The sequence below is a fragment of the Dasypus novemcinctus genome, chromosome 15 (genome assembly GCF_030445035.2).
Source record: "Dasypus novemcinctus isolate mDasNov1 chromosome 15, mDasNov1.1.hap2, whole genome shotgun sequence".
NCBI classification, from domain to species: domain Eukaryota; kingdom Metazoa; phylum Chordata; class Mammalia; order Cingulata; family Dasypodidae; genus Dasypus; species Dasypus novemcinctus.
In genome coordinates this window covers 89,784,796-89,928,974 of record NC_080687.1, presented here as the reverse complement: position 1 = coordinate 89,928,974, position 144,179 = coordinate 89,784,796, and the positions used below count along the sequence as shown (strand labels likewise).

At 41.0% G+C, this 144,179-nt stretch overlaps 1 protein-coding gene across 1 annotated transcript; it reads right to left on the bottom strand.

Moving 5' to 3' along the window:
* Positions 1–75,019: 75,019 nt before the first annotated feature.
* Positions 75,020–112,873, bottom strand: FAM216B (family with sequence similarity 216 member B). The gene is made up of 8 exons (XM_071208268.1): positions 112,760–112,873; positions 106,219–106,253; positions 84,912–85,030; positions 83,527–83,637; positions 82,476–82,552; positions 81,683–81,789; positions 79,921–80,041; positions 75,020–78,637 (listed from the first exon to the last, which is right to left on the bottom strand). Exons 6-8 carry the CDS (start codon positions 81,779–81,781, stop codon positions 78,420–78,422), a joined length of 438 nt encoding a protein of 145 aa, XP_071064369.1. The 5' UTR covers positions 81,782–81,789; positions 82,476–82,552; positions 83,527–83,637; positions 84,912–85,030; positions 106,219–106,253; positions 112,760–112,873; the 3' UTR covers positions 75,020–78,419.
* Positions 112,874–144,179: the final 31,306 nt, after the last annotated feature.

The window sequence follows — 144,179 nt, the reverse complement described above, 5'->3', positions numbered from 1 at the left end:
GTGGTCCCTCAGGGGGGTGCCACGTTAGGCCGAGAGGGCTGCACCTTCCCACCCCCCCTCACGTAGGGGCCAGTCGGGGGCTGACCTGGAAGGGACTTTCGGGAGGCAGCTCTCTGCAGCTGAGGCAGACCCCCGCCCGAGGGAAGCTGCGCCCGCTCCTCAGGGCTAGCCAACCCATCCTGGCTTCCTGGAACCATTAATAATAATGCTTTGTTTAAAACAGCCAGGACGAATGCTTAAAGGGAGGAGACACGGAGCCCACAGGGATGTAATGTAGTATTTCACCAGTGCGGCCTTGCCTCTGGTTTTGAGGGTATGGCTAAAAACTCGCAGCTCCCCCTTGCGGGCAGTTTACGCAGCCCACATCCCCAAGGCTGCAGGGAGCCCAGATAGCAGGCATCTCGGGATGGCCCCTTCTGCCTAACAGCCCTCAGAATTATTCAGAATACCCAGTCCACAAAAAAATCAAACAAACCAAGAAACCTAGTTAATTCCACTTCTCTTGCCAGACCGAGGCAGCTCGTACAGTTCCAGCTTGCGGCTCCCTTTTCCCCGGGGGCGGGCCTGCCGTGTGGCCCCGCGTGTGCCGTCTCTCTTTGGGAAGGGTTCTGCCTTTCCTCTATTCTGGTGTCTTGATGTAATTATAACACAAGGTGTGGCCCTGGGCCTCAGCAGACTTACTACCTACCCTCTGGTTTATTGGACTTTCACCCCCGCCAGCTAACAGGGAGGTGAAGAAGGTCAACCACCACACCAGGGAGCCAAGAGTGCCTACAATTACAAGCAGGAGAATTGCATCCAGCATCCATGTGAAATCTAAGCCCCCTCTTGTAATAGAGGTGGAGTGGACATCACCATCCCAGGGCCCACAGGATGGAGGAATAGAGTATGAATTAGAGTGGACTTACTGGTATTCTGCTGGGGAGCTATTGTGATTAGTAATGGAAGAAATTGTGGCATTGATGTGGAGGAAGTGGCCATGGTAGCTGCTGAGGGTAGGGAGAGGGAAGAGGAGATACGATGTGGGGGCATTTTCAGGACTTGGAGTTGTCCTGGGTGGTACTGCAGGGACAGATGCTGGACATTGTACGTCCTGCCATGGCCCACTGGGTGGACTGGGGGAGAGTGTAAACTACAATGTAAACCATTATCCATGGGGTGCTGCAGTGCTCCAAAATGTGCTCACCAAATGCAATGAATGTGCCATGATGATGAAAGAGGTTTTTGATGTGGGAGGAGTGGGGTTAGGGGGCAGGTTTATGGGGACCTCATGTTTTTTGAATGTAACATTTAAAAGAAGATAAAGAGAGGAGAAAAAAAACAAAACAAAAAAACAAACGGAGGTGTAAACCTGGCTGCCCCTGAGCAAATCAGCAAGTAAGTCACCCTATCTAAAATGGAGTTCTAGGCATCACTTCTAGGGGTGAAAACGATGTTCCATTGCCTTAAGATAAGCCGCTGATCCAAAAATCATTTGAGCTGATTTGCTTGGATTTTCACTTGGGTTCACTAGAACGCGAAAGGTTTTAAGTTGACTATTTAATCCATTTTGTCTACAGTGGTGCAGGACAGTGCTTTTCTACTTTGCAGCCTCTCCCCTCCTTTTCAGCAGCCCCTCCTCCCTGGGTTAATTACCGTGTGCTGCCCCCTCCCCCCCCACACACCACCCCCCGCCAGGTCTACCTGGCACCGGCCTGGCCACCCCACTCTAAACCTGCCCTTGTTCTCCCTTAGCCTGTGAGCCGAGGAGTTTTCACGACAATCATTAAACAGAGACACTCATCCCCCCCCCCCCCCCGCCCCCGACAAAGGACCCGGGAGGGCCCCAGCCGGTCCAAATGAGACGCTGCTGCCAAAGAGCAGCGGCCAGGGAGACTCGGGCTCCGGGAGGAGGCGGTGCCTTTCATTCTCTCTGAACGCACACCAGGGGCGGGAGGAGGTTCAGGTACCTTCGTGGGGCGCTCCCTCACCTGGCGCGCCCGGCTCGGTGGGAAAGAGTTGCGAGGGAGGAAGCCGCAGCAGCAGGGGCCCAAGCTAGACCCTGGAGGCTGGGCGCCCGCCTCTCAGCCCTCGTGTTCTGGCGCCCGGCGGATCCCACTGCCTGGCCAGGGGGCTGCTTCACAGGCGGCGCCCACAACTGTTGGCTTTTCTTTTTCTTTTCTGGGTAGAGCTTTTGTATAAAGGAAAGAAGAAAATGGGTGTGTGGGGAAACCCAAGGATGCTGCGCAAGGTTTTCATCCCATGCTACGGCATGCTCCTTCCTCTAGCCCCGCTACCGCTACCGAAAACAAAAGAACCTTCTCCTGACTGCACTTTGCCCCCCAGGTTGGGAACGCAGTGAAAGCTCTTAGTCTCCTAACATTCTTGCTTCTGCCCTAGGAAAGGACTCTACTTGGGTTTGTTGGAACAAGTGCCCACCCTTAGACCAAACTTTGTCAGAGAACCATGGTATACCTTTTCTTTTAACTTTCATGCTTCTTAATCTCCCTTTCATATTTTATACTGACTTATATTTACTTGTACTGCATTTTTGTGTAATTTCTTCAAATAGATCTTGTCTTTTACTTCTACTAATTTTTCAATAGAGCTGGTTCTCACCTGCTGATTGTGTTCCTTGAGTTTTTAATGACTAATTTTTTAAGCGTTATAAAAATATTCTTGTGGCAACATAGATAAAACATAAAATTTCCGGTTTTAACCATTTTTTGTATGTACAATTTAGTGGCGCTGATTACATTCACCATGCTGTACTGCCATCACCAAAACCTTTTTTTTTTACTCCAAACAGAAACTCTATCTCCATTAAACAACAGTTTCCCACTCAACTCTCACCCAGCCCCTGGTAAGCTCTAACTTACTTTCAGTCTATATAGATTTGCTTTTTTCCAGATATTTTACATAAGTGGAATCATTCAGCACTTGTTTAACTCTTAAGTCTATGTTTAACTTTTTTGAGTAACAACCAACTCGCTTTCCACAGCTGCTATGCCATTTTACATTTCTACCAATAATGTAGACTGATTTTTAATGCTTAATATATGTTTGCTTTTATTTCCAATTTGTCTCTTCTTTTTTCATAGTGCCCAGTTCTTTCATTTTAATTTCTAGTTTTATTTTTATCATCCCTTTCAGATTGTTCTATGAACTACCCTGCTACTCATGCCAAATCTTCTGATGGTTGTGGTTGCACTTCTTGAGTCATTTTAAATTTTTTATCGTAAGTTCCTACTGAGCAAGGGTGGGTTTTTCTCTGTAAGTCATGTCTTCCATGGTAGTCCAGTTTTGCATTAACTTTGATTAGGCTTCCAGGATCTGCTACTAGCTCTGGGTCAGTTTTTATAATAGTCTCTTGGTTTGAGTTTATTATATTGCTTGGGCATCATAATTGCGGCTACTATATCTGTTGTAGGATTTCCTTTTCATCGGAGATTTTGTTTGTTTTCTGCTCAGATTCTTGGCATTTGTCAAGCTTCCTCTTCCCTTCACTGAGCTCTTAGGAGGGCCCCCTTTTTCCAGAAGGGCTATCCTTGGAGGAACTGAGATCTGTGCAAGATTCTCGTTTCCAGCTCCTTGCCTCCCATTGCCCCGGGCCCTGTCTCTCTCCTCCCTTCCTCCCTCCCTCCCTCCAGCTGGGCTATGTAGTGTACATTATTGCTCTATAGATTTCTCCAGCTTTTCTCTGTGTTTTCAGTGGGAGTATTTGTGTGTGGCGGGGGTGGAAGGATGTTCAGCAGTTCAGTTGCCATTGTCCAAAGGCTCTGAACGGTCTTTTCAAAATGAAATTGTTTGTGTCACTTCCCAGGTTAAAGTCTGCTAATAACTTCCTATTGCTCTTAGAATAAGATATAATCTCCTTATTTCATCTATGTGCATTGACTTGGTCTCCCTCTGCAGCCTGAGCTCGCTGCTTGCCCCTCCTTCACGCTGCTTGCTTTCTCACCTTAGGGTAGGGGTTCTTTACAAGGGGTCGGTGAGCTTGGATCGAAATTCAAAAAAACATGATTCTTGTGGGGACGTGCTGGGATGGGTGTGGTGTATTTATTAAATAATACACAGCATAGAGGGGACTCAGTAAGGGGCCTGTGGTTTTCAGCTGACTGGCAAAGGGGTCCATGGAACAAAAAAGGCTAAGAGCATCTGCATTAGAGCCATTATTCTGCCTATTCCCTGTGCCCAGAAGGGCGTGGGCCCCGATCTTTGCCTGGCTGTCTTGCTTCTGACATTCATGTGACACAATTGTCACCTTCCTGGACAGGCTTTCCTGGCCAGCCTACCAAAAGTGGGCCCCTCTCCTGCGCTGTCATATCACTCTGTTTTGTCATCTTCTAGGCGCTGACCACTATCTTAATTAATATTTTTAGTTTAATTGTGTTGTCTATTTTGGAGACAAGGCCGATGGGGAAGGAAGGAAATAATCAAGGACAATTCCTGGATTTGGAGCAGGAGCAACTGAGGAGGCCCTGTGAGAGGAGTGGTGGGAGTGGAAATCACGAGGTCTGCACTGAACGGGCTTATGTTCGAGATTCCGATTCTTTAGTCCTCATGGACAAATCAAGTGGGAAGTTGGATATGAAACTCCGGAACTCAAAGAGAAGTCAGGGATGGAGAGACACGTTCGGAGTCATTGGCACATGGATAATATTTAAAGCCACATGTCTAGATGTTAGTACCCAAGGGGAGAGAGAAGTAAAGTTAGAAAAAAGAAGGTAATCCATGTTTGGAAATGATGGCCAATGTGGTATAGCCAGAGCTGCAGGGAAATACTAAGGCATACAGGCACAATGAGGGAGGGGCTTTTCATGAAGGAATTAAGCAGCATTATAAGGCATTGACTGCATTAAATCCTAACTCTTATTCCTACCAGGCTGAGGTCTGAGGCGTGGGGCTCCAGTGGTAGACCTCTGTGGGTTTTCAGAGGGGAAGAAATACATTTTCTTGACTCTCCAATGTGACTTGACCTCCCCAAGCAAATGTACAGAATGGTTTCATAAAATTGGTTCTTTCCTCCTTTCCCAAAGGGGTGGTGTGGGGTTTTGATGACAATGACACAGAGGTATTGTCCAATGCAGTTATGATATAAATCTGAGTCGCTTTAGCTTGGCAGTAGCCTCACGGGTTACTAAGAATGAACTAGAAGAAAATTTTCTCGCCTCCTTATGTGGGAGAAGATTAGGTTATAGAATCGGGCAAACCTTATTTGTTCTTCAAAGGAACAGGGCAACGCTGCTGAATTTCTTCAGATGATTTAGTCCAAGGTGGGAATTATGCGTTGATATTTTGAGATATGTAATAAGGTTGAAAAATAGTCAATCGTAGTCTGGTAATAGAATGAACAGGCTCTCTGTCTGCTCTGACTTCCTCGAGCTATAGATCACCCTCTCACTTTTAAATCTAACTTACTTACTGCTCTCATTGTTTTCTAGACTTATGTCGGCCATAAAAGATTTGCCTGGAGATATGGATTGTTTATGCAGGTTGTGTGGCTGCAACTGGGCCATATATCCATGCCTTTGCTTTATTATTTCGGTCAAAACAAAATTAAAGGCCCATAATCACCCTTGTTCAGGAAGCAACGAGGAATATTTTAGAGTTCCCATTTTCATTGATCTTTCGTCAAGAACAGGAATGAATTTTCCAAATGAGATGCATTTTCTATAATGCATGTGGCACCCCGTTCTGAAGCAGCTGTTGTCTTTGTCATTCTGATTTGCTGGGCAGGCATTCGGAAATTAAACAATAAGGAATAAGTTTCTGTATATGACATTTCATTTTGGTATAACCAGCAACCAAAATTCCCAGGCCTTGGGATTAGTACATTCATCTCCACAGGTGTCCAGATATGAAATGAAATATCACCTAAAAGCAGGAGACACACCTCGGTGCTATTACACCCCAAACTTTCCTCCAGTAAATGCTTTATTAAAATTAAATGGAAAACCCAAACCTGCATGGTGGCTGTTCAAGCAGCTTTAATGGGCTTCAGGTTGGAACGCACCCCCACAATTCTTTGGTGGATACTTTACTATGCACAGGATGGTTAGAAGAATATTATATTATTCTCTCCTCATGTTTCTTGGCTCTGTATTGAATCAATTAAATTGCAAACTAAAATTTCTGCTTAACATCTCTGCACAAATAACTATTTTCCTATTTAGAGATACAAAATATACCTCCTGAAAATGACTTACTTCTTGCTGTCTCCTTCTCTCTTTTCTCATTGCCTAGTCGTTCATGTAGCAAATATTTATTTATGAGCTGGATACTGTGTGTGTTTTTAGGGTGATGATTGTAAGCAAGATAATCGACATTTCTGCTCTTGTGGGGTTTATAATTTATCCAAGTAGGTGCACAACCACAACAAAAACAACAGCAATGACAGCTTCTCACACTCATCAACTGCTTACAATTTGCCAGATGCTATTCTAGGTGAGTGCATGTATTAAATCACATTATCATTTCAACAAGCTGTGCGAAGCTGCTCTATCATCCCCATTGCTGGGAAAGGGGAAAAGAGCACAGGGAAGTTTTAAGTAACTTGCCCAAGGCCACACATCTGGGAAGGGGCAATGACAACTCAAGGTGATGGGTTGTTTCATTTTAATAATACATATATTTTAATGAAGATTTAGATCACATAAATGTAACATAAAAAATACATGGGATTCCCATATGCCCCACTCACTCCTCCTCCCATTCTTTCCCACAACATCCTTCATTAGTGTGGCACATTTGTTATAATCGATGAACTCACATTGAAGCATTGCTACTAACCATGGACTACAGTTGACGTTATAGTTTACACTCTATCCCACACAATTTTGTAGGTCATGACAAAATATACAATGACCTGTATCCGTCACTGCAATATCATGCAGGACAATCCCAATGTCCCAATAGTACACCTATTCTTCCCTCTCCTGTCCCTCAGAACCTCTGGTGGCTGCTGCCTTTATAATGATGATAAGAGTCCTTCCATTGCTAGAATAATAATAAGCCTATAGTAGAATAACAATAAGTCTACCCTAGTCCATTATTCATTCCCCAACCTTGAGGATTTGGGGATGGTGATGCCCACTCTGCTTTATGATATAGGGAGTTGGGGGTGTTAAGAAGGCTTGAGATAGAGACTCCTGATCTGGTTTGAAAATTTTGATCAGTTTTCTGGGTCAGACATTTCAGATCCCTCTCTAGATCGGGAATGATATTTAAACGCTATGAATGAGACTAATTTTAAAACATACCACTGCCAGATTCCAACATCATCATAGTTGAATAGCAATGTGCCCTCTAGGTTTTCTTTTTTAACTCTTCATTGTGGTAACATATACACAACTCAAAATTTCCCATTTTAACCACTTTCAAGTTTACAATTCAGCGGTATTAAATAAATTCAAAATGTTGTGCTGCCATCATCACCATCCATTACTGAAACATTTTCACCACCCCAATGAGAAATTGCACCCATTACAAATTAACTTCCCACTCCTTTCGTGTACGCTCACTCACCAGCCCCTCATAACCTGCAATCTACAGTCTGTCTCTATGAATTTGCTTACCCTAGGAATTTCATGTTTAAGTGAGATCATACAATAGTTGTCTTTTTGGGTCTAACATTTCACTCAATATGGTATCGTCAAGGTTCATCCATGTTGTCACATGTATCAGAACTTCATTCCTTTTCACAGCTGAATACCAGTCCATTGAATGTATGTACCACGTTCTGTTTATCCATTCCTCTGCTGATGGTGGCTTGGGTGGCTTCCACCTTTTGGTTGTTATGAATAATGCCACTGTGAACATCAGTGTGCAAGTATCTGTTTGAGTCCCTGTTTCCAGTTCTTTTGCATGTACACCAAGACGTGGGATTGCCATCAGCTTTTGAAGGACTTTCAGCCTGTTTTCCCATATGCAAGTTGGGGAGGAGAGGTGTATTGCACGCATATTTATAGATATGCATCATTTTTATATGTGGACAGGTCAGGTGTGTGTGTTGGAAGAGTCAGCATTCTTCTCATATGTGTAACACTTACTAGTTTATCACTCTGTAAAGCAGATATATGTTATCTTATCCAACCCTCACAGGTGAGGTGTTAGATTTATTCCCATTTTACGTATGTAGAAGTCAAGGCCTAGATGCCAAGTGACCTTTTGGAGGCCAGACCGCTGCAGACCCCTGCGCCTGGGTCGGGGCTTGCCTTCTTCCCCGCCCCTGGAGCAGCGAGCCTTCTGCCTGATCCCTCTGCTCGGAAGAAGATGCTGGTCCTCCGCCGCATGGTCGGTTGGCGCTGCGTTTTGTCTCCTTGCTATGCACGACTACTGCAAACTGGCAAGTGTTTCAATGCACTTCTAAAGGACTGAGTGATTTCCTATCAGTCCCTAGCCCAAAGACCCACCCCCGCCACTCATCCATTTCTTTCTCTTTGCCTGCCTGCAGCTCACCGTTCCCTGCTGGAGAGCTCCAGGGTGTTCTCCCAAATCAAATGCTTACCTCTATTCAGACTTGAGAATTAGGCTGCAGCCGCCGCGGCTTCAGTGCTGGCGTGCAGCTGAGTTTCAGAAATGTGGGCAGCGTTTGCTTTTTAAACAATTTTAAAACAATCTTCTCAATTTAAGTAGAAATACATACATTTCTGTCATTTTATGTAAATTCATATATTGTGTCATATCATACATGCTTTCTTACAAGTGAAATCCTCTTTAAAAAAATTTTTTTAATTTGCCTTTTCCTACTCAGCCTCCACTGCCAGCTCACACATGTTTACAACCTGGCTTGTGCCCTCCCAAAGAATTCTCAGTGTTCATAAAATCATATGCTAGAATATATTTTTGTGTGTGTATACATAAAATAGATAGATATATGTATGTATGTTTGTGTGTATATATGTGTGTGTATGTATATTTGTACACAAAATAGATGAGTAGATATGTGTGTATATATATATACATAACATGTGTGTATGTGTGTGTATGTATACATAAAATATAAAATAGATATGTGTATATATGTATATATGTACACATAAAATATGATTATATGTGCATGTATATATGTGTATACATATTTATGTATACATAACATATATGTATATGTGTGTATGTGTATATGTACATGTAAAATATATGAGTATATATGTTTGTACATGTATACATAAGATATAAAATATATGTGTGTATGTATATGTGTACACAAAATTTGCATATATGTGTGTATGTATGTGCACATGAAATATTATGTATATATTTTGTATCTTTGCTTTACAAAAATAGGTCATTGTTCTATAAAAATGGAGTTCCTGTTATTATTGTACATACTTTACTTCATCTTGCCTTTTTTTCTCATGCAAGAAATAATGGAAATTTCTCCAATTCAAGTAGCACAGATCTAACTTATTCTTTTATTTTTTAAATTTATAATGGAACATTTAGAACATACACAAAGATCACCTGGCTTCAACAATTATTGGCATTTTGTCAATCATATTACATCTCTCCTGCCCAGCTTTTTAAGATTTTCATTTATTTTATTGCTGGGATAATTTTAAGCAGAACCAAGACTTGTTTTTTTACATATATACAGGTACCACTTCAGTATGTATCACAAGCAGATAAGGATTTTTTTAAAAAACATAACCATAATACCATTTTCACCTATGATGAAATTTATAATGATTCCCTAAAAGCTCTTACACCGAGTTGATTTTCAGATTCCTCTGATAGCCTCCAAAGTGGCTCGTTTAAGGATTCAAATGGTAACGATTGCATCTGCTTGATATGTCTTATGTCTCTTTTACACTTACAAGGGTTTTCCCTGCTCCTCCCTTTTTATGCCTGTAATTGTTGAGGAAACCAGGCTATTCTCCTTGTAGAATTTGCTACCTTCTAGATTTGGCTCTTTGCATCCTCATGGTGTCATTTGAAGTTTTTCTACCCCATGTATCCTTACATTCTTAGTTAAATCAAGAGGCATGACTAGATTCAGTTGAAATTATTTTAGCCAGAATTCTTTATAAATGGTGCCACATATTTCCTATTGCATCACCTTGGGAGGAATATAAAATTTGGTTCTTCCAGTTTAAGTCATGCTGAAATTATCAGTGAGTTCAGGCATCCATTTAATCTCTCCAATATAAACTTCCCCATCAGTGTTTACCTAATGGTTTTAGCATGCAATGGAGAACATTACTTTCACTCATATATCACTACCAGTTGAAAAACGATTTCCTTATATCTGTCAATCTTTCTGAATTCACTGGCTGTAATTCTTTTAATACAGAACCTCCTTTACAACCATTAGTAACCCAGAAAAAGCAGTTTGTGTGGAAAAGGCAAAATAAAGATTGATTCTTTTTTTTCATTTGTCAATTTTCTGAATAGTGAATTGGTGCTTTAACATGTTCTAAAGGTGATAACATTTTTGAAAACATACATTTTAATATATTAGCTGTGTTTTAGCTTAGTGCTGTTATTATTCTATTAGATGTCCAAATTGTCCCATCCTTGGCCAGTGGAAACCTCTTAAATTTGCTCCTTTTGCCTTCTTTTCACACCTTGCTTTCTGGTACAGCAAGGTGTCCTAGACCTTTTCTGTATATTTTCAACACGACCTAAACTGAGTCATTTCTACAAGGTGGACTGGTGCCTTTTATTGGGAAATGGATTTAGAGACCATAATCTAGGTTCTAGGGGTTAATTTTTGTAAATGGCTCTCTGATACCCTATGGCATACCATAATATATCCAATTTTTCCCCGTTGCTGGTGTTCACTTTGCCTCTAGCTCGGCCAGAGCCTGCCTTTCAACTGCAGTCCTATAGTGGATTCTGAGAAATTTGTTCATGAAACTTGCTATGGCCCTTACAGCATTAGTGGATAGCCTAAGATTGAAAGCACACCTGAGATAGTTGGAATTCTTAATAGAAATTCTAGTCACCCAGCTGTTCTCAGGCAATACATGTGGACTGGAGCTGGATAGAGAATATCTCAGCTGGATAGAGAATTTCTCCTTTCCTACCTGGAGGGGATGTCTAAGATGAAAAGCTGAGGCCCTGCCCTTCTTTCTTCTCTTGGTTGAAGAACAGTTTACGTCCTCCCCTCAGGAGTCTCAGTGCTAGCATATTTTCTGTTTGCCGTTTCTAACTTTTTCTGGCACAGGGATGTACACTAGCTCTCCAAGTCAGATATACCTTGGACCTCTCATCAGCTCCATATAACTTTGCATGGGCGTGCAGCAGCGTGCCAGATGGACAGTACATTTTATCCTCACAGAGGGCTTTCTGGCCTTCTCGATTCTATATTTTATTTCGTTGCCAATCATCAGGCAGTGTGAAATGGAAAAGTGGAATTTATTGAGAGTTTTTGGTTCTGTAACTAGCAATAACCCATTCCTGGCTGGTCACGAAGTTCCCCAGATGCACCCTGCTATAAAAACCCTGATTCTAGCTCACAGTAAATTCATAACACTACACTAATTCACCCAGCTGTCTCTCTTTTTAGTGTCCTTTCCTCTGCATTAAAAAAAACAAACAAAAAAAACCTCCTGGTAACACTCTTAAAGTTTTTGATGATGCTTACAGACCTAACAAAAAATTTGTACAGTAATATAATATGCATTACAGAAAAGAACACATACATCTACAGTCTGAGGAATGTGACAGTAAAGGTCATGTGTTAACTTGACCGTGTTACAGTGTCCAGTTGTTTGGTCAAACAAACACTGGCCTAATTTTAACTGTGAGGGTATTTTTGTGGATTAAAATCTTAAGTCAGTTGATGGCATCTCCGGCTGACTACATCAACAGCCAACAAAGGACATTGCCTTTAGAAATGAGAGCCATCTCATCCATCAGTTGAAGGCCTTAAAGTCGGAAATAAGAATTTCTACCTCTACTTCGGCCAGCAGCCTTTTCCGGGGGAATTCATTGAAATCTTCCTGCGAGTGCCCAGCTCACAGCCTGCCCCATGGAATTCGGGCTTGTCAATCCCCAGGGCCTCATGCGCCAATTCCTATGATAAATCTCCTAATATGTACACCGCAGTTCTAGCAGTTCTGTTTCTCTGGAGAACCTTGACTAGTACAATGAATTTTAATAAACTAAACACACTCATGTAACCAGGACTTGGATCAAAAAGTAGTATATTACAAGCACCTCAGAAGACCCCTCACGCCTCCTTCAGTAAGTGTAGCCCTCTCCACCTCCAAGGGTAAGCATTACCCTGGTGTCCAAAAGCAGACATGAATTCTACCTCGCTGTGCACTTTACAAGTGGGATTTATAAATGGAATTCCATTTAATATGATATTTATAAGTATAAATTCCATTTATAATTGGAATTATACAGTATGCACTCCTTGGCTTATTTCTCTCAACATTGTGGGATTCAACTAGATGAACATGTCTAACTATAAATAGTTCCTTCTAATTTCTGCACAGTACTCTATTGTGTGACTCCACCCAATATAGTTATCCATTCTTGGTTGTGGAGCATGTAGGTAGTTTCCACTTTAGGGCTATTCCAAATAATGTTGCTTTGAACATGCTAGTATATGCTGTAGATGAAATATGTATGCATTTTTGTTGAGGAGACACCTAGAAGAAGAATTTAAGGCCATAGTGTATGCAGTATGTTCTGTTTATTAGATAATGCCAAACAGTTTTCCAAAGTTTTTGTGTCAGATCAAACTCTCACCAGAAATACTACTCACCAACACACGGTATTTTTTCTTTTTCATTTTTGGGTATATATTTTAAGTTGAAAAAAAATATTCCCAAGGTACAGAAGATGCTCTAATACTAGTCTCTAGGTTCCAACAGGAATATAGCAACATACATTGGGTGGATTAAACTGGGCTTCTGCCAACATCCTAATTTATTTCACTGACAAGAATAAAGGATCAAATGGGCACATGCAGCTTACATACCGTGAAGGAGAAGACTCCCATGGGTTTGGTAACTTTAGAGCAGTCAACTGTTTCCTCCTGATTTTTTTTTTTTTTCATTAGGAGGCATCGGGAACTGAACCCAGGACTTAAAGAAGACACTAAAACATCATGTGGGAGGTTCACACTCAAATGCTTGAGCCACATCTGCTCCCCGCTCGTTTTGTTTTTGCTCCTTGTCTGCTCATTTTTTGGTCATTGTCTGCTCATTGTTTTGCTTCTTGTTTGTTTGTTTTTCTTTAGGAGGCACCGGGAACTGAACATGGGACCTCCCATTTGGAAGGTGGGAGGTCAACTGCTTAAGCCACATCCACTCCCCCACCTCATGATTTTTAATATTGCATTAATCTGATTATGACAAAAATCAAGGAAGACAGTAAAAGAAAAATATTCACAATTCTATTGCTATAGCACACTGATTGTTTTTATGTTCCTTTCTAATCCTTACAAACAAACATCTATACATTTTATATGGTTGACTTAGTCTCCACATAATTTCATATTTTGTCTTTTTTGAACTGAATGTTTTATCTGAAGCATTCTCTCGTGTTGTTTAAATATGTCTTTATTACATTTTTAAGTTGCTTCCAATGCTTTACTATTCTAGGGAAATATGTGGAAAGTATCTTCACCAATTCACCTTTTTTTAAGTTAATCTGTGAGGCTAAATTCCCAAGAGTAGGATTACGGAGTGGAAAATTAACATTTTGCCTCCTGATTTATTATTCATCTTTCTTACCAAAAGGCTTTCCACAATTTATATCATAGGAATCCAACCTTCTTGAAAACCCATGAAAGCTTTGTTTTACTTTTGTCAGGAGCATGAACAGATATAATATAAGGCATATTGTAAAAATAACTTCCTAGCACTTGGAAAATCTAAAATTTCTTGCTTAACTTTATTTATAAGATTTTTAAAAATACCCTGCAAACAACTCAAATATCTGTCAACAGAGATGAATGGGTAAGCGAATGTGATCTATCCAGACAATGGAATACCACTTAGCAATTAAAGAGAAGGCATCATTGACACATGCAACAATGTGGATGGATCTCAAAATAATGATGCTGCGTTGAAATAAGCCAGACAAAAAAGAGTACATACTGTATGATTCTATCATATAAAGCTCTAGAAAGTGCAAACTAATTGTAGTGGCAGAAGGCAGATCAGTAGGGAGGGAGTGGAGAGGGAAAGGAGAAAAAGATTACAAAGGAGCACATAGAAAAGTGGGGAGTGATTGATATATTTTATATCGGGATTGTGATGATTATTTCATGGATATATGCCTATGTCAACACTTATCAAATTGTACACTTTAAATATATATCCCTTATTGCATATCAATTTTACCTCAATTAAGCTGTTTGAAAAAATGACTTCTTCCTCAATGTTTTCAACTCTTCAAGATCATAAGAAAATACGAGGGACATGAATTGCTAGTACTAGCTAGTATGCTCCAATTTTTAAAATAAGCTAATGATAATGCTGAGGGAAAAAATACAAGATATCCTGCTGTAGGAGCAAATATCTGATGATGAGGCCTTGTCTGTGATGCAATTTTATGTTTTCAAAAATGCACCCTCTTTGTCCTTTCCTTGTCTCTGTGTTTGCTGTCTTGAAGCCAAATGAGTCACCATGATGTCTTTATATTAACATACTAACACAGGAGTGCTCAAAGTATTGTCTGCAGACCCTTGACTGTCCCTGAGACTGTTTCAGGAGACCCAAAGGTCAAAACTATCCTTATTTTTGCCTTTTTCATTGCATTACCATTTGCAGTGATGGCGCAAAAGCAATGGTGGGTACAACTGCCAACCTCTTAGTATAAATCAAGGCAATGCACTGGTAGACATTCTTCACTGCCATGCACTGGCAATGAAACAAAACTAAAAACAGTTTCTCATAAGAATGATGCAGCAAACATGATTAATTACATTAAATCTCAATCCTTGTGTATACATCTTTTTAATAGTTTGTGTGACAATATGGAAAGTAGACAATGTACCTTTGCTACATACAAAAGTCCAAAAAACAGCACTTAAATGATTGAGTTGCAAGCTGAACTAGCCACTTTTCTCACTAATACAATTTTTATGTGACAGATAAACTCTATTATTTGATAGACGTGCCCCTCTATACCCAGGAGTTTCCTTTGATGGCAGTAACCTTAGAGATTGTTTTCCTCACTGAGAATGATGTTTCCCATAAAATCTTTAACACATAAAAGGCTCAGGCAGTCATAGGGATTTCCCTAAGGATACACAGCAAAAAGTAGCAGAAACGGGCTTAGATACCGAACCTCATTCCTCCCAGCCTGCTCACTATCCTTCCTATTCCACTAAACGAGACAGGTGCCTTTCCATATCCCACACAGCTCCAACTTGAGACAGAGCCAGTGCTGTGAAAGAAAGAAATGCCAGGTGGAAAAATGGATGAGTCAGATATTACATATTACACAGCCACTTAAGTTTTATTTTGTAATTTTCACAATCTGAGTAACCAAATAGAATACATAAAGAAGACACTAAAACGTCACGCAATAAAAATCATTTGACCAGGAATATGGGCTGTCATCTTTTTCTCCGAAGCTCAGCTTAATTTTTTTTTCATTTTTAATGTCGACTGTTTTTTGGGTCCAGCACTCACTTTAGCAAAAGCTACATTTAGTTGCAGATTGGGGCACGGTGCAGAGCTGCCATGATTAAAGAATTTAGAAATGCCGAAAGAAATGCCGAAGGAAAAACACATTTCAACGTTGCCATGTACAGATGAATGCCCGAAATAAATATTAACTGTTACTTCTGCAAATGTTCACACTGTTTTATATACTTCATTTCCCCCATTGGTGAGCCTGCAGTGTATTCATTCTGGCAACAGGATGGGTTCCTACTCTTGATGACTCTTCTCAGCATGGACTAGGTCAGTATTTGTAGCTCAGCTGGCTGATGCCAGAGTGGAGAGCTCGTTTGATTTGATTCCACCTCCGGCACTGAAGGATTTTCAAGATTTTCCTCTTAATATTTAGCTTTACTTGATAATCCTAGAGCATGCTGGGAAATCTCAGCAAGAGTAAAAATTTAGTCACCACAGGGAGGCCTGCTCTGAAGGCCGTGGGTAAGTATGAAAGCTTACGAGTTTGACTACCGATGCCTCTAGAATGTTCTGCCTTTCACAGTGTTTTCCGTCAACACAAAGTCTGTAGGCTTGTGAGGGCAAAGGGTGTTTAGAAAACTCAGCGATCTCTATGATGATAACTGTGATTCGGTCATTTCCCTGGAGAGAAGTTACTCGTCAGGAAGGTTTGTTGAACCCCATGGTTCATCTTACAACTTAGAATTTTAAGAGCAGGAGTTGGCAAAGGGTGGCATAAGATTTTGACCTCACATTTTTATCACCATTTTTCTGTCTTATTGGTCAAATGCTGACATCACCCTTGGCATGAGAAGGAGAGAAGACAGGCTATCTGCTTCTGATCCACCTCTGAGGAAGTGACCAATTCAGAAATAGTCTCTTCAACAGAGGTAAAACCAAATGTCAGAGGATCAAAATTTTACCTTGTGCAAACTGATTTCGTACGTGCTTTCCGGCTGGTTCTTTCCCTTCCTTCCCCCCTCCGTCACTTCCTTCCTTCCTTCCTATTCGGCTTACAGATTGCCAGACAGATCTTCTTACTTGAAGATGTTTGACAGTAGGCTTGCGCCTCATTTGTCTGGATGCTCCAGATGTCGGGGAGGCGTCTGTGGGGATGGTGCTTTGGTACTCTGCGGTGGGGGTGTGCAGGTTTTCCTGGCTGCGTGAGAAGGCTCAGGAGGGTTCAGTCCCTAGAACTAGCTTTTCTGAGCAGGCAGCAGTTGTGGGAGGCACCTGAGAGAGAGGGCACTCAGCCAGCGGAGGAGCACGCAGCAGGGCCAACCAAGTACAAGGACCTGGAGACCCTACACATAGAGCGCCTCACTGCAACAGGTTAGGTGACCCCTGTGGTCACCTAGTTCCTGCAAATATTCTCAGCTTAATTTAATTTAATTCAATTTAATTTAGTTGAATTCGGCCCATTTATGAGGTTCTTACTAAAAAAATGCAAAAGGCTTTTACATAAGTAATTCTTGTGATTTAGGCACAATTACTCCCATTTAAAATATGAGGAAACCGAGGATTAGAGAGGTTAAGTTCATGCAACTGATTCTTCCCACCGTAAATCATAGTGAGGGATCCTCTTACCTTCATTTTGACAAGTGGGATGAATGTCTCTTCTGTGAAAAAAATTCAATATCATGCTCTGGTCAGTTGGACAATCTGTGACTTTTAATGACACCTGCCAGGTCTGTGACTTCTTTTTTTCTTGGTGGAATATCAGATGTGGCAACTGAAACTTTTGGGAACATATGTGCCTGCGCATGTGTGCATGTGTGGGGATAATAGAAGGTGGGATGAATGTAAGGTAGATGTTTTTTTAATACAGTTTTACTGAGGTACATCATTCATCCATGAATATGCGTAAATAAGTGTATGGTAAAAGTTGTGAACTTACAGAACAAAGATGTATATCATAATACAGGAATCCCATACATCATCCCACACCAACATCTTGCATTTTGTGAAACTATGAAAAAGCATCATCAAAATATTACTATAATTATAGCCCATATATTACCTTTGGTGAATTTTCCCCCAACCAACCCAATTATTAACACCCTGTATTAGTATTACACATTTGTTACAGTTAATGAGAGAACATTCTCATATTTGTCCTGTTAACTACAGCCAATCTTTCACCATTGGATTCCCTGTGTTATACAGCCCCCATGTTTTGTACAATCCTCTCAAAGTGCACACTCGGTGGCTCTCATTCTGTAACTTTTAAGTTCATTTCTACTGGGGGCAAACCCATGGTATTCTCTTCAATCTCTACCAAGTACAGGTCTTCTCCCTTGGATTCATCAATTAGAAAGGCCGATGGCTATTACCACATAATGTTTGGAAATCTCAATATTGATATAACATCTTGATTTACCCATCAAAAAATCAAAATTAGGTCATGTTTTTTGTTTGTTTGTTTGTTTGTTTCAATAAAACAGGTCAAGGCTCCATCTCCATAAAGCAAGAATGTCTTCTTTCCCCTAAATAATCTCAAATCCCTCATGATGCTTATGCAAAGTGATTATGAGTATAAAAATAGAAAGAATATGTCCCTGTTGACTTTATACCTGGTCGCAGCAAACACAGTAAGTTGGCTTGATCAACCAACCACATTTCCTGTCTTTTCCTCTTATTGGTCTAGCAAAACCAGCACAGCTTAGAGTCAATACTTCTGTGCAGCTTCCCAACTCCCAGATAATTACAGATAACATAGATCAGGTACTATATTCCTGAAGTGGTTTCCTGATTCCCTAGTTTCCTGGTTGCAGCAAAAGTAACAATGAAGTTGGTGGGCTACTTGGAGAGGATTCTTCTAGAAGTCATTCCTGGAGTCTCAGCTAGATTCGTAAGCACCTCATCCTTTAGCTTAAAATAACTAGAGTGGTTTCTGGTTATTTTATAGAACTCCACTGTTATTCTAGAGTCTTTTTTTTTTCAAATTAAATTGTCTTTTTTTCTACTTATTTTTTTAAATTTAATTTAATTTTTTAGTTATCATTTTGTAACACAAAATGTTACATTAAAAACATAAGAGGTTCCCATATACCCACTCCCCACTCCCCCACCCCCATCAATTTTTTTAATTGTATATTTCTTAAGATACATAGATCACAAAAATGTTACATTCAAAAAAATATAGGAGGTTCCCATATACCCCCCACCCTCCCTCACCCCACTCTTCCTACATCAACAACCTCTTTCATCATTGTGGCACATTCTCTGCATTTGGTGAATACATTTTGGAGCACTGTTGCACCACATGGGTAATAGTTTACATTGTAATTTACACTCTCCTCAGTACATTCAGTGGGTTATGGCAGGATATATAATATCCAGCATCTGTCCCTGCAATATCATTTAGGACAGCTCCAAGTCCCCAAAATGCCCCCACATCACATCTCGTCTTCCCTCTCCCTGCCCTCAGCAGCTACTGTGGCCACTTTCTCCACATCGATCCTACAATTTCTCCATTACTAGTCACAGTAGTTCCATAGTAGAATATCAGTAAGTCCACTCTAATCCACATTTTATTCCTCCATCCTGTGGACACTGGATGGTAATGCCCACTCCACCTCTATAGCAAGAGGAGGCTTAGATTCCACATGGATGATGCAATTCTGCTTGTAGTTGTAGGCACTCTCGGTTCCCTGGTGTGGTGGTTGACCATTTTCCCCTCCCTGTTAACTGAACTGGGTTAAGTCCAATGAACCATAGGGTAGGAGTTACAACTCTGCTGAGGCTCATAGATCACAAAAAATGCCACACTAAAAAATACAGGAGGTTCCCACATACCCCGCACACCACCCCCATACTCCTCCCACAACAACAACCTCTTTCATCATTGTGACACATTGACTGCAATTGGTGAATACATTCTGGAGCACTGCTGCTCCACATGGATTATAGTTTACATTGTAGTTTACACTCTCGCCCAGTACATTCAGTGGGTTATGGCAGGATATGTAATGTCTAGCATCTGTCCCTGCAATATCATTTAGGACAACTCCAAGTCCTGAAAATGCCCCCACGTCTCATATCTTCTTCCCTTTCACTGTCCTCAGCAACTACCGTGGCTACTTTCTCCAGATGAATGCTACGGTTTCTTCCATTACTAGTCACAATAGTTCAATAGTACAATATCAGTAAGTTCAAACTAATCCATATTTTATTCCTCCATCCTGTGGACCCTGGGTTGGTGATGTCCACTCTACCTCTATATTGAGAGAGGACTTAGATCCCACATGGTTGATGGATGTGATTCTCCTGCTTGGAGTTGTAGGCACTCTTGGTTCCCAGGTGTGGTGGTTGACCATAGTCACCTCCCTGTTAGTCGACCCATGCAAGTCCAACAAACTGGAGAGTAGGAGCTGCAATCTGCTGAGGCTTAGGGCCCAGTGGGCACATGGACAGTTCAGAGATTCAAGTCTCCTGGGTATATACCAACCCCAGCACCAACCACAGGTTCAGTAAAAGTGACAGAAGAGGCATGTGTAGAAAGGTCACATCTGAGTCCAACTCCATCACATTCAGGAGCTCAAATTCCAAAGTAAGGCCCACTGGCAAGGCCCTGAACTCCAAAGCCATCTTTTATCACCATAGAACCTGTGTGTCTCTGTAGCCCTCAGGAGAACCACTATCTGGGGTTGTATCTACTTTGGTTGTCTCTGGGATCCTGCTGAGACGTGTGTAAGCGTGACCCCTCTGATGACCTCCCGACTCATTTTGAAGTCTCTTAGCTATAAAAACTCATTTATCTTTACTGTTTCCCCCTTTTTTTCCAAGGTCTTTTTCCAGTTGCATCACCAGGTGGTGATGGTAGTAATCCCTCGGTGCCAGGGAGGCTCATCCCTGGGAGTCATGTCCCACGCTGGGGGGAAAGTAATGCATGTACATGCTGAGTTTGGCTTAAAGAGCGGCCACATCTGTGCACCATGGAGACTCTCAGGAGGTAACTCTTAGGCACCCTGCAGCTCTAGGCATAGTTGAAATTTCAGGCACACAAGCTCATAAGCATAGTCATCAGTATCAAGGGCTCATCATTGGAGCGTTCTTCTTCACTGGTCTTTGTCCTTGCATCTGGGAGATTGTTACTATTCCATTGGGGAATGTGACAGAGCTCCCCTGGCTAGGAACTCAGCACTCCCTCAGTTGTCATTTGTAACTGTAACTACTATGAAAATACCCAACATATATCTGAACATTTTTGTGTACCCTATATATGTGCCCTGGAGAACTCCCTCCCAACCATGTGCCCCCCATCAACAACGCCCCACACCAGTCTTCCTCCCCTGCCATAGTTGAACCCCTCTGTGGTCCAAAACTTCTTCAAAAATGAAGCCTGAAATATTGCCAAATTCAATTAATAGGAAACTGAAAAAGTAGTGGCAGTTTTAAAGATTAGAAATAGAACACATACTAATTTAGAAAAACTAAAATAAAGTAAAAATAAATTAGGATATTAAAAAATGAAAAATATCATAGAACTTTGTTTTTGACATTTTATCTTTCGTCACTGTAATAGGTGTTGCCCTGTATGTACAATGGCAAGGCAATTTCTTTCATTCCTTCCTCAGTGTTTACATCCTTTCTTTTTTTTGCTTCATATTTTTAATTTTGTCTTCAAAAAAGTTTTAGATCACAGTAAAGTCACAATACAATATAGGGGACTCTCACGTATCCAGCATCAAACCCTTTTCCCCTTTCCCCAGCAATGATCTTTTTACATGTTCACATTATATTTGCTGCAGCTGATGTACAGATATTGAGACATAGCTATCAATTATGGTTCGATTTTGGTTTACATTATGGTTTATATTTTAGACTGTACAATTTTCTAAATTTTTAGTTACATTATGGTTTATATCTTAGCCTATAGACTTTTATACATTTTTGGAGTAATTTAACATGTCCTATATCCATGATTGCACGATCTTGTGGGACACTTCCATTGCTCCCCAGTTACTCGGGTTACATCTATTCTATTCCTCTCTCTCTCTCCCCTGAGGGCCCACAGTGACTATCAATCTTCACTGCTTGAAGGACCAGATTCACAAAAACTTGCAACAATGCTGAGGGCTTGACATACTAGACTGTCCTCCCCCACTGGTAGCCACCAATTCTCTTGAGAGACACAATTCCCTCTATTTCAGAACATCAGGCCTCCCTAGGATGTGATACACCTTCCCACTGATTGTATGCCTCTCCACCCAGTGATATAACACAGTGTGACAAGATGAGCACCCACACACTCTCTAGAAGCCTGCCCCGGTGCCAGATGCCCCCCCTTAAGCACCTTAAACAGGTAATCCTTCCTTATAATATTTTCTAAAGAGTTTTCTCAACATTATCGTGTCAACCACATACCCAACAATCTCCCACGTTCAACTGTTCCACCCAGCCCTCCCCCAATTCCTTGGGCCATCTGACCCATCCTCCCAACTCTAGCCACTCTCAAGACTGCAGAGCCCCACTCAATAGTATCCCTATGCCCCCATCTTATCCCTTCCCTGTACAAATACTTACCTCCACTTTATCATAGATTTCACCAACCTAGGTGTCAGCTTACAAACTTCCTCCCCCTCCCCCACCAATTTCCTGTAAGCCTATCATCCAGTCTCTAGCTCTCTGAGACAGCTTGGTTTACTTATTTCATATCAGAGAGGTCATGTAGTATTTGTCCTTCAATGACTGGCTTGCTTCATTTAACATAAGGTCCTCAAGATTCATCTATGTTATCCCATGTGTTTGTACTGTATTCCTTCTTACAACTGAGTAGTATTCCATTGTATGTATATGCCACATTTTGTTTATCCATTCATCTGTTGATGGGCATTTGGGTTGATTCCAACTATTGGCAGTAGTGAATAATGCCGCTATGAATATTGATGTGCATATATTGGTTTGTGTCCTTGTTTTCAGTTCTTCTGGGTATATATTCAGCAGTGGAATTGCTGGGTTATATGGCAAATCTATAGCTAGTTTTTTTAGAAATTGCCAAACTGTCCTCCAGAATGGTTGGATCCTTCCGCATTCCCACCAGCAGTGGATAAGTGTTCCCATTCCTCCACATCCTCTCCAACACTTGTAGTCTTGTGTTTTTTTGATAGCCGCCAGTCTAATGGGAGTAAGATGGTATCTCATTGTAGTTTTGATTTGCATTTCCCTAATAGCTAGTGATTTTGAGCATCTTTTCATGTACTGTTTAGCCATTTGTATTTCTTCTTTAGAGAAGTGTCTGTTCAAATCTCTTGCCCATTTTTTAAGTGGGTTGTTTGTCTTTTTATTTTTGAGATATAGGAGTTCTTTATATATGCAGGATATTAGTCTCCTATCAGATATATGGTTACCAAATATTTTCTTCCATTGGGTCTTTTCACTTTCTTGACAAACTCCTTTGAGGGGCAAAGGGCTCTAATTTTGAGGAGACCCTATTTATCTATTTTTTCTTTTGCTGCTTGTGCTTTGGGTGTGAAATTCATGAAGCCATTTCCTATTACAAGGTCCTGTAGATGCTTCCCTACATTGTTTTCCAAGGTCTTTATTGTCTTGGCTCTTATATTTAGGTCTGTGATCCATCTTGAGTTCATTTTTGTATATGGTGTGAGATGGTAATCCTCTTTCATTCTTTTGCGTATGGATATCCAATTCTCCAGGCACCATTTATTGAAGAGACAACTCTCTCCCAATTGAGCGAGCTTGGTGGCCTTGTTGAATATCAGATGACTGTATATATGAGGATCTATATCAGAACTCTCAATTAGGTTCCATTAGTCAGTGTATCTATCTTTTGTGCCAATACCATGCCGTTTTCACTACTGTGGCTTTGTAGTAGTCTTGATATCACAATGTGACAGGGAGAGTATGAAAAAGAAACTCTACAGGCCAATTATACTGATGAGCATATATGCATAAGAAGTAACTCTAATATTAGTATCTTAATTCAGGAATGTATGTGAATGATAACGTATGACCAAGTTGGGCTTATTCCAATAAAGCAAAATTTACCATTAGAATAACTGTTAATTTAATTCACCACATTAGCAGACTAAATTAGAAAAACCTTGTTTTTCCCAATAACCACATAAAAGGATTTGATAAAATGCTACTAGGGAACTAGAAATAAAAATCCTTAACCTCATAAAACACATCTAAAAAAAAAAGTGAAACATCAAACAAGCATCAAAATCAATGGCAATATGTTCAGACATTTCTTTTAAAAACAGCAGTAAGACAAGGATGTTCACTATTAGCACTTAGATACAATGCTTCTCTAAAAATTTCAGACTGAGAATTCTAAACACAAAGGAACAATAAATATAAACAATGGAAAAGCAGAAATAAAAGTCTTGTTACTTGTGTATGAAATTCTCATAGACAAATCCATAACCATATGAAAATTAGTAAGAGAGTTTAGCAAGGCTGCTGGATAATGCTCAATCTAAAAAAGTCAACTTCTATTCTAAACCAAGCATTAAACCTTTTAAAATTCCATTAAAAGCATCCTAAATTTATAGAGAATGTATGAGTAAAACAAATGAAGAAAAAAAACCCAAAAGGAGAAAATTGTAACAATTTTTCAAAAGACCCTAAAGAAGAACTAAATAAATGGAGTGTCATATGATGTTTTCACATACAAAGGTTCAATACTGTAAAGATGTCAGTTCTGGGAAGCGGACTTGGCCCAGTGGTTAGGGCATCCGTCTACCACATGGGAGGTCCGAAGTTCAAACCCCAGGCTTCCTTGACCCATGTGGAGTTGGCTCACGCACAGTGCTGATGCATGCAAGGAATGTTGTGCCACATAGGGGTGTCCCTGCGTGGGGGAGCCCCACAAGCAAGGAGTGCGCCCTGTAAGGAGAGCCGCCCAGGGCAAAAAAAAGTTCAGCCCGCTCAGAAATAGCGTCGCACACATGGAGAGCTGACACAAGATGACACAACAAAAAGAAACACAGATTCCTGTGCCGCTGACGACAACAGAAGCCGACACAGAAGAATACCCAGCAAATGGACACAGAGAGCAGACAACTGGGGTGGGGCGGGGGAAAGGGAGAGAAATGAAAAAAAAGATATAAGTTCTCTCCATATTGTTCTGTATATTTAAAAAATTTTTATTATCTTTTTTACAAGCTACATAAATCACACAATATGTTACAATAAAAAATATAAGAGGTTCCCATATACCCAGACCCCGCACCTCCCAGTCCTCCCACATTGACAACTTCTTTCATTAGTGTGGTACTTTCATTGCATTTGATGAGTACATTTTGGAACATTACTACACAGCATGGATTATAGTTTATGTTGTAATTTACACTCTCTCTCAGTCCATCCAATGTGTTATGGCAAGATATATAACCCATTATTTATCTACATTATCTTCTATATTCTATATTTCTATATTGTAAAAGACATTCCAATCAAAACCCCAGGTGATTTTTTAAAAATGGGACTTGTCAAGAAGATTTAAAAATTTATAAGATCAAAATGCTGAAATAGCCCAGTGCCTCTGAAAAAGCATGAACAACTATGGTAACTCTGTGGGTATGTCTTAGGGGTAGATAATTAACCAGTGCAACAGAATAGATAGCCCAGAAACAGATACATGTACATAGGGAAATTTGATGTAGAAGTGTAGAAATCAGTAAGGAAAGCACACGCAAAAAAAAAAGAATATGCAAAATTAGGAAATGGGCTTTCAGAAACAAATTTCTAAATATCTTGTAAGGATTTAAATTTAATAGGCAGACATTTAAAAATTTTTCTAAGAAAATATAGACTAGCCTTTTGTTTTTAGTTGAAAAAGATTTTTTGAACAAAAAGCACAAAAATAAACTTAGCTTTTGGGAATAGTTGATTTTTTACTTTGGTAGAACTTGCATCTAAGACTGTCTGGTCTTGGGGTTTTCTTTATGCAAAACTTTTAATGGGTTCTATTCCTTTAATGGCAATGGGTATATCTAAGTTTTCTCTTTTTTCCTGACTAAGTTTCAATAATTTAACTTTCTCAGGGAATTTGTCATTTTTTCTAAGTATTTTAATTTATTGGCAAAAAATTCTTCATGCTCTTTATCTTGTTACTTGCTGCTGGATTTTTATTTGTGACCCATTTTCATTCCTGAAGTTATGACTTTCTATTCTTTTTTGATCAGTTTTGCTGAAGTTTGTCAAATTTACGAATCTATTTTTTAAAAAACAACACATTTGCTTTGTTGATCCTCTCTATTAATAGCTCATATGATGTGGGCTTATCTTCATTATTTCCTTTCTACTTTGCTTTTAATGGCTTCATTTTCCTTTTTCTAATTTCTCAGGTTGGGCAAGTAGTTCATTAATATTCAGCCTTTTTTTTCCTCCTCTGACAAAATCATTAAGGTTTACACATACTACTTTAAATACTCTTTTGATCTGCATTCTTCAAATTTTTATGTTTATTATTTTTTAAAAATTCTGTGTGATTTCCCTTTGATTCGTGAGTTATTTAAAAGTGTTGCATAGTAAAGAATTAGGTTTACCCAAAGAGAGATCTGGCCTTAGCCCTTGTTCCCTGGAAGGGATATCTAGGACAAGGGTCTCTTATGGAGGCAGGGGGGAAGGGGCATACAAGACAGTCTAACAATATGTTCTATGATGGGAGCTGTAGGTCATGAGCTGTCACTTCTACCTCCCAAAGCGTTGGAGACTAGAAGTACCTCCTCTGTATAATTTAGCCCAAGTAAAGGCTCTGGACAGGAAAGACTGGGTACTCTGTGCATATTGTCACACGTAGTTGTTAGGAGAAGTTACCATTGTCATTCCACCATGGGGAAAGATCTGTGTTTTGAACCCTCCTGAACTCTGCCCCATGCATTGCTTCCCTTTGCTGATTTTAATCTGTGTCTTTTAGCTGCCATCAACAACAACCATGATATTACAGATCTCAGGGAATTCTGTGAGCAAACTGGAGAGTTAGCAAACTTAAGGGTCATCTTGGGAATCCCAAAACTTGCAACTGGTGTCAGAAGTGAGGGAAGTCTTTTAAACTGTTCCCTCCAAACTTGCAAATATATTTTTAGCTTCCCAAACACAGGAGCTTTGAAAAAGTCTACCATGGATTTTTAAATTATTTTCATTGAGCTCAGAGAATGCAGACTATAAGATATGGTTTCTTTGAAATTTACTGATATTTTCCTTATCACAGCAGTTTTCATAGATTATCCATGTATGATTTAATAGAATGTTTATTCTATAGATATGTTCTCTTTATATAAATTAACATAGGGCTTATTGTGTTTTTCAAATATTATATATATATAGAGAGAGACTGATTCTTTGCTTCCTTGATTTATGAATTACTGAGACAGGTGTGTTAAAATCTTCCACTATGATGGTATATTTGTCATTTTCTCCTTTCACTCTATTAATTTTTATTTTATATTTTTTGAAGTATTTTATTGTGTGCATTATGTTTAGAATTGTTATAGCTTTCTGGAGAATTAACTTTTTATCAATATTTAGAAACCCACTTCATTGATAAAATGATTTTTTCCTTCTTTTTTTTTAAAAGTCTGTTCTCTGACTGATATTAATTAAACTGCACCAGCTTTCCTTTGGTCAGCATTTTATTTATTCCTTCTGTGGATTTTGTTTTGTAAATTATTTAGATGTATTTATTTTTAAAAATATATAGTTGAGCATTCTTTGTTTTTAATTGGGTAGGTCTAATAACATTGATTGTGATTGCTGATATTTTTCAATTCATTTCTGCCATCTTCTTTTGGAGTTTTTGTTTAATCAGGCTCCTTTTGTATAGTCAAAAGTTTGAATTTTCCACTTAAGGTAATAGGAAATTACAAAGGTGTTTTTTGAACACCATAATACACACACTCACACATATATTCAACATATTAAGTAGGTTAACTACCTTCACTTTATACCTGAAGAAACTGAAGCAGAGTGGTTCATTGTCTAGAGTTAGGTTAGAGAGCTACTATGTGATTTGAACCAAGATCTTCTGGAACTGGACTCAAGTCCACTATCCTTCCATGCATCCATGTTGTATTCAGAACAGAGAACTTCAGTCTTCTTCTGTAGAGTAAGAGTTGAAGGTACCAGAAGAGATCAAAGGAGGAAGGTGGCTTCTAGGAAGAGCCAGTAATATGTGCTGAGGTCACAACTTTTTATTGCCTTTAAATGGGAATTGATTAGAATTTTAAAACTAAATGAATTTTTGCTTTGCTCTTGTTTCTCGTAGGATTTATACATCTGAGGGTGGTGATGTTTGCTACAATAGAAGTGGCATTTAAACACCAAATCACTCTATATATTGGTCATGGTATTTCGACCATGATGAAATTAAAGTCTCATAAAACCATAGTTTCAGGGGAGCAGATGTAGTTCAAATGGTTGAGTGCCTGCTTCCCATGTGCGAGGTCCCAGGTTCGCTTCCCGGTACCTTCTAAAATATAAACAACAAAAAATAATTTGCAAGAGAAGTGAACTGTGATATTGTCAGTTTTCTTGATAAGTGAGAAAATATGGAGAATACTATTGAACAAGTCTGACAACAAACAGATCTAAGCCCAAATCCATTTCATTGAGCACACAAAGTAGGTGAAACCACAGGATTTCTCTCCTTTGAAGCATTTGGTTTCATTGTTCAATAATTCACCTGGCAAGAATTTCTTCAGAAATTCCTCAGTATCATTGAGGCTGGTTTTGGTAAAAATTTCAGATTTGAGGGGAAGCAATGGTTTGGTGAAATACAACTTTGGTCATTAATTGTCCAAAATTGTAGGGATTGTATGATTAAAGGGTGTGACTTTTGCGCGCTCTTTTTTTTTTTTTGCAATTGAAGTATCCAGAAGTGCACATAGTCTTCATCCTTGATAGATTTTGTTTATAGATTGTATGTAGTTTCAAAATACTTGTTTCTTTTCCCTTAGGTCACATCTACACCCAGTACCAGGAACCCTTGTTCAAATTATAGCCTCTTTATGATGCTGCAGAGCTTCTGCTAAGAGCTCAGAGTGGCTTGAACATACTGAGAGAATCACATTTCAAAATCTTAGTGTTGCATGTCTAGGTGACTAAATATCTTTGACTTATTCAGCTACAAAGTCCATTTCCAAATGGAATATTCTAATGTTCAATGTAAAAGGAAAACTATTAAGTTAGCAAAATCCACAATTCAAAGTCTTAAACAAAATTTATCTAGGCATAAAACCAAGACTGAATTTCTCTTTGATTTGCTGAGAGTCTAATTAACCAAAACAGGATGATATTGCCCCTTTCCTTCTGTGGTAGGATGACCTCTAGTCTGTGTCACTATGGGAAGAGGCAGTGCTATGTGAGATGTATTAACAGTTGGAAGATGTTGCAATAGTCTTTTAACTGGTTGCCTCATTTCTATTCTTGTTCTGTTTGATTTGTACACCTGTGGTCATTGGAATAATTTACTTAAGCCAGTTGAATCGTATCGCTCTTCTGCTTAAAATCCTTTGATGGTAAAAGGAAAACGTGCTAACTCTATAGTGTGGTGTTAAAAACTATTCCAAGTGCACTCCCAACCTGCCATTCTGGTCTCATCTGTCATCCTGTATCACCACCTCCAAACAGACAGGCAGACAGACACCCAGAGTGTCAGAGTAGCCCCAATGTGCTACTTGCTCCTTTCTTTGCACGTTATTCTCATTGCCTGAGATACTCTTGCCTCTTTTCTCTGCCTTTATAATCTCAAGACCCTGATCAAGTAGCACTTCCTCTTTGAAACCATCCTGGATCTTCCTCCAATAGGTGCTCCCTCTGCTGTGCTCCCAGAGCACTTTATCAATTCCTCACTTTATGGGATTTACCAGTCATAGTCTAGTAATCCGTAAACTACAGTGCATTGCAACATAGTGAAAGCCCACAAAGCGTAGCCAGGTAGGAGGCGAACTCTTCTATTTCCGTTTGCTACCTTTGTTTTTTTCATTTCACACCTTGCTCTCAGTTAGATCTGGGAAAAGAATAGAATTGCTGGGAATGGGTCTTATATTTCGGCAAATAATGGAGAAGGTGAAGAGGAACAGAAACAAGAAATGACAACAAGGATGGGGGGAGTCCCTCTGACTCCAGGTAGTCTCTCTGGGCAGATGCTTCTCAGCTGTTGTGGGGGGCGGGACGACACACAGAAGTCAGGCATCTGTAAATCAGGGATTACCAGTGTTCTCCAGTCTAAGGAAAATGAGGATTAGAGTAAACATATGAAAAAGTAATAACCCCCCACAGATGTTGACTATTCTTACAAAATTCACAAGAACCATATACTCTATTTTGATACAATGGTTATAAATACAAATAAATGGTTAGTAGTTTGGTTTTTAATTAAAATTTTAGAAGGATGAGCTATTCAAGACTATAGCCTAGTCTGGTAATAATAGTAGCAGTTGCCATTTATTCAGTACCTATTAGACTCCATACTTTGTAAGGGGTGCTGTGGTAGAGTAAATTGTGTACCCTTTTGAAAGATGTGTTTTTAATCTTAGTCCACATTTCCGTATGTGAAACCATTTGTAAATAGGACCTTTTGAAGATATCATTTTAAATTAAGGTGTGGCCCAACTGAATCAGGGTGGGTCTTAATCCATAATTCTAAAGACCTTATAAAGAGAAGAACCCGAAAGCCAGAAGTCAGAGAATGTCACAGGTAGAAGCCGGAAGTCAGTACAAACGGAACAGCAGACCCAAGGGGAGAGCGCGAACTGTATGACAGGAGGCAGAGGAAAGCCAAGGAACCTTAAGACTTGGGGCAGGCCAGGCTCCCCAGAACACTACAGACTTTGGGGAGACAGCATAGCCTTGCTGACACCTTCATCTTGGACTTGTAGCCTTCCAAACCATGGGCCAATAAGTTCCTGTTGTTAAGTCAACTCATTGTGTGATATTGGCTGTTGCATCCTGGCAAACTAAGACAGGTGCCTTTCACTTACTTTAATCCATACAATAAACTTCTAAATTTTTCCAGTCTCCATTTTACAGAAAGAACAGCTGATGTCCCTAAAGGTTGACTATCTTGTCCAATGTTCGTGAGCAGAGTCAGGATTTGAATTCTAGTTTTTCCATTACTGAAGAACATGTTCTTTACACCACACTGCCTCAGAAAGTATCTCCTGAGGTATAACATCTGTGACAAAATACATAGCTTTCCAAAGCTGAACCTGCAAACTGCAACCCATAAATCAACAGCAAACCATTCTACTTGTTTAAAACGTGGATTTACGAAGTCAATTTGGCATCTCTACAAGCATATCTACCACACACAATGACTACAGATACACTTCAAAGAATGATCAGCTGTCGTTTTCCCTTTAGGGTCGTCCTTTGTTGTCTAGCCCAAAATGGAGCTCCTGGCTGCAGGCCAAAAGAACCATGGAAACGTGGCGGCCTGATTTACCTGTTTGTCCATGGCCCGGTCCCACACCTCATTCCTCTCTGATCCTCAGTACGCCTGTTTTCTGACCCTGTGGCAAGCACAGTGCTCTACGTCGCCTTCCTTCCTTCACTCTTCATGCCTTATCCAAGGCTCTCTCTGTCCTGAGTGCCACTTCCCTGATTTCCTGATTTCCTGGATGACCATCTGGCCTCGAGGTTGGCAATGTTGACCCAGATGACCTTGACAGATGCCCCTGGTGACAGTGCTTATCCACGTGTGGTCTGATGACCACTTCTATCAAAATTACATGGTGGGGGGGGGGCATGTAAAATATCTGAGTTGACTGAGTCAGCACCTCCAGGGTGTGAGGCCCTGCAGTCTTCACTTTAGCAAGCCTCCTGGTGGAATCTTTTTTTCCCCTGTCGATTCTTGCATCTTTTAAGTCCCACCCACCAGTGTGATGGAATCCTTGGGTCACTCCATCCTTTATGGCAACCCCTGCAATGACACCTTCCCCTTTGAGCACTCACCGGCCCGTTCCAGTCATGTTTTTAATTGAAGGTTGCTTATATGGCTTGGGTCTTTTAAGAAATCATATATTGAACGTGACTGCCTGCTCTTTGCAATCAGGAATGGAATTTTCCTTTTTTTTTTTCACCTACAACTTGCATTTCCCCAAAGTCTCCTCTGTTTGTGGGTACAAATAAAGTCACTAGATATTTTTAATGCAAACTTCACTGATGCCCATGGCTTCATAATAATACAAGAGCTCACCTCCCTGCCTGAATCTCCCCACATATTTTAGGAGGTCTTAAGAGGGGCCTCGCGGGTACTCTTGACCCTGCTCTTCCATGAATGCCCCTGCTTGGCATCTGTTGCTTTTGGAGTCACTCTGGCTATGCATGTCCATGTCTCCAAGGCTGGTGGCCTCCCTGCAGAAGCTGATCTTCATGACCGGATGCTCTTTCTCTGTGTTTCCATAGCTGCAAACCCAAGGGGAGCTGGGGGTGCTGCTGCCTTCCCAGCATCTTCACTGGACCAGAGACATTCTGTGATTGGTGTACAAATGGGAGAAGGCGGCTTGCCCCAACTCTGTTGCCATTTTTTCCACCTATGCAAAAAAGCAACACAAGTACTTCTCTGGGTCTCCAAAGTCCCTTGTGAAACCATTTCATTCATTTTCTTCCTTCGACTTCTGCTTCTATCTGTAAAATAGTCAGATACCAACTTACTAGACAAACACTAGCCTATATTCCCATCCCAGTTACTTCCCTGAATGCCCACAAATAAACCTTATGCCCTAAACAAAACCGCTGAAACATCTATGCCATATGCACCCTTTCACCAATTCCTCACATGTGCTCAGCCAGGTCTGAATTTCATTTTTAGCTTATGTTAGGACCCTCCCATTATGCAACCATATAGTTTCTGATTCCAATGATTCTGGCTGATGAGCTAATAAAAAGAGTCCCTTGGGATCAGGTTTAAACAAATTTCAGAATGTAGGATAAGCCGTCAATGTGCGTCAACGTCAGTACTGGTCCTGAAAAATGATTTCTTTTTCTTTTCAAAGAGAACACCTGAAATTTGCATGGTGGAATATGAAAGGAAAGTACTGAACCCCGTGCAGGAGTCAGCATTCCAATGGAACACATTCTCCCCTACCTTCTCTTCTCCTCCTTTACCCTGCAATGCCAGCTGTCACCGAAAGCTATTTCCACACCAATTACCATTCCTTTATCAGAAAGGAGGATACAAATCTTAACAAAAGAACAGATGATCGGGTGCCATTGGTTCCTTTGGCTCTGGAACTGCTTTGGAAAGGAAGTTGCATCTTTGCAGAATTATTATTATCAATCAGCCTTTATTGCTTCAGCTTTCTTTATTGCATTCTAACACACAAAGTAATGAAAACATATAATAAAGAGAATAAAACACGTAATGCATCACTGTGCAGATATTGCAATCATAGCAAATCCGATGTAAATGCCCTCCAGGGAATACTTGAGCCTTCCAATACATTGCTAACAGTTTGCATGACACTACATCATGTTATTTATCTACTAAACCTGTCGTGCTCTGCTAAGTATCATGCCAGCATCCACCCCAGATAGCACATCTCCTTCCCATCCTCCAAACGGGTGGCGTATTTCTTTGCTGTCACTGGTTTTAATGTTTGCAAAGAGTAGCTTCAGCTCCTGAATAATTAATGCCTAACGATTACTAAGGCACGGGTAGTTTACTATTCTAGCCCCTCTGGTCTTTGCAATGTTGCTTGCTTTAATATGCACTTTGAATTGGAACCAAGAGGTAGTAAAAGCCATTAAGACGGGATGGAGCTCAGTCAATAATGATTTACAGAGTTTGGACGCATCCTGGGTTTTTCATTCTTGGCTCTCAAGCCCCATCTGCTGCTCATGCTCTGCCTTGGTCTTCCTTTTGCAACATTTCTCTGAGGGCAGGGCTTCTGTACTGTTTACCTTTGCTTAAAAGAGTCGACACTCAAGAGTTCAGGTCAAGTACACACTTCCTCTGTGGTATTGCCAGCTCAGGGAAAACACTGGCAATGACTAAATAGACTTGGAATATTTCTGGCAAATATATCCATGTCACACTATTTCATGATCTTACACAGGACTGGTACCTAAAAAGATTGAATTAATGATAATAACTACAAGGGAGATCCGCCTGAGGACTATGGGAGGGACTTAAATGTCAACTGGAAGGATTTTAAACAGAAGGAGCAGCCACTCTCTTGTGGTGAGAACGACAGTGATCATGTGAAGATGACAGTCTCTACTACGTACTGTTTGTGGTTTCTGCTCAATGACGCTGCTCCAGATCAACTCAGACTTAATGATTCCCTTGTGGGGTAAGCTGTGGCTTCCCAAAGGGTGGATATGGGTCATTTTAGGGGCTCTGCCTATGAACTGGAATGTGCTAATGTTCCAGGACTATCTGACGAGGCGACATGAATATAGCAGAGCAAATTCTCCTTGGGTGGGCTTCTAGGAAGCCAGAGCCCCAGATTTTATCCCCCTTGGTGCTTGGTCTGGGACTGAACATATAAGGGACAATCTGTCAAGCTATTTGTGCGATGACATGAAATTAAAGAATAAATAGTAAACACTGCCACATTAAGCAAATAGTGGCCACTCATAGCCTGTTTTCTTAACGATGTTATCCTCTCATATAACATCATGCCATTTCCCTTTACTTTGGAATGTCCCCCAACTGTCTCCATTGAACGAATTTTTTTTAACATCTTAGAAATCAATATAAAAATGTTTTGAGTCTGATTCTGTAGATTGCAAAGAGGTCTGAGTTTGCTTAGGAAGGAGAGGTTGTTAATGCTTTGAGGTGGTTCAGACAGGGTCTTTGACTAAGTGGGCCCCTGTGACCTAAAAGTTAGCATAAGTCTAAAAGGTCAAACTTGCCGTTTCCTCCTCACCCAGCAGACCAAGCCTTATGTACTGTAATTGGTGCTTTGCCCTTTCCAGCTCTTAAATTGTTGCTAAGTTTGGCACTGGGTTAAATTGACGGTACCTGTGTAGTTGGTTGAGTAAATGGAAGTGAGGCTATGGTGTGCATTGCTCCATGACTGCAATTGGTTAGCTAATGGATCATTTGTCAGAGAAGAATGAGAAGAAAGGGGAATCATCTGCAGGATGACCCAAGAGCCCTCCACAGGATATTGTACATTTAAATAACAGCCTAAACATAAAAATCTCTGCGTACTTTCAAGAAATAGGAGACACTCAATACAAGCCAGCACCACTCTCAGTAACAGAGTCTTGACAGAGGAACGCCATTGAGTCAGGTTCCTTCACAGCTTAGGATGCACAATGGGACCAATCTTGGTCCAATGGGTTGGTTGTTGATTACAATAATGATGGGGGCAAGAGTGAGGGAAACTCCGGGGAGACCACAAAATAGTTCGGTTCAGCCCTAGGGGTTCTTCCTCTCCCATTGCCTCACCCCTCGAGGTGTTTGTGGTTACTTGTGGGAGTGCCTGAGCCATTGAAGCTGGGGGACAGGGGCTGTTGGCATCTGGAGGGGTATCAGTTTCCTAGGGCTGCCATATCACAGTCTAGAGGTGGCTTCAAGTAATAGAAATTTATTCTCTCACAGTTCTGAAGGCTGGAAGTCTGGAATCAAACTGTTAGCCAGGTTGGTTTCTTCTGGAGGCACTGAGAGAGAACTGTCCCATGCCCCTCGGCTTCTGGTGGCTGCCAGCAATCCTTGGTGTCCGTGGTTTGTGGTCTCATCACTCTACTCTCTGCCTCCATCGTCACGTGGCATTCTCTCTGTGTGGGCGTGTCTGTCTCTGTGTTCTAATTTCCCTCTTCTTTTAAAGACACCAGTGATGGATTCAGGACCTTCCCTAAACTAGCATGGTCTCATCTTCACCTGATTACATCTGTGAAGACCCTATATCCAATCACGATCACATTCTGAGGTTCTGGGTGGACATGGATTTTGGGGTGTGGGGGTGGTGGAGACTGTGAACAGCCCACAGCAGGTGGGTTGGGTGGGACTGAGCATAGTTGCAATACGTTTCCCTGCCGATTGTCGCCCAGTGGGTGACGTCCAGACCAAGGTGGCCTGAGCGCAGGTTCTGATGCCATGAAGCTCTTGGGGTGGCAACAGATGGATGTTCCATCGAAGCAGGACACAATCCCAAGCTCATATATTTCCAAAATTTTACCATCTTGCACAAGTACTTCACCTTCTTAACCGTGAGTAAATGATGGTACTCAATTGGTCTCTCCCTTCTGCCTTTATACACTTCAGGCAGTGGGTGGGTCATAACATCATAACATTATAACTAGCATTGGGGAGAGGCCTCGTGGGAGATGTGAGGAATTCACTGGAGGGGGAGACTGATGTGAGGGTGGGATTGAACAGCTAAAAGTTTAAAAATATCATCCTGCCATATCTGTTATGAGATATGCAAATAAAACTTATTAAAGTGTGTTTAAGTATCAACGTGTGTTAGTTGAAATTACTTTGGCAAACAATTTCCTTTCTGTACCTCCATTTAATCTTTTGTAAATGGGTATCAAAATAGCATCTAATTCCTAAAGTTGTGGGGTATTGAAAGATGTGTGTGTGTGTGTGTGTATAGTCAAAACTCCCTCTGCCTCTCTTTTATAAAGACACTGTGACCCATAAAATATGACCCATAAAATAACCCAGGGTAATCTCTCCATCTCAAGACCCTTTTCCTTATAAAATAACATTTACAGGTTTCAGGGATTTGGACTTGCCTGAGGTCTTTGCAGGGGTGGTGGTGGTGACATAATTCTGGACCCCAGTTTCTTGACCTGTAAAATGGGAATAATAGTAATAATAATAATAATACCTAATTCAGAGGTTATTGTGAGGACTAACTCAATAACATTTTAAAATGCCTCATAAATGATCATATGTTATATAAGTAAATGTTGAGACAAACCTTCAAAAATCCATTTAGAAAATCATAGCTGCAGGATGTACCTTACCGTCGCTAAGCCAGGAGCAGCATGCAGCTATAGTTTCTGAAAATGCTGTTAGGATAGTTTAAAAACGAAAATCATAAGCAGTCAGTTCAGTTCAGACTTTGAAGGTCTCCTCTTTCCCGGACTCTCTTCTGAGGACTGAAACGACGAGGGATAACTAAAGACTTGACCTTAAGGTATTTACATTCTATTTGGGGTGGAAAGTTACATAAACAAAGCTTTAATACCCTATGATAACTGGCGTGATAGAACAATGATGAGTGAGCTGTCTGTGATGTTTAGTGGGTGCAGGGAGGTGGAGACCAACTAGGGAAGGCTGGAGAGGGATTGTCATCTTAAAGGATGATGGCTTCAGGGAAAACTCAGTTTGCTGTGGGTTCAACCCTCCACAGTTGCTTTGTAGTCATGAGTTAAACAGATCATTTCTATGCCCTTTGGCTCCTGAATGGAATGGGTGACAAGGCTGTGGAAAGAGATGAAAACATGGATGTTTGCTGCTTGACTCTTCTCCAAAGTTTGAAGGTCACAGAGAGTTTTCTCAGGATGATGCTTTCCAATTTAGCACGAAGAAACCAAGAAGACTTCCTCCTCCTTTTTTTACCCATTTCCCCATTCTAACATCCCAAATCTTTAATAACCAAACCCAAATAATTTATGAAATACCCAGTGACAGCTGGTGGGTTTGATGGAGCTGGCCCAGGAAATAGCTTTGCAATTCTGTCATGATGATGGGAGGGAAGATGGTGATCAGCATTGATCCTAGTTCATCATCAAGCCAGTCAGCGCTGCTGCCTCTTGGATTTCTGTCAGATCCCTTGTTCAGCCTGCAGTGGAGGGAGATATGGGAATGTTTCATTCACACCTTTTGGGAATAAATGTTGTTGACTCTTGCAAACACGTTGTTTCAGCCCTTCAAATCATTATTACACGAGAGTTAGCAATTGTTAGCTCCGGGTTCAGAGAAGCTGATCAATTATAAGGAACCTGTTTGGAGAGACAGGGTGCATTTATCAAAAGATAACAATTTCCAGCAGCCTATTCTAAAATATTCTGAAACAACAAATGCGGGCCCAGAGAAGAGTTTTAAAGAAACTTAGAGGAGGAAGGTGTTTGGGGGAAGACTCCGTGGAAGGGTGCGCCCAGAGCTGAGCTGTAAGTTGTTGGCAGTTGGGAAGTAGTTTGGAAGGGTTTCCCAAGGATACGGGGCCAGTGACACTGGCCAGGGCACAGGCAGAGAAGTGCCTCCTCTGTCTTTGGGACAGGAGCTAGAGTCATGGGGTTAAAGTAGTGTGATTTTAGTCACCCGGCTGTTGCATGAAAGTTTGAATAAGCAGTTCAGTCCAGATCCATTCACGCAGGCATTCATCAACTGCTGATAGTGAAACCATGGGTTTGTGAAGATATTGTAACCACTAACTATATCAGATTTACTTATTTTGTAATTTGTGCTGAGCGATTTACAACTCTGCTATAACTAGATGCTTTCCCTTCCATTATAGCCAGTTTGCTTAGCTTATTTCCATCCCTTTACTTAGCTTCCACTAATTAATTTACAGCTGTGTTTTAACAGCCACTTTATGCTTACCCCAGCTGACTTTCGTCCATGTTATGGGCTTCTCTGGCCCCTCTTGCACACTCCCTACTAACCATGTTCAAAACATAATCAATCACTATCAACTTAAATAACAAATAATGTCACTATCTCCGCCTCCCTTTGTTCAAACCCCATAAGAACCCTGAGTTCTTTAAACTCGGGGAGACAGATTTAAGCATTACCTTCTGCATCTTCACTTGGCATCTTGTAATAACACTCTTTCTCTCTTTGAATCCCGGTGTCACAGAATTGGCTTTGTGTGTGGGAGCTAGGCATCAATTTAGAGTATGCCTGGACTCTGAGGTGAAGAAATTTGCATTTTACAGAAGTTGGAAATGGGAGCCTAAGTAGGTTTTTGAGCACGGGAGTTAAGCAGTGAAAATCGTGACTTCCCAGTATGACGTGGACTGGAATGGCAGATGCTGAAAACAGAGAGATGAGTTAGGGAACGATCGCAGGTGAGTGACTTAGTTAAGAGAGGTAGCCGAGAGAATGGGCACAAGGGACATTCTTGCCATATTTCCATAGCACTTTGTAGAGCATGTTGTTTGCTTACATGTCTGTATTAGTCTGCCGAAGGGGAACCGGTGCGAAGTACCAGAAATCTGTTGGCTTTTATAAAGGGTCTTTATTTGGGTTATAAGCTGACAGTCCCAAGGCTGTGGAAAAGTCCAGCTCAAGGCAACATAAGAGGTGTTATCTCAACAAGGTCAGCTGCCACGCGTTGAAGAAAGATGGTGGTGATCTCTGCCTGGTCTCGCCTTCTGCTCCGGCCTTCCTCTTCCTCTTGGACTCTGTGGGTCGGGCTTCTTGAGGCTTTGTGCTTAAGCGATCCTGTAGTCTGCACTCTCCTGCATAGAGCTTGTTTCTATCCAGGCCTCCTAGATCATGCTCTAAGCCCAAGATCAGCTGTCAGCTATCAGGCAAATGGCCCATCTCTCCCCAGAGCTTCCGCTGTTTAAGCCTTCTCCTTCTGTCACATGGCAGGATCAAAAACGACAGAGCTCTCTCTTCCTGTGCGTCTGTCTGTGTGAGTGTCCCGTTTATATCAGATCCCCCAAGGAAGAGGGGACTCACCCTAAGCCACGCCTTACTGACATGGTCCAATCAAAAAGCCCTCAAAAAACAAAACAAACAAAGGAAAAGGGAAAAAGCAAAAGCAGAGGCGAAGAAGAGGAGGAAGAAAACCCTGCAGGCAATATTAACAAGTAATCTAACCAAAGGCCCCTCAACTGAATTTAATTACAATCAAAGGGTATCATAGTCAGAGGAAGAGATTAGTTTACACACATAATCTTTCTCTTTTGGGGATTTATAAACAATCCCAAACTGCCACAACCTCTATTTTGACTACTGTGAGGGCCACGAAGGTAAAGACCATGCCTGACCGATCAATTCTCTAACCCTGGCACTGTGCTTGGCACATGGGGAGTTCTCAGTAAATGGTCACTGATTTCCTGATTGTTGAAATCCAACTGGGTATGAGAGGTAAGAGGAAATGTGAGTCAAAGAGGACTCAAGTTTTCAGACCTGGAGTAGAGAGAGGGTTATTATTTATGGCCGGAAAAGGAATAGTAAAAAGCAGAGCTGCTACTGAGGGAAGATGCTGTGCCACTCTCGTGGGCCAGGTCAGGTGACATTGTATGTGTATTTATATTATATGTAGTAATAACATTTTATATTCTTTTTTTCCCATTGATTTTGACCACATAAGATTAATTATCTCACTGTGGAAATCTCTTGTCTCCAAATATTCATGTGCCATCCTTCCCTTTCATATTTGAGGAAATATAGATGGAATAAAATGCATTAAAACATAAAATACCTACATTTGAGTATGTTGCCTTCTATGGTTTTGGAAAGCAATATGAATCAGGATAGAAAACCAGGCAATAAATGCCCCATATGGGTGTGCATAAAGTTAGTGTTTGTGTTTATTATACTCTAGATCAGTAGTATTCAATAGAAATATAATATGAGGCGCATATACAATTTTAAATTTTCTGTCAGCCACTCTTACAAAATTGGAAAAGAAACAGGTAAGGTTAACTTAATAATATATTTTATTTAACACAATGTATCATAAATATTACCATTTCACATAATCATTATAGAAATTAGTTATTTTACATTCTTATTTTTGAGCTTGATCTTCAAACTCATGGTGTATCTTGCATTCACAGCATATCTAAATTTGCATCAGCCACATTCACATGCTCAGTAGGAATGCGTGGTTGCTCCTATTGCATTGGACACTGAAGTTCTAGAGCCATAGTTTTATCCAGAACTGGCGTCATAGGTCGATGAAGAGATAATCACTTACATCTTGGGACTGGAGGGATTGATTGGGGGTGAAGCTCCTACTCCTTAAATAACTTCTTAACCTACTTACAGATGTCCGAAAACTCTTCAACATGGCAAAGTCTTTTATTCTGCAATTAAATGCATGGCGTGGTGATCAGGTCTTCTTCTGAGAACAGATTTAACCAGGGAAAGGGGGAAAGGAAGCTTGAAAGCATAGGTGGTTAAAAGAGAATGCAGGGAAGTGGATTTGGCTCAATAGAGCATCCGCCTACCACACGGGAGGTCCAGGGTTCAAACCCAGGGCCTCCTGGCCCAGGTGGTGAGCTGGCCCACATGCAGTGCTGATGCATGCAAGGACTGCCATGTTATCCAGGGGTGTCCTCTGTGTAGGGGAGCCCCACGCGCAAGGAGTGCACCCTGCAAGGAGAGCCACCCCACGCAAAAAAAGCACAGCCTGCCCAGGAGTGGCACTGCACATATGGAGAGCTGATGCAGCAAGGTGACACAACAAAAAAGAGACACAGATTCCTGGTGCTGTTGACAAGAATGCAAGTGGACACTAAAGAACACACAGCGAATGGACCCAGAGAACAGACAATGGGGGCAGGGGAGGGGAAGGAGAGAGAAATATATAAAAATAAATATTTGAAAAAAAGAGTGAGAATGGAATGTGGAGGCAGTGGCCACTGGGAGTTCTGAGAACAGGGAGAGGGAGAGGGAAGAACGGGTGTAATATGGGGCATTTTTTGGACTTGGAAATTATCCTGAATGACATTGCAATGGCAGATACGGGCCATTATATATCTTGCCATAACCTTCAGATTTGAGTGGGAGAGAGTGTAAACTACAATGTAAACTATAAATAATGCTCAGCGGCAATGCTCCAAAACGTGTTTATCAATTGCAATGAATGTACCACACTAATGAAAGATGTTGTTAATATGGGAAAATGTGGGAGGTGTGGGGAGTAGGGCATATAGAAATCCCTTACAGATTCTCTGTAACATTTATGTAATCTAAGTATCTTTAAAAAAAAATGAAAGGCATGAACTTGAAAAAATGGAAAGAGACATGGAAGGGAAGTCCAAGGATGAGAAGACGCAGGAGTGGCAAACTTGACAAGCTTGGGTGAGCCAGACACAAACCACATAGACATTTACCTGGATGCTGCTTATTGAGTAGAACTTCCATAGCAATGCACCTGAGGATAAGGGATCGAAATATCAAGAAATGCTGAAGACACTCAAAGAAAGTGTGGGGTGGGAGAGGGCTTGCTGTCATACCGCTAAGGATGCCGATGAGGGGCTTCTTCGCACAGTTCTTTCTCTCACCACACTGAGTGCTTTAGGCAATAAATACAAAGTGTGTTTCCTGAACATTTTTTCTTTTTTTCTCTCTACCCTCCCTACATCTCTATCATCCTATATGCTTTCACCATATAGTTAACCAAAACAAATGCAAAATCCCAGTTAGACACTTCAAGGAACTCAATAATCTTACTTTAAAATGTAAACAATCCCTAAATAGCTGAGTCATTTTTGGATAGAAGAACAAAGAAGAGGTTCTGATATATGAATCTTTACAATAGGATATGAAATCAGTATAATGTTTGTGCAGGAACAGAAGAATGGATCAATGGAATGGGACAGAGAGTTCAAGAAAGACCCAGGTACATGTAGGAACTTAATCTACAATAAAGGTAGCTCCCATTAACCAACAAGGAAAAAAGTCCACTGTTCAGTAGAAGGTGCTGCAAATGCGGACTTACTATATAGACGGAAAATAAAATGGATTTGCTACTGAATATTACATGCAAAGATATGCTTTAGATGGTTTCAAATCCAAAAGGAAAGAAAGTGTTAAATTAGCTCAAGATAATGTTGCAAAATATATTTAGGTGGTAAAGGATTTATTAAACAAAACATGAAAATGAAAAAACAGAGCTAAGTGAAAAATGGTGAATTTGCATCAAACTTAAGGGTTTGGTCCAGTGAAGGAGGCAAAAAGTCAAATAACAACAGATAGAAAGAAAATTCCAGCGATGTCTAATGATCAAAAGATTAAAATCTAGAGTATATCAGAAAAAAACAGCAAGCCCAATAGAAAAATGGGCAAAGGATTTGAGTAGGTTCCTTACCTAAGAGGCTATTGAGTATATGAAGAGATGCCCAAACTTATTAATAATTAGAGAAATGCAATTATTGCTTTTAACATTGGACAAAATTTAGAAAGCTGTTTAAAACCTGGTTGCATGTGGGGATTAGAAACTAGTGGACTGAATGTGGGAGGGTATCTTGGTGAAGTTATTTGGAAGATCAATAAGGCCATGCTTAATTAGATTTTAGATCTGGTAGAGATATAGATGTATAAGCCCTATGAGCCAGCAGAACCTCTTCTGGGTCTACAGATCCCAAAGAAGACATTACGAGGTTCATAAATTGATATGTATGATGCTCAATGTAGGCTTTTGATGAGAATTTGGAGGATATCTTGGGTCTCATCACTGTGCCAGTGATGGTAGCACACCATGGGTTGCCAGGCAGCCACTAGAGGCCACAGCCTGGGTGAGGGGTAGACCTTAATAATGCAGTACCAGGTGAGAAAAAAGGAAAAGTCAAGAAACGCAGAAAGAACTCCGTATTATACCATTTATGGCAATTTAAAATATATCCGTATTAAAATAATGCACGTTTTACCAGAACACATAAAAATGAATGCATCCACATCAAGTTAATTGCTGCTCATTGAGGGAAGAAGAGGAATGGGAATGGTGAATGAGAAGGAAAGGGAATACAGAAATAACTTAAATAAATAAAATGGAAAAACTGTAAAAAAAAAAAAAGAGTACGCGTAGTCCCCCAACAGCTACACCAATTCTTGCAGATGATTGAAAGAATTGCAGATGATTCAGTGAATATAATCTTTAACAAGCTTGGGATGTATCACTGCAAGACTGACTTGATACTGAATTCAGAATCTCCTCTTTAGTATTTGCAGTGATGGAGAATTAGATTTGTGGTTCCGGTGACTCCTCAAGAGGTGTAGCTGAATTATACGTATCAGATAGCAGATATTTATAGAATGTAGACTAGAAGGAGGAGTCAAGTTCATTTGCTTTTCTATCACACTCGGGATGATATGTCTTCACTCTGGGTGATGTGGTGATGCTACTTTGGCCAAGGTGTACTCTGGAACAGACATTGGTTTCTGACACCTGGGAGCCACAATATTTGGAAAGAGATGATGTACTCTTGGCAAAATCTTTCTGAAATAGAAGGGTCTCTCCTAAGTAGGGCTTACAATCGAAATGGAAATGGAGAAAAGAACTGAGTGCAAGGGTCACTGTGAGGAAGTCGAGGTTTTCTTTTCATTTTTATATGCCTTTTCATAGCCTGGAATGTTCAGAGTCATCATTCCTCATAGTGTGAATCAGATGTAAGTGCCACACAGAAAGAGGTGAGCTCAACACGACACAATAAAAAAATAACTACTTTTCCTCCTGAGGTCCTTCCAAATCCATTCCTCGGGCTCAAGTCCCATCAATTTTCCAGTAACTCTGAAATTATAAAAAGCCCTTCATAACTTTCTTTCACCAATATAGTCTCAGTTTAGCAATTACGAGTTACAGTTCTGTTTAATAATAAAAACTCTGAACTTCATTTTAAGTTTAAGCTTCTCCCTTCCCCCAGCCTGATTCTGTTTCAGACTGGGAAGCTAATGATAGGAAAGGAAGACAACAGTCCACTTCTTTATTTCCCACCTCGTGTTTTATCTTCTCTACTCAGCTCCAGCACTCTACCCCACTTAGCTGCCTCTGCCTCCTCCAGGGCTGGAATTAGGGGCAGGGAGAAGAATATTGGGACAGGAAAGTTCTTCCTTCATGGAAAAAGATATTATCTGGTACTGCAGATAATTCCCATGCAATTTCAACTCTTATGGGGCATAGAAAAATGAAGACATTCTTCCAAAGATATTTTTTAATGCAGTGAATGTAACAGTGCTATCAACTCCTGAAAAGGATTACACAAAAGTACAGCTACAGATTTCCATTTCAATTGTAAACAGTGAAACAATTATCCTAAATTAAAAAAATTCAACAGAGTTCAGCAACACCTTAGAAGACAATACACCATGATCATGTGAAATATATTTGAGAGAGGCATTGCTGGGTTTGCTATGAGGAAGTACATGATAATGTATCTTATCATATTAATGGAATAAACAGAGACAATACTATCATAATCTCTATAGACACAAAAACATTTGATAAAATTTGATAGCATTCCTATTTTTTAAAATTATTTTTATTTATTTCTCTCCCATTCCCCGCCACCCCCCAGTGGTCTGCTCTCTGTGTCCATTCTCTATGTGCTCTTCTATGACTGCTTCTATCCTTATCAGCGGCATGGGAATCTGTGTCTTTTTGTTGTGTCATCTTGTTGTGTCAGCTCTCCATGTGTGTGGCACCATTCTTGGGCAGGCTGCACTTTCTTTCACGCTGGGCAGTTCTCCTTACGGGGTGCACTCCCTGCACATGGGACTCCCCTATGCGGGGGACACCCCTGTGTGGCACAGCACTCCTTGCGCGCATCAGCACTGCGCATGAGCCAGCTCCACATGGGTCAAGAAGGCCCAGGCTTTGAACCGTGGACCTCCCATGTGGAAGGTGGATGCCCTAACCACTGGGCCAAGTCTGCTTCCCTTGATAGCATTCTTGATTTGAAAGTTCAACTAAATAGGAATAGATCCTTCTTTAACATTATAAAAATTTCCATATCCATCCACAGAGCAACATTATAATTAGTGGACAAATTTTAGAAGTATTTCCGTTAAAATCAGAAAGAGAAAGATGTTTACTGCCACCTCTGTTAAATTTAACACGTTTTAGGCTGAGGAAGTAGGTACTAGGCACATAGACAAGAGGAATGCCTATCGGAAATGGGGACATGCAAGCTTCACTCCAGGCAGATGATGCTAATCTAAACCTGGACAACCAACCATCAATTGAAAAACTACTCCACACAGTAAGGTCATTCAGGAAGATGACTGATGAAAAATTAATATACAACAATTAACTTTTACATAGAGAAAGAACAACCACTTAGACGATAAATGGGAAGACACCATGTATAAAAGCAGGAACATTACATTTCCTAGAATGTACTTAGGAAGAAATGTGCAAGATCTGTAAGAAGAAACCTTTACAACACCCCTGAGAGATATAAAGAGGAAGACTTGAACAATGGAAAGGTAGGCAGTAGTCCTGGAGAAGAAGATGCTATTTCATAAAGATGTTAATACTCGCTAAGTTCAGTGCACTCCCAAAGAAACAACAGGGAAGCCTCAGAGCTAGACAAGCTGATGGGTTCTTAAATATTACTGATGTTCAATATCTAATTTCAATTTTTAATCCCACATATGATCACATTTTCTTGTTGTTTTGCATAGTTGATGATTGTTCATATTTAGTCAAACATCAACTTTTGCTGGCATTCTTTTGTATATTAGATCTTCCTTCTGGGATCATATCCATTTTCCTAAAATCTTCAGAATTTCCTGTAGTGAATTCCTGTTGGTAAATATTTTCTCTCTCTCTCTCTTGCTCTCTGCCTTTCTGTTTATTGGGGGGAGGGGGATGGGCTGGAAATCATTTATTGTGATTTTTTAAAATGTTTGCTTAACTAAGTACTATATTTCGGTGGACTTCTTCTCTTGGTACTTTGATGATATTAACCTACCGTCTTTTGGTTTCTGTTCCTGCTGTGTCAGTTTAATTATTGCTCCTATGGAAGTGATCTGTCTTTTCTCTTAGGCTTCTTTTTAAAATATTCTCTTTGTCTCGAATAAAGAGACTAACCTGATGAGTCTAGGTGAAGATTTCTCTTTCTTTTACCTGTATAGGATTAGTTCTATTTCCTGAATCTTAGGATTTATCCTTTCATTAATTCTGCAAAGTCCTCATCCATTATTTCTTCCACTACTGCCTCTTTCCAATTCTTTTCACTTCTTTTAAAACTCCAATTTTACTTTGTGTAGATATTTTATTCTCTGTACTTCATTCTGGAGAATTTCTTCAGATCTATCTTCCAGTACCCTAATTATCTCTATTCAGCTGTGTCTAATCTGCCACGATTAAAATATATTGCTTTTTAAATTTTTTATGATAATTTTTGCAAGGGAGCTCTATTTGGCTAGTTTAAAAACCTTTCTCTTCTATGAAGGTGTGCAATTACTAGCTCATGTTTTTTATTCAGTTTTTGTTTTCTTTAATATTTTTTTAAAGATTTATTTAATTATCTCCTCCCCCTTCTTGTTTGTGCTCACTGCCTGATCTCTGTGTCCATTCATTGTGTGCTCTCTGTGTCTGCTTGTCTTCTCTTTAGGAGGCACCAGGAACCAAATCCCTTGTGGGACCTCCCATCTGGGAGAGAGCTCTCAATTGCTTAAGCCACCTCAGCTCCCTGATTTATTATGTCTCTCATTGTCTTTCCTCTTCGTGTCTCCTCATTGCATCATTTTGTTATGTCAGCTCACTGCACCAGTTCGTTGTATTGCTCGTCTTCTCTAGAAGGCACTGGGAACCAAACCTGGGACCTCCCATGTGTTAGGCAGGAGCCCAATCGCTTGAGCCACATCCCCTTCCCCAATTTCCTTTAAGATTTTAAACACATGTATTTTATATTCTCCATTTGGTTATTTATTACCTGTAAATGTTGTGGGTGTAATAGTACTTGTATTAGTCAGCCAAAGGGGTGCTGATGCAAACTACCAGAAATTGGTTGGTTTTTATAAAGGGTATTTATTTGGGGTAGGAGCTTACAGATACCAGGCCATAAGCATAAGTAACTTCCCTCAACAAAGCCTATTTTCACATGTTGGAGCAAGATGGCTCCTGACGTCTGCAAGGGTTCAGGCTTCCTGGGTTCCTCTCTTCCTGGGGCTTGCTTCTGTTTCCTCTGTGAGCTTACTTCCTGGGCTCCAGCTTAAGCTTCAGCATCAAACTCCAACACCAAAACTCCAGCATTTAAGAACCCACAACTTTGTCTTTTGCCGTGCCTTTTATCTGTGAGTCCCCACCCACCAAGGGGTAGGGACTGAATGCCCTACTGGCACAAGAGGTTTACCTGATTACTTAATCAAGTAAACCTCTGAAACCAATATAATCTAACATGCCCAGAGGAAAAGATCAGTTTACAAACATAATCCAATATTTCTTTTTGGAATTCATCAGTAATATCAAGCTGCTACAGTACTGCTTCTTGTTTTTACTTACTCTTGTTCATGGTGGCCTATTTACTCACATGTAGTGGATCTTAACCCATGGAAATCCCAAGAAGTCCGGTTTGAGAGAACTTACCTTTCCTCCAGAGAGTATTTGTATTTCCTTCTGACGTGACCCCACGGTACTTCCATCTGTGATCATTAAAAAGTAATTTGTCTCCACACTTCCCCGCAATGTGATCATCAAAGTCACTAATTCTTTCTTACACTATGTCTAATCTACTGTTAAACCTATTCATTGAGATACTTTCAGTTGTATATTTTTCAGTTCTAGAATTTTCTTTGTTTTCAAATTTCAGTTCTCTGCTGAAATACTCAATCTTCTCTTTGCCTCCTTAAACATAATAGGTGTATTTATTTATTTATTTTAAAATAATAAAATTTATTTTATTTTAAATTTTATTTTATTAATTATCTTTTTAAAAAGTTTATAGATCACACAAAACATTACATTAAAAAACATAAGATGTTCCCATATACCTCACTCCCCACCTCCCAACCCCCATTATATTTTATTGTATTTTTTTGAAGATGTATAGATCACAATAAATGTTACATTAAAAAATATAAGAGGTTCCCATATACCCCCACTCCCACCCCACTCCTCCCACATCAACAACCTCTTTTATCATTGTGGCACATTCATTGCATTTGGTGAATACATCTTGGAGCACTGCTGCTCCACATGAATAATAGTTTATGTTGTAGTTTATACTCTCCCCCAGTACATTCAGTGGGTATGGCAGGATATATAATGTTGAGCATCTGTCCCTTCAATATCATTTAGGACAGCTCCAAGTCCCAAAAATGCCCCCACATCACATCTCTTCTTCCCTCTCTCTGCACTCATCAACTACTATGGCCACTTTCTCCACATCAATGCCATAATTTCTTCCATTACTAGTCACAACAGTTCTATAGTAGAATATCGTCAAATCTACTCTAATCCATATTTTATTCCTCCATCTTGTGGACTCTGGGATGGTGATGTCCACTCCACCTCTATATCAAGAGGGGGTTTAGATCCCACAAGGATGATGGATGGAATTCTCCTCCCAGGGTTGGAGACCATCTTCACCTCCCTGTTAGCTGACCTGGATAAGTCCAACGAACCAGAGAGTAGGTGTTGCAACCCTTCTGAGGCTCAGAGCCCAGCTGACACATGGACAGTCCAGAGATTCAAGTCCCCTGAGTATAAACCAACCCTAGCGCCAACCACAGGTTCAGTAAAAGTGACAGCAGAGGCATGTGTAGAAAGATCACATCTGAGTCCAACTCCATTACACTCAGGAACACAAATTCCAAAGTAGGGCCCACTGACATGGCACTGAACTCCAGAGCCATCTGCCATGACCATAGAACCTGTGGGTCTCCGTAGCCCTCAGGAGAACAAGTACGTGGGGCTGAATCTACTTTGACTGTCTCTGGGGTCCTGTAAGCACGATCCCTCTGATGATCTCCAAACTCTTTTTTGAAGACTCTTTGCCATATAAACTCATTTGTCTTTGCCATTTCCCTCTTTTATTCAAGGTCAAAAAGTAGTTTTTAACACATGATCCTACATGTAGGCTGAGATATTCTGCTGATGTGAGTTGACCCTTTTATTCAGGTTCTCTTTCTAGTTGCATCACCAGTTAATAGGTATATTTTAAAGTCTGTGTATGGTAACTATTTTTTATATTTCCTATTGATCTGTCTATAGTCATGGCTACTTTCAATTTTTGCTAGCATTATCTTGTCTCTTTGTATGACTGGGTATTTTTGATTGCATGCCTATCTTCACTTAAGAAAACTGTGGAAATAATTTGTGGCCTAGGATAATTTTGTTTTCCTCCAGAGAGGATTTACATTTGTTTCTGGCAGGAAACTAGGAGTATTGGCAATCCTAGACCACCTTCATCCACTTTCAGGGTCTGAGACGACTCATTGCTAAGCTTCAGTCCCTGGGAAGTCTAGTTTACTCACAGTTCTTTTTTATTGCTAGGGTGTATTTCTTTGGAATCCCAACCCAAAATCTGGTGAAATTTACTAATCTCCTTCTTTTGGTAAGTCCTCCAATTTTTGTCTCTCCACTCATTAAGGCTTTCAAATGTTCTGCTCAGCTTCTCAGCTGTTTTTTCAATATAAGCAGATGCTCCTACAGTGAATTGCCTGGTTCATTTCAGTGGGTTTTCTGTTTTCTCCAAATCTTGTTCCTTAATTCCTCATTGGTTTGTTGGTTCTCCAGTTATTTCAAGAATATATTTGTTGTATTTTCCAGCTTTTTTATTGTCCTAGGTGGGAGGGTGGTTTTAATTATCTACTCTGTCATTATCAAAAGGACTGGTTCTTATTACTTCATTTATTAAAAGTCTTATCTTGATTTCCCACCAGTTCTCCAGCAATATCAGCAGTCACCTGATTTTGCTAGTCTCTTTTTGTCATCTTCTCTCTGACCATGCAGTCATCAAGTACATTTTTTTTCTTAGTCTGATCATACTTTAAGCAATATATTCTTATTCTCTGTTCAGATAAGTCTGGTTGTTAGCTTCTTTGGAAAGCTGAAAACTAGTAGGTAGGTGGTAGGAGGTAGCAGTTGATACTCTCATGGACCATCAGTAAGCAAACTGGACAAACCATTGACTCCTTGGTGAAGCAAAGGAAGGAAGCCTTTCTACTTCCAGTTAATCACAATCTTAGGGATCAGGAGGCAATTGGCCTACCTGTAAATTTCCCTTCCAGTTCCACTGGGATTGGAAAGATATAAAATCTATGGAATATGAGGACCTCATATTTTTTTAATGTAACATTAAAAAATAAATAAAGACAAAAATTTTAAAAATAAATAAAATGAAATCTGTGGACACGCAGGTAGTGTCTCTCCCCTACAGGATTAATAGTTTCCATATTAAGGAACCATGAAATCTCAAATCATAGCTCCTGGTATGAAAAAGTAAGCCATTGACTCTATGATTCACTCCTTAGTTCTTGCCTGGCACCTGGAGAAATGAAGTTTCATGTCATCCCTCTGGCTCAGATTTCCTGGGAGAATCCTCAGTCATAGAGGCACCTTGGGGTTGTAGCTCTTTTGCCCTGGCAGCTCTCTGACCCCAGAGAAGGAGTCATTTGATGCCCTTTTATTTTCAGAATCCCATTCTGCTTTGTGAGACTACTTACAAAGACAGGAATAAGCGGTCTCTCCACATCCTCTCCAACACTTGTAGTTTTCTGTCTTTTTAATAGACGTCATTCTAATAGGTATGAAATAATATCTCATTGTAGCTTTGATTTGCATTTCCCTAATCACTAGTGGTGTTGAAAATTTTTTCATGTGTTTTTCTACATTTTGTAATTCTTCTTTGGACAAATGTCTATTCAAGTGTTTTGCCCATTTTTAAACCAGGTGTTGGTATTTTTATGTTGCATTGTAGTATCTTCTCTATGTATCATGGCTATTAAACACTTATCTGATATGTGATTGCCAAATATTTTTTACAACTGAGTTGGCTGCCTTTTCACCCTTTTGACAAAGTCATTGAGTAAAAAAGTGTTTAATTTTGAGAAGGTCCCATTTATCTATTTTTTCTTCTGTTGCTCAGCTTTGGGTGTAAGGTCCAAGAAACCACCACCTACCACAAGATTTTGAAGATGTTTCCCTACATTTTCTTCTGGTAGTTTTGTGGTCCTGGCATTTAAATTTACGTCTTTGATCTTCACTGTGATGCCCTTTTATTTTCAGAATTCCCTTCTCCTTTGTGAGACTTCTCATCTACTCTTACAGTGCCAGCACTTTACCTCTTAATGGAATATGATGAGCACTGGACTGCGTTCTTGCCCAAGATGATGATAGCAATGGTAAAACAACAATGATAGTAGAACCCTTTATTGAGCACTTATTAAATAGCACTGTCCCACTTAACTCCATCAGAAAATCCCATGCAGGGGTTTTATCTCACTTTATAACTGAGAAAACTGAGGCTCAGAAAGGTGAGCAAATTTCCTATTACATTGTATTGTTAGTAGGTAGCAGTGCTAGGATTTTAACCTTGTCAGAGACAGGCTTTAAATTACTCTGATACATTGTCCAAAATTAAAATTATGTACACATGCTCTGACAAATCATTTTTATTCATATATTTATTTTTTTGTATTGGAAATAAATCACACTTGCCATTATATTTAAATAACCATTTAAAGGCCCAAAGTTTAAACTGTAAGAATAATTTGAAAAATTCGGATCCATTATTCAAGACTTTTGGTTTCTTCTCTACTCCTAACTAACCATGGAAAGCTGAGAAAATTACATGACATCTTGATAGGTCCCAGTTTCTTCAACTGCATAACGAAAGCATTGTCTTAAATTATCTCTAAGACTCCTTGAGATCAAAGACTTTTTGCATTCTTAAAAACGCCATGTGAATCAAATGATTTTTTGCAAAAAATGCAATTTAAGAAAGTTATGTTGCAAACTGTTGACTCAGGCAGAACTGTCACATTAATCGTTTTTAAATCATATTTTTCATATATGAGATTTGCCTTAAATGAGATACAAATGTTATTACAAAGATAAAGGTAGATTTTGGATGTTGGGGAAAACGTGTGGCAGACACTTTTAGTCTCTTTCCTTCTAGCTATCGATTTTCCTAACTCACTGATAGAAAACTGATTTAGTTCTGCATGGCTGTGTGAAAATTCCAGCTTCATCACCACCTATCACGTGGCCTAGTGCTGACCAATGAAACATTAAAGGGACAGCTTCTGGGAAGTGTTCGCTTTCTGGATGTAGACACTGCCGCTTCCCCCTTGCACCTCTTCTTCCTACCTACTTGCCGTTCTACCCCCCACTCCCCCAACTTAGTGGTGAGATGCAACCAGTTATGAGCGACCCCTATAATTGGTTGCCTGATAGCACCAGCCCCTATTGCAATTCAGTGGGAGATTCTGGCACCCTTTAGCCTCTACACCTCCATCACTTTAGGACTGACGTTGCCTGCTACGTCATTTCTCCTGGGGCTTTCCCACACAGCCCCTCACTCTCTTTTTCACTCAGCCACCCATAGAAATGTACCAAAGAACACAAATGGCAGCCACATGGTTTCTCTCCTTCATTCTGTAAATGTAAAATATCTTAATGCATTTTCTCATATTAAAACATCCCTACATTCCAGGAATAAAACTGCCAAGACATTAATAAAAAAACAAAACAAAAACGGTAATGTAAGCCACATGCGAAGGGTGGCAAGGCAGAGAGATGAGATGTCTGAACTCTGATAGCTCTGTTGACAGTCGGATAATCTACCTCCAGTATTTTCGTTGCACGAGATGAATAAACACCCATATTTTAAGGCACCGATTGTAGGATTTCGCTGCCAAATGCACTCATAACTGATAAAGTACGTATTGATTTTTGTCCACAACAGTAGAATGAGATATAGAGCACACTTCTTCTTTGTTCACAATTAAATTTAATCCCTTGTAAATGTCTACCTACCTGGGACAGTTATCCTCTGTCATTTCCACAACTCCCTTTCTGTCCTCTCAAGAATTTTAGACATGCGGCATGCTTCAAAAAAACAAAAAACAGGGAAAACACCTCATCCTTTGGCCCTCTCTGCTGTTTTCTAAAATAGGATGTGGGAGGAGCGGGGTGAGGGGGTGGGGGTATACAGGAACCTCTTATATTTTTTAGTGTAACATTTTTTTTTGTGATGTCTATATCTTCAAAAAAATACAATTTACAAAAATGATGTGGTGGGGGGTGGGGAGTGGGTTATATGGGAACCTCTTACGTTTCTTGTTTTTTTAATGTTTTTTAATGTAACATTCCTTGTGATCTATTAACTTCAATTTTTAAAAAAATAAATAAAATAAAATAGGGGATCCAGACCTGGTACTCAGGCTTTGGTTGGGCCCTTGGGGATGCCCGCCGTAGCCTCCACTCCACCGACCACGGCTTGACCACAGAGTTCTTGGCCCCTCGGCCAGGGTACGTCGTGCCTTGTTTCAAATTAGTTAGTTTGGATTTTAAATCTGGGTCCGGGTGGAGGTCGGGTCGGACACAAAGGGAAACCGAGGCCATAACGCATAAAGAATATAGCGGGTTACGCACAGGTCCCAGGGAGAGAGGGGTGTCCCGAGGGGTCTGCGGGAAGCGCGATCACTCCAGGGGCTCAGCCAGCAGGTGGGCGCACACGGCAGAGCCAGGGGTCCCCGCGGCCCGGCCTCTGCCGCCGTGCAGGGGTGGAGGTGAGCGGGTTCCCTGCAGGAGTGCGAGGATTGGAGGGCTCTAAGCAGTCACGTGCGAAAAAGGAAAGGGATTGGGGGTCCGAGGGGGGGCGATGGTTGGCCTGTCGTTGGCGTCAAGTTGTGGGTTTGGGGTGAGGCAAATGTGTGGGTTTGGGCTCCGGGGCTCAAGACCCCAGGATTGGAAACCGGTTCCCTGCAATTCCTCCCCTCTCCAGAAGGGCCCAACTTTAATCCTCAAGATAAGAACAATTACTTCTATGTCGTCGCAATTACACAGATGAGAAAACTGAGGCACAGAGGCTAAGCCAGCTAGTAGGTAGCAGAGGCAGGTTGGGCGCTGAAAGGCTGGCCCCGGGCCCTGCCCTCCCCACCGCGTCGCCTCTACTGCCTGCTCCAAATGCGAAGCTCCTCCCCTTCGCTCCTCAGTGAACCTGGCCCCAAAACTCTTACAAATACAGTGCTGACCTTTTTCCTGGGGTGAGAGGAGCGAAGCGGAAACTCCCAGTCAGCCACTTCCTTGATAACTCACGCTGTTGTCTATCAATTGAAAAAAAATATTTTGCTTTAAAAAAAAATCCGCTAATTTAGGCTCCCTGTGCCTTAGTTTTCTCGTATTGAAATGGGAATTATCATTCCAACTCTGACTTTGCCTCTATATTTTTCTCCATCAGGTTGCCGTGATATGAAAAACAGGGTATTGTCTAAAAAGGGCTGTGAAATCTTCAAGGGGAAAAAAAATGGGATATTATAACCAGGAAAATGATACAACAGCAGATACCATAACTGTTCAAATGAATTTTAATGTTGATGTCCCTAGATGTTCCCCATTCAGTTCTTTGTAAAATATATTTCCGTCTGGAAGAAAAGAGAGACCCCGCCAGCTGTTATTAATGCTCACTCGCCTTTTAATTGAAATGCACTCTTGGAAAATGTCATAGGTGTCTAGGGAAGCATAATGCATTCGGCCTAAGAATAAATCTTTTTCAAGGGAGTTAGACCTGGGGATCTTTTTCACTTTTCAGTCCTTCCACAATCTTTCTGGTTTATCAGCTCCTTTTTCTGTGCTAAGTAATGATGGTAATGCATGCATTTGCCTTTTCCAGTAAATCATCCTTTTATAATTTGGCTTTCTTTCAATCTCAGATTCCCATCAGAAAGGTTTTTACCTCGAGGCATATTGCAACCAATTTCCCCCATAATTAATGCCATATCTGCAGCAGAGTCCATTTCAACTCCCAAATGAAAATTGATGAGGCAGCCGACCACAAATAAGGATCACATAGCACTGATTAAACTATCAGTCTAGTTTCCAGGCGCTCCTATCATAGTGCTGAATCATAACCAGAGGAGGAGATTTCTGGTCTTTTGCAATGTATATTGCTCACAGTAACTGTCCATAAATTGCCATTAGCGAACGAGGAGAGGGATTTTATATGACCTCTATCAAATTCTACCAGAAAGACTAATGATTAAAGAGGCCTGTGGTACAGGGACTGAGACGCTGCAGCACAAGAAAAAAAATGTGTCTAGACTTTATAAAACAGCCACAAAAATTGCCAGAAAAAAAAAAAAAGAACTAGATGGTTTGTTTTTTTCCACCCAGGTGGATTGGGATGGCTAAATCATTGCTGATAGAATAAGGAGACCAATCCCTCTACTCCCCGGCCTTTGATTTCAGACTTGTGTGTGGAAGTGGGGTTGGAGGATGATGCCTGAGGCAATTGTTCAATAAATGCTCAGGAGAATGAAATCATTCATTCATTCATTCATTCATTCATTCATTCATTCATTCATCGCTCCATATTTATTTACCTGTTTTCTGGGCACTGGTGAAGAATGGGCATACACAAAGAAAAAGGCACAGCCTCTGTCCTGGGGGAGCTGGCATGCTAAGGTGAGGTGGGTGGTGGGGTGGAGAAAGACAAGGAAAGAGCTCCCTCCCTACAGGGTAGTAAAAGCAACCATCGCAGGCTACTTGAGAATCTGGGTTGTTGTGCATGTAAGTACGTGTGAGGGCTTCCTGGAAGAGGTCCCTGGAGATGAGCGCTAACAGACGGGGGTAGCTCTCCATAGTACGAACGGGGGTGCAGCGGGGCCTTCGCGGTGGTGGAAGTAATTTGAGCAAAGTGTGGCACGGACAGAGCATGGCTTGTTGGGGAACTTTGAAAAGGAAATCATGGCAGGAAGAAGGTGTGAGGAGGGTTTTATGGAGAGAAAGAGACTAGAGAAAGGTTGACAGATGGGCTCCCCCCAAAAAAATATCTGACCACCTGGAGAAGCAAGGCAGAGGTGTGTGTGACCGTGAATACATATTTCTATGCATATATGTGAATATATATGTACACACACATATACATGTATGTATGCGTAGATGTGAATACATACCTATATATTTTTTTAATGCATTATATATTTTAATCAGTAATGTGGGCTTATTGTCTGGATACCCTTTTGACATATTTTTAAGAAAGTTGTTTTAAAAACTGAATTCGGGACAACTGTAGATATGAGCTTCCTCCTGTCTCCAGTAAGGCACCATCTTTGATGCTGGCAAGTAGTATACTTTATATCCCAACTGGGATTATTTGACTTGGCTTTTTCTCATTATTACCAGGAGCTACCCAAGAGTAGACACAGAACTGAGATGAGAAATTCCAGTGCTTTTTCCTATAATAGAACAATCTGCACTCATTGGAAACTTAAATCACATTTACTTACTGAATTACAGAGGTTGATCTGTCACCAAAGGCTCAGCCACCCTGTCTAATTTTCCAGCTGCCCACGACCGTGAGTAGCATGCATGTGTAAAGGGCTATGGTAACAGTCCAGATAAGGGACATGCTGCAGAATCTTGAATGTTTTGTCTGCCGTGGATATTCAAGAAAGGGCCCCCGCTGTCAAAAAAGAAATTGAAAAAAATACATTGAGCAAATAGCTAACTATCACTGGCTATGCTTGTACTCTTTAATGTGCTGATTTCCTTTCCAAATTTACTTTTTGGTAATAATAAAAGTTACAGTATCAAAAATAAGCCAATTTAAATCTATTATAATCCAATGTTGGTGATGATAGCAGTTACTTGTACACTAACGTGCCCAAGACAAATTCCAAGAGAGGAACACAAAATCAAATGGAGAGAAAGAACCAGCTTTGCCAAAGTCCCTCTGAACTGGAAACTTCTGAGAGTGTTTTGTGTGAAATGCTGCACGGTGTGCAGTTTTCAACTTTTCAACTGCAAGGATATCAAACTGCTGGGAGAGATTCACAGAAGGCTAATAAAACTCGTCCTGGACTGACTTATGGAAGTGGGCTCCCTGCCGGAGAGGACAGTGCTGTTGACTCAGCCCTTGCTGAGGAAGCTTCCTCGCCAGGCTGCTGAAACACCTCCATCCCAGTCCAGGGGACAAGGGCTTAGACCATTATTCACCTGCCTGCTGGCCTCATGGCCGCTGTCCTGTCTTTGAAGAGGCGCGGGGGTCTAGAGGTTCAGCGCCCAGGGCCAGGCCGTGTGGTTTCCTCAAAGCAGTTGTACCTGTGGGCTTGCAAGGGGCTCCTCCTGTGCTTGCCTTCCAATTTAGCCCTCAAATGTGATGATTTACAAGAGGAGGGGAGTCTCAGGATCTACAGGGACAGCTGAGAGGTCCATGAATGCCATGGCGGCTTCAGGGCAACTGACGCCCTAATGGGCAGCTGCTTAGACAGAGAACCAGTGAGGGGATTACAGGGAGGGTCCAAGGCCCGGGGAGGAGTGCTATCCTCCCGACGTGCTGGGTCTCCCGGCTTCCTCCAGAAAGCCTGCCCGGGAGGTGCAAGCCAGGCTCCTTCACAACTCCAGGCCAGCGGCTGGGTTGACCAGGTGACCAGGAGTCCACGGGTGTAGTCCTGCTCTAGCCATGGGTTTTCAAAAACATTTTAGACCAGGGTTGGCTAAGGAGTGAAAGAAACGCAGCTCCAACTTCCCTGTCTCCCCATCTCAGCCACAAGGCCTTTTCCTCATCTAAGGGATGATAACAGATGCCTCCATTAAAACGCTCCTCAAAATGGCCGCCACCTACCACCCAACCTGACTTCCCCTCACACCCCCACCCCACAGCTAGCAGGGAGTCCTCACAGCTTCCCCCAATCCCCCCAGTCTCTTCCCTCTGAAATTAACAGGAATGGAAGGAAGGACTTAAGAGATGAAGTTTTCAAAAGAAGCCACTGAAGACTCTGGACCTCAGTCGATGGTCCAGCTCTGAGTCTGTTCGTCTTTCATTGGGCTGTTATTTTTCCCCAGTGAAGACAATTTTTCCTTTGTTCCATTATTGACAGCAAGTCTTGGTATGCTTGGAGGTAAAGACTCTGATCCTCGGCCCAGACACAGATCAGACGCAGTGGAGAGGGGAAAGGGTCACCCACCAAGTTCCACTGTGGGCCAGGCCCTGAGTTAAACTTCCTTCAGGGAATACTGTGAAGAGTGCTTTAGTAACTCTTTGTCAGGTTCATGAATTAAAGTGACATGCCCAAGGCCATATAGAGAATAAACGGTGAAGCTAAAATCACCCCGGGCCTGTGTGACTCTCAAGCCCATGCTGTTTCCAGAAAGTTGTGATGGAGAATAGTGGGGAAATCAGCAAGAAGACTTACCTGTGTTCAATTTCCAAAACTTCTTAAACCTTCTTCCTTGACTGATGCTTTCTTTACTTATTTTTTTTTAAGCAGATAAAGAACCAGAAACAAATGAGCAAACAAAATTCCAGTTTCTACTCCATGCCTATTTTTCTTATGTAATCTCAGTCACCAGAAAGAAAGAAAAAAAAAGAATCTATTTAAAAATCTTTCACTGGCCAGTTCCTGTATGGGACATATTATTTGAGGAACCTGCTGGATTTTTAAATTTATTGGTGCTCCCACACTTTGTTCATGAGAGCATATGTATGTTTTTGACATTTTATGAATACAAGTAAACTCTTGATAATAAAAATTATGTTGTCAGTCAATGGAGCCTTTTAATGCACCTAAAGATGGATTTAAGGGAGCAATTGTTAGCAATAACTCCTTGCCTTCTCCCATTTTAAAGAGCAACTCAAAATACTCCGAGTCAATTTGTTCAAGCATGGGTAAGATTCATTACATCAATTTTGCTTTCAGGAATACAGACACTTCAGCTGCACGGTCCTTTTCCATGTCTCTTCATCTTGTCTCGCCTAAAAGGCTTAAGATTGGAGTTTTGCAGTGAGCACAGGGAGAGGGTCCAAGGAGAAAGAATGATAGCTGTCAAGTCCCTCAGGTGCTTAAAGCAAGAATTCTTTCTTAACCTCTGCACACAACCCCCCAGGTGGAGAAATGCTACATCAGAGAAGGCTTGAGTGTTACCTCCATGGGTTATGCGGCCATAATCAGAGAAATACCCAACACCTCTCAGCCAACCAGAGCAACCGTAGCCTCAGAAGTAAATAAGGGCTAAGAAGAGAGAAAGATTGAACAATAAAATGGGCAAGTCAGCAGAGTGGAAGAAAAGAGTATAGTCATAGGCTGGCAAAGGCTATCATTCTTCAGTTCTGTTGGCGCCAACACTGAGAAGACTGGGATGTGGAGTTAGTGGAGAGAGTGCAGAGGGCAAGGCTAAGGTGGGTGAGATGTGGGCAAGAGAAATAGAACAAGGTCAAGCAGTTAGGATCAGTCAAAAAGAGCAGAGCCAGCAACAACTGAGAGCAGAGATTGTGAAGGGCGAGAAGATACTACCAAGTTGGACAACACAGCAAAATTCGGAAAAGAAAAATTCCATCTGAGCATTTAGTTTAGGATCAAGCTGCCTTACAAATCTCAAGGGCTCCTGAGGTTGGCATCACTGGATTATGACAAAGTAGCATAACAGATGCTTAAAATGATGAGGCTGGGCCATGAAGAACGTTTTGAATTATGGATGTAATATATTGAAGACTGCAAGGAAGTGTGTCATACATTTTAGAAGGAATTGTAAGAAAATATGTTTGAAATGTAAGTTTTAGTAGTGAAAACATAAACATGTCGCTATTTGCAAGTTCTAAACCACCTGAGGTAACTGAAGGATCCCTGAAGGCGCCACCTTGAGGGAAAGGACTTGGAGTCCTGTTGCTGCATCACAGGGTCCATGCGGAAGGGTAGGCATGGTATGACATTAGCCTTGCTTGGCCTGGGGAACCACTGAAGGCAGTTCAGCAAGTTTGCAATTGATCGAGCTGTGTTTAAGAAATAGAGTTCTGGCAGAATACTGTAGGATATTGCACTGAGACAAGAACTGACTATACAGCAGAGTCCGATTAGGGAGATGCTTGCTTCAAGTACAGAATTTAAGGGGGCGTCCAAAAAACAGTAATCAAGACAAATAATATGTTCCTGCAAGATGTTAGGAATCAAAATTAGTGCAAAAAAACCCAAAATACCAACATTTAAAATAAAGACAGAATCAGCAGGGACAGGAGGAACATCCAGGAGAGGATTGGATGAATGGGAGAGATGTTTAGGAGGAAGGATTAGATGACTGGCTCAACGTGCAGAAAAGAGTACAATGAGGGAGTCAAGGGCAAAGTTCTAGTTTCTGATGGAGGGCACTTACTGGGGCATTCAGAAGGGAAGTTCTTTGGGGGAGGATCATCACAGAGTTCTGCTGGATGTCACACTGAGGTGTATGTGGGATATCAAAGGGGGGAAATTCAGTCAGTGGATGGGGATGTGGACCTAGTGCTCAGTGGACAAGTCCAAGCTGGCTGTCGCATGTGGGGCTGTCTCGCATATAAGTGCTACTGGAAGCTGTGCTTGGAAGTGAGCCTGCCCAGGGAGCAGGTGTACAGAGAGAAGAGACGATGGTAAGGAACCCAAGACAGAAAAACAAGAGTAACATTTATTGAGACTTACCTCCTGCTCTCTGCTCTGCGGAGCACCTTACAAGCGTTCTCTAATCAAATCCTCACCATGACTCTAAAAGGGTTGTGCTATTGTTATCCTCATTTTAGACATTTAGAGAGGTTAAGTAAGTCAGAATTTGAACTCAGCAAGTAAATGACAAAACCAAGATTTCAACTCAGAAAGTCTGAAGACAGGAGAGAGGCAGCCTAGTCTGGAGAGCATGGACCAGCAATGGACTGCTGGCTTGGTGGTGTATGGGCTGGGGGGTCTTAGCCGTGCTCTTATCCTCTTGGAGACTTGGTTTGCTGATCTGTGAAATGGGGATAATAATGGCTAGCTCAGAGGATTGTGGTGAGTATGGCATGGGGAAGGGCAACTGCTTGATGCATAGTAGTATATGCAGAGTAGTGACTATCGCAACCATTAGGCACCATAGCTTGCAATCATAGGAATTGTTGCAGAGTAAGGCAAATATGTAAAGGACAACAATGAAGAGAAGACTAGGAAAGGCAATGTGATGGAGAGGTCAGGGCAGAACCAGAGAGATGGGATCAATGGGAGGAAGGGGGTGTGGTTGGTTTGCCAGCTGTTGGATTCCTTTGCAAAGGCACAGGAGGTCTAATAGAGTGGTGGGCATGAAAAAATGGTGAGGAAGGGGAGAGAATGAAAGTGAGGGATAGTGAAGGATATCGCTTAAGGGAAACACTGAGTTCTGAAGAACACCTTCCTCTCCCAGTGGTTGCCCCCCTTACCCCCATGCCACGGTGGGAGAAATTGTATCACTTTACCCACTGAGGGGGGAAGGGCACGAAAAGCAAAAGAAAACACCAGGCGAAAAATAATGATGAATTGCCACCTAACACATATACAGCCGTTTAACACATTTAAGCTGTTTTTACACCCATTGCGATGTGGAGCCCTCACACCAATCCCATGAAGCAGATTAGGCAGGTCAAACCCCTAATTTACAGATGTTGAAATGAAGGCTCAGGAGAAGAGGAGAAGACTGGAAAAAGTTTCAAGAATTGGAAAGATCGAGGCTTCCCCCTTTCCCCTAGCTGTAGTGCAGAATAGAAGGAAGGAACTGATTCTCTAAAATGACATCTCCTGGCTGGGTTCCCAGGAGAGGGTCTCTGGTGGAAGAGGCAAGCTACATGTAGGCAAGCATGCCTGAGGAAGCAGGGGGTGAGGGGCACAGAGGAGAGGCTCTTGGCTACTCCCTGGCATCAAAATCTAAACTGTGAGAGAGAGGTCTAAGGAAGATTTTAAAGTTGAACTTTGAGCTGAGACTATGCTAAAGCTTTTAGAATTTCCTTAAGAGTTTGAGAGAAGACTGAAATTGTATCCAGTGTTTTGACTTTCCTGGAGACCAGGGCACATGGGTTATCCTTGGATTAAATATGACTGGCACCAGACTCAAGCCCACGTCTTCTAATGCGGAGCCAACACCAGAGCCACCAAATCTAATGCTTTTGTTATCAAGTAGGACTTGATTTCCAGAAGTTGAGTGATATATCCATATAGTTTTAAGTGTGAGGATTTCAATCTCATTTCCATTGAGGATCATGAAGAAAGCTTCCAAAAAGATGAAAGGTTAGGGATAATTTGCATAATGCTAGCTAGATGGGAAAAGGCTTTTATTTCAATAGATGTAATTAATAATCACTGAGTGCCGGATGTCATGAGGAACTTGGAGGGGACTGCGCAGAGAAACTAAAAGCAAGTTAAACTTAAACTGTTCATCGAGGTGACCCAAACTCAAAGCTATTCATGCTAGAAGAGAATTACATTCATCAGCATGTACCCGATGTGCCTTTTGGAAAGTGCGCTGGCCATTTTATATAAGAAGTGGCATTTCATCCAGGCTCACTCATTTACATACTTGTGATTTCATTTGCATATATTTTACTGTGCTGTGCTCTGGAAACATATTCACTTATTGCTATTCTCTCCTTTAAATTCCTCCACCCTCTACAGTCTTGTGGTACTGGGACTGACCAGATATTGAGGAAAACCTTCTTGGAAGAAAGGAGGACAACTGCGCAGCTTCTATAACCAATCTGCCATCAAAACTCTTCTTCCTTTAACTATCTGATGGATATGCTTCCCTATTTCCTATTTCTACTGGATCACCTTAGACCCGGGCTTTCTCATCTCCTGGCATCTAGTCAAAGCAATCTAATTCAATCTATTTCCTGCCTCTTGAATATTTTCCCTAAAACCCCGTTCACACAAATGCTCAGTGGCCTTCGTTATCTATCATCTTATGGCACTTTTATATTTTTAGGTTCATCACATTCCAAATTCTTAACTTCCACCATTGTGAAACAGCCACAGTTTAAGGGCTGTGAGTATTTATAGCCTTCTCCATTTTACCACTAAAGAGAAATGTCATTTCCAACTCTGCATCTCCTCTTCTTCCATCCTTTAGGAGATTTTGGATCCTTGCCAGTTCAATTCTTCCTTGGGGCAATGAGGACAGAAAATCAAAAACATAAGAGCAGGGAATGCATCAGAAAGGCTGGAAATTTTCTCTTTTCTCTTTTGTGGAAAAGAAGAAAGAATAGGGATGGAAACAAAGGGGGAGGACATGAAAAAGCAAGGACTTTAAGAAAGGGTGAGGTTTTAGAGAAAGTCTTAGAGAGTTTGTCGAAAGTGGTTGAAAAAGAAACTTATGGGTAGCTTTGCTAACTTGAGACCAGCAAAGCTAACCAGTTGTAATGGGCTGGGATCTGATTCTGGGAGAGGAGATCCAAGCTGAGTATCAAAGGAAAACAAGACATGGAGAAAAGCTGAAGGATTAGTTCTAATATTGGTTTGCTACTTTAACAATGACCAAAATAATAGCAGTGCAAAAAAGACAAAAGTTTATTTCTCTTTTCTCTCTCTCTCTCTCTCAGAAAAAAAAGTCAGGGTTGAAGGCAGTCTGGGAGGGTAGGGGTGCAGTGCTCTGCTCCATTAGGTTGGAGAGGTCACAGATTCCGTCTATCGCAGGTATTGTCCTCATTTGAATAATCAAAGTTGGCTCATCCCCTCTGCAGCCATATATTCCAACCCAATGGAGGAAGGAAAGAAGAAGCAACAGCTTGGAACTTCCTTGAAAGAGCAGAAACTCTTAATTGCAACCATCACTGTTCACATTCCATTTGCCAGAAGGTTCTCAGATGGCCATAAGCTGCAAGGGAGGCTGGGAAATATAGTCTCTAGGAGAGCAGTCGTGTCCCTAGCCAAAACTGAAGGGCACATGTTACTAAAAGGCAGAAGAGGAGACTGAAAACTGAGGAACAATTACCATCTCTGCTCTCACAGTTAGACACGATAGCTAAGTGGACGATCCCAGGACTCAGTATGCTTGAGTAGACTGAAGAGATTCTAAGGCTGACCTGAGTTCTGCTTGCAGAGATGGGGTACAGGCTTTCAAAGGGAACAAGAGAGTAGAAAAAGGCAATTCTAAAGGGTTAATCTGTGTATTTTGCGTACCGGACATTATACTCTGTCAGGACACCATCTGAGGTCCATGACCCTGGCCCATAAGTGTGCCTCCAGTTCAGGGGTCAGCAAACTTTTTCTGTAAAGGGACAGGTAATAAATATTTTAGTTTCTGTGGGCCATTTGATCTTGGTCAAAACTACTCAACTCTGTTGTCAGAGAGTTGTAGGGAAGGGTTAAGTTTACTTTTCACACAAAGGGGAAGCCAGAGCAGGCTCTGGAGGAGGGTGGGAAAGAGGTTTTATCAGCTTTGGTGTGCCAAGAATTGGAACAGTGCTGCCAAAGCAGGGGGGCCAATGGTGAGAAGTGAGGGAGGGACCAATAGTGAAAGCAGTGGCAAATCTGAAAAGCAGGCCAGGAGTGAAAGTGGTGCCTGGCCATTCTGCTGGAAGTAGGGACTCAGAGGGGGAACTACTAAGCTAGACCTGTCGGATAACCCCTGAAGTACCCAATCGATGGGAAACAGGGGAGGGACCTGCATGTTAGGTTTAGGGTATAAATACCACTGTTTCTTATTGTTTGGCACACCGGCCATGTTATCCAGGTGGCTCTCCCTTTAATATAATTCTTTTCTCCTCCATAATCAGGTGCACTTTTGTTCTCTTACAGGTGTAGCTTTCTTTCTAACAGAGTGAAAGCAGCCTAAAGGATAATTAGACAAGTGGAAGTGGCTGTTTACCAATAAAACTTTATTCACAAAAACAGGCTGTGGGCCAGCTTTGACCTTCAGGTCATTGTTTGGTGATTCCTGCTGTACTCTACTGCTTAAGAGTGCAGTCCTGTGAATCTAGCCTCCAAACCCCTCAAGCTGACCTTTCCATCTATCATTCCCTTTTCAATTTATTTAAGTGAGTTCTACGTGAAGTGGATACAAAGGAAAGTGAAGTATAGTGCCTGAACACAGGGAGGTCATTGACTGAGAAGGAGACATTGGAGGAAGTCATTTCAATATACCAGGGTAATTTTCTTCAGGAGACATATGGGTCTGATTCTGTAGCAGTGTGAGGGAAGGCATGCTGGAGTCTGCCTGGGATCAGGGAGGCATCTCAGAAGTAAACCTTCTGCTGGGCCTTGAGGATGAATGGAAGTGTCCTGGGCTGAGCAGAGAGTGGAGGGAAATTCAGGTGGAGAGAGCAGCAGGTATAGAAACATGGGAAATAAGAGAACTTGGCATGTGTGAGGCACAACAAGTGTTTCTGGGTAGGATAGACTTCAAAGAGAGAAAGGTGAAGACTCAAGAGCTCAGAACTTAAAAGGTCTTTATAAATCATTCTAAGGAATTTTGTTTTTACCATTTAGATAATGGGGAACCATTAAAAAAATTGAACCAGAGAGTGAATGTGATTGATCTGAGTGTTAGAGAGGTCCCTTCTGCAAGTGTGTATGCCACTGATGGGAGGGGAACAAGATAAGGGCACAAAGGCAGCTTTACTGGCCTTTGTATTTATGAGCAAATACAGAAATTAGGGGGAATTCAAAATATGGACACAAAATATTAAATGAAATCAAAGTCTGCCCATGTTAATGGTAGACTCAAATTTTGCACTGAAATTCCTTATAGCCAATGCAAAGAATGAGGCAGTTGCTTGATTTGTCTAAAGGATAAACAATTATTCAGGGGAAGTCACTTGGTTTTGGTATCGAGCCTTGAAAGTTTCCACATGATATCCCCACAATGAATAAAATGGGTTTCATTGGCCTGTTTCTTTTCTTGGCTCAACTCAACTTGACTCAAATTAAAACGAAGTTGGACAAGAACAGTTTTATGTGGGACTAGTCATTCTCAACTCATCTGTCATCTTCATAAAGTGCCAAGGTCAATAAAACTTCCAGGTGTCGTGACACCAAGACACATAGGTCAGGTGACACCCATATGACATTCTGGCTCCTGGAGAATTCTTCAAGGGAAACAAGGCCCCTTTAAGAGGGTTGTCTTAAAAAAAGAAAGCTGTCTTATTTTATGAGTTTTGTTTAACTTCATTCCTTTATATTTATACATTTAAGTGATTTCTCTGAAGGGAATCAACAATGTAGTGCAGGTATTTTCAATTTTACTAGGTTTAGGCCATAAAAAGCCTCTCTTGTTTAAAATGTTACAAATAGATCACAAGAATACTGTTGCTATGAGCCATTATTTGGAACATGGGAATGAACTTGTGCTGAACCATTATTATCCAGGACTTTTTCCTGTCTCTGAAAAACGTTAGAGTCTGAAATAGAAGAGGAGCAGATTATATAAAATATGCTTTTCTGTTTTATTCTAAAAATATTTCTCTCAATAGTATGTTTCATCACCTTGTCTAGCCAGGTTTTATATTTATGTCTAAACAGAACCAAATCCCCTGTGTGCCCTGTGAGCATGTCGTTAGGGCATTTATTAATAATTATCCTTTCCACCTCTTCTGAGCAAAGGGTTTGGAGGGGCATGTGCAGAAAATGATGTTGGGAATGGGGTATATTCATGTAATGAAGAGGTTTGCTCTACTTATTTCTAACTGTCATTTCTTTCTAATATCTTTCCTCATAAAAGTTTTATTTATAAAAAAATTCTAAACTCACTTTTGGGATCATTTTTAAGTCCTTTAAAAAATAATTATAACTCACAAAAAGAAAAAGGATTAAACCATAAAAACATACTTTTACAGATTGTTATCAGCTAACATTCAAGCAAGCACCACCCAGATCAAGAAAATAAGATATTGCAGAAATTACAGAAGCACCTTCCCCCGGGCCCCCACCGCATGTCTTGCCAGCTCCTCCATCTCTAGGTAATCATGCCCCTCACTGACACAGTGGCCACTATACGTCCCTAAAAAGCCTTTAGTTTTGACTTTTGGAACTCTCCATAAATGGAATCATCTAATGTATATTCTTTTGTGTCTGGTTGCTTTCACTCAGTGTTACGGTGGTGGTTTTTTTTTTTTTAATTCAGTCATTTTGATGTGCGTTATAGTTCATTCCTTTTCATTGTTGGGTCATATTCTATTGTCTGAATCGACCACAATTGACTATTTTATTATCAATGGACATTTGATAATTTGTTTGCAGTTTGGAGCTTTTTTTTTTTTTCCCTTTCTTCAGTCATTCCTGTTGTTTTCTTTTGTAATGCATTTTCCAAAATGCAGTAGAGTTTGAAAGAGGAGATAAGGATGATTCACCTACTGAACAGCCATAACAAACTTTTCCTGGAATACTTTCTTTAATGAACTCATTTAACCAAATTGGCCTTTGATCAAGTGTGATACATGTAAATGTGCCATGCAAGTGAGAAACAGTAAAACATCCTGAGTATTAGTTGTTCTGTTATCAGAATTCATGCATTTTTAAAATCAAGTTAATTAGTTGCTAACATGAACAAATGCGTACCATGTCAGATGCAATGTGCTCTTCTTCACAAAACCCTACAAAGTTGAATTCATCAAGAATTCAACCCACACAATGGACCTCATAATTGTGCCTTCACTCTGACACTAAAGTGACTTCAGGGAAGACAAACACGGCAAAGGAGACAAGAGAGAACAAGTGCTTATGAGCAGGTAATGTCTGCAAGATCATGTGCTCCTTAGTTTTGCTCAAAAATTATTTTTCTCACCCTGTCTAGAGAGCCACGATGCCCTGTGTCAAGGCAGAGGAAGGCTCTGGGCGCGGGTTGCCGGGCACTTGATGGGGCCCTTCCTTTTGTTCTCCCACTGCGCTGAGTTCTGCACAGCATAATTCCGTGGATTATGAATGGCCCGTGGCAGTGGAGCCATCCTCTGCAGCAGGCTCCCAGCACCTCTGGAGAGCGTCCACTTGGGCTTGATCTGAAAGTCAGGACCACCAGCCCCTAAGTAAACAGCCACGACGACCGCGCAGTCATGTCATTAGATATAGCTCTTCAGTGCCTTCCGAGGACCACTCAATAAGCAGGTGGTGAGGGAGCTTGAAGAACATTGATTAAACTGGTGTGACCCCGGCTTTACGATACCGAATCCTTTGGCTGTTAATGAGAACAGCGTTCTGAGCAAAGCTCCGATTTCCAGGCTCCCCTCCTCTGGGGAAACATTTCATCCTTCCGAGCCTGCCTTGGGCACGCTCGTAAACATCGCTGCTGACAGTGCTCCCTGCTGGAGCCTTTGTTTGCGGTTGGACAGACACAGCCTTGACTCTGTGGCATTGTCTCCTTACATCCTAAGGCAAAAGCAGTCAATTAAAAGCATGATTTATTTATATGTCTTCTCTCTCCTTAATTGAATGTATCTCGTTCAGAAGTTTTATTAATATGATTAATCACAATAAACAGCACGGCTCTTGCTTTAATTGATTTATTTTTAATTCCATATAAAAAATTCCCTTTATCTCTGTTCCGCACCATTTTTTCTTGTCTTCAATCCCAGCCCCACCCTTCCACCCCTAGATCTTTGTTGGCAATGATAATTTTTACGGGAATGGATTTTTAAAAAATACGGTCTGCATCTTAAATCATCCATTTTCTCATTTTCTAAGTACTAACTCTAATTGTCCCCTTGGATTTACTGAAATTAGCACAGGTTTTAAATCATTAGTCAAAAAAGGATATATTTTTTAAAAAGCTTCCTGCTGTTCTTTGCAGATGACACAGTTGACATTTTGTTAAGAGATTTTTATCTGACTTTAATTTCCTAGGTTTAGTGTATTCTTAACAGTTATGAATGGAATGGTTTGTCTTAAATTGAAGTGTGTCTATAGTAGCTTAGTTACATCCAGCCTCTAAAATGGATCATTTAATTTTGCACATGGCATAGAATTCTAAATTTCACCTTTACTCATCTCAGTTTCTCTACTGAAAATGACTCTGTTGCTCCAAATTCCTGTAGCAGTGGATTGGACATATCAAATTGTAGCAGCGATTGTTCATAAGTACATTTTTATAACATGTATTAATAGAGTAATAACATATATGGCAATAACAATATGCTCTGCCTGATGAAATGTCATCATAAGACTGGTATCAGCATTTGAACATGCCTTTCATTGTGGTGGAAGGGAAATATTATGTGTAAGTGAATGGAGAAAAGTGAGATTCAAATAGGAATTTCTAGGAAGGTTGGGTAGAATTTTAAAATACAGAAACATGGGGAGTGAGTGTAGCTCAGTGGTTGCATTCCTGCTTCCCGTGTGCAAGGTCCCGGGTTCAATTTCTGGTACCCCCTAAAAAAAGTACAGAAACATGAGTGGATGCTGAGTTAAGTATTAAAAGCATTTTGTACAACCCTTGAAAGCACTCAGGGTTGACTGTTCTGCTCACTCCACTTCCAGAGAAGCAGCCTTTCGTCCCTTACAGTCTGGCTGCTGTCCTCGCACCTGAATGAAACTGCTTTTCTAAGGTCAGTAATTGACAAGGTCGATGGTTTATCTTAGTCGTCTTCTTGCTCATGCAGGCTTAGCCCTTCCCTTCTCAAATTTCCCTGCTCTTGACCTGTGGGAGGCAGACTCTTCCTCTCTTTCAACTCTGATTCCAGCTCTTCAGTGGCTCCAAGTGGCACAAACCTCTGCTGCCCCCCACTCCCCCCCAGGTTCTGCCCCTGCTCTGTTCTCTTCCTCCCCTCCTTTGTGTTTTCTCTCCCCCCCTCCCCTCTTCACCACCCCGAGGACAGTCCTCAGTTGTGCATGCTCCATGCCAATGCCTGTGGCATGCAGGGATTGCAGACTCAACGTGTCCCAAACCAGACAATATTTCATTGCCCCCCCCAAATCAGCTCTCCTACAACGGGCCATTTTCCCCTGTATTTTCAGCTCTGTTTTTTGTTCTTCTATCACACACATCCACCTGACCCGACGTGGGGATTTTTTTCTGCCACCAGATCTTTGGCTTTTGTTCCCTGTTTTTCATTCCTGAGTTACCTTCTTGCTGCTCCTCCTGGAGAACTGGGATAGCTTCCCTGATTTTCTTCTCGTCTCTGATTCATCCTGCTCAGTCCTAACATGCTCTCAGACCAACCTCCTGCTAAAGGCAACTCTGGTGACTCCTCGTTGTGTACCAAATTAAAGTCTAGTCAAGTTTCTCCATGACCAAGCTGGAAATGCTTCCTAGAATTATTAACCATCACTTGTGTATATGCCCTCTGTAACTCAGGCAGAGCTAACTGCTTGTAAACATAGACATGAATGAATATTTTTCCCACTAGCTCTTGGGTATTACAAAATGCACCAATATGTAAATGACTAGACAGTTTTAGAGTAGCCACTTAAAATACTCCATCTCACCATGAGACATTTAATTATAAAATTATAATTTTGAAATATGTGGAAAGATTTTATTATTCTTTACTGGTTTTCACTTACATAAGTGCTATTAAGAATAACAATAAATCCAAATTTTGTGTGTGTGTGTGTATTCCCTTCTCCCCTTTCTTTTGTAGAAAATAAACTGATAGTTTGAACGTCAGCACCTGACTCTTCCCCAAATTAAAGATGGTTTCACTGACATAGATGATACGTATGACTAGTATTTCCATTCACCTGGTCACATGCCACATACCTTTCAGATTTTTCAGCTCTCTGGCCCATCCGTTAGGGAATGGGGTCACATTCTGTAGCAACTGCCTGCTTTTTCACCGTGCTCTCTTCCTTCCTGTCTTAGATGTGCTGCAGACCCCCTGACGTATGGGACTTTGTCTTCTGATACTTCCTTACTTCTCTAATTACACAATGCAACACATAATCTATTTGCTTATTGAATTTAAATGTCATATATTTAAATCATTTACAAGTGATTTTTTTCTTCTAGGAAGTTGGGCTTCTGGAACATCATTGACTTTCTGTGATTATCTTGGCAAGTCATCTTAATTGTCCTTCTCAACACATGGCATTATTTTTAAAGTAGAGTATTTCTTTCCCTAGGACCCTGAGTTTATAACCAGAGCCTCAGGCAACTGTCCTCAGATGCACCATGCTCCACGAGTCAGGAGGATGCCTGGGAACTCCTTTCTAGAGAGTCTGCACGTTTGGCTCAATTACAATTGGGTAATTGCCTCTGACCTTGCACCTAAGCTGTGGTTTCCATCAACTACAGGGATTTCCTCTACTTCTGACCTGCCTGCATCCATTGTTTAGCTGGCTTGGAATGCTAGCTCTAATATGGAGAAAAATGAGTGACAATTCTCCAGAGGCTGACGAGACATTGATTTCCAACATAGGGATTGATTGCATTTCAGGCAACTGACTCTAATTTAGGAAGGGAAAGCAGAGTCAATGAGGCAGATACAATGGTTTCCTTCTACTAGGTCTGCAATTAGCAACTCATTTGAATTGAAAAGGTGCAGGAACTCTTGGACTTGCTCCTATAGCCTTCATCACAAAATAGGAAAAGAGTGAAAATTCATTTTGGTGGAATTAGTAATAATAAAATAGTCCTGGAAAAAATAAATTATTTTAGTAGATTCAGCTAATGAGTTATAACATACCTTTCATTACAGCTGGCTTTCACATAGGAATAACAAGCATTTTATTTAAATGAGGCGATTGAGGGTTAGCAGGAGATACTTCCCCTACTCATGGAGGCCCTCCCACCACGCAGCTCCAAGAGAAATTCAGTTTATTAGGGTTAAAACATTATGACTATGGAAGTCGCTTCTCAAATGCTTTCGTAAGAATAAGGATCACCTGGAAGGCTATCTTCCAGATTCTAATTCACTGGGTCTAATATGGGACCCATGAATCTGCATTTTCTTCAGGCATCCATGGTGAGTCTGATGTGTTTTGATAAACACCCCCAAAGAAATAGAGATTGCACATGAATTAGGTATTCGTTCTTAAGCATCTTAGGTTATTCTGGTAGCATTTTCCCTCAGTAGCACACTGGAGGATTGGAATACAAAACAACTAAGCTTCAAGAGAGGGTCATGGCGGGAAGACAGTGTGCAGGATGGGACAGTTGACCCAGAAGCTATGCTCAACTGAGTGTCTCAGCAGGGAGCCCCGACTGGGTGCTAGAAGTCAGCACACAGGCATGTGGCAGGCAGGAGAGCCAAGTCTAGGGCGAGGCTAAATGGATCTCCTGTCAGAGCTGAATGAATGTTTCCTTAAAGTTTTCCCCCCAGGCACCTCACTCACTTCACCCTAGCCCTGCTTTGGTAGACCCCTTCCAAAATGGCTCCCAGTGGGTTCTGGTGTTCCTACTCTTATGTAATCCCCTGCCTTGTACACAGGCTCAACCTACAGACTAGTTCTGATGAACAGACTCCAGCAAAGAGTGATGAGATGTCACTTCTGAGATTAGGTTACAGAAGACTGTGACTCTCTCTTGTTGTTCTTAACGCTGGCGAGCAGAGTACCACGTATGAGCTGCCCTACGGAGAGGTCCATGAGCGTGGAGGGAACTGAGGGCAGCCGCCGGTCAACAAGCAGCAAGATGCCAAGGCCCCGAGCCCAACAGCTCCCCCAGAGCCAAATTCCACCAAGAGCTATGTGAGTGCTCTGGGAAGTGGATCCTCTCCCCGTGGAATCTTACATGAGACCCCAGCCTCCGCCGACGCCTTGACTGTTGCCTTGGGTGAGCCCCTGAGCCAGAAGACCCAGGGAAGCCATGTCCAGATGCCTGGCCACAGAAGCTGTGAGACAGTAGCTGTTGTTTTAAATCATGAGTTTTGGGGTACCTTGTTATGCAGCAGTAGATAACTATATAGTACATAAAGATTTTTGTGATGGTGGTGAGATATTGTTTATATTAAGAACAATACAGGGAAGTGGATGTGGTTCAACTGATAGAGCATCTGTCTACGATATGGGGGGTCCAGGGTTCGATCCCCAGGGCCTCCTGACCCGTGCGGTGAGCTGGCACGTGTGCAGTGCTGCGGCACTCAAGGAGTGCCGTGCCACGCAGGGGTGTCCCCGTGTAGGGGTGCCCCACACGCAAGGAGTGTGCCCTGCAAGGATAGCTGCCCTGCACAGCCCACCCAGGAGTGGCACTGCACACATGAAGAGCTGATGCATCAAGACGACACAACAAAAAAGAGATGCAGTTTCCCAGTGCCGCCAGATAATGCAAGCGGGCACAGAAGAATACACAGTGAATGGACACAGAGAGCAGATAACACGGGGGAGGGGAAGAGAAATAAATAAAAAATAAATCTTTTTTTTTTTTTAAAAAAAGAACAATATAAACAAGGAAAGGTGAGAAATTACTGAGACACACTGAACCCACATTGTAGATCTATGTTGGGACGGTCCTTCCTGCAGGGCTTGCTCCTGCGTCTTCCTCGTCACCTACTGCAACCCTTGGAGAGCTGCCTTTTCAGGGTCTGCTTCTACACTTTGAAATTTCTTCTGTTAAGTTTCCAAGATGATTGCCATCACCACCCCCTGACTCCCTTCCTAAGATTTGTAAGAATTCCCATTAAAAAGGTGACTGTAACTAACAGTGATAATCTTCCACACATCCTCGTTCTCTTCCATTCAGCAGTCATAGCCTCTAGAATAGTGAAAATGTAATATCCTGACCATGTCAGGTGTTGGTGAGCACGTGGAGCAACTAGCACACTTTAACACTGCTAGTGGGAGTGCAAAATGTTGCAGCCACTTTGGAAGACATTATTGCAGTATCTTACGAAGTTAAACATGAATCTACCACATGACCTCGCAATCATACTTCTGGGTATTTACCCAAGATAAATAAAAACATGTTCACACAAAAGCAGGTTGTAGCAGTTTGATATGGTTATGAATTCAAAAAATAGATACTGGATTATGTTTTGTAATCTTATTTGTACCTGGGCATGATTGAGTTATGATTAGGGCATTGAGTCTCCCACCCCTTGGTGGGTGGGGACTCACAGACAAAAGGCATGGCAAAGCACAGAGTTGAGGGTTTCTGATGTTGGAGTTTTGTTGTTGGAGTTTGATGTAGAAGAATTAACCTGGAGCCCTGGGATGTAAGCTCACAGAGGAAAGAGAAGCCAGCCCCAGGAAGAAAGGAATCTTGAACCCAGAGAAAAGCAAGCCCCAGGAACGTAGGAACCCAGGAAGCCTGAACCCTTGCAGACGTCAGGAGCCATCTTGCTCCAAATAGACCTTGGTGAGGGAAGTAACTTATGCTTTATGGCCTGGAATCTGTAAGCTCCTACCCAGAATAAATACCCTTTATAAAAACCAACCAATTTCTGGTATTTTGCATCAGTACCCCTTTGGCTGACTAATACACAGGTGTATACTCAAATATTTATAGCAGTTTAATAAAAGTTAAAAGCTAGAAGTAGGGAAGCAGATTTGGCTCAACTGAAAGAGCATCCACCTACCATATGGGAGACCCAGGATTCAAACCCAGGGCCTCCTGACTTGTGTGGTGAGCTGGCCCACATGCAGTGCTGGTGTATGCAAAGAGTGCTGTGCACACAGGGGTGGCCCCTGTGTAGGGGAGCCCCACATACAAGGAGTGAGCCCTGCAAGGAGAGCCGTCCCTCATAAAAAAAGCACAGCCTGCCCAGGAGTGGTGCCACACACATGGAGAGCCGATGCAGCAAGATGACGCAACAAAGAGAGACACAGATTCCTGGTGCCGCTGACAAGAATGCAAGCAGACACAGAAGAACACACAGAGAACGGACATAGAGAGCAGACAATGGGAGTGGGGGGAGGGAAGGGAAGAGAAATAAATTTAAAAAATAAATCTTAAAAAAAAAAAAGTAATCCAGATACTTATGAACTGGTGAATGGATAAACATATTGTGGTATGTTAATATAATAGAACGCTACTTAGCAATAAAATGGAAGAAATTACTGATATATGCCAAATCGATGAACCTCAATAGCATCATGCTGATTGAGAGAAGCCAGACACAAAAAATATTACATACTTTATTATTCCAATTACAATTTTAGAAAGGACAAAACTACAGGCAGAGGAAAGAGATTAGGGATTACCAGGGGCCAGAGTTTGGGGCAGGAGATGGACTGCAAAGAGACACAAGAGAACTTTGGGAATAATGGAAATGCGCTATATCCATGGTGGTTGCATGAATGTGTCCATTTGTCAAGACTCATTTCAAAGAATGCATTTAATGGCATGTGAATTATACTTCAGTAAAGTTGTTTTACACAAAGAAAACTCTATGTGGTCACATCGTATAACAGAATTGAAGTAATTCAAGTTCTGTTTCTTCATCTTTATTATCATAGTGTGATCATTGGTCATTTCAAATTTCCTCCTGAAATGCAAGAAAATGTAGTCCCAAAGTGGTTGCAGGTACCTGAGCTGATTCTGTGTGTGTCGGCAGCCAACTGTGTAACACAGACTTCTCTGAATTACCCTCCATGTAGAATGTAGTGGTTATTAAAGGACAAGCAGTAAAAAATGTGCGTATTTAAGGTTATGTATAAATTTTAAAAATTCATCAGTAAACTCAGCAGTTGTTTAGAACTTGAACCAACAAGTTTTTGGGGGAGGGAGATATGTTAGCACATATTATATGTGTTTATAATTAGCTCATGATAATTATAAAAAGCAGACCACCTTTTGGTCAGTTTTATTATTATTTTAAAATATTCTATGGTCAATGCCCCCCTATTGCGTGCACCTGGGTGGACTGCTCTCATCACCCCACTACTGATGCACTGCGGCTACTCCGGCTACTCCACGTCAGTAGTTGTGGTTTCCTGGGACCATAGAGTAATACCACAAAGTCGCAGGTAATTCCGACTGGCAGAATCTTTGTAAATTTGCCTACCCTGGGCTAGGCCCTGTGCTAGGCACTAGGAATTTCAGGTGAAATGGCCGTTACTCTCTGGAGCATGGTGGTTTGAGACTATGTGTACCCAAAAGAATCATGTTCTGTTGATATCTCTTGACATTTTGAGAGCAGGCTGCGTAGTCTCAAACAGTTCAAAGGAGGAGAATCTCCTAGAAGTTACTGGTTCACCTCTCATTGTCTTTTGCATAGTCTTCCCAGGCTAACATCTTTCTTCTTGCACCATAACAAATTACATACCTCATAAGCTTTAGGTGCAGGGTTGAAGGTGGGGGGCGAGGGGGAGGGCATTTCTTTCTCACGAGAGGAAAGAAAACCAACAAGTGGAAACTTTTGCACCAACCTGGATCTATGTGTCCTTCACAAGGGCCTATGACATTCAACTGCCAATGAGCCCTTAAAAGCCTCCATCTGGAGCAAGGTGCCTCTGGGATTTTTCATGGAAGGATGGGGCTCAGAATCCTAAGTGGCCTCCTTGATATCCTGTATCACTTGCTGAGGCTTACACAGCAAATCTCTATGCCCACGGGAAAAAAAGTCTAAGACAAGAGCATGCAAGAAGTTCAGAAGGATAAAAGCTGTGTGGTGGAGACAAAAGGAATGTTAGGACAAGGCAAGGGACGTCTACCACATACCTCTTGCCCTTAAAGTGGGGGCTGTTTTAGTCTGCTAAGCTGCTGAAAGCAGATACCATGAAATGGGTTGCCTTAACAATGGGAATTTATTAGCTTACGTTTTTGAGGCTGAAAAAAAATGTCCAAATCCAGGCATCGTTGACAGTCACATTCTTCCTGAAGACTGCCTGCCAACAATCCTGGACTCCTCTGTCACATGGCAAGGCACATGGCGGCATCTGCTGGTCTCTCTCTTCTCTTTCAGGGTTTAGTTGCATTCAGTGTCTTGCTTCCGTGACTTTCTCTCTCTTTGTCTGAATTTCATTCTCTAATAAAGGACTCCAGTAAGAGGATTAAGATGCACTTTGGGCCATGCCTTAACTGAAGTAACTTCAATAAGTTTACACCCACAAGAATGGATTAGCTTTAAGAATATGTTATTCTGGGGTACACACAATTTCAAACCATCACAGGTTCTCAGTAGAACTCACCCCAGTTTGATCTTTTTTTCTTCTTTTAAACCTACCTAACAATTATTAACTTGTAAGTATAAAGCTGCTTAGAATACGTGAGTCAGGGCCAGGATTTGCAGAGGCCAAGATACTTCTTTATTGTTTATCATTGTGAATGAGTCCAGTGAGTCTTTTTGTCTGATTACTTGGCCTGACATGTCCCATATCCCATAATCAGATAGGGTTTCAGACCCATTACTGAGGGCTGTGAGAATCTCAAGATGATTTCTGTATCTCTTTTGTTAATAGTAGCAGAGAGAAGAAAATAATAATGCAATTCTTTTCCTGGTGCTATTGCAGCGTCTTCCTTTCAGATCAATGCTAGTACATTCCTTGCCCAGAACATATTATTCCATCTCACCTATTTATCTCATGAGAATGACAAAGTCATTGACTGAATTGAAAAGGGGTGGGGCATTTTAAAAAGAAGGTGAGGAAGAGGCGTTTTTAAAATTTTGAAATTTATGTGAGCATAAATGTATGGTGTTTAATTTTAAACACCAAAAAAATTCACTGGTGATGAAAAGAACTAGTGAATATATTATATAGACTAATATATTAATATATCATACTATATCATATATATGATGATTTGACTCATTATTTCATTTTGGTTATTGCAGTCTTCCATCCTTGCTTAAAACCATTTAGGCAATGGAAAGGAGAGATTTGACATCAATCCTTTGGGGCTAATTTTCTGCTGTGCTGAGAGCGTTTTTTAGCTCCAGGGGAAGGTGGGTGTGTGAATTCTCTTACCCTGTCAAGGTCAATTGCAGCACAGCAGAATCAACCAAGCTAGAGCAGGCTGTTAAGCCCACACTTCAAGATGACACAAAGTGGTTGAGTCAGGTAAGAACCTGAAGCTTTGGAGCCAAGTTTAATGCTAGCGCTTGCTGGGGAAGAGGAGGGGAAGAGGACATGGAAATACCCAATCCAATTACTGCCGAGATGAGGTGGCTCCGGAAACTCTCCGGGCTCAGTGTCACTCCTTGTTGGCGTGCATAGTTATTAGGTTCAGTATGTGCACTTTATGGCTGGCAGGGAATGGTCACTAAATGACAGAGGTCCCGGCACACTCTAGCCACTTCATCCTTTTCACTGTTCTGGGGATTTCTGTGGAAGGTTCCACTTCAAAGGAAAGTCATTTTATTCTCCTGGCTCTGTGTGAAAAAGTAGTTTTATGGTCAACTCTGTGCTCTTAACCCTCTCAACTTGTTCTTGCTGGTAAAATCCCTGACAATGGGAGAGAGATTATTTCTAGGCCTGGGGTCTGTATTAGAAGTTACCCTTTTATTCATTCTCATCCAACAAATATGCACTAAGCACCCATTAAATGCCTCTTGGCATGGACAACCTGCCACGTCCAGCGCTTATGTACAGTCATGTTTCCTGGGTGACGAGAGCTCTGAGCTTTGGGCCTTGTCCCAAAGAGAAAGTGCAGATCGAGGGAGTGGGGTTGGCCGTTTCCTTCTCACCGCTGAAACCTTGCAGGGGATGGTTCTTTGAGATGCTGCCTTGGTTGAGGCTTTCTTGGCAGAGTCTATCAGTACAGCAGCGTGAGCCAAGGCTTCCTGCTGAGTAATATAGCCTAGGGGAAAGAAATGAGGGGAACTTCAAAATCAACAATTTGACAAAGCAGATAAGCAAACAAAACTGCGGATATTCAGGGGTCCAAAAATGTCTTCTACTCTTCCAGGGTGGATAAAGGATAACAGTTGCCCTTAGGATGCCTAGATTGTATGATCTTTGCATCTTTCCCTTAGTAGTTCTCATTCAAGAAGTCAACAAATCCTTAGTCATTGACTAACATGCCAAATCATTTGGAAAGCGACTTGAGCCTTGAGGAATCACTGCATGAATTGCTTGTCTTCAATATCAAAACTTCCTTCCAACTAGAAATAAACATATATCTTATCTTATCTTGTCTTATCTGTTTAAATCAGGTAATACATGCAAAGGGCACAGAACAAAGCCTGAGAGGGGGTGGGGGATGCCTTCCATAAAAGGTAAATATTGCTGTTGTCTTAATGAAGACATGGGTAAAAACCAAGTCTTCCTTTTGTGTCCTTTCAGGAACAAGAATATAAGGTGGCAGGTGCTGATGTCACATGAGTGGTTTTCCACAAGAAGCATCATGGAGTTCAAAGAAGAGCATCACAGAGGCAGCTGGAGCCTGGAAAGATTTCCTAGAAGAGGTATTTAACAGCACCCATGCGTGCCTTTCAGTGGATTGGCGCTTACAGTCTACGAAGGTCTTTTGCAACTGTTATTTCATTTGTGCTTCATAAAATGTGATGTGGTTGGTAGAAGAGGAGAAGGTGGGGGAACATGCATGGTCTTGGGAGTCAAGTCCTAACTCCGGCATTTACTTGATCAAGTTTCATAGCCTGCCTGGGCTGCAGTTTCCTACAGCTGTAAAGTAGGGGGAAATGAGATACTATGCAACTTATAGCGCAGTCTGGCACATGGTAAATTCTCAAAAAAAAAAATCAGCTGTTTTTGTTGTGAGTAGACTGAGCCCTGCATTTGCATAACCAGCAAGGAGGGCTAAGCTGTGGTTTGGGCTTAGATTGGCTTCCTATACTCAAAGTGTCATTTCTACTAGATCACGTTCCTGTCAGTCTCAGAGAGTTGTTACCAATAACAACTTTCCAATTTAAAAATCCATATTCTCACTTCTTTAAACCTTCTTAATTTACCCATAAACCTTGCTCTATATTATCAGGGATAATCATTTTTAAACTTGGCCAGCCTACGATGTTGATAAAACAGTCCACCGGTAGAGGCCATTCTACTTGAATTATTTCTCTGGAAGCCTGGCCTCTGGCTGCAGCGCTGGGTTCCTGGGTCAGGGCGGGTAATTAAACTTACCGAGCAGGTGCTGCTGCAGAAGGCTGTGAAAATAGCGGGCCTGCAGGGCCTCCCACTGGCGGCCAGAGTTGTAAATCCTCATGATGCTGTAAAAGTAGCACTGCTGCCCTCGGGTTAGGTCCTGTCAAAGCAGAGCAGTTGATTTGGGTGAGTGAGTGGAGTTCTATAGAATTAAAGTGTGTGTACTTAAACCTGACTTCCAGGGAAAGAAGATACTTCTCTTTGTATAGTAAATCCAAGCACACGTATATGTTAATGCATAACAATTGGAAAACAATTGGGCAGATTTTGTCTCCAGAAGGGTCATTTGGCAATATTTGGAGAAATTTTGGTTGTTGCCCATGGCAGGAGGTGGGGAGGGTCTCTACTAACATCCAGCAGGTGGAGGTCAGGCTGCTGCTATTAAAGGTCCTGTAACATTAAGGATTGCCCCCAGTTCCTTGCAGAAAAGAATTGCCCTGCCCCAAATGTTAACAGCACCAAGTTTGAGAAATTCTACTTTAAGTTTCAATACAGATTTCCCTTTTAGAAAGCCATTCTGGTGCTGCTCTGGAGTATGGGTTTGAGGGAAGAAATAACAGAGGCAGAGAGAGCATCTAGGAGGTTCTTGTCATGGAGGGGCAGTGGGCAGGAGGAACACGAAGGGCCTGGACTGAAATGACTATTACATACCTAGTAAATCTTAAGTGCCTATTGTATGCTATGCTAAACATTCTGCATGCATTATCTCCAACACCATACCAGTCCTGTGAGATGGACATTACTGTGCTCATTTTACAAGTGGGTAATCAGAAACAGGGGGATCAACATTTTAGAATAGTCAAGATAAAACAAGATCACCCTTGGTCAAAACATCCAAAATTATTCTAGAATATTCAACACCACGAAAAGACACCTAATAAGAAATTAACCTTAAAATGATTATATGTAAAAGTAAGGTACGCTGACTTTGATCTGTTAGAAATTTAGCATGGGACTGAAATCTGAGTCAGGATTTTTTTTTTTTTTGAGGGTCTAAAGACCTTAAACGTCATTATGAAAAATATGTAGACTGAATTAGCAAAACTAAGTAGCTCACAATTCTAGATGTTTTATGGTTTCTGAATTAGATGTTTTAAAAGGTAATGTATTTGGAGAAGAGAATGGATCCCATTACCGCATAACTGGTTAAGCCTTTTCAAATGATTGAGAACAATAGAGCATGAAAATTGCAAGCTATCTCCAAGATCAAAGACACAAAGTGCAATTACACAAGATAAAACCTTAAAAGTGATGGTTTGGCTTTTGTAGGGGAAAATGCTTATTTCTTTGCCTTAGTAAAATTCTCAGCTTTATATACAAGAAGTGAAGGATAACAATCTTAAAGATTGTTGATTTTTTTTTCTCTTTTAAAATTTCTTCCTCTCTTTTTTTTAGGGAACTGAAATTTTCCCCAGAACTTTACAAATTTAACTAAATGTTCCTGAAAGCTGCTAAAAAATCAAACATGGCTCTCCACTAGTGAAGCCACAATGCGGCCAGTTGTGGAGTATCCCAACACTATGGTGCATCAGCAACAAAACAATGAAGCGGCAGCCATGTGCCAGAGCTCCTGAATGGGACCGGTGTAGGAGCAGAGCTCTCCACGTTCTCATCCACGCCCACTTTCCACACACACCCAGGATCTGGGTTGAGCCGGCTGTTCCACCTGATGGTGGGTTAGTCCTCAAGCCTTGAAGGAGAGACAGACCTGGTCCCTCCATCTGGACACAATATGCTGTACCTTGAGTAAGGAAGTGTCAGAGGCAGAGAGAGGAACTCGAATGCAAGGAATCTGTGGAAGGTTCTGGAGCTTTTGTTGTCTTTCCCAGTTTTCTCGCATTCTTTATCCTGTACTTCCAGGGAACAACAAAGATTAGGATAAAATTTTGTGAGTTTTTTTCCCCTAGTCAGTTTGGAGGATGTGGCCAGCTAAATAAGTAAGCAAGGAAACAGATAAACATAAATGAATAAATGTTGGATGTTTTCTCACATGCTGCTGAGCAATTCGACTTCACCAGGCTGTCTGCTTAGTTCTACACCTTTTCCCATCCTCACCCCTTATTTATGCAAGGAATAATTCAGAGGCCTTTGCCTTTCTGCTTCAAACTCTATGTTTGAAACAAGTGGGTTGTAGAGTCACACGGTGTCTAACAACAACTATTTCTTGATAATTTTAACGAATATTTATTGCCTCTTCTGATTCTAAAAAGTAATAGATGCCATTTTGAAAAATCTGGAAAAATTTAAAAATTGAAAAAGAAAATAAAATCACCCATAATCTCACTATTCAGAACTACCCTTAGCATTAGACCTTGGCATTACATTGACTTTCCTTTTTTTCCTGTGTAAAATCATGTGTTTAGAAAAGTGTGATTGTGTATTTTTCCAGTTCATTAAATATTCCTAAAAAGATGTTTTTTTAGTGGCAATATAGTGTATCTTTTTTTATCACTCTCCATTTTTTACCCATTTAGATTTGCAATTTTACAGCATTGCACTTTAAATAAACAATTAAATATAAGTGTGTTGCTTACCTGACAAAATACGAAACAGAAAAAAATCACACCAGCTATGATGAAGTCTTGTTTCCATGTGATTTAGGGTTTAGAATCTGAGATAGAAATATATTGAAAAAAACTTATCAGTCAAGGAAGGATAGACATGTTGGAATAGGACTGCCAAGGGAGAATGGAGACCCCATGTATTTTAACTCTGCTCGCTCCTTTGCCTTCTCAATACTGTAAACCACTGAATGGCAGGAAGTAAGAACACAGCAAAAGCAAATATAAGAACTCCTCTAAATACATCAGGCTACTATCAATACCCCTATGTGTGCTAAATGAAGAAAATCAACTGGCCTTCAAAAGCAGAAAGAATTGAGTTTCTTACCTTCTTAGTCTTCTCATGTGTACAGTGGCAATTGCACCGTCTACCTCACAGGATTGTTTGCTTCAATGAGATCATAAATATAGAATGTTCTCACTTTATACCAATTCCTTCCCTCTACCCTACCATATTATGTACACACACATGCACACGTGCTTAATAAGTAACTTAATACTTGAGAAGATTCTCACTGGTTCTGAGTTTGCAGATCTAATGTTCAGATCTGCCAGAAGAGAAATTTATTGGGAAAACATAAGTCAATATCTCAGTGTGCCCCATTTCCATGATATACATTTATAAATTAAGCTATAAATATTTAATTTAGTGCTGCTTTCTTTCAATATGGACTTTGAACATCATACCAACCAAGATATACTCTGGTAGTATCCTCCACAATGGAAACCTATGCTCTATAATGTACTCAAATCATCTCAATATCCCTCCCCCCATTTTTCTGATCTGTAGAGCAGAGAATAAATATTCTTCAAAGTTAGAAAGATTTCTTGTCTCCTCAATAGTATAAGGAAATGACTTTGTGCATCCTTTTCTTGGACAATTGCTGAGGAAGTACATTGTACCTATTCAAGGGATCTATGCCTGATAAAGTCTGATAAACATCCTTGGGGAATTAAGGGAGAAAAATCTACAAAACAATTTATATCTGAAACAAAAATACAGATTTGTTAAAAAGGAACTTACCGTGTATTGCAGTCCTCCCTTTTTAAAAGCCTTTATTCGCATTCATTTTGTTTTCTCTCCAGATCACTTTCTTCTTGTAGCCTGGTAGTGATTCAGTCTGTTGATAAGCATCTAAGCAACATCATGCAAGGAAACAATGAGCTTGGGAAACCTGGCTGTATGCCTTGACCTACTTTTGTGCAACATTCGATTGCATGGTTTAATTTTATTTTCTTTCAAATTTTGTTTCTGATCAAGTTGCATTACATATAGACATGGCAGAGGGAAGTGACTAGAAACAGAGATGCTGAATATTAAAATCAAGAAATCCAGCAGGGCAACAGGTTGTGACATGAATATTTTCTTGTATTTGGAACTCAGAAGGAGGAAGGAAATGTTCTAAAAGACAGAATTTGAGTAAAGCACAGGTTGTTCATCTTAATCTGTGTTCCTAAGGGTGCGATCAGATTTGTAAAAATAGGACCCTTGGAAGACGTATTATTAATAAGATCAGGGCGGGAGGGGCCTTAACCCATATTGCTGGAGTCGTTTGTTAGCAGAAGAAATTTGGACCCAGTCAGTCAGAGGGAGCCATAGGAGGAGGTCAAGGACATTGCCATGTGATAAATCGAAGAAATGCAAGCTAAGGAACCCCAAGCTTCTGGTGCAAGCCAGCACCAGAATGCAACAGACTGAGGAGAAAGCACAGCCTTACTGACACCTTGATTTTGGACTTTTAGCCTCTGAAACCATGAGTCAGTAAATGCTTATCATTTCAGTAAACCCATTGTGTGGTATTTGTCATAGCAACTCTGGCAGACTAAGACAGTAGTCTCTGAAATTGTACCATAGTTCAGGATAATGTTGCTTTCCCATTGTTCGGGGGTAAGATATCCTCCATATTTGATTTTTGAGGCTAACCATGACGATAATTAACCTGTGGCACAAGATTCTTGCCCACACTGATTTCATCAGCATAAGCTTTGTTTTTCTGCCTGATTCATGGGCGCAAACTTTTCCCTTCCTCTGTGCTAGCATTATTACTGAAGAACACCTTTTTCCCCTTAAGAATCCTACCTCTGAATGCCAGCTTGCCTACAAAGATGAAGATTTCCTAGATAAAATGAAAGAAGAAATACAAAAGAAAAACTACTAATTCAAAATTCCTATGAGGCTCAGGGACAAAAACAAAACAAAGAAAAACTGAAGGAGATGGGGGTGGTGAATCAGAACATATTAAACAGAGGCAAAAGGCACGCAATTTTTCCCAGTAATTTTAATACAGACCTTCTGGGGAAGAAACATGGCACAACAATGCATCTGTAAATGCCAATGAATTAATACCATTGGCGCAGAGAGGTTAGTGATTTTCTACTGAGAAATAAAGAGTTACATGCAGAGTTGACCTTGTCAGTTGAATCTTTCTTGAAGATTTTCCCAAGATGTGGCAAAATGCCTCCAAGGGCACATCACATCTTCATTCTGCTGCCTACGCATGATGATTTATAACAGGATGCATTACTCCCTGCCATATCAGGAAAACAAAAATGAATCCAGGTGTTTGCAGCAAGGGGATTCAATGTAGGGAATCTGTTATAAGGGTTGGATTATCCAAGATTAGATTGGATTATCCAAGATTAGATTAGATTATCCAAGGACTAGCAAAATGTGCAAGTACTACCATACTTAGAGCTGGAGGACAAAAAGAGAAGATGATTTACCCAGAGCCCCTGAGTGCTGTGCTACTTAGGCTGCTTCTGTTGGAACACTGCTGCCTGAGCAGGACCTCAGGAACTGGCACTCACCAGCCACCCTTGCTTCCATGTTCCTCCCCAACTGCTAATGGTGCTATTACTCTCAACACTATTGCTGTCCCTGACACCGCTGTTACTGACATGGCCACTGCTGCCACCACCACCACAGGGGCAAGCAGAAGGCTGAACAATATGTCTCCTCCAGCCTTCCATGTCCTGCCTGCCATTGGGGGCCCAGTGGTGGGATTCTAGGAAAGATATTTTGCAGTCTTCCTATGACTGTAGAAAAGAAAAAGGTCTAGAAGGATAAGTGTAGAGCTGAGATACAATGGACACTCTCCAACATATTGGGACACCATCACCAAAAGTCTAAGAGGTATAGATTTACCTCTAGGATCTCTGAAGTGGAAGCCTGATGGACTTAGATATACAGTCAGTGCTTTCCTAATATGACTAAAGACAGAAACTGTATATGAAAATGAAAATGAGATGATTGGCTAGCTATATAGATGGTGTTAAAGAATGAGATATAAATGTTTGGATAATATCTTAAAAGAATGATGGCACAGTACATATCATCAGTTTTGGACAAAGCAAATATTTTCCCAAAGACTAGCTAAAGAGTTCAAAAGGAATAACACTGACTACAAAGGAAAAAAGAAGAGAAACACCCATAATCTAATTAGTAGAGAGAATCTTGTGTTGACCATTGTGAAAAAGATGTATGCTCTTTCAAAGTTAAAAAGTTGGTACAACATTGAGACATGATGCTTAAAAATACCTATGTCGGGGAAGTGGACTTGGCCCAATGTATAGGGTGTCTGCCTACCACATGGGAGGTCTGTGGTTCAAACCCCAGGCCTCCTTGACCTGTGTGGAGCTGGCCCATGCACAGTGCTGATGCGCGCAAGGAGTGCCCTGCCACGCAGGGGTGTCCCCCGTGTAGGGGAGTCCCACGCACAAGGAGTGTGCCCCATGAGGAGTGCCGCCCAGCATGAAAGAAAGTGCAGCCTGCCAGGAATGGCGCCACACACAGCGAGAGCTGACACAACAAGATGACGCAACAAAAAGAAACACAGATTCCCGTTGCCTCTGATAAGGATAGAAGTGGTCACAGAAGAACACACAGCGAATGGACACAGAGAGCAGACAACTGCGGGGGGGGGGGGGGGGAGGGTGTGGGTTGGTGGGGGAGCAGAGAGAAAAAAAAATACCTATGTCAATGAGCCAATGCTTACCTGGGATTTCCTGGGTAATAAAGCGTTTTCATGGAACATTGGGGTAATTGTAACCTCGTGGGTGTTACCAAGTAAGGAAGAAGAGGAACTCAAGATTGGAATCCAAGATAAGATTAAATCCTAATTCAGAGAAGCCAATCTGGTAGAACCAAAGGTAGAGCATCATTGTATATCATGGAGAAAGTACTTCCCTGGAAAACTTTAACCCACGAAGAAATTGTCTACTCATATCCCTCTGCCCTTATTCCTTCTCCAGGATCCTGTATACTACAGAGCTCTCGATAAGGATAACTCTGCCATGCATGGGTATTTCCCTTGTCTGTCCTAAGCCCTCAGTGTACCAAACCAAAGTAAAGGGAAGTGACCTTCTCCCTGTCCCATGCTGCTGTTTATCACCTGGACTCCTGAGTGGCACCTGCTCAGAGTCTTACATAGTTTTGTTCACTCTCTGTTCTCTCATAGCGCTACACAGTCCATTGAGCTCAACCTTGTAGAGGGTGGAGGGTTAGGCACTTTACCTATATTAATTCATTTAAGCCTCATAACAATTCTATGCGGTATATACTATTACTATCTCCATTCTGCTGATGAGGAAGTGGGTGTATTCCCATGACTGGGCAGTGACAGACCTGGGACCTGAACTCAGGCGGTCTTGCTCTAGAATCTTAACTATCAGTGGATCCATTTTAGCTCTGAAATTAGAAATCGAAGGAAAGATACTCGTATCACCTCTTCTTCCCTTTTGCACATAAATCTCACTTTTATACTTTTTTGGCCCAGGTATGGTGTTTTAGTTTGCTAAAGGCTGCTAGGGGCAATATACCAGAAATGGGTTGACTTGTAAAACGGGATTTATTAGGTTTAAAGCTGACAGTAGTGAGACTGTGAAAGCAGTCAAATCAAGGCATCAGCAGACTGTCTGCTGGTGATCCTGGATTCCTCTCTCACATGGAAAGGCACACGGAGGCATCTGCTTCTCTTCTGGGTCTCGTTGCTTCACCTTCTGGCTGCTCCATCTTTGACTTCTTCTCTCCCAGCTTCTTCTCTGAGCTCCTGGGTTCCTTCTTTCCATCTCTGTGACTTTTTCTCTGTGTGTCTCTGCATGGTTTCCTGTTTATAAAAGACTCCAGGAAAAGGATTAATACTCGCCCTGGGCTAAGCCCTACTGGAGCAATCTGATCAAATGCTCCTTAACTGATCTAAACATCAAAGGTTTACTGTAGGTTCAATTTAAGAACATAATTTTCTGGAATCCACATAAAAGACTCAAACCAACATGGTAAGGAAGCTGAAAGGGCCATGGGTGCTGTTGGAAGTTTCAAGAAATAACCTCTGCCACACATGGCATGCTGAAACATGGGTAGAAGGCACACACTGAAAGTGAAGGAAGTCTCTAAAGGACATGAAGCTTTGTACCCATGAGTGTGGTTGTGGAGACTACAATTCCCTGGAAGGACATCCTGAATGCTTGGGTATCCGATTAATTACTGGGGAATACTGACCAAATGAGCCTATGAAGTTGCAGACAGAAACATAATACATGGCAACTGGTCACAAGACAGAATTGATTCTGGGAATTGTCAGATAACTTAGGCTATAAAAGCTAAAAAATCTTAGAGCTTAGTAGACCTAGATTTCAATATGAGCATGTATCAATTAGGATGCATTCAGTTGCAGATAACAGAGATACTGAACAAATACAGGCTTACACAAATAGAGATTTGTGCAAGCTACTTTTTTTTTTTGCCATTTTACAAGAGGTGAAGAAAGCTTCTTAGTGGTGTTGGGTCTGTGGTTCTGGGCTGGCGGCTGTGAGACTGCTGGCCTTCACCCCGTGGTCATAAAGTAGCTACTTCACTTAAAGTCAGGATGTCCCACTGAGGAGAGAGTTTATCCTTTTGCAACTTTCTTTTATCAGAGAGGAAAACTATTTCTCAGTAGCTTCCCAGAAGACTTCACCTATCTCATAGGCCATGTGTACCAGGCTGGTATTACTACAACTACTGAAAAAGCAACCACAAAATCGTCTCAGGGCCATACAACAATAAGCATTCATTTCTCTCTCATGCATCTGTAAGTTGACTGGGTGGCTCTGCTCTGGGTTTCAGGTTGGAAGATCAGCCCCGGCAGCTGTTCCACGGGTCTTACTATGAGACATGGAATTTTCCAGGGCAAGACTTCTCTTGATCATAAGCTCCCCGACGGGTGAGCCTGGACTGGAATAGGCACGTTTTCACTTCTGCCCACATTACAGGCCTAAAATCAATAGGGTAAGAAAGTATGCTCTTCTCTTGGAGGTCATGGGGAGGAAAAGCGTATTTGCTGAACAGTAATCTAGTTTGCCTCAAAGGGACTAGATTAGGCCAACACCTGGACCAGGAACTGGGTTTTCCTTCTCTGAAGCCAAAAGATATTGATCCAAACCTAAAGGAATTAGGACTGTCATCAAGGAAGAAAGGGGTCTCCCTTACCTATCCTGGATAGGTAAGGAAGAGGGCAAACAGTGTCTGCCGCATGGTACGAATTTGGTCCATACAGAACCTTTATATTTCTATCAGTATCTTAGACCATAAAACACTAAGATGTAGTATGCTTAAGTAAATAATTGTCTTTTTCTGCTTTACATTTCCAGGGACATGGAAGAAGGTGAGGAAGGGAGCTATAATTTATTTTGTGTCTAATATATGCCAGAAACTAAGCCAGGAATTTAGGATAGACTATTTTATTTTTCATTCTTCAGAGTTCTTTGAGGCATATATTATTATAGTTTTAAAGAGAGAAAAATGGTCTTTTAAAGAGGAAAAAATGAGGCTTGGTAATTCATGTGTGCCAACCAAGGTGGACCCAGAATTTATGCCTGGGTTTGTTTGGCACTAAGTCTTTTATTCTTTCTGTTATGCCTTGTTATTATTACTACATTTTGTACATTTTTTAGCAGCTATTTCTAGAATATTCCTTTCTTTATTGTGGAAATATACCTTTCTGTTACTTTAACCAGTTAATTTTAGTTCTAACCTTTGAATCTCATAGAAGAAATGTAATTCATCTCGGAGTATAGTTCTTTATATACATGAAATCAATAATTTAGCCTAAGTCATTTCCCCATTCAGGTTAAAAATAGCCAATTCTTTGAACAATTCCTTGTATTATGTGTGCAACCCCTGTAATAGAACTGTCTTTCAGGAGCTCCTTAGGTAATTAGATATACAGGATGAACCCTTAATGAAAACAATTAGGACCAGTAGCCAGCTGATTAATCACAAAAAGCAGAATTCATAAAAATAATACATTATATCTTAAACATTATATTTTAATATATAAATGTAAATCCATTTTCTAACCTTTTGAGGTAGGGTCAAGGCATTGTGTTTGATTTTAAGCAGTAGATATTGTCAAGAGAACTAAAACTATTGTGCTTATCCCAAAGGATATTTAGAACAGGTGGAGGAGTGCTCTTTGACTGTTGCAGTGACTAGGACCCGTGCTAGTGTTTAGTGAGTGTGAATCTGAGATGTTAAATCTTTGACAATGCCACATATTCTGCAAAATAAAACATCTCATCAAAGTTGTCATCCCATTGAGAAGACTTGGATCATTTTGCTGATGGGATTTCATGTTAGCTAATATAAAATACACTCAATGTATCATCTATAACTTCTAGTTTTGTTTCTTTAAAATGGGGGAAGAGGAAATTATATGAATGAAAATAGTGAAATAAAGACCTCCAAAACTGTTCCTCCATAAAACAATGAGAACATTGGCAAGAACTTTCAGAACTCTGAAAGATATTCAAAGGATTCATGCAATCCAGGAAGCAATTATTCAAGAATAGTAGTTGATTCTCAGAAGGCACAGCAAGTTCTGTGGTATTTTAATTTGCCTTGTTTCCATATCCCCATCTCCAGGTCTATAGCATTCACAAAAACCAAAAGCAAACAATCATGGTGAAAACCAGAAGTTTGGCAGCCAACAAAGGGTTGGAGCTTGTTCGAAGCCTCCTTATCAGAGTATCATCATCATTTTATCTATCTTGACTTGCAAGAATGTCTTGATTTGACTTGATGTGGAACTCAACAAGTGGGAAAATATCTTTCCCTAGGGACATTTGTCAAAACCAATTACAGGGAAGCAGATGCGGCTCAAGTGATTGGGCTTCCGTCTACCATATGGAAGGTCCCAGGTTCAGTTCCCAGGGCCTCCTGGTGAAAGTGAGCTGGCCACATGGAGAGCTGGTCTGCGCAGAGAGCTGACACAAGATGACAACAAAAAAAGAGACAGAGGAGAGACAGTGAGAGACACAACAAACCAGGGAGCTAGGGTGGCTCAAGCAATTGAGTGTCTCTTTCCCATGTTGGAAGGTCCTGGAATTGGTTCCCAGTGCCTTCTAAAGAGAAGATGAGAAGAGAAGACAAGCAAACACAGAAGAATGCACAGAGCATGGACACAGAGAGCAGAAAGTGAACACAAGTGGCAGGGGTGGGGAGAGGAATAAATAAATCTTAAAAAAAAAAAAAAACAAGGGGGAAAAAACACCAATTACAGGCAATTGTGTAACTTCAGGCTTCCTGAGGTGGTGCATTACAGCTGGAGCAAGCAGTAGGCTACCCAAAAAGCTTAAAAAACACACTGGGAAATGAAATGTCCATAAGGGCTTTGAAAAAGTTCTGACATATCCCAGGCAGTCTTAGAAGCCATCCACATATATAGGTCTGGCACTTATCCAGGAAGGTGTACATGCCCAGAAAAGATCTGAGAAAACCCTTAAGTTCTTGCCTCTGCCTGACCTTGGAACTCTACACAAGTAGAAAGTAAAACCTAAGGTAGAATTTCAACTGTGTGGTTGAGTGTTGAAGGCATTCTCCAACAGGCACACAGAGCCCCTTCACAAAGCCTGGGAGTCTTATTGATTTCTGGCATTTAAGGAAATTTCAGTTCAATCGTTCTAAACCAATAAGGTATTTGATTTCAGTGACCACACACAATAAGGAACACAGACTATAGAATTGGTTAACAAAATCACTAAATAAAACAAGAACAACCATAAACAATAGCAATAACAAGTACTCTGATGGAAAGGGAATATGATATCCAGATTTTCCACATTGTATTATTTCCAATATCCAGTTTTCAACAAAAGATTATGAACCATGCAAAAAAATAAAAATAACAATGGAAAAACTGGTTGACAGTATCTGTTCATGAGGAAACCCAAATGTTGGTCATACTAGGCATATTAGTCAGCCAAAGGGGTGCTGACACAAAATACCAGAAATTAGTTAGTTTTTATAAAGGGTATTTATTTGTGGTAGGAGCTTACAGATACCAGGCCATAAAGGATAAGTTACTTCCTTCACCAAAGTCTATTTTCACATGTTGGAGCAAGATGGCTGCCAACGTCTATGAGGGTTCAGGCTTCCTGGGTTCCTACATTCCTGGGGCTTGCTTTTCTCTGGGTTCAAGGTTCCTTTCTTCTGGGGCTGGCTTTTCTTTCCTCTGTTGCTGACTTCCCAGGGCTCCAACTTAAGGCTTCAGCATCAAACTCCAACATCAAAACTCCAACATCAGAAACCCTCAACTCTGTTCTTTGCCATGCCTTTTATCTGTGAGTCCCCACCCACCAAGGGGTGGAGACTCAACACCCTAATCATAACTCAATCATGCTTAGGTACAGGTCAGATTACAAACATAATCCAATATTTCATTTTGGCATTCATCAATAATATTAAACTGCTACACTAGGCAAAGACTTTAAATCACCTATTTGAAATATTTTCCAATAAGTAAAGGAAATCATTTCTAATGAACTAAAGGAATGATGTCTCACATGATAGAAAAGATAGATAGATATAATTTATATATACAAAAAAATAACCACATAAAATTCTGGAGTTGAAAAGTACAATAATTCAAATGAAAAAGCAGTAGAGGAGTTAAGCAGATTTGAGCAGACAAAAAAAAAAAAAAAGAATCAATGGACTTTAAGACAGTTCATTCGAGGTTATCCAGTAAGAGGACCAAAAGAAGAAGAATGAAGAAAAATGAACAGGAACTCTGAGATATCTTGGACACAATCAGAAATGAGCAGAAAGAATCTTTGAAAAATTGTCCCCCAGCAGTTCAAATTTGATGGAAAACATCAATGTACAAATCCAAGAAGTTGAACAAACTCCATAGGACAAATCCAAGAGTTTGAACAAATTCAAAAGGATCCACTCTTACATACACATAATCAATCTGTTGAAAGGTAAACACAAAGAAAGAACCTTGAAAGCAGTGAGAGGCAACTCATCATATACACAAGGTCTCATTAAGGGTAACTACTGATTTCACATCAGAAACCATGGAAGCCAGAAAGCCATAGGATGAGCATATTCAAATTGTGGAGAGAAATGACTATTAAGAATGCTATATCCAGGAAGCAGATGTGACCCAAGTGATTGAGTGTCCACCTTCTACATTGGAGGTACTGGATTCGGTTCCTGGTACTTCCTAAAAAAAATAAAATAAAATAAAAAAATAAGCAAAGAAATGAAAAAATCAACTCAGGGGAGCCGATGTGGTTCAGTGGTTCAGTGCTGGTCTCCCACATACAGGGTCCCGGGTTCAATCCCTGGCCCCTGGTACCTCAAAAAAGGAAAAAAAAAAGCTATATCCAGAAAAACTATCCTTCAAAAATGGAGGTGAACTTCCAACATCCACAGAACAAAAGAACTGAGAGAATTCATCACTATCAGATCTTCTTTATAAAGAAATACTAAAAGGTGTCCTTCAGGCTGAAAAGAAAGGATACCAGATGGTAGCATGAATCCACATGAAGAGATAAAGAAGAGTAGTGAAGTCAACAGCATGTGTACATAAAAAGGAAAGTAAAATTTTATCTTTTCTTTTTTTTTTTTTTAAAGATTTATTTATTTATTTAATTCCCCCCCCCCCCCCCCCCCCGGTTGTCTGTTCTCTGTGTCTATTTGCGTTTTGTTTCTTTTTCCGCTTCTGTTGTCAGCAGCACAGGAGTGTGGGTGGCGCCATTCCTGGGCAGGCTGCATTTTCTTTCACGCTGGGTGGCTCTCCTTGCGCGTGGGGCTCCCCTACGCGGGGGACACCCCTGCGTGGCACGGCACTCCTTGTGCGCATCAGCACTGCGCATGGGCCAGCTCCACAGGGGTCAAGGAGGCCCAGGGTTTGAACCGCGGACCTCCCATGTGGTAGACGGATGCCCTAACCACTGGGCCAAGTCCGTTTCCCTTATCTTTTCTTTGTAACATGTTTTCTTCCTATCTTATTTAAAAAGACAAATAAATAAATAAATAAATAAAAATCTGTGTTGATGGGTACACAATGAATGAAGACATTACATGTATGACAAGAATAGCACAAAAAAGGGTGAGGGAATGGAGCTACATAGGAGCAAAGTTTTCGTATACTATCAAAATTAATACGGTATTAATCTGAACTAGATTCCTGTAATTCAAAATGTTAGTTGTAATCCCCAGGATAACCACTAAGAAAAAACTCAAACACATATAGTCAAGGAAACAACAAGTGAATCAAAATGCTACACTAGAAAATATCTATTTAACATGAAAGAAGGTAGTAATGAAGGAATGGAAGAACAAAACAAGCATAAGACAGAAAACACAACAAAAAGGCGGATGTAAATCTTAGCTTATCAGTGATAACATATGTAAAAGAATTAAACATTCCAATAAAAGGCAGAGATTGGTAGAACAGATAAAGAAAACATGATCCAACTACAAGCTGCCCATGAGAGATTAGATTCAAGGACACAAATAGGACAGCAACATAGCAAAAGGACTGTATATTTATAATATAACAACATAACAATATTGTTACAATATATACAACATAACTATATAATAGTTATATATATATAGTAATATTTCCCATAGTATTGCAAGTCTGGTTCAAAATCAATCAAACAATGTAACACACCATATTGGTAGAATAAAGAACACAAACCACTCAATCATCTCAATAAATGTTGAAAAAGCACTTAACAAAATCCAATACTTTTTCATGAAAAAAACACTCAAAAATCTAGACATAGAAGAAAGTTTCCTGAATTTCATAAAGGTCACCTATGAAAAACTCACTGAGAGTATAATATTTAATGGTGAAACGTTGAAAGCTTTCCCGATAAGATCAGAAACAAGACAAGGATGCCTGTTCTTGCCACTTCTACTCAACATTGAACAAGAAGTTCTAGCCAGAGATCTTAGGCAAGAAAAAGATATAAAGAACATCCAAATTGGAAAGGAAGGAGTAAAACAATCTCTGTTTACAGAAGCCATGATCTTATATATAGAAAATCCTAAAGAATTCACAAAAAAAAACTATTAGAGATAATAAATGAGCCCTGCTAGGTTGCAGGATAGAATATCAATATACAAAAATCAATTTTATTTCTATACTAACAATGAATAATTCAAAAATGAAGTTAAGAGGGAAGTGGACATGGCTCACCTGATGGAGTGTCCACCTACCATATGGAGGGTCCAGGGTTTGATACCTGGAGCCTCCTGACCCATGTGATGGGCTGGCCCATGCACAGTACTGCCACACAGGGAGTGCCATGCCATGCAGGGGTGCCCCTGTGTGGGGGTGCCCCATGCACAGGGAGTGTGCCCCACACTTGGGAATAAATTTAAGTAAGGTGGTACAAGATTTGTACACCAAAACCCACTAAATATCACTGAAAGAAATTAAAGATCTAAAGAAATGGAAAGGCATCTTGTGTGCATGAATTGGAAGACTTAATGTTGTTAAAATGGCACTACTCACCAAATAGGTCTGCAAATTAAATGCAGTCGATACCAATTTCCAAGGTAACTTCCTTTCATTTTTTACAGAGATTGAAAAGATTAAAAAACCGTATGGATTAACCACAGGTGTGCAGTCCCCAAGTTCATCTGCTCCTTCCTTCGACCTTCCCTCCAGTCCCATGGATAGTCCAACCCAACCCTCCCACCCTACTCCCCCCCACAGACCAGTACCACTGAACCCAATCATGTCACTGCACCACTGTGGTGCCCGTCAAACTGCCCTAACACTCCTTTCACATGATCATAGATTTTACCCTTTGGGCATTGGCTCACCACCCTCTACTCCCTTTCTGATGAAATCTAGGGGTTTGCAGGTCTGTGGTTAAACCTTTAATGTTGGAAATGTTCTTTTGGCAAATATGGCAGGGGAGAGTTAGAGGTGTAGGGTGTCGAGTGTGGGGGGTATACAGGATCGGGCTCACCTGGGGCAGGCTTCAACGGAATATCTAAGGGTTCATCTTGTCATAGTGTGCTGTATCAGTCGGTGGAGACCCACAGAGTAAAAGAGAAAATATTAAACTCCCGTCTTGGGGAATCCTGCTGTATTCTCAATTAGAGGGGTAAGAATCCCTCAAGAACATAGTCAGTGTCTAATAAAAGAAAACAGACCAATATGTCAAGCCCTCAATCTTATTGCAAGTAACTATGAATCTTATTCTTCAAGAATTTAAACTTAGTGATTACCATAGATTCTGAGAGGAGGGGGAAGGAAGAATGGAATAGATGGAACTTAGGTATTTTTAGGATGTTAGAATTTTTCAGCATGATCATGCAATAACTGACATAGGCCCTTCAAATTTTGTCAAAACTTATAAAAGTGTTTACCATCCAAAATGTAAACCATAATGTAAACCATTGACCATGGTTAGTAGCAATGCTTCAATATCTGTACATCAATTCTAACAAATGTACCATCTACATGTAAAATGTTATTAATAAGGGAGAAGGGAAAAGGAAAGGGCATTGGGTATACGGGAATCACCTGTATTCTTTATGTGATTTTTCTGTATCCTAAAGCTTCTTTGACGATAAAATGAAAAAATATAAGACACTGGGGGAGTATATGGGAGAAAATGTCAGTGTACACATAAGACAATAGATCTTATAGTGATGCAAGACACAATGTCTAAAATTTATTTATTTTTTATTTCAAATTTTATTTTTTTGTATTTTATTGGTTATTTTTTAATTATTTAATTTCCTTAGTTTTATTTAGTTATTTTGTTGGCTTCATTTCAAGAGGTTTTGGATCATAGAAGGGTCACAGCAGTAGCAAGGAAGGGTCACTGGTGCAAGATGTCAGTGATGTGGAGATGCATGTGAAGGGGTTCACCTGGGGTATGCCTCTAAGACATAGGAATATGTTCAAATCTTCAGGAGGCATTGTCTCAGTGGGTGTAGATCCACACAATAACAAAAAGAGTATTGAATTCCTATCCTGGAGAGTTCTTCTACATTCTCTAATAGGACAGCAAGAATCTCCTGACTGCAAGGGCAATGTCTGGTGAAGGAAGACAGATCATTATGCTAGGGCCTTGACACTGATGATTGTACTTATGAAACTTTTCTTGTGAAATTGAAATTTAGCCTAGTATTATATACTGCCTAAGAGTTACTTTCTGAAACCCTCCTTGTTGCTCAAATGTGGCTTCTCTCTAAGCTATACTCAGCATATAAACGTACTACCTTCCCCCAGGGTGGGACATGACTCCAAGGGATGAGCCTCCCTGATACCAAGGGATTATTACCAAGCACCAACTAGCAATGCATCTGGAAAAAGACCTTGACCAAAAGGGGGAAATGATAAATATAAATGAGTTTTTATGGCTAAGAGATTTCAAAGTGACTTGGGAGGTCATTCCAGAGGTTTTACTTATGCAAGGCTCAGCAGGATCTCATTGACTGTCTTAGTTAATTGTACCTCAAATAGCTGGGCTCCTGAGAGCTCTAGAGATATCCAGACACTGTAAGCAGGGTAGACAGCTCAGAAATTTGGCACCCTGTCAGTGGGCCTTACTTTGGAATTTATACTTCCCAGTGTAACAAAGTTAGACTCATTTATAGGTTCTCCACACATAGCTCTTTTGCCCCTTTTATTTGAACCCATAATTAGCACTATATCTGATAAGTATATATCCCAGAGACAAATCTGTGGTCTGTCCATGTTGAGCCCAGAATCTCAGCAGAGTCGCAACACCTAATCTCCAGTTCATTGGACTCACCTAAAACAACTAACAAGGAGATGATAATAGACAACACCCATCCCAAGGAACAGAGAGTGTCTGCAACTGCAAGCAAGATAGTACTATCCACCTACCCCATGGGATCTAAGCCCCCTCTCAATTAGAAACAGAGTGGGAATCACCATCACCAAATACTTAAGATTTGGGAATGAACAAAGGACTAAAGTAGACTTATCATTAATCTACTGTATCTACTGTAGATATTATCATTCTAGCAATGGAAGAACACTTATCATTGATGTAAAGGCAGTAGACACCAGAGGTTCTGAGGGATAAGAGAGGGAAGAATAGCTGTAATATGGGGCATATTTGGGACATTGGATCTGTCCTGAATGACATTGCAGTGACAGATATAGGCCATTGTATATTTTGTCATAATTTACAAAATTGTGTGGAACAAAGTGGAAACTATAATGTAAACTGTAATCCATGATTAGTAGCAATGCTTCAGTATGAGTTCATCAAATGTAACAAATGTACCACACTAATGATGGATGTTGTTAATGTGGGAAAGTGTGGGAGGGAGAGAGAACGGGGCATATAGGAAACACTTATATTTTTTATGTAATATTTATGTAATCTAAAGCTTCTTTAAAAATAAAAAAATAATTATTTAAAGAATCATGGAAATGCAATTCAGAATAGGTGAAATAATTTTTGAAAAAATGGACAAGTTTGGAAGACACTGATTTAAAAAGCTACAAAGCTACAGTAATCAAGACAGCATGGCACTGGCATAAGGACAAACATATATAAAATTAAATAGAATTGAGAATACAGAAATAAACCCAAATGTTTATGGGCAGTTGATTTTTAAACTGTTTTTTTTTAAAAATTAGAGAAGTTGTTAGCTTACAAAACAATCATGCATAACATGCAGATTTTCCACACATTACCCCTCCATCAACACCTTGAATTGTTGTAGAACTTTTGTTACAGATTATGAAAGAACATCATCTAAATATTGCTACTAACTACGGCCCCAGCTTACATTTGGTATATTTTTCCATACACTCCCTATTATTATCACCATATATCAGTATTGTATATTCATTATAGTTCGTGAGAGAATGCTCTCATACTTGTTCTATCATCCACCACATGGTTCACTGTATTTTACAATATCATGCCTTGTACATTCTATCCAACGTATACGCTCAGTGGCTCTCACTTTCATCACAGATTTGTGCAATCATTGCCTCAGTAAATTTTGAATGTTTCCCTTAGCCCAAAAGATAAAATCCCATACACCCCCATTATTGATCCTTGGCATTGATGTACCTTCTTTGACACTGATGCAAGAATACTACAATGTTTTTGTTAATTATAGTCCATAAGTTACATTAATTGTATTTTCCCATGCTTCACCATATTTTACTGTCTTGGAATAGTGACATACATTTACTTTAATTCATAGAAGAACATTCTTGTATTTGTACTGTTAACCATGATCCCTAACCTGGGTTCCCTATGTTTTTCAGTCCCTAGATTATTCTCTAGCTTTATTTCCATTGACATTTATGTTCTTCGACTACCCCTTTTCAGTCACAATCACATTTATAAATCAGCCATTTTAGCTATACTCTCTATAGTATGTTACCATCTATGCATTTCAACACTTCTACATGCAAGGTAATTAAAAATTCTACATACATTAAGCATCAGTACCCCTTCTTAGTCCTCATCCTTTCACCTAGCAACCTATTCTCTAGATGTGTTATTGATTTTTGACAAGGTTGCCATGACAATCAAATGGAGAAAAATTAGTTCTTTTAACAATTGGTTCTGGGACAACTTGATGCCCACATGCAAAGAATGAAGTTAAACCCTTACCTCAGACCATATACAAAAATTAATTCAAAATATAATAATCAAATGTATGTGCTAAATTATAAAATGTGTAAAAGGAAGCATAAGTGTGAATCTTTGTGATCTTGCATTAGGCAATGGTTTCTTAGATATGACACAAAAGCAACTGAATGACAAAAGGAAAATTAACTTACAGGATTTCATCAAAATTAAAAGCTTTTGTGTTTCAAAAGCACTATCAAAAAAGTAGAAAAGCAATGCACAGAATAGGAGAAAATATTTTCAAATCATGTATCTGATAAAGACCTAGTAATCTGGATATGTGAAAATTCTTACAACTCAATAATAAAAAGATAAATAATCCAATTAAAAATGGTTAGAGAATTTAAATAGGAATTTCTCTAGAGAAGATATACAAATGGTTGATAAGCACTTTAAATGATACTTAACATCATTCATCATTAGAGTAATGCAAATCAAAACCACAGCGAGATACCACTTCATCCTCACTAGGATGGCTATAATTAAAAAGATGGAAAATAGCATATTGACAAATCTGGAGTAATTGGAGCCCTACATTCTGGTGGGAATGTCAAATGGTGCAGCTGCTTTGAAAAATAGTTTGGCAGTTCCTCAAACAGTTGAACATAGAATTACCATATGATCCAACAATTCTACTCCTAAATATACAAGAGAAAACATATGTCTGAACATAACTTTTACACAAATCTTCATAGCAGCATTATTAATAATAGTCCAAAAGAGAAAACAACCCAAATGTCCACCAACTGATGAATAGTTGAACCAAATATGGTATATCCATACAATGGAATATTATTATCTACAAAAAGGGATAAAATACTGATAAATGCTACAACATGGATGAAGCTTAAAAACATCATGCTAAGTGAAAGAAGTCAGACACAAAAGGTCACATACTGTGTGATTCCATTTATGTGAAATGTGTGGAATAGGCTAATCTACAGAGAAAGAACATAAATGAGTTGGTACCAAAAGCTGGGGTTGGGGTGAGAATGGTGAATGATTACTACAGAACACGGCATTAGATACAGGGCTTCTTTTTCAGGTGATGAATGTATTCTGGATTTAGATGGTGGTGATAGTTGCACAACCCTAGGAATATATTAAAAACTCTGAATTGTCTACTTACGGTTAATTTTATGGCATGTGAATTACATCTCAATTTTTAAAAAGGGGGAGATGTTGGAAGACACTTTTGAAACTAATGGGTTACTAAATCCTCCAGCTTTTAATTATTTTTTTCCTCTGGTCTTTTTTTAAAATATACTTATTTATTTTTAAAAGATACATAGATTACATAAAATGCTACATAAAAAAATAGGTGATTCCCATATGCCCCACTCCCCACACCCCCCACTTTTTCCACACCAACAACCTCTCTCACTAGTGTGGTAGGACTGCCACTCAGCATGGACCATAGTCTACACTGTAGTTCACACGCTCTCCCACTTCATTCTGCATTATATGTCCTGCATCCATCCTTGCAACGTCATTCAGAACAATTCCAAGTTCTGAAAATGCCCCTATATTACCCTCCCTTTCCGTCTCCCTGCCCTTAGCAACCCTAGTGGCCACTGTCTCCATGTCCTCTGGTCTTTTGAAATAACCTTAGACATATCTAACTGGGTGGCACATTTTTAAATGATTCATTTATTGTTATTTTTTAAGCATTCAACTTAGTTTTGATACCAACTTGGCTTGTAATAGTTTGTATAAAATTAATTAAAGATGCCCATGTTTGGGAACATGCCCACTTTGAAAGTATAAAATACAACTGCAAACACCACACAATGATCAGGAGATTTCACAAAAATAAGATGGGTTCTGAAAACTTCCACTAAAATATATTTTCTGGAATTACAATTATTGGCCTGGGTCAAACGACAATCTGATGAATGTCTATTACTCTCCTCAAGGTGGCTGAAAAGATGGGTGACTTTGTGGTTGAATTCCCCACAAGGTCTATTAACTTGTCTTTCTTCTTTTCCACATTTCCTGGGTCTTCTGGTTTTGTCTCCTGTGTTATATCAGAATTTGAAATAGGCAACATGCAATATGAAACCAAAATAAGAGTAGCTTACCGAGATAGAGCTTTTCTCTCAAATAATGGGAAAGAACATTTCATCCTGGTTTATCCGTTTAGTTTCACTGCATTTAGAACTAGTTGCACAATTCCAGACAGCTCACACTGGTGAAACTGACCTGGAAATCTCTTAGGATATTGCTTCTTAAAAATGCCCCATCTTGTCTGGTACTCTTCTCCTTAACTTTTGGTTGTTGAGACTCTGGTTCCACACATCATCTTTGTTGGAGATGAGACCTTGTGGGCATCATCTCGAGTCCTTCCTAAAGCTCACAGGTAATAGCACTATCTCCCGTTACTTGTTGGTCTCCCTAGTTCCTTTGAGATCTGGTGAGAGGCAGTAAATACCAGAGGTTAGGTCTCAGTCACTTGAATCAGAGAAACCTGAGTTTGAAGACTGGTGCCGCTATATTTAGCCTGTGCAACTTTGGACAGATTTCTTAACCTCTCAAAGTTTTATCTTCCTCGTGTGTCAGAAGAGTATTTCAATACGTTTTCAATGAGGTTGTTCTGAACATTGATGAGGTAATGCAAGTTTGAGACATAGTGAGGACTCAATCCATGGTAAAGTTGTATAGTGCTTTTGTGCCAAGCATGACTCTAAGAACTTTGCATAGATGATCTTGTTTAATCCCTCCACCAATTCCATGAGTGAAGTACTGTTGTTAGCTCCACTTAATAGGTGAGAAATCTGAGACCCAAAGAGGTTTAATGACTCACTCAGAGTTACATAGTGGTAGAGCCAGGTATTAAACCTAGGGGGCTGGTTCCAAAGCTTGCCATGCTGACCGCTATTCTGCTTGCCTCTAGATTGATAACTACTACTGCTGGTGGTACTGCACATACCTTTTTAGTCTTGATAGAGGGGAAAATGGAAATAGACTGAGGCTTCTTTTTTGCATGATGCCACCGTTCTTCCTGCTCTCCTTTGTCACCTATGACCTATGTATCTCCCCCCACCTGTATCCTCGTCCCTGTGCCCCGTCACTCATGCCCAGCCCCCATCCACCCACAACTCACGAGGCACTTCCTGTGCCACTCCACGCCTGTAACCTAACTTTAGCTCCTGACACGTTGCTAGGGTGAGGCTACTTAGAGCCATACTCCACATGGTTTCTAAACTCCTCCTCATTCTCGCTGGCATCCTGTGGCGTGCTTTAGTTTGTCTCTCAAAATGGTTCATCACTTGTGTGACCAGGGCAGACTGACAGGCCTACTTCCTGACCGTCATCTGGATGTTTTACTCCTCTTTATACTGCCCGAGGGCACTTTGGTTCCCTTAGAAGTCATATCTGGAAAAGCCATGTTGAATCACATTAAATTTGGAATCAGCTAAATTGCCCATTCAGTTTCCACAAGAAAATCATTCAGGCACGGTCATGCTCATCCTGTAGTGGCAAAATAGGTATTGGGTTACTTTAAATCTTGCTAAATTTTACCTTACTGATTTTACCCTTGCATTCAACCTTGTTGAAGTCATTTTGAAGGATTATGTTATCTTTTCTATTAGTTACACCCAAATATTTGCATAACCTGAAAATCTGATAAACCTATCATACATGCATAGCATGATGCAAGTTTTTAACATCAAGGTTGAAAAAGACAAGGTTCAGTACTGAGTTGTTAGTAGGTCATCTAGGCTGACCTAATATATATATATATTTTATACAATTGTTCAATACTATGCATTTTCCTAACATGTACTATCCTGAGGGTCATAGTTCACCTTCTTTTCACAACATAATCAGAGATTCTGTCAAATTCCTTGCTGACATCTCAATGTGGTATGTAAACAGCATTCCTCTAATGAAGTCATGACCCTACAAAAAGGAAGCTAGATTAGCCTGGCACCGTCTGATCTTGGTGAGCTCATGCCAACTCTGAGTGACCACTGTCTTCGTTCCAAATGTTCATAAAGTATCTCTTTGCCATGAAAGCCTAGATTTTTTTTTTCACTAAGAACCAACATCACACTTGCTAATCTGTAGCTCTAGAAATACAATTTTTGTTCTCTTTTGAAAATCCATACCCTTTCTTTGCATCCCTCCCACGTTGACCGTTCTTCAAGAGCACCCACGCTGGTTCAGAGGTTGCTCAAAAGCACCTTTGATGCCGGGGCTGCAGTCAGCCGGCTCTGAAGATGTGAGCTCAAGCACAGCACCTGCTCCGAGCAGCAATTCCCTCTATGTCATTGGCTCTACTCTACCCTTTCAAGTTTCAATTTTGTTTTCCTTATTGGAGAAGACAGAAGCCAAATAGAACTTGAGTAATTCTGCCCTCTCTTTGTCGTCTGTTAAATTGTACTCAATACTCCCTGACCCTCGATGTGCCTCTCGGTTTCTTGCTCTCCTTGCCTCTCACAGTTTAAAAATCCCTTCCTGCTATTCTGGCGTCGTTCTCAAGGTTCAGCTCGCTCTGGGGATTTTACCCTCTCTGACCCTACTTTTCAGGTTCAGGCCATTAACTCAACAAATTAACAGAGCATATATTCTAACGGAGGAAGAATGACAATACACATCATAAACGGATGAGCTAACTCATATCTTATAAGGTAAGCGACTGGAAAAAGTAGAGGCGCACAGAAATTTGGAGTTCTGGGATGGGGGTGAGTTGCAAGTTTAAACAGGTGATCAAGGGTCAAGGTAAGTTCACTGAGCCAATAACCTTTGAGCAAAGAGCTGAAAAAGGGGAAGCACTGAACCAGTCATTTGTCATTGCTAATAATTACATGTCTCTCCTGCCCTCTTTTATACATAGGCTTTTATGTTCTGAATCAATTGCGGACAAAAGAGCACGTCACACTTATTACTCCTCCAATTTTCCATGAGCGCATCTCTTTTCCACTTTCTTTCAGTCGGGCTTCAAGAGTTACAGACTGAGTGTGTGTCCAATTCATAATTACAGCTGTGCAGTAATCCTTGGCACAGAGTGGGCACTTAGTGAATATCTAGTGAATGGATGAATAAATGAATAAAAGCGATTGGCTGGTAATAGAAAGTGGTAACTAAGGAGCAATTTGGAAGTCCCCGGGAATATATGCCCTTGAATGGCATCCTTTGAATAAACACTTACATTGTGCTATGGGAAGGCACCAGGAGGACTGGCAGGCGGTGGGTTTGGAGTCTGGAGCTGGAGCCCTCCCTGTCCAGAGCCTGGGGAATGCTTTAAGTTGGGAGACACAGACGCTCACTCCCTGAGGCTGCCCTTGAACTTGGGAACTGTGTACCCAGACACTGATTCTGTGAGAATAGGAAGTAGGAAAAATCACCCACAAGGTATTTTCCATTTAGTGTTTAATCTTCCAAGTGAGCTATGCTGCTGGCCACCGCAAGACAAACAACAGGCAGTTTTTCCCAGGGTCCCACATCTTGGGCGGGCTGAACGCAATAGTCCCTTGCCAAAAGTCCCTGAACTGAGGATGCTGTTTGTGCGGAAAGAAAATAGAAATTCACAAACCATGACATTCTGACATTCTGTCTGGGGCATACTTATTTTCTTGGCTTGAAATATGCAAACTGTGGAAATCTAATGTATTCTATATTGTGTGAACAAAGATAAAGAGAGAGGGAGCTGAGCAGATGGGTGACCATATAATTTATTGTCTAGACTGGGGCGCTTTCGAGAGTGAAAGGGTCTCTATTAGCCATCACACAAGGAAAATAGGCATAAATCAAGACCTTCCTTGGAACACCAGAATATATGCTGACCCTATGTAGAAGAAAAGTACTGTGAATACATTTGAAGAAGTGTAGGTAAAACTTAGTATTGTTTTCTCCTACTGTCCACTTCACACATTTGACATTGCTACCTCTGATCCAAGAATTACCAATTCATGGAATTTTAAAGCTGAAAATGGGCTTAGAGATATCTATGCCCTTCTACTCATGGACCAGTAGCATCAGCCTCACCTGGAGGCTGGTTAGAAATAATCTCAGGTCCCACCCAAGACCTCTGATGCAGAATCTGTGCTTTAACAAGATCCCCCGGTGATCTGTGTCATGCATATTAAAGTTTAAGAAGCACTGGTTTAAGTGCCATTGAACAGATGAAAGAGCTGAGAGGCTGGGGGGTGGGTAAGAATCTTGGTTAAGGGCCACTAATTATATCCAGGTCAATATCACATACCTTTTCTCAGGCTAGTTCTCCTTCCAATATGCAACAGTTCTCTCCTTTCTGTCATAGCTACAAAGGCCTGAGGCCTGCAGAGAGCAGACCTGAATGCTAGTCATGGTTTCTCCTCAAATTCAGGGAAATCACTGCTTCCAGGTTCCTTATCAGTGCTGTGAAGGAATTTGACTATATTGGCTAAGATTATCTTCAAGTTCTAAAGTTGCATTATTCTATGAGTTGCTGAGCATCTGCAAAGCTTGGGGTTAAATGAGAAGAGTCATGGAAAATCTAGCGTACGACATGTGTCTTGGTTAATACATTTCTTAAGTGGGATGCATTGCTTGTGAAGAGGAACAGGAAGCGGCTTCTAAGAAGTGGAATTGAAGAATGAGAATTTGGAAAATTGGGGACAATGGCTAGAGGTTTATGAAATAAAAAAACAAAGCAGGTTTAAGCAGGTTTAGTAAATTTGGACTTTAAATATTTGGTATATTACACTAGATTTATGGCATGCAAAATAGCCTCTAAGCTAACAATTTTTCCTCAATTTGGAGAATAAATAGAATGTTATATACTCACTGTGTATATACTCACCACTTCTGAGTCTTTCCATTCCCAGCCTGGGGTACCTATGGCAAAAGGCAGCATCGTAAATTCCTCTCAACACTTATTTTACCAGAAACTAATGGACAGACAAACTTTGGGTGCTATATTGATCAGTGTGTGGAAGTACAAAAATCTAAATTCCCAAGTTCTGTCTCAAGAAGGCAAAGTCCTTTTCTGGCTCACCATCTGTTTTAATAGCCCATTCTACTATGACAAACACCGTATACTGGTTGGCTTCAATAACAGAACTTTACTCACTGTTTTGGAGGCTAGAAGTCCAACATCAAGTATGGGCAGGCCACGTAGCAGTCAGGTGGTGGTGCAATCTTTGCCTCTGTCACATGGCGATCTGTCTCTTTCTACCTCCTCCTCTGGTGTCTACACCCTGATTATGTTTAAATTTCCTCTGCTTATAAAGACTTCATATTTGATGATGTCTCACCCTGGTTCTACATGGGCTCCCCTTAACTAATAATATCCTCAAAGGTTTTATTTACAAATAGTTTTCCCCCCACTGAAGCAGGCTAGTGAGATAGGGAATCAATAGACAGATCTGGAACTGGCAAGAAGTCTATATGGACATCAGCAACCCCCAAGATGGCTGCTGGAAGACCCTCCCAAGATTCTGCCATCCAGAACAAAGACTTCCTCTGGAAGCCAGGAGGAGCCCCGGATAATCTCCAAGGACTTTATCATTGGACCCTGATGGGGGATCGATGGGGGGGGGTAATCAATCAAAACAGCAAACAGCTGGAACCCCTCCCCTGCCACTAGCAAAGAGGTGGAATAATTAACAGTTCAAAAAGCTACATGTGAGGCCTGAATGAATGCTGTCATTCTCTCTCACCTATGGACCTATCCTGTCCTCTGTGTACTACTCTTGCCATTTTTCCTCTGCTATGTGGCCACACAAGTAAAACTTGGGCATTTATAATCTATAATGGGGAATTGTAGTCTGTACATCAGCCCACTTCATCACTTTTCAACCCCTTCCTTTCTACCTGGGACCCCTGATTTGTTATTTTCTCCCATTTCTTGTCCCTCCCTGCCTGAATAAATCACTGGCTTAACTCACCCGACATGCTCTTGAAATTCCTTTCTGCAGCATAGCCAAGAACCTAGATGAAATCCAGTAACACCACTAGACCATGGGTTAGGACCTCAACACATCTCCATGGATGACAGATCTCTGTTCAAGGACCAACACTATCTTATCCTCAATGCCTAAGACTGTGCCTGGGTGACAAGAGCTGCTTAATAAATATTTGTGAAGAATTTAATACATGGGCAATATTTACCTATGCAAAAAGTCAGGTTAAGACTTGACAGTTGATAAACCAATACCTTGGCAAGTTAACAATAAACTATTGCAATGATGTGGAAGAAAGTCATTTTCTGTAGATAGAGTTGAAGAAAAACAACCCTATTGGATTCCCTAAGCAACACTGGAAATTTGAGGGTTTGGGGAGGGAAATGGGATATCTAAATTTCCTCTCAATATCAATATATCATGGCGGTTAAGAATAGACTGTGTTGCCAGGTAATAGCCTGGGTTCAAATCCCTGCTCTGCCATTTGGTAGCTGTGTGACATTGGAAAAGTTACTTAACCTCTTGATGTCTCAGTGAACCATTATGAAAAATGGGTTTGGTAATGGTGCCTGCCTCAAAGGGATTATGTGGTGTTTAAAAGTGTTAATACAAATAAACTCAGAAATAGTGCCTCATACTCAGTAAGCACAAGAAAAGTGTAAGCTGTTAATATTATCCTCAGTAATGAACACTCATTGTCTGAAACTGTACTAAGTGCTGGATATAAAGCAAGATGGCAACCTTTGAGGAGCTCAGTCAGACAAAATAATTAATCACAATGTAGTGAAAGTACACATAGGTACACGTAAAGTGCTTGGGAACACAGAAGGTAGCTAATTATCTAAACCAAACAGCCCATGAAGACTTTTATGGAGGAGGTAAAATTTAGGCTAAATCTTGAAAAAAATGAGTAAGAGTTTGCAAGGTGGAAGGACATTTCTGGTGGAAGAGACAACATAGACAAAATCATGGAATGCTTTGGGTGACAATGAATTCTTATTTGAACCTATGGAATGCCCAAGAGAAAATGTTGAGTAGGCAAGAGGGTCTTGGGCTCAAAAGAGGTAAAGGAAGAAGGACTAAACCTAGAAATCATAATGTCAGCAAATTTGTCACAAGGTTATAATATCTGCAAGAATGAGCATGTGGAATGAGAGAATATGAGGCCAATGAGGACACCTGTTTCAGGAGCAGATGAGGGGTGAAATGCTTGAAACAGATTTAGTCAGAGAGGTAGCGAGGATGCCAAGAAGAGAGGGGTGTGGCTGTAGCCAAGAAGGGATTTCAAGAATGAAGGAATGTGGATTAGCTTATTCTAGCTATTTCGTGGAAGTGGAAGCATATAGTATTTTTCTTCTGTGACCAGCTTCTTTCATTTCAGCATAATGTTTTTAAGATTCGTCCATATTGTAGCAGGCGTCTGTACTTTGTTGCTGTTTTTTTTCTTATTTTCTTTTAAATGTTACATTCAAAAAATATTAGGTCCCCATATAAACCCCACTCCCCCTACCCCATTCCTCCCACATCAACAAACTCTTCCTTCATCATGGCACATTCACTGCACCTGGTAAATACATTTTGGAGCACTGCTGCACATATGGACAGTGGTCTACATTATAGTCTACACTCTCCACCAGTCCACCCAGAGGGCCTGGCAGGACACACAATGTCCAGGATCTGTCCCTGCAGCACCACCCAGGACAACTCCAAATCCTGAAAATGCACCCACATCATATCTTTTCTTCCCTCTCCCTACCATCAGCAGCTACCATGGCCACTTTCTCCACATCAATGCTACAATTTCCCCCCTTACTAATCATAATAGTTCCCCAGCAGAACACCAGTAAGTCCCCTCTAATCCGTACTCTATTCCTTCATCCTGTGGACCCTGGGATGGTTAAGTCCAGTCCCCCTCTACATCAAGAGGGAGCTTAGATTCCACATGGATGATGGATGCAATTCTCCTGCTTGCAGTTGTAGGCACTCTTGGCTCCCTGGTGTGGTGGTTGGCCTTCTTTACCTCCCGTTAGCTGGCCAGGGTAAGTCCAATAAACCAGAGGGTAGGAGTTGCAAGTCTGCTGAGGCTCAGGGCCTGACTGTCACATGTACAGTCCAGAGATTTAGGTCTCCTTTTTATGGCGGTATGGGCATAGGTATTTGGTTTGCCTATTCATCAGTTGATAGACATCTGGGTTGCTTCTACATTTTGGATATGTGAATAATGCTACTTTGGACATGCTTGTACAAGTTTTTGTATGTCTTTAATTCTCTGGGCCCAACCATTGGAGATTAGCTAAAAGATTAGAATACTACAAAATCATGGAAAATGAGGTAGAGTTGTATGTGTTTAAGTGAGCAAAGGTATTAGGTGAAAAATACAGTGCATATTGAATCAACTCTTTTGTGTTATTAACAACAAATAAATAAATTGAAAAATTTGAAAAAAGAAGAATGAAGGAATGACTAGGAGAAAAATGGTCAATTCATTCTTCCCGTTCCAAGAGTCAAGCTCCAATACGGAGATGCCTATAGGACATTCAAATGGGAACTATAAGTGTGCCTATATTTAAAAGAAAATAAGCAAAACAAAATTCATCAATTATATAACTTAAAGCTTGTCTTATTTCAGCTTTTTGGTGAGTTTTCTATGAAAGCACTATTAGGATAATTGCCAGTAACTATGTGGTTTTGGTCATAACAGGAAATATTTGCTATTGTAAAAACTGTGTAGACAAAATTAAAAATAAAAAGGATAATGCTCTTGAAGAGCTTCCAGTGTTTTCAGTACCAAGATATCAAAACTGCCATGAATCTCAGTTTTGTCCCTGCAGAGCCATCTCTAACCCAGGGGAGCTCTCCCATGTACCTCTCTTCCTTTTGTTTTTGTGGCAATCTTTCCCAAATAAACACTGTTCTGGCTTCTCACCATGGTGGCCTCCAATGAGCCTTACCTCCTGGTATTCACACCTCGTGTGGTCCCCTCCCTTTGAATTGGATTTGGCCCATGACTCATTACACCCGTAGAATATGGTGGCCATGGAAGTGATGCTGGGCCAATTCTGCCAGGGAAGCAGATGTGGCTCAGGTGACTGAGCTCCTGCTTACCACATGAAGGTCTGGGTTTGGTTCCTGGTGCCTTCTAAAGAAGACAAGCAAGACAGTGACCTGATGTGATGGGCTGGTGCGGCAAGCTGATGCAACAAGATGATGCAGTGAGATGACACAACAAGAGACACAGCGAGGAAACACGAGAGATGCCGCAAAGCAGAACCAGGCAATTAGGCAACTCGGATGTCCTGGGTTCAGTTCCAGTGCCTCTGAAAAAAAGAGAAGACCAACACACAGCAGATGCAAACAACGAGGTGATGAGGATAAATAAATAAACAAACAAATAAATAAAAAGAAGGAGTGGCAGCTTCTGCTTTTGTGCTCCTAGGAGCTTAAGCCAGCGTTGAACAGGACTGGCTACACTCCTGGAATGCCTACATGGTGAGGCCATAGATAAGGTCCTGTGAAGAGGGAAAGGCCCTGATATCCCAGCTATCCCAGCGTCCCAAGTGACCCCGTGGCTAACTGTAACCCCAACAGGGTCCACTGACACCAAGACCACTAGTGGAGCTACCCAGCTGAATCCAGCCCAGTTAGCGATCCTGAGCAAGTAAAATGGCCGTCGTCTCTCGAGCCACAAAGTTTGCGGATGGTTTGCTACACAACAACAGATAACCGAAACAAAAACTGGGTTGCCTGAAAGAGACATGTAAGAGATTTAGTATAAATTTAAATAACCTCACCCCAAAGGGTTAAGAAATGCTACTACATTTCAAGTTTGTCCTTTCATAATCAACCTTTCATACAAGCCTTTGAGGGAGTGAGACTGTTAAAAGCCAAGTGACACTGTGCGCTTCAATGGAATTTGTTATCTTCAGCCTACATACTTTCATCGGAGAAGTCTTCCCTTTCCATTAATGCTGTATAGCTTTAGTTTTCCTCTTCATTTGCTATTTTTTTGTGTCTAGTCTCAAACATACATCCATTTCCTTGCAAATTCCTTTACCTACCTTTCTAGCTCTAACAGCTCCCCTGGAATCTCTTCCCCTTAGCATCTCCTCTCATTTCCCCTTTTCCCTTCCCTGCCCTGTGGATTGTCACATTCCTATATCTTTCAAAGAGCGGTTCTCAAAATGTGGATGCTGGATCGGCACCATGGGCATCACCTGGGAATTTGTTAGACATGCACATTTTCGAGCCCTGCTTCAGATCTTCTAAATCAGAAACTCTAGGAATGGGACTCACAATCTGTTTTAATAAGCTCTCTGGGGGATTTCTAACTCACTCTGAAATTTGAAAACCAGAGCCCTAGAACAGAGGTCAGCAAACTTTTTTCTATAAAGGGTTAGATGTTAAATATTTTAGGCTTTGCAGATGATGTGGTCTCTGTTGCAATGGCTCAACTCTGCCATTGGAACATGAAAGCATTGGTGTAATACGTAAAGAGGGATGCAGCCGTGTTCTTATAAGGAGATTACTTATGGACACTATTTGAATTTCATACCATTTCTTGTCACACTTTTTTTGATTCTTCCTTAACCATTTAAAAATGTAAAACTCACTCTTAGCTTATGGGCCATACAAAAAGGCCGACAGTGGGTGGGGTATGGTTCATGGGCCATAATTTGGGTATCTCTGTCCTAGAACATCTCTGGTTGCTCATGGGCTATAATCTGGATATCTCTGCCCTAGAACATCCCTGGTTTGCTCTGACTTGGGATATATTTTGCTTAAGGTCCCATCTTAAATTCAGAAATCTTCTCCTTCTAGGTTTCTGGATAATGAGCCCACTCACTCTCCTGGACGCCAGTGTTCACTAAAGCAACATCTTGAGCATATGGCTCCATTGGGATGGTGGGTCTGACCAAGAGAAGGGTCCACGAGAAGACCCTTAGCCAGGCCCCACCTTCCTCCTTAAAGAACTGACACAGCCTCAAGTCAGCCTTGATGGAAAGGATTCAAGCCACTCCCAAGACCAGCAGTCTCCCAAGACTGCCCTGAGCTGTTCCCACCCTGACCCAAAATAAACCACAAGTGCAAAGTCGGGTCAGTCCAGAGTGAACCCAGACAGACATGGCCTTGGGTAGGGCACATGCCTGCAGCCGTGCTCCCAGGCCTGGGTGCTCCCGAGGGCATGGGGAGGTGGTGTTGGTTTAGTGTCATTCCAAATCATGCCTTCTGGGTGGTCCAGAGAATGAGTAATGTGAGTCTTGGCACATTTCAGGGAGAGAGCACAGGAAACGGGACTGGTCAAGGTGGGTCAGGCATTAGAGTTGGCTAATCTTGAAAGAAAAAAAAATTCACTCTAAGGCCTTGCTGCACTCAGATTCTCACCACGTTTCTCCTCTTCCCTTGCCTTCCCCTCCCCAGGGAAAGGGGCAGACACCTTACCGGTTGCAGGTGTTTATTGTGCCAAGCTGTGCACTGTTGCAAACCCTCGCAGCCATTAAACAGCTTCCTCCACCTCTGCCGCTGCTCCCCGGGTTTGCTGCGCTCTCAGATTCCGGAGGCAAATGGCAAGCAGATGGAACTTCTTTTCTTTTTTGGAGACTATTATAAGTAGCAAAACATTCTAGGGCTTCTTGTTTCTGGTGAAGCTAAAGATTGTTGTTGTTGTTACATAAGTAAAGCAGGAAGGTGTACAGGTGAACTATCTTCCCTACTTAGAGTCAGAATAGAATTCCTCTCCAGAAAAAGATCAGTAATGCAACCCATGTGATTATTCTGTGCACGCTTCCGCCCTTCAATGGGGTGAGGTGTCCAGCTCAGCCTGAGCAAAGGGGCGGATTCCTAAGCCCCCATGCCCTTTGCGGGCATCACACTGTATGAGAGAAAAAGGGGGAGGGGCTGGTTGAATGGGTAGGAAGGTAATCATCATTAGCAGTGACCTTGAGCCAGGCATTTGACACCACAGATAATGAAAGAGAGGCAATGAGCTATCAGGTAACCTGCTCAAGGTCACCCAGATAAGTGGCCCAAATTGATTTCAGTTCCAAATCTATTGGCTCCATCCTTTCAAACACACCATCAGGTCACTACCCAGCACTGGCTAGTAGGATCCTTTCACTAATAAGATGTGCCACGTGGTATTCTAAGCACCTCACATAACTAACTTATTTATTCTTCATCATTATAAGGTAGACACCATTAGTCATCCAAATTTATATCAGAGGACATGGAGGTACCTAGAGGAAATAACAGCCAGCGTGTAGCTGAGCTGACATCTGAATCTACACTCACACTGCACGTCCTTGCTCTCAACCACCGCACAAGGGGCTTTGGGATCGGATGGAGGGGTTAGAGCCCCTGAGCTGCCACTTACTAGCTGAGTGATCTTTAACAAGTAGTACCTCTGCACCTCAGCTTTCATGTTTGTAAACATGGGCACAAGAGAGCTGATAGTGAGAATTAAGTAAACCGTCCCCCTAAAAGCCTATTGCCAGGTAGGTTGCAGATGCTTCATAAATGGAGATTATTATTTATTATTAAAGCTATAGATCCCACCTAGGCTAAGGGGGGTGGGGAGCATGGACTTTTTATCTTTTTTTCAGTGTTCGATTTTTCTTACTAAAAAATGTACATTACAGAAATTGTAGAAAATGCAGATAAAGATGAAGGTAACAGAGATTCTCATAATTCCAGCAGTGGGAGACTAGCACTACTGACCTCTTGATATATATTCTTCAGGTCTTTTTGTTTCTATGCAGAAGCATACAATTAGTTTTTATGAAGTTGTGATTCAATTGTACATTTTATTGTATCACCTCATGTTCACTAAATTCTAAGTCGTGAACATATTTCCACGTAATTAAATATTCTTCTATAATGCCGGTTAAAGAAGACATAGTTTTACACTATGATTTTAAAAATCAGTTCCTTATTGTTGTACATTCAGGTTGCTTTCAATTTTTCCCTAATATAAGCAAAGTGTTGATGAAAATTCTTGCATAAACTTTAAGAACACAGAATTGAACATTTAAGAGATCTGGATTTGGGCCTCTTCTGGTCACAAATTTACTGTGTAACCCTGAACCAGTTACTCAGCCTTTCTGAGTTTCCATTTTCTCAGTATATAATAATAATAATATAATAATAATAAATAATAATAAACAACTACCTCATAAAATTAGTGTGAGAATTAAATTGAGGGACGTAGCATAAACTCTCACCGTGTAACTGCTGTGTCAAGCGATAAGCATATTTTATGTGTATTTTCAAGACATAGGCTCAAATTGCTCTATTGCCTTCTAGAAAGATTGTGCTATTAACATCACCACTAGCAGTGTTAGACAGTACCCATTTCCTTGGAAAGCTGACAGTACTGAGTATTAAACACTAAAAAATCTTCACCAATGTGGAGAGCAAACCATTCTTCAGTGTTGCTTTAATCTGCATTTCCAATCATGTGGATTTTTAATAAGTGCTTAACCTGTGTGGGTCATTTGGTACCTTTGAGGAAAGAGGAGGCTGCAATAAAATGCACTGAGTGGAGGACAACAAAGAATGATAAAGTTTGCAGCTGGTTGGGAGAGATGGGACTTCGTACCATGCTACTCCATAAGCATAAAAACTGCCCTCTGGAGACATGAGCTCCTAACTTAGGCTGCATTTTGTACTGGGTTGTCTGGGAATACGAGGCAACAAAACCCAATGCTCAGCAACTAAATCTATACTGGAAGACAAACAAGGGGTACAAGCTGGTTGGCCACAAGCCTCCACCATGCCCCGCTCCCTGCTGTGGTAGGGCACCCTTCGGACAGGCTTTGGGGCTCTCTGCTTCCATCTGTCACAGTTAAGGGGGCACATTGCTGCAGGACAAGGTAGGCATCAGTTTGATAATGGAATTCCTTTGGAGGCTGTGAGAAAGGGCAGACCAACCACTGCCAATGAAGGAGCATTAGAAGTCTGGGAGTTAGTGTTTGGCTCATCTTCATGGCTTTTACCAGGTCAGAGGAAAATAAGTAAGAAAGATATGGAAACAGAGCTGAATTTAGCCTTCATAATCCTTCTTGTCCAAGACTTCTTCAGTGTCACACACACACAAGTAATGAAAAGTGTTTTCGGTTTTGCCAAGTTCATCTGTTGATGTATTTACTGCCTGAGGACTTTTGCACTGTTCACTTTGTTACTCTAATCTAGAACCAGGGCTGCATTTATTCATTCAGTTATGCTTGACACTAGCGTCACAGAGATACATAAAATATGGTCCTATTCTCAAGATACTCTTAGAGATCTGGGAATCCTCACCCACTTGCAAATGCTCCCGACTCAATGCTTTAGAAATGTTGTAAGTACAATTTATTTTAAGGTGTATACTTGTTAGCAGGGCCGTAGATGCTTTCAGGGACTCATCCTCCCTTAAGCCACCACAGATAGTAAGTCTAAAGCTAGGTCAATGTTGTAGTTTCCTTGGTTGCTCAAGCGAATTCCACAAAGAGGTTGGTTCAAGCAATGGGAAATTTACTATCTCCTGATTTTAAGACCAGGAAAAAGTCCAAATCAAGATGTCATCAAGGCGATGCTTTCCTCCTGAAGCCTGGTGGCCTGGGGCTGGCTGCAGGCAGCCTCTGTCCTGGGCGCCTCTGTCACGTGGTGATGCACAGGTGCCTCTCTTGGTCTCTCTTCTTCTGGGTTCGGCTGAATTTCAGCTTCTTACTTCCCACGACTTTCTCTCTTTCTCTGAATTTCATTCCACTTATAAAGGAGTCCAGTAATAGGATTGAGACCTATTCTAATTAAGGTGGGTCACACCCTAACTGAAGCCACCTCATCGAAGGATCCTATTTACAATGGGTCCACACCCACAGGAATGGGTTAAGTTTAAGAGCATGTTTTTCTAGTGTACATGCAGCTCCAAACCACCACCGTCAGGTGGAAGAGGGGCTTTCTTACCTTGAGGGACAGTGGCTGGTCAGCCAACTCCAGCACGTGTTGCCTGCACTGCAAGCATCTAGAGGCCAACTCTCAGGTCTCCAGAGGGCTGCTCTACAGCCAGCTCCACACTTCCCAGGACTTCAAGGCAGTTGACCCTGGTGATGGCTGGTGTAGACCATCCGTCCAGCACTTCTGCTTGGTGATGGAAGACAATACTATCCCTCCTCAGATACCACATTCCCTCTCCCATCCTCTTCTCTTCTGCCTCTGAGGAAAATTCTGTGCCACCTGTTTCCCCAAGGTTACCCCTACTGACTAGCCATTCAGGCCACTGACCTCACTTATCACAATTTTCTATTTCGATCCCCCTTCCTCGCTCCAATAACCAACCCGTGTCCATGTCTTCATGATTTTACTTCCTAAATATTTCTCAAGCCTGTTCACCTCTTACCACCTCTACCACCATCACTATGTTTCAAGCTACCATCATCACTTGATGCTTGAAACCTTAGTCTTGTTTTCAGTCTTGTTCCTCTTCAATTCATTCTCTGCATCTAGCTTGAAAAAATCTTCATTGGTTTACTATTACTTTTTGGAAAAGTCTCATGCCTCTAACACAGCCTTTATGATCCTGGTACAATTTCAACCCCATTTCATGCTTGTGCTCTGTGGGCTTCTACCAGCAGGTCATCTTTCAGGGTATCAGATCATCCTTGGTCCCATCTGCTTCAGGGCATCTGCACTGTTTTTCCCTCAGTCTGGACCATTTCTCCCAAGGCCCAATTTATTCCTCTGAATCCTTAGGCTCTCCACACCAAAGTCCCTTCCTCATGGAGCCTTTCCTTACTCCCTAGACCAGACCAGACCCATGCATGTTCTTAGCTCTCCATGAAATTTTTCCTTCATGGCCCTTTTCATAATTCATCAATTTGTATTTGTGTAATTAATTAATTTATTCCTATAGCCAGTTAGGCTGACAACCTCATGAAGGAAAGGGTCACAGTTTTTTAATATACTATTATATTTACAGCATATGTTTGGCAGAGAGATGATCAGTAAAGTAGTTATGAAAAGAATGATTGGGGAATGGCTGAGTACCCACTTCCATTGGATGATCCCCGTGTTCGATCCCTGAAACCTCCTAAAAACAAACAAACAAACAAAAAAACAACTCTCATTGGGGAGCAGGTGTAGCTCAGTGGTTGAGCACCTGCTTCCCATGTATGTAGTCCTGGGTTCAACCCTTGGTGACTCCTAAAAAAAAAAAAATGAACGACTAAGCGAGTTAGCAAGCCCAGTTAGCTTTCTTAAGAAACCTTGAGATCTTTCTTCTGAAATAAAACATGGTCATCTATCTAGTTATTTTCTGGCTTTTTCACATTGGGGTATTTTGGTTTCATGGAGCCCATTTATCTTTGGGTTTCCACAAATAGGAAGAACAACCTCTTTGTCTTACCCTTTTATGCCAACTTCACAGGTTTTCCTGCTGGCTTGGGGTGGATATGGAATAGAGTAATGTAGTGAATGTGTCTAATTAACTTACCCCTTTCCCAGTCCCCCCACTCATCCCCCTGTCTTCACCTGTGGATACCTTCAGCATTACAGGAACATGCTCTTCTCTTGCTGCCTCTAATCATTTAGTCCTTAAAAAGTTGTCTCCTGAACAAACTCCAGAATGTGTAAGCACTGACGGCATGTGTGTTTGAGAACTGTGTACTCTACGTCTACTTTTCCCTCTGCTTGGAACATGATCCTACCGCCACCCATCTTATTTAATCTTATTTAAATGTCTAAGTCCAAGTGTACGTTATTTAATTTTTTGAAGTTGAAATAACTTCAATAACCTCCCCTCCTCCTCCCCTCCTTTCTCTCCCCTCCCTCTCCTCCACTGCTGTAGGCCCTTCTGGCTGCACCCAACTCAAGATTTCATTACTTTTTGTACCTCATTTGTTGGGGTTTCATATCGATTCTCTGCTTCCTCAATTATCCTCATGTAACAACTCTGATGAGGAACTTGATGGCTGCTGTCCCTGCACCTCCTTTCACTCTGGGCTAAAGAATGTTGGGCCTGCTTCAGACTTACTCTGCAGGTGCTTACACCTAGACCACGGCCTGGAGCAGGTCAGGGGAGCAGGAGTCATTGCAAGACACTTCTACCTGGGAAGGGCAAAGGCAGGGCATATCCTTCCTCAAGTGGGGTGCCCATTAAGGCAGCCAGGTCTTTGGAACTATACAGTAGTTTTATTTACACTTGAATATGTCCCAAGCAGTTAAATAATCATAAAAGGAAGCATTGCTTTCATGGAAAAGGCAAACAAAGACCACTTTGAAACAAACGATGTACTTACATCCTACCAATGGGATGGCATTCTGCAAACTAGAAGAGCATATGCTATTGTGGTGGTTAAGTGTTAAAATAACAAAGCTAGCCCAGTGCTGCTTCCCAAGCAGTTTGGTTTTACTTAATTACAAGTTGTTCTAGCTCTTTCCCTTATTCAATATTGAGCCTCTTTCCTAATTGTTTTTCACAGACTCATAATGAGGAGGTTATTCAGCCTGTATTTACTTCATTACCCATCCACCATCATGTTGTCTTGCTAACTGGTTCTCCTTACACATGCTTGTTGGGTTTGGGTTTGTTTGTTTTTTTTTAAATTTTATGTTCCACTGCGTAACTACTTTTTCTTCCTATTCAACCCAAACTTCTGCCTCCGCTTCTGGTCATGAGGTTATCTTCAAAGTTCTTTGGTTAGCAATAATCAGGCACATCACTTTGTTTTCCAAACATTTTGAATGGGAGTTGCTCCTCTGAGCCCATTTCCAGAAAAGTAGGGCAAAGCCATGAAGAACTGACTTCCTTAGTGGTGCCTTTCCGGCTCATCATTAATCACTTCCTTGTGAGCAATTGGGAAAATAAATTTCACATGACCACCAGCAGGTATCACGCAAGATCCTCTGTTGAGTCCTGTGAGGCTAGAGGCAATTTTATGAAACTGAAAGAAAAAAAAACAGTAAGTTTTCCATTTTTTAAATCTGAGATTTCTCTTTTCATTTTAACATCTCAATAGCTTCCAACTTTATCACTTCAGTAAATCACGGGGAATGTATCTGAGGAGTTTATTTGTATGGTTGGTATAGAGGACGGGTACTTGAGTGGGTTAAGAATGTAAAGAGGTTTCCCCAGTCAAAGTGGGGGCAATGTCTCTCGCAGACACAATTCCTACCCTATGAATTAGATTTATTAAACCAGAGGTCTATGGCACAGGGGCAGATAATAACTCATGAAGACCTTTTACTTTTAAATTGCTTTTACTTAGTGGTGACCCAGTCCACAGGATGAAAAATTATTTGGCTACAGACCATAATAAAGAGATATTCACACTACAAAAGGAAGTCTCTAGGGGATGAGCCCAGACTTGACATGTCATTTTTACCACAAGGCGTTTGGAGGCTGTGGCAGAAATGTGGACTTGTAATCAGTCTAGAATCTCTTCCTGGTTGACTGGGCCGTTGTCCTAAACCTTGAGGAATGGTGAAGAGGGAAACAAGATGAATGACATTGCCCTTGGTTCTGCACGTGGGCTTTCAAACAGGACTGAGGTGGACATGCTGAAGCCCAGCTCCTTCAGGGTAGCAAAGCTAGGAACTGCTGGGGAACAACAGCCTAGCCTTGTATGGGGCCATCCGTTCTGGGTTCAATGGTGGTGCTCCCAAAAGACATCAAGTCCTATTCTCCAGGACCTTAGAATGTGATCTTATTTGGAAATAGGGTTGTTACAGATGGAATGAGTCAAGTCAAATGAATTCATCCTGGAGTAGGGTGGGCTCCTAGTCCAATCTGACTGGTGTCTTGAGATGGGGAGAGAAGACAGAGGGGAGGAGAAGGCCTTGTGATGCCTGAGGCAGAGAACGCCAAGGACAGCCAGCAAGCCCCTGCCAGAAGCAAGGAGAGACACACGGTGCAGATCCTCTCTCACAGATTTAAGAGGAAGTGTGGTCCCATCAGCACCTGAATCACAGACTTCTGGCCTCCAGAACTGCAAGCCATTGAATTTCTAGGTGGTTGTTGTTTTCTTTTTAAAGACATACCAGGGATTGAACCTGGGACCTCGTGACGGGAAGCAGGCGCTCAACCACTGAGCTACACCCGCACCCACATTTCTGTTGCTTTAAACCACCCAGTTATTGGTACTTTGTCATGGCAGCACTAGGAACGTAGGGCAGAAACTAAGACCAGACCCCTTGTGCTGAGCCACCAGCAGGAACAATCCCCCAGGGAGCCGACGCGGTACTGAACAGAGGTGCCCTCATGGGTACTAACTGTGCAGGGACCACGGGTCACAACCCACTTTTCCAGTCACAGCCTCCCAGATAGATCACAGCACGGTGAATGCAGGCACGAGGTGCTGTAGACACACATGCCTCTTTTAATGGCCTGGAGAAGCCCATTACAAGATGGGGTTCTTAATTAAATATGAACAAGACCAAACAATTCTTTTTCCAACTTCTAATTTGAAAACATTACCTTCCTTTCCATCTATGCTCAGCTCCAACCCTGTTCATTCACTCATTCGCTCATTCATGCACCCACCAGGAAGAAGACCCTGTGCGAGGCTTTAGACATAGCATGGTAAGCAAAGCACAGGAGGCTCACAGGCTGAGGAGGAGATGGGGGGAGGAATCATTGTTGATTTTGCTTCCTCTTGAGGATGACTTTAAAAATTGTATCAATGCAATTGCTGCAGTTTTCTGGAAGTACCTGGTCAACTTCATGAGGACATGCTATTGTGCTCTAGAAACTCAAGTTCACCAGAGACACACCCTGGACAAGTGGGGTGCAAGTAACTTGTCCCAAGAGTTGGGATGGTACGTGACTGAGGACAGCTGCTCTTAGGGAGTCTGGATAGAGTTCTATGCAAGGATAGCTTCTGGTACTGATGCTAAGCCAACCATCTGTCCAAGCATTACTTCCAAAGGAAAAGTCATTTGTGACTGGTAGATGGATAGAAAGGTAGAAAGCAAGTTGGCAAGCCTATGGGTGCTCTTTAGAGCAAAACAACAGAGTAACTGCCAATTCTTGCTCCTATACGGGATGCAAATAACTTTGTTGGTAGAGCAAGGGGGATGACAAGAATGACTATTTGGGAAGTGGATGTGGCTCAAGTGATTGGGCTTTTGCCTACCATATGGGAAGACCCAGGTTCAATCCCTGAGGCCTCCTGGTGAAGGTGTGCCCATGCAGTGAGCCAGTGCCTGTGCAAGTAAGTCACACAACAAGATGACGATTCAACAAAAGGGAGATGAAAGGGAGAGTCAAGGTGGAGAGTAGCAGAAACCAGGAACTGAGGTGGCGATTGACAAGGAGGCTCTCTCCACATCAGAGGTCCCCAGGATCAAATCTTGATGAATCCTAGGGGAGAAAAGTGAGAAGAGAAGACAAAAAGAGAAATAGATACCGAAGATCCCACAGAGAATGGACACAGACAGCAAAAACAGCAGGGCAGGGGGAGGGGCAAAAATAAAATAAAATAATTGAAATCACTTGTGCCAGGAATGACTCCTGTAAAACAAGAAAAGAATGACTATTTGATGTGTGAATCACAGAGGTACAGGGATTTTGGAGGTGGGGAGCCCAGCGAGCGCGAGAAGAAGGGAGTGGCTGTGCTCACTATCATAATTTAGTGTCTTATAATTAGTGTTGCATTAATTCATTTTCTGGGCAAAAGTGATTCGAAGTGTTACATCTATAGGAAGCGACAACCAGAAATGTGATAAGGCTGAGAAAAACTACAGCGAATAATACTGTTGCGGCAAGTCCTGCCCAAAATACCACACTGTGTTTTCACAAAACCCTCACCCAAACACATGGCAAAAGACAAAATTCCTGTCAACAGTTTTGGCTTTCAGTGAGAACATGGGGTTGAAAAAATAAGTGCAAATAAATAACATGGTTCCCTTAATCATATTCTTAGGTTAAAATATTGACTTATACTTCAAAAGTTTCCACTGCTTGTTCTAGTGTGGTTGAGAAAGACGGAAGATCACGGCCATTTCTTTCTGCAAAAGGTTTCTGGAAGGTTACTGGGAGTTACTTACCTTTGCCTGGGGAGTACAGTGAGGGAGGTCTGCAGATCATGAGACTGAATATACAAATGACGGAGAACTCTACCCACTGTCAGCAGCAGTCAGCCCAGGAAGTCAAGCCACAGTTCAAGTAATAATTGACTCAAAATAGGCAGGACTGATCAGTAATCAACAGCTTCCCTAATTTTATTCCCCAACCTCCACACCTTAGGACCAAACAGAGAAAGCCAAATAAGATCCTCTAACCAATCACATAGGGATACGAGCACCCCCCCCCACCCCCCCCTTCTAGTTAGCTTGCCTCCAGCTTCCCCAGGCCAACAATCTCCAATCAGGGCACACCAGATGTCTTATCTCTTTTGCTTTACAAAGTTTTCCACTCTTCTGCCTGCCTTTGGGTTTCTACCAAATGCAATGGATGGTGGCGGACTCCCTTGCTACAGCACACTCTGAATAAATAGGCTTTGTTTCTTCTCATTTGGATGTTCTTGATTTATCTCCACAGAAATGGAATTGAAGACTGCTGTGGGAGCTTTCTCTTCCCTCAGGGACTTTCACGCTTATGTTAACTGCTCTAACATGATATTTCTCTCCCTTCTCTCCCAAAGTCACAGACCGTGATGTTAGCACCTTCTCTGAGATAAATATTATTTTTCTGTGGTTTGCAGATTTTCTGTGTGGCTCTGAGATATGACATATTCTAAACCTGATTTCTTGGTCAATTCACAGAAATTTTTTTTTTTCAAATGAGATTCCCATCTCATAGGTGGTAGACTGTGGGTTTGTATCTCGGGGGCTCACACCATGAAAGAGTCACCAAACCCTTTGACTCCTCTCCCCCCCGCAGCAGATGCACAAAACACTCCATCACACCTTACCCCACCCCTCCCCTGGACCACCAGTCACCAAAGTGAGGGGGGATCTGGCCTCAGGGCCTCTGAAGGTCCTGGGCTGACCTAGACAGAGGGACAAAGCAGTGGGCATCTTTCACTGGGGAAATCCTCAGTCTCCCCTTCCCAGCTGTGTGGGAATAAAGACTTAACAGGCTGAGAAAACTGACTTCATTGAGTTTTTTCTCTGGATTCTGGCCCCTTTAATCTCTGTGGTCTGAGTATGTAGGACAAGGAGAAGCCACAAAGAGACATGAGCAGTCTCTGGGGAGCTAGTTGGATGATTCAGTTGTGAGCAGCATCATGGAAGGTTTTTGTCCTTCAAGGGAACCTGTGTGCTTTCCGGTTTAGACCCTCTATCGAATGCCCGAGCACCTCTGCCCATGGCTGGTGAAATGGGTTACGTCATTGGGAGAGGCTATTTTATCTACCCTTCACACCCAAGTGAGTACATTTAGTTCCTGCTGCATATACAGGGAGATTAAGATTGTGTAATTAGGACCTTTTAGAGTTTAAGAGCCTTGAAGATTATTTGGTCTAGTGGTTTGCAAATACCCTTTACATATGGATTTCTTTGTTCAGGGGAAACTGTAATGGAAGCACATTTCTGAATATAGAGAAAGGCAGACGCTTTCCAATTGAAATGGGTGGGTGAACCCTGGAGCCCGTCCACTTGGACCCCAAATCAGATCCTCCAGAGCTATGTTGTCCAAGATGGTAGCAATCAGCCACATGCGGCTATTTAAAGTATTAAAATGAAATAAAATTTAAAAATCGTCAGTTCCTTGGCAACAGGCTCCTGAGGGCTCTAGAGACATTTATACATCATAAGCAGGGCAGACAAGTTCAGGAATTCGGCACCCTGTCGGTGGACCTTACTTTGGAATTTATGTCCTCAGTGTATCAGCGTTAGACTCATTTATATTTTCCCTACATGTGGGGAGCCCTGTAAAGCAGGGTCCCTGGAAGCCTGCAAAGCAGGCTCCAAGTTCACAGTGAGAATGTAGATAAAGTGCACCTGGAGAGTCTGGAGATAAAATAGGAGGTGTCCACTGAGCAAGGTCATGTGCTGAACTAAATATGTTGAGTGTGGATAAGAAGCATAAACCGTGTGATCTGTGGGCTAATGAATAGAAAAGTAACTTTTGTATTTGTAGTAACCTAGAAACACAAACGTTCTTCAACATGCTGTTTCCCCTTATGGTATAAAATAAAGTGCGTGATGAAGCCAAGTGCCTGAGGTAGTTGGGAGCTCCTCACGGTCCACCTGGCCCCCACTATTTTGTGTCTTTCATTTCTCAGCATCACACTCCTCCCACCTCAGGAACCTGTCCAGCTGTGCAGGTCGCAGCAAGTGGTGCCCGAACAAGGACCTGAGGCATGGCGGAAGGAGTGCACCCATTTTGTGGAGTTTGGATTATACAAGGAGTGCACTCATTTTATGATGTCTTACACACAAAGGGCAACAAAAGAGCAACACGGAATCAATTCAGGTGTGAGGTCCTATCCTGGGGGAGGTTGTTGGCTGCAGTGAAACGGGTAAGGGAGATAGAAGCGCCAGGTGTAAAACATGGGGAATCACAGTTCTTCTCAATGCAATTTGTATGTTCAAGTGTTAAAGGCACTGTTGTCTAACCGAGGTTCCAAGGTCACCACCCAACAGTTAGAACAGCTTTAGATTTTGTCCAGCAGACTTGTCCTTGGTTTCCGGAGGAGGGTACCGTTAATAGGGAGATTTGGCAAAAGGTGGGTCAAAACTTAAAAGACTGCTATGTTGCTCATGGTCCGAGTAATATCCCAGTAACTACTTTTACTTTGTGGACTTTGATTCATGATTCATTGGATCCAATTTGTGAAAGTGAAAGAAGTGCTATGTAGGATAAGGAAACTTTGTTCCAACAGCCTTCTGCTCCTCTGGTAGACCTAGAGAGTGATAAGAAAGGTGAGGAAGATGATTGCAAATCTTCCCCTATAGCTATCCAGTGGCAGCTGTCACAATGGTTTAAAGGATCAACAAGTGTTGCAGAAAGCTGCCTCTGTGGCCAACAGTGCCTTCCCCCTAATGTGGGTTCTCCTTCCCTAGTGTTTCCTGTAACTGTGTTCCCCTCTGTTCTATCTCTTTTGCAAGCTAGTCTCCAGTCCGCCCAGGTGGAGGGCGAGGATATTTCCTGTTGTAGAATGCCTGGATCCCAACAATCCTGGCCAGCCTGTACATCTGCTTAAACCCATTCCTTTTAAGTTGTTAAAATAATTGAAATCTGCTTCTTCCACATATGGGCCCACTGCCCTATTCACTTTCTCCTTAATAGAATCTGTAAATCAATATCCTCTCTGTCCCAAAGATTGGATGGTTTTAGCTAAAGCTTGCTTGATGGGAGGCCACTATTTGTTATAGGAAAGTAATTGGTTTAAAGAATGCAGTGCTCTGGATAAATACAATCAGGCTCACAATATCACTATTACCTTGGACATGCTTATGGGCACTGGAGTCTATGAGCCTTTGCAACAAGTACAACATCCCGTACAGGCAAAAGTGCTAAATAAAGCCCTTGTTAGTGAATCAGGCTTGTAAGAAAACTCTCTGTTAAAGTGTTAACTAAGATAAGGAAATTATTCTGGCAGCAACTCTGCAAACCCCCTGCTGTCTACAGGATAATGTAGCTGTGGGCTAGTGAGGGTTAATAGAATTAAGCCACTGGAAGAGGAGGAAAACATGGAAATATTGGTGTTCTGTTCTGTTTCCATGCTAATTCTGTTTGGGCCTATTTAACCAAAATAATAAAATTAGTACAAAATTTTAATCAAGGTGTTAAAAGGAATTTTTGGTTTTAAATCAATAGTGTACTCCTGCACTTCAAGTCTCAGTGTAGTCTTCAAGAGCAGTAATCCAAAAAATGTGTGTTAATGGTCTGTCTAAACTGCTAAATAAAAAGCTTAACTACATTTATGCTGCTCAATTTGTCTTAACTGGTTGCTGGTAACTAATAAAAGTGTTGCATGTTATAGGCAACATGGATTCCAGAAGAAATCTTAAGAACAGTAAAATCTAAGCTGTGAAATGATGGAGAACTTAAAAACAGCTATACCAAAAAAGTAAGAAAGTAAGAATTATGAGTCAAATTGTAAACTTTATGTTTCTATTTGTGTGCTGTACATGTTTTGTGTTTGTCTGTTAGTTCAATGTCAGTGTATATTTTGATACCTCCAGATGGTAATATAAATTGATAAATAAAAATTTCTAAAAGAGCTCTATTCAAATTGCCAAAAATTAAATAAGTGCTTATATTAATGCATAAGTTTAAATGTTAAGATCTCTACAATGATAAAAAAAATTGTAGGTCTTGATTAACAAAATTACTGTAAGTCTTTTCATAAAGAATAGTTCTTCCAAAATAAGAACAAGGCCTAGAGCAACTTTGTGCCTGGGAATTTCCTTCTGTCAGCCTTCATGTTACTCAAATGCGGCCAGTCTCGAAGCCAAACTCAGCATGTAAATGCAATGCCTTCCCCCCAGCGCGGGACATGACACCCGGGGATGAGCCTCCCTGGCAACGAGGGACCACTATCAACTACCAATTGATGATGCAACTGGAAAATGACCTTATACGGAAGGTTCAATGCGGATCAGCAGAATATCCATGTCTACATAAAATACCATGACTTTAAAATGCTGTTTGACCTAAAGTAAGGGGGAAATGGAAAGGAGAAATGAGTTTATATGGCTACGAGTTTCTAAAAAAGAGTCTGGAGGCTGGCAGAAGGTTTGCCCTCATGCACAACTGAGCAGAGTCAGAGAGACAGATAAAGCAGATACAACCCCCAGATATTGGTTCCTTTGAGGGCTAAAGAGACCCATGGGAGTTATGGTCATGGCCGATGGGGTTAACTACCAGGGCAGATGGCCCCTCTTTGGAAATGGTGTTTATGTGTGATGAATCTGGACTCAGATGGGATCTCCCTTCATAAGACTTTCATGCTAATGTGCTGGAGGTGCAGTTAATGTTGGGGTTTAAGATATATTTAGGGGATTTGAATCTCTGGACTGACAATGTGAAAGCCAGATCCTGAGCCTCAACAGACTCCAGCACCTACAATCTGATTTATTGGACTTACCACACTCAGCTAAGATGGAGTTGAAGAAGGACAACCACCACACCATGGAGCCTAGAGTGATTACAACTGAAAATGGGAGGATTGCATCCAGCATCCAGGTGGAATCTGAGCCTCCTCTTGACATAGAGGTGCAATGGACACAACCAATCCAATGTCCACATAGAAGAGGTGGCATTGGATTGGGAAAAGTGGACATAATGGACAAAGGGTATGGGGAAAGGCAGGAAGAGATGAGAGGTGGAGGCGTCTTCGGGACATGGAGCTGCCCTGGATGGTGCTTCAGAGGTAATCACCGGACATTGTAAATCCTCACAGGGCCCACTTGATGGAATAGAGGAGAGTATGGGCCATGATGTGAACCAATGTATATGAGGTGCAGAGGTGCCCAAAGATGTACTTACCAAATCCAATGGATGTGTCATGATGATGGGAACGAGTGTTGTTGGGGGGGGGGAGAGGGGGGGTGGAGGGGTGGGGTTGAATGGGACCTCACATATATATTTTTAATGTAATATTATTACAAAGTCAATAAAAAATAAAAAAATTATAAAAAAAAAAAAAAAAAAAGAATAGTTCTTGCCTAGATTGAAATGAATAGTTTATTTTTCTTCACAGGATAAAATGAAGGATGTAAAACTTAAATGAATATTTAAAAAGGTAAAAGGTTTGTGGGAGTGCTAAGAAAAATTTAATAAGTTTGTTTAAAAAAGCATGTTTTGTCCTAAAATAAGATAGCTGGTTTTCGTAAAATCAGAATGAACATATGCAGGATGGGACTTAAATGCATGCGGCAAGCTGTAAAAGGTATTGTGGTAATGTTAAGTAAGGGAATGTGTTCTGTGAAGGTGAAATTTGTCTTAAAATAATATAATTATAGTCTATATAGTTATAAATAATTATAAGAAGTTTATAGAAGCATTATTTAAACTAAGGTATTTAAATGACTAATTTCAAAAGATCATTATTAAACAGAACCTGAATTGATAATAATAATAAAAAGTAATTTTATAACAGGAAAACTTGTCGGCAGCTGGCCTCCCCTGCCAACTTGTTTCGAAAAAACTGTTTCTGGTATTGCATGCTACTAAGTATTTAAAGTGAAGAAACGTTCATTATTTTAACAGGTTTGTTTAGTGTTGATGGTAATTACATGTTGTGGGAGGTTTGCCTGGAGACAGTTTCCAAAAATTGTTTTGGTAACCTATGTTTGTGGGATGTATAGAATGTGTTTTATCATTAAGAAAACAGAAAATAATTTTGTCCTAAAATAAAATGATTGGTTATTAAGAAAAGGTAAAATGTGGGACTAAACCTAAATAAATACAGAATTGCAAAAGGTTCGTGAAAAAAGAATTTTTATGGTTAAACGTAAATGAAATTTGATGGGTCTACCTATAAAGTTTTAAAAGGTTTAGTACCAAGTAGTATACTGATGCAAATTTAAAATTTTGTTCTTCCTCAAAGTTTCTCAAGTCATTAGCCTGTTTTAGTAAAGGTTTATAAAAAGTTTTTATCCTGAATAATCAGTACACAAAGAAAATCTGTCTTATCAAAATAGCTTCTTGTGCTTTAACCTTATCATTTCTTCCATGTTCGAAGAAGAAAAGGTCTTATCGCTTTTAAAGGAACATAATGTTCAAACCTGCTTTCTCAAAATCAAAGCCTGAAAAGTAGCTTTTTATTTCAAACTGGTTACAAGAGATTTGTTCTTTTCCTCGAAAGAAAAATTAAAGCAATGAAATAGTTGAGTTCATTTAATATGTTATAAGCTGAATGGAAGGTGTTTAAAAGTGTTATAAAATGTGGACATTAACTTAGCCTGTGAATTGGACGTGGCCAGCACCAATATTGGCTTTGGGTGGAGTTTGTGGCAAAGGCAAAATTATAAACAAGTACCCCTTGGGTTTTAATCACAATTCTGGAAGGAGGCCAAAAGTAAAATATAAAAAAGCAATTGTGTGCAGCATGGGAGGCCCTGCTAAAAGTGAAAGACTTAACCCAATAGTGTCTGGTCACTTTGAAGACTGTCGTCCCTATCCAGGGGTGGATTGCAAATATTAAAAGCAAGACAGAAATGATGGACTGTTGTGAATCACCCTCAGATCTATGGAAAAGCATCAGGGATACCTGCTAGTAGTAAAGGTGACGGTCTGTCATGTGTCTACCCACTCCACTAACATCCCTTTTAGGACTGTTGACGCAGATGCCTTTGTGAAGATCCAGGGCCTACCACTGAAACCTGAGAGAAGGCAAATTGGCTCCACCAAAATGGCAAACATCGTGAATACCAGACCTTGTGGTGCCTAGCCCAGCAGTTCCGGCTGCCTGTTACTCACCAACAGCTCATAGACATCCCCCATAAGTTCCTTCACGCTTACTCCAATGACTGTGACATCAGATCCCTCCTGCTCTTGAGACGGATGAGCCCTCAGATGCACGGGGAGTAATACAACAAGAAACCGCCCAAAACTGTATTCAGTACTTTGCAAAGACAAAAAGGTGGAAATGTGGAGATATGACCAGAGGTTAAGATACTTCACTGAGATCTGTGGCAATTGCTGCCATGCACCGCATTAACTTTACAAATTCTGGAGCTGTGAACTTGCAGTTTGTGTCTGCCTATGGATTTTGGGCCTGTGTGCCCTCTCCTTATGCTGTTGTAGCAGGAACTATTAACAGTACAAAGGTAGAAGGGTATTAATATGTATATTGTTTGCACTGTAATTTAACTAACGGTGTTACTACTGCTAATTGGGATGATGATCTCTTGATAGTTCAACAGCCCACTTTTGTTACGTTTCCCATAGTTTAGATACCCCCTGGTTAAGTGATACTGGGGAAAGAGCATTGCAAATTATTCAGCAACAACTAGCCCCCCAGTGTCCTCAAGCCCTATTGTAGCCGGCATTATCACACTCATAACAGTTAATTGCATCCTCTATTACTGCCGGACTGGCGCTTTCTCAAAGTATTCAAACTGCACATTTTGTTCATTCCTCAGCACAAAATACTTCCCTAGCTCTGTGGGACTAAGAACACATTGATCGTAAGTTGGAACAAAAATTAAATGCTTTGGAGGAAACTGTTATCCCTTTGCGTAATCAACAAGATGCTTTACTATATTGGATGCACCTACAGTGCCATCCTCGGTATACTTTTGTTTGTGTTACTCCTGTATTGTTTAATTATATGAAATGAAATTGGACTGCCATCTGTCTCCATTTGCAAGGAATCTGGAATCATTGAAAGTATTAGTTTAGATTTATGGAGCCTACATGATAAAATCCTGGCCCTCCAAACAGCTCATCTTGCTACATTAAATCCTGAAGCTATGGCTAATAGTCTGCTAACCAGTTTACAAAATTTTGCCCCTTGGGACCTCCTCCATTACAGTTTTTGGTATTTGATGGCTTTGGCCTGTCTTTTGCTACTTCTCTGGTGCTCACAACCCATAATTTGTGCACATTTACAACAGCAGATACACCGCACACAAACAGAAAACACCCAGTTACATCTGACTCAAAAAGCCTTATGGCACAATAAGATGTGAACAGCTCCCTTGAAAAACAACTGCCTAGACAAGTTTCTTGTCCTCGCTGGCTGGTAGTCAATGATGGGTAAGAGCCCCACAGGGGGCCAACCTAAGACAAGCACAGTCTTGGCTGGCAGCCTTTTTCTCTAATAAAAAAGGGGGAGATGTGGGGAGCCCTGCAAAGCAGGCTCCAAGTTCACGGTGAGAATGTAGATAAAGTGCACCAGGAGAGTCTGGAGATAAAATAGGAGGTGTCCACTGGGCAAGGTCATGTGCTGAACTAAATATGCTGAGTGTGGGGAAGAAGCAGAAACTGTGTGATCTGTGGGCTAATGAATAGAAAAGTAACTTTTGTATTTGTAGTAACCTAGAAACGAAACCTCCCGGAATGTGCTGTTTCCCCTTATGGTATAAAGGAAAGTGCGTGATTAAGCCAAGTGCCTGAGGTAGTTGCAAGCTCCTCACGGTCCACCTGGCCCCCGCTATTTTGTGTTTTTCATTTCTCAGCCCCACACTCCTCCCACCTCAGGAACCTGTTCAGCTGCAGAGATTGCAGCACCTACACATGGCTCTAGTGTACCTTTTATTTGAATCTAAAATTAGCACTATACCCATGAAATATATGTCCCAGAGACTTAAATCTTTGGTTTGTTCATGCGCTGGTTGAGCCCTGAATCTCAGCACAGTTGCAACCCCTACTCTCCAGTTCATCGGACTCACCCAGGACAACTAACAAGGGGATATGATGAGCACCAGCATCATGGCATCTAAGCCCCCTCTCAATTAGAAACAGAGTGGGCATCACCATCCCCAAATCCTCCAGATTGGGGAATGAACAGTGGACTAAATCACACTTATTATTTTTCTATTATAGACTTATTATTACTCTAGCAATGGAAGAACCTTTATCATTGAGATAAAGGCAGTGGCCACCAAAGGTTCTGAGGGGAGGGAGAAGGAAGAATAGGTGGAACAAGGGGCATTATCGGGACATTGGGAATGTCCTGCATGACACTGAAATCATGGGTACAGGCTATTATACATTTTGCATAACCTATAAAATTGTCCTGGACAGAGTGTAAACTATAATGTAAACCATTCCACGCTTAGTAGCAATGTTTCAATAAGTGTTCATCAAGTGTAACAAATGTACCACAGCAAAGGAAGATGTTGTTAATGTGGGAAAGTATGGGAGGGGGAGGGGGACATAGAGGAATCCTTCATTTTTTTTTTATGTAACATTTATGTAATCTAAAGCTTCTTTAAAAATAAAAAAATAAAGTAAAATAAAATAAATTCCTTGGTCACACTGGGCAAACTGCAGTTGTTCAATAACCACATGAGGCAAGCTGCTATTTGTTGCACAGTGTGGAGGTAGAATATTTCTGTAATTGTAGAAAGTTCAATAGACAAAAGCTTTTCTCTTTTTCAAAAGTGTTATTGGATCTAGAGTCTAGGAGATCCCTAAAGGGATTCTGGAACCACTAGGACTTGGAGAAACACGGTTAGAAAACTGCTGATCTAATCTAACGACTGAGCAAGAAGGGAAGTCCACAGAAGCAGTGTGGTTTGCCAGCCACAAGGCTGGTTCTTGATGAGCCAGGGTTGCATCCGGGTGCCCTACTCCCCTCTGCCTGCCCCACCCCTCGCTCCGCTTCACTCTGTTGCCTCCCTGAAATTCATCACACACACCTGAAGCAGGCTAGTAAGATAGGGAATCAATAGACGGATCTGGAACTTGGCAGAGTCCACATGGACATCAATAACCCCCAAGAGGGCTGCTGGAAGAACCGCCCCCCCCTGCAAGATTCTGCCATCCAGAGCAAAGACTTCTTCTGGAAGCAAGGAAAAGCCCCAGATGTTCCCTAGGGACTTTATCCTTGGCTCCTCATGGGGACTCAATGGGTGGAGTAATCAATCAAAACAGCAAACAGCTGGAACCCCTCCCCTGCCATTAGCAAAGGGCTGGAATAATTAAGAGTTCAAAAAGCCAGCCCCAGGCCTGAAAAGTGCTCTAGCTCTTGCTCTCTCTCACCTCTGGACCTGTTCCCTCCTTCTGTGCACCGCTCTCACCATTTTTCCTCTGCCATGTGGCCATGCAAGTAAAACTTGGGCATTTATAATCTATAATGGGAAACTGTAGCCTGTAAATCAGCCCACTTTATCACTTCTCAACCCCTTCTTCTCTACCTGGGACACCCGATCTCCCATTTTTCTTTCCTCTCTACCTGAATAAATTATTGGCCTAACTCACCTGGTGTGCTCTTGAAATTCATTTCTGCAGCACAGCCAAGAACCTAAATAAAATCCAGTAACACACCCACACAGACTTCTGTTGACATTTCTACCATTTAAAGAGCAGGAACCCAGGTCTCTGCCATTTGTAAGGTTTGGAAATGGGCTTTAAATTTTATACTTGCTCAATTCAGCCTCAGGCACTTGAAAAGAGACATTTCAACTCTCATCAGGTCCAAGCAGATGTGAAGGGAAATACTGTCAATTACTGAGAGCCTAATTAGTCTTTCTTTGCCACGAACACTCTGGCCGTTTCTAGAAAGCACTGTTTTGCTAGGAGCTACCAGTGTGCCTGCTATAGAAACGATACATGATTATAATGTTGATTTCTTGACTTTGCTGAAGCTGGCAGTGAAGGGCAGGTCTCACCACTTGTCACCCCTGCGGTTAGGAAGAAAAGGAAGTAGGAAATATAAAGATGCTTTAATTAGTGAACCAGGGCATTTTGGATTCTCTGCTTTTCATGGATAAGCATATTTTATCCTGCATAGCATATTCCAATTCAGGTATTTCAAAGTGATTTATTAACTATATCTCATTATATCTACATTAAAGTGTTGTTGTGTTCTTTTGCAATCTACAGAGGACTGAATTAATGAAGATACTATTATAGGCTCTACAGTGTAGGGCATTTTCCAGGACCTGGTAACAGGGCTCAGAATTTGCCCAGTCCTACTATGTGCCCAGTAGTGTCTTCCTTCCCATACAAATCACCCTCTGACTGCCTCTGAAATAGGTTTATTTGCAGGGAGATGTCATGAAGTGGGACAAGCCTAAAACGACATCCCAAGATGTCCAGCCAGTCGGCCACCTCTGCAGATGCCCAGCCAGCCAGGAGTTACCAAATGTGAACTCTGTATCAGGCGCGAAGGCAATTAAGTAAAGAAACAGATCAGTATCCAGTAATGGAGGCAGACTCCTGAACTCAGTTATCACAGGACGTGGTAAGAGTTTAACAGGAGCATTCGCAGAGTGAGAAGACCTTGTCTCCTTGTCTCCTATCCCAGCCAGGAAACTGTTCCTTCAGGGCTCACGTATCTGAACCACGGTCTGAGCTGCTTCCTTTGGTTCTTTGCTTGTCTGGATTATTTCCATTCATCATCAAAGCTCAGCAGAGGTCACCTTTCTTTACAACCTCTTTGACCACACTGCCCACCCAGGGTGGTGCTTTATTCTCTTTGTTCTTAGAACGGCCACTAACCTTCTCTATTCAACACATCACCTTGCTTTGTGATTTTAAAAAAAGTGCAAAGGAGTCCAGCTTACAGGGAAGATATCTTCATTTTGGTAACGTTCTTCTCAAAGTCCGCACTAAACCAAAAACTGCGAATTAGTTTGTGGAAGTTCATCAATCTTGACAGTGAAAAGTTTTTTGTTTTTTTAAAAATTAATTCATTTATTAATCTTTTATTCATTTATTCAATATGTATTTATCAAAAACATGGATATGATATGTCTTGGGAACTGTGGCAGAGGAAAAGTATGAACCTTCTTTAGAAGAGTTTTCTATCAAAGACACATGAAATAAACAGCCCTGCAGATATAAAACTGGTAAATGCAAAAATTAAGGGCACTACACATAGTTCCCATCATCAATGTTCAAAGGGTATAGGTTTTGTTCTGATTTTGATTGAGAAAAATTTAAAAGAAGAGATGAGACTTGAATGGGCCTTGAGAAAAAGATAGTATTTGGAGAGTGTATTTTGGAAGGGCAGTCCAGTGGAGGTAGACCAGGAAGGAAGGAACAGAGCATCCTGGAAAAGTGGACTCAGGAAGACAGCTGGTCGACCCGCCGACCTGGAGCAGAAGACATTTACTGAATATTTGCAAGATGTCAGATTCATCCATTCATTCAACAAACATGTATTGAATTCCTAGTATGAGCCAGGCACTGCTTTCAGCCTAGGGGATATAATAATGGACAAGAAGAAGCCCCGTCTATGTGGAAGTTATATTCCAGTGGGCAAGTCAGGCAAGAAACACATAGAAGCAATGAAAATAAAATAATACCAGAAAGTGGTCAATATCATGAAGAAAAATAAAGTAGGGAAAAGGAAGGAGAATGACACAGATTGCTATTTTAGGTAATATGGTCAGATACCTGGAGGAAGTGATGGAAAGAACCAGGCAAATATCTGGGAAAAGGCATTCCAAGAGAGGAGACCTCATGGGCTAAGACTCTGAATTGGCAGCATGCTTGCTGCATTTGAGGAACCCAGGAGGCCAGCTGGGTATACTGTGCAAAAGGAAGAATGAAATATGATATTAAACAGGTCAGTAGGGGCCAGCATAAACTGGACTCCATAAGCCATAATTAGGACTTTGGATTTTATTCTAAGTGCATTAGAAAGTCATTGGGGAATTTGGGGTATGAAAGGCAAAATTATACTTTAAAATGATCCCTTTGGCTGCCATATGAAGTACAGATAGAAAGGGAAGTTTAAGTGGAAGCAGGGATAATACTCATTAGGTAATTATGATAAAAAAATTTTCAGTTAACACTGATAAAGTACTAAGTACTTTTTAAAGTGCTTCACATATATTAACCTATTTAATTCTAACCCAGCTCTTTGAAGGAGTAACATTATAACCCCACCTTACAGATGATAACACTGAAGCATATATAATTGGAGCATAAGAGGCAGAGCTGGAATTTGAGCTCATGCCCTACCACTTCCCCCAATTGCCTCTCCAGTTTCCATCAAGGCATGTACTAGGTGTAGCAGTGGGGGTGGTAAGTCAAGGTCAAATTTGGGTTATGTTCTGAAAATGAAGCCAACAATATTTGTCAAGACAAGGTATACAGGGGTGAGATATAAGGGACAAAAGAAGAGTTGGGACGACTCCAAACATTTTAGTTGGATAACTGGGTGGTTGGTTATTAAAGAGATGGGGAACACTGGGGAGAGAAGTAGGTTTGAGGCAGGGGCAGGATTCAAGAGTTCATTCTGTGACATTTCAGCTGCTGAAGACATCCAATTAGAGAGGTCAAGGAGCACATTAACACCTAAGTATGGAGTCCAGGAAAAAGGTTGGTGCTAGACATTAAAAAAAAAAAAAAAATTGGAGCCAATGTATATAAATTGTATTTATTGTATATAAATTGTATTTTAAGCTATACAACTGAATTAAATCACCTTGAGTGAGTAAGGAGAGAGGAAAGGGCTAAGACCTGGGGCATTCCAACAAGCAAGGAAAAGGAAAACAACTGAAGACTGGATTTGACAATGTGGAGACAGTTATATTGGCAAGAGTCATTTAAGTATAGTGAAGACAAATGCCTAAATTGAAGTAGACTCAAGAGAAGACACTGGTAATTTTTTTAGAATGACCTGTCAATATTTAGTAAACTTAAAAGTGCAAGTATCTTATGATCCAGTAATTCTACTCCTAAGCAAATACCTTAGAGAAATCCTTGCACTTGTACTTAGTAATGGCTTGGCCTCAATCGAAATGCCTATCAGTGGGAAAAATGGATAAATTAATTGTGGTGTATTCATAAGGCAGAATACTATTAATAAACAGCAATATGATTTAATGCTACATATAGTGGAATGGAAGTATCTCATAAATGTGCTGTGAATAGAAAGGAAAGCCTGCAGAAAAATATAGTATGATACCATTTACATAAAGTTTAAGCACATGCAAAACAATACTACACATTGCTTGAGGGTACACACTTTGGAGTAAAAGTGAAAAGAAATATTAATAAATATCCAATGCGGGATAGTGTTAAATTCTGGAGTAAGGAGGAAAAGGAAAATAATCTGGGAGGACACTATTCAAAGACTTCAATTTGATTGCTAATATCTTATTTCTTAGGCTAGATCATTGACACATGGAATGTTTGCTGTATTAATCTTGGTACCTTTTAAACATCATAAATATTTCATGACATTTGGTGGTTTGAAGCTGTTTGGACCCCAGAAAAACATGTTCTTAAATATAGTTCATTCCTGTGGGTGTGAACCCATTGTGAGTAGGACATTTTGGTGAGGCTGCTTCAGTTAAGGTGTGACCCACCTCATTCAGGATGGGTCTTAATCCTATTACTAGAGTCCTTTATAAATGAAATGAATTCAGATTTGAGAGAGAAAGCCACAGAAGCAAGAAGCTGAAACCAATGAAACCCAGAAGAGAAGGGAGAGACCAGCAGGCATCACAATGTGCCTTGTCATGTGGCAGAAGAGCCCAGGACTGCCTGCAGCCAGGCTTTGGGAAGAAAGCATTGCCTGATGGTGTCTTGACCTGGACATGTTCCTGGTCTCAAAATCATGAGTTAATAAACTGTTATTGTCCAATCCATTCCATGGTATTCGCTTTGAGCCACCTTGGAAACTAAAACAACACTTTTTAGAGGGAATTGGGGTTGAGGGGTGCTAATACAGAAAAATCTCATTTTCTGTAAAGGAAAAGAAGAATATAGTTAAAAATGTGGGATCAAGAGAAACTTTTAATAATGAAGATGGGATCTACTGCAGCATTCGTTTGCTGATGGCAATTACCCAGTACAGAAGAAGTAATTAAAGGTATTGCCGAATGAGGACAGAATTTCAGAAATGTCTTTGAATAAGCAAAAGATAGTGAGGAAGGGTTGGTCTTGCCTTGAAGCACTGTGGCAGGAGAGGTTGGACAGTGGGATATAAGGAGGTTCTCTTTGATAGTTTCTATTTTTCAAGAAGATATTTTTCCAGTAAGATAAGAAGAAAATTTACCAATTGAGATTGAGGAAAGGGAGAGGGTGTTGGTATCTTGAGGAGAGTGAGATAGTAATCTAAGGAAATTCAGTAGGATTGCTGTGCAGCCTGAGATTTGAGTCATCCCTTTACAGTGAGCTCAGGACTCCTGGGTAAGGGCTTCTTCTCCAGCCACATTCAGCTTTCCAGGTGTGAGCATTCAGTAAGTAGAGAACTGGGTTTCACAAAGGTTAAGATTTTCCAAGAAAAGACGATAAATAGGAGGAGGGACAAGAGAGTTGAGGGTCCAAATTCTGTAAAGGTGGCATGAGGGAGCACAGCAAACTGAACAGTGACCCACAAAGGTACCCAGGTCTTCATCCTGGAAGCTGGGCATGCTACTTTACACAGAAGTAAAGGCTTTGGCAGATGTGATTAAATTAAGGGTCTTGAAATAAGGAGATGATCATCCAAGTGAGCCTAAATGGAATCACAGATGACTTTACAAGAGACAGGTGGAGAAAGAGTTGACTACAGAAGAGGAGGAGGCAATGTAAACATGGAACCAGAGATTGGAGTGGGGGAGCCACTGACAACTAGCAGAAGCCTAGAGGAGACCGTCCTGGAGCCTCCAGGAGGAACAGTCCTGTTGACACCTTGACTTTAGCTCCTGTAAGATTAATTTCAGCTTCTGGAACCACAAAAGAATTGTCTTGTCTTGTTTTAAGCTTTAGGGGTATGGCAATTTGTTACAGCAACAAGAGCAAACTAATACAGGGAGGTCGCTGGAAGCTTGGTTTGTGTGTATTTGCCCATGGAAAAATGAGAAAATGGAATGATTCTTTTGGAATCAACCTATCTATTCAAATGGGACAGAGTTCCAACTCTCCTGAAAGGAAGAGTGTTAGCAACTCCATGTGGTAGCAAGAGCATGGGCTGGGAAATTAAGAACCTTGGGTTGGAATTCCTGCTCATACAATTATATACAAAACTGTGGGAGCAAAGGTAAGTTCACATCCATCCCTGAGCTTCCTTTCCTTATCTGTAAGACAAAGCAACAGTGCCCACCTCATAGCACAGTGCTTGCCACAGCGTAGACATGTATCTGCAACTGCAAGCAAAACAGTTCCTTCCATTTGCCCCATGGGCTCTAAGACCCCTCTAATTCTGAAGCAGGGCAGGCAACACAAACCCAAAAGCCTCAAAATAGAGGAATGAACAAACATGAAGGGGGAATGCAACCACAGACCAAAGTAGACTTATTAGTATTGTAGTAATGGAAGAATTTATAACATTGACATAAAGATGGTGGTCCCAGAGGTTCTGAGGGGAGGGGAAGGGAAGAATAGGTGGAACATAGGGTATTTTTAGGGCATTGGAACTGGTCCACATGACATTGCAATGGCAGATACAGGACATTATACATTTTGTCAAAACCCATAAAACTATATGGTACAAAGTATAAACCATAACATAAACTTTAGATCTTGGCTAGTAGCAATGCTTCAATGTTGGTTCGTCAATTGTGACAAATATACCACACTAATGTTAGATGTTATTAATAGGAGAAAATGTGGGACAAGGAAAGGGTGGGACTCCACTATATTTTCAATGTAACTTTTCTGTAATCTAAAACTTCTCAAAAAATAAAGTGCATTATAAAAAATAGTGAGCTGCAGTTGTACAGTCTTCCAGCCTCCATCTCTACCCAAGCACTTGGATGATCAGCAGACTTTCACTTCTTAAATAAACTCCAGACAAGATGGTGGGAAGAAAGGACTGATTTTCCTGCTGCCACCCATTCCTGCCACCCATTCCTACCACCACACACAATCACAGAAAGGGTTTCAGAGCATACACATCCACTGAGTGAATAAAAATGAAGGAAAGAGAACAAACAAAGGAAGGAAAAATCCCAATTCAAGAGGCCCCTAGTTACAGAGCCATCTGCATCCCAACAGGCTCTTCTTTGGGTGTTACAGACAAAAAAATGAATCCCTGCTCTTTGGTTTCTTCAGGAACCAGGATGATTACAGTAAGATGAAGCATAGCCATATTATATCTTCTTTTACTATTTAAGAAAACGGAATTAAATTAAATTACTCTGCATTATATATTTGTATATCTACCTTCTGGGTACTGTTGAGGAAACGCAGTCCTAAATCACAGTGGTTTCTTTGAGTTACTCTTTATTTCTTTACTCTATAAGGAACCTGGGGAGGAGATGGCGAGATTGCTCTGTGCTGGGACCCAAACCACAAAGTCCTACCCACCCTCCTCATCTTTGAGCTGGAGGCCAGCTTTGTTCTTCCAGAGAAAGCTGACTTTGTGTTCCAGGGCCCTGCCTTAATTAAGATGTCATCTCTGTGAAATTCAGTGAACCGAGCTTGGACTTCAGTCCTAGTGAACTTAATACCTAATTTAGTATCTTCTGTCTCAGGCTGCTCTGCTTTGTTGGAGGCTACAGAGAAATGCTTTAAAGTGGAGGACTGAATCAGCTGTTGAAAACTTAAATGATAAATGGAATTCTTTATATCTATTCATATATTTGAAATTACACTTATTTTTAGATCATTGTGCATTTCTATAGAGGGAAATTTCACACGTGTAAAGGTAAATTCTTAATGTTGCATCTGAACATCACGTTGTTGGCTTTGGTTGTGATTTCCATCTTTAGGGCCCTGGATTCAAAGGACTGTTACAAATCACCCCAGGAAACATCCTGTGAATAAAAGGAAGGACCCGCCAGACATCTCAGTCTGGCACTGATGTGGGTTGTCAGTTTCTAACCGAGTTTTCTGGTAATGCCTGGAGATCTGCTGGCAGGAAACAGAATCATTCTACGTGCTATAAAAACCAAACCTTCTGTCCAGGATGGAGGTAGATGTCTCCATCCACAAGAAGCAATGGCATTTGAGGTCAAGTCTTCTCCTATCTTACAAGATTGTTTCCAGGGTTAAAGCACTTAGACCAATGTCTGACACCCACTCAGGACTTGATAAATAACTCATTTAACAAATATTATACTTGGTGTGTCCTGTGCCAGCAGTGATGAAACCAGGCAAGATCCCTCTCTGGAGCTCACCTTGGACAGGGAAAACCATGCAGTAAACAAATAAGCAAATGGATCCTTTCAGATTGTGATAAGTACTAGATGGAAAATAAGCAGCACCAAATGAATGAGTACGGGCGGGATTGGGAGGAGGTGGGAGAAGGTGCTCCCTTAAATAAGATAGCCAAGGGGGCCTCTCTAAGGGCATGATGTATGAGCTCACACCTGCAGGAGAGAAGGCTCAGCTCTAACAAGAGCTGGCAGAAAGGCTTCCCAGAGAGAGGGAAAACAGAGCAGAGGTTAGCTGCAGCAAGGAGCATTAGGGACTGAAATGAAAGAGGACTAGATGCTAAATCAGGGGCTTGGACGCCAGGGTAGGAAATTGGATTTTATTCTAAAGGCAATGAGAAGCTTTGGAGAAGTTTTGAGCAAAGGAAGTGAAATAAACTGACTTACCAGCTAATTGTGAAGAGAAGAGATTTTCATGTTACTATAATGAAAACGAGGAGACTAGAAAGAGATGATGGATATTTGACTGAAGGGGTAGCAGTGGACATGGACAGAAGTGGGTAGATTTGAACTGGGTTTTAGGCATGAAATCAACACAGGTGGAGAGAAAGAGAGGAATCAAGGCTGACTTCAAGGTCTTGGGAGTGCCTTTTACTATGATAGGGAAGACTGGGGAACAAATGCACTTCAGGGGAAAAAAACAGGAGTTCAATTTAAGACATGTTAAGTTTTAGGTGTTATAATATAAGCAAATACTACATTAGGTAGACACCTGGAAACACAGGACCCGAGCTTGGGAAAAAGTCAAGAACAGAGATAAGAACTCAGGGGTCATCAGCATTTAGGGTGTATTCAAAGTCATGGAATAGATGAAATTAATTAGAAAGAGTGTATAGATGGAGAAAAGAAGGCAACCTGAGATGTATCCTAGAACATTTCAAGTATGAGGTGTCTGAGTAAAGGAAAAGGACGTGGCAGCCAGTGGCTAGAAAGGCTGGAGAAATAGGAGAAACCCCAAGAGGGAAAAGTGTTTCAAAAGTGGGTGTGAACAACTGCCTTAAAGAAGTTATGTAAAATAAATCTGAGACGTGATTATTACAGTTGGCAATCCAGGGGTCATGGGTCGCACTGACAAGGGCAGTCTCCAGGTCGAGATGGGGGCAGACACTGGTTCAGTAGGAGAAGCTTCCATGGCCCCAGGATTTTGAAAGCGCTCTCCCTGCAGAAGAGCTAAGGATGGGTTAGCACGGCCGGATTTTCACATTGAAGGTCGTCAAAGCCAAAGCCACCAACAGGCCTCTGAAGCCACAGTTGGCCTACTGGCAGATGCAGAGAATTATAAACGTGGAATTTGAGGAGTCACATTGGAGTGACCTGGAACAGCAGTGAGCTAGACCTCAAGCCCGGGCACGATAAGGAGAGAGGAAACCCAAACCACTTCATAAAGTCGGGATACTAGAAGAGACACACTTTCAGTGGGTGGCCTAGAAAATAAATTGTCAACTTTCAACAAAGGGAGCTCGGCAGGAACACTTTCTCCATTTGATATGGCTTCCTGTGGAAAGATAATAAAAACAATAAGAATATTCTTTTTTTTAAAACCCTAGGCCTGCCTTCAAGTGGAAATGAGGTGAAAATTTATGTTATCAGCTCTATCAGGGAATCCATAAGTGAAGAGTATCAGATTAAACTAGTTCCAGAGTAGCAACTTTCACTGTCACTCAACAAGCTTGGTTTAACAAATATATTTAGAATTGTCCACATCAAAACTTGAGAATATATGTTCCTTCCAAGTACATATTTAATAATTACAAAAGTTGATCATAAAGGAAGTCTCAAAAAAAATTACCATATGGAATACTGTCTCTGGCCATAGTAAAATTGTTAAATTAATTATGAAAATAAATTCATTAAGAAAATACAAATAATTAGAAAAATGTATTCTGAGTTCTTAAACAAATTTCTAAAAACCTCATATACAAACAAATAAGTCATAACTGAAATGTTGAAATAATTATAATTTAGCATTAATGAAAATACTACAATTCAAAACTTGTAAGATGCAGCTAAAACAATACTTGGAGGGAAAATTATAGTTTTAAATGCTGATAATAGAAAAGAGGAAAGGCTGAAAATATAAGCTAAAGGTCCAACTTATTATTTTAGGAAAAGAAAAATGTAATAAACAAATAAAACAGAAGGAATGAGGGTGATAAGAGTTAGAGCAAAAAATTATTAAATAGAAAACAAAGCTACAGAGAACACAAAGCAAAAATATAGCTCTAGATAATCCAAAATGATTTATCAAAATACTGTACTTAATTTTAAAATATTAAGAATGAAATGGGGGCATAATAAAAATTCAACAGAGAGAAAATATATTAAGAAAAAACTATGAAGAGACATGCTGACACATTTAAAAACTTAGATAAAATGGAAAATTTCTAGAAAAATATGGTTTACCCACCTGGCTCATGAGAAACTGAAATTCTGAATAGTTGTCGAACCATTAACAAATTAAGTCAGAGGTTAAAAATATTTTTACAAAGAAACTTGAGGTCCAGACCCAGTTTTATAAGAATTATTCCAAATATTCAATCTTAGACAAGTTCTTTCAGATACCTGGATAAAAGAAAAACTCCTTAGAAAAATGTTTTGAGATAAATATAACCATGATGCAAAAGCCATAGGTGGTAGATTGAGTTATATCCCACAAAAAGCACGTATTCTTAATCTTAATCCATGGGTTTGAATCCATTTTAAATAGGATCTTTTGAAGACGTTGTTTCCCATTGGGATGTGGCCAACTGAATCGGGGTGGGTCTTAATCCGTATTACTGGAGGCACATAAAGAGAGAGTGGAGGTCACAGAGTGAAAAAGGAGAGGACATCGCCATATGGTGGGAGGTGGAGGTATAAGCCATGTAACCCCAAAGACTGCTGGCAGCCAGCACTAGCTCTGAAAGAAAACAAGCCTTACCAATGTCTTGATTTTGGACATGAAACTTCAAAACCATGAGCCAAAAAAATGCTTGTCATTTAAGCCAACCCATTCTGCAGTATTTGTCGTAGCAGCCTGGCAAACTAACCACCACAGAAGGAGAATTCTAGACAGGAAAAGTATTTACTCAAAAGCATAGACACAAAAACCCAAAGTAGAAACATTGGCAACCTAAATGCAAAAATATATGAAAATATAACACACCATGATCAATTTGGTTTTATTCCAGAAATGTAACATTAATTTTACCTTAGAAAGTCTACTGGTTTAATTCACCAGATTAAC

Bases quoted from the DNA above. Each gene is read 5' to 3' on its own strand.
- FAM216B (XM_071208268.1), bottom strand. From the start codon at position 81,781: ATGCGAGAAAACTGGGAAAGACAACAAAAGCTCCAGAACCTTCCACAG. The intron at 80,042-81,682 runs GTACAGCATATT...CTGCTTTGACAG, and splicing joins CTGACACTTCCTTACTCAAG to GACCTAACCCGAGGGCAGCA. The intron at 78,638-79,920 runs GTAAGTTTAATT...TCTTTCCCCTAG, and splicing joins TCTGCAGCAGCACCTGCTCG to GCTATATTACTCAGCAGGAA.